This window comes from Anas acuta, chromosome 24, assembly GCF_963932015.1.
Source record: "Anas acuta chromosome 24, bAnaAcu1.1, whole genome shotgun sequence".
NCBI classification, from domain to species: Eukaryota; Metazoa; Chordata; class Aves; order Anseriformes; family Anatidae; genus Anas; species Anas acuta.
Genome location: NC_089002.1, coordinates 1,200,552 through 1,341,808, shown reverse-complemented (window position 1 = coordinate 1,341,808; position 141,257 = coordinate 1,200,552). Strand labels below are relative to the sequence as shown.

Genomic DNA, 141,257 nt, shown 5'->3' with positions numbered 1-141,257 from the left:
AAGGTCCAAATCATTACTGAGTTGTTTAATGGATGCAGAGACCAGTAAGGAGAGAGAAGATAATTTTGACTACAAATGTACAGAGATTTTGGGAGAAATGGAGCATAAGGATGAAAATGCAAGTGCAAAGATGAAGAAACCAAAGGAAATGGGAAGGGGAGACATAGTGCAGAGCTGGTGTCCCTGGGAAGCATGGTAAAAAACTGGGCTTTGCTCCAGATGGGGGAAATCACCCCAGTTTATGAGTTTTGGGGGGTCTACATAGTCTGTAACCTTCAAGTAAGCTGAAAACCATAAAGTCTTTGGGTGATTTCTTACTTCTTGCTCTAAAACCGCCTCTTCCTTTCACATCACATTTCAATGCTGTATTTCCAAACATTAAGCAAAGTCACTCAGTGTCATTTTACAGGTAAGAGAAACTGAAGCCAGAGGACTTGACCTGCCCAAAAAAAACACCCAGCAGGCCAGGAGCAAACACAGCCCAGACCTCGCTCATACTTCAGGTCTGCACCACAGTGAAGCCTGGTTTCATGGACCAGCTGCAAAACTGCACAGCATCAACATCCACACTGCTGTGTACTAAGATCGTTTTTTTTCTACCACTTAGCCAAACAGCAAATACATTTTTTCTGAAATGCAAAAACGCTTTGTGAAGTGTGCGTTCATCCTTTCTGTGCTCCATTACAGCCTTTGGGTGCTCATGAGAGCAAGATCCTGAACAAAGGTGCTGCTACAGGAGCCCTGCTCTCCCCCTGGAACTGAGCCCTCAGTGCTGCTGCAGCTGATCAAACCATGACACAATGCAAAAGGATTTTCCATATCTATCCGCTATGGAAGAAGCAAGCAGAGCAGCTGGTGCTGGTCAGCATCAAAATAAAGCCAAATGCACTCTGCTTCCTTGACAGCCAGAGCAGAGATAGCCAGTGGCTGATGTAGTTGTGTGAGCCGCACATCCGAATCAAGTCTTCCCACACAGTATGTGTAAAGATGCTAAAAATGAAATGCAAAAAATGCAGAAGAGCAACAGACATGACAAAACATAGCTATACTCTGAAAAGCATCTGAATTACAAGTTGCAAGGAAATGAATCAGTACTGAACAAACCCAGCAACACATGCTGCCGTTTGCATCGCTTATCCAGGGGTCTTTCCATTTGCCAGCATGTCTGGGCAAAGATTATTGCTGTTATGAGCAGGTGAAGAGCAGCTATCAGGAAGTATTTTAGCTGCTCCCAACCACAGTGACAAGCTGAATGAGATAGGAGACAGGTTTTAATTTACTGGAGCATGTCCTGCTTCATAAGGAGAAAACTGATGGTGCCCTGCAGGGACGTTCATGCATGAAGGTTTCCCTGTCCTGCTACAGAGCACCCTCAGCACTGAATAGTCAGGCTTTGTGAGTAATAAGACATGGACAGATCCGTGAAGCTTGTGAGGTGCAAAAGCAGTGCCTTGTTCGTGGAGGGAAAAGTAAGCAGGGGGCTCACAGGGGATTTTCTCAGAGCATTTTTGGATGAGTTTTGCCAGCAGCAGGGATAACATGGCTCCATCTGAAAGAGCAGCATGGGACCCCGCACCCACCCTTTTTCCATATGGCGGATGGTTCTCATGAGCAAAAAATATGATTTGCTTTCTCCCAGTGACAAACAGCAGGAGCACAGACAGCAGCCCTGACGCCTTCCAAGCACAGAGCAGCAAACACGCGTCCTGTTAGGTGGGATGAATATCTCATTGACGGAGGCACCATTACTCATTTTCCTGCTCAGGAAGCCAAATGCAGAAGTAAAAGGTCTCGATTGTGTCCAGGGCTTGGTCACAGCAGAATCACGAGTGTACAGTGTAGGAGCTGGCTGCAGTGGGGCTGTTGTTGGAGCTGCTCTGCAGTGCTCTCCCAGGAGCAGATGTGCCCCACACTGTGCAATGGCTCTGTTGTTCATCAGAGCTCCACACCAGTCCTATTTGTGCCCTAAGAAAGCCCTAAATCACCACTCCTACAAAATATTCCAACGCTCCCCTCCCACCCCCTATGAAGGAGCAGTTCCCTGCACCAGGGAACATCCGCACCCAGATGTGCCCATCAGCTGGGTAATGGCTGCGGCCCCAACCGTGTGGTTCTCAAGGCAAATGTCCTATTGCAGACACGCATCACTCCAGACCTCGCCACCCAACGTCTGGTTCCTCATGCTGGTGAGGGCTCAGGCCACCCTGCACCCACGGGGCTGCCAGCCTGCAGCTGTGTCAGTGCAGCCCCTGCTATGCAAACAGCGCTAGGGGTGCTGCTAAGTGCAGCACAGCAACAGCCTGTCCTGAGCACATGCCTCAGCTACATAGCACCACCCAAAGACATGCCCCAGAGAGCCAAGCAACCTGTTCAGGCTATGGGTGTGAACCCACAACAGAGAAGGGTGCAGAACAGTACCAGCTCCATGGCAGTGAAAGAATTTATAGGACATTGCCCTACCCATGGCATCCTATTATGTGCAGAAAAACCCTATTTGCCTGCGCCCACTTGATTGCCTTGGCACAAGGATGCAGGTGTGTACCACAGACTGAACATTCCTTACCAGTACACACAGTGCATGAGATTGAAGGGTAGAATGCTTTGTGGTTAAATCCTATATGCCTGTTTTCACTTCCAGGTTTGCAGCCTGCCCAGAGATCACTTGTTAAAGCATTGAAATAGGGAAGAAGGCAGTGCCTTGCATCAGGCTGGGATGGGAGCCTCCATGCACTCTTACACAGATATGCATATTTTAAAAGCTTGGCAGAAAGAGGGCTCCAAACTACACAATTAAACAGATTTCATGCAGAATGCTATCCACAAGCACAAACTGCCACAAGAGACCTTGCCCTGCTCTGCCAGGAGTGACCCCTTGGCAGCAGATGAGCTCCTGATGATTCCTTTCCTTCTGCTGGGGAAGCTGCTGGTCTGCCCTTCATCTCTGCTAAACAGTCCATAAACTGGTGATGACAAAGAAAAAACAGTTTCTTTTGTCCCTTTTGTCAAGTAATGGAGCAGCAACAATTGCCTGGAAAGAAATCAGGCCCTCCTGGAGCAGAGATATCCCCCAGATCTCCTATGTGTCCACACCTGGGCGGGACAGATCCTGTCTTGTCTCCACTAGTACCTGGAGAGCATCTATTGGGCTGGAGAGCAACAGAACCCTTTTAGAAGAATGTAGGCCTGAAAACACACAAAAAAGGTGTAAATAAGCAGGAGAAAAAAAGTGAGAACACCAAAGCACCAAGCAGAAGGGCCAGGCAAGGGGTTGCTGCATGTTCCCTGTGTTCCCCTGAAACAAAGGCAATGCTGACCCTGTTCCGGGGAGGCATCCAGGACCAAAAAGCATCTGGGGAGGCAGGGACCCTAAAAGTCAGCCAGGAGCCCTGGACAATGACTTTTCTCCACTCAAGGCAGCAAGCTGTGCCATCCAAGCCCTGTGTCTTGCCTTGGGCATGCTCGGTGTCCAGATAAATTAGTTTCTTCGCAGCTTGCAAAGACTGGGGTTTAATGTTGATTCACAGGTAGTGGTTAAAACAGTCCTAAAACTGAAGAGGAGGCACATTGCAAGACAGCACAGGAAGCCCAATAACCAGCTGGCTATGAAGGGAGCAGTCTCGCAGCACTCCTTCCAATTCCTGCCATGACATGCTCAGCAGCCACTTTCAGAGGAGCGTCAGACCATGCAACAGCACAAAGTGTTTCTCTCACCGTACGTTACCCAGCGAGACACTGACAGCACAGAGGGAAGAAGCAGACAGAAATGGGGCAGAGTATAGCAGGGATATCCCTGTTTTTCTGCTTGCTACTACATCTCCAATTTCTGTGTATATCTTAAAGATGGAGCAGCAGTGCTTTGATGTTTTTCAGCAATGCCATTCTGTGCTTTAACAACTACAGTGGATGAAGTGGCTTCCTTACCATCTCCCTGATACTGTATCTCTAACTGACAATACAATCCGTTTTCAGCCATTCTGCCTCCACAAAATAAGGCGGGGATTAGACAGGAAAGCAAACGAACAACCAGCAAAGTTTCTGCTTATTTTAGATTGCATTGAAACTGAAAATTGTATGCTGCCAGTTCCAGGCAAACATGTGGTTTCTGTGCAGCTGCCACAGCGAAAATGCAGAAGCAAAACTCATCGGTGAGCTCTCCCAAGGGGGAGTGCTTCCACTGCTTTTAAACTCAAATCCTCCTTTTAGGAACAGGCATGTGGAAAGGCTTTAATAACAATAAGTGAGAGTTTATAGCAAGAAGCGACATCTCAGCCTGCCAGCAGTCTGGGGAAAAGGTGCTTGGGGGTACTCCAGAAAGCCCCGTGTTCATCAGTGCTCCCTGGGAAGCTGTCAGGATGAAGGATGCCAGGACTGTCACCTCCTGCAATGCTGTGGAGCATCCCCCTAATAAAGATGGTTTGAGCAGATCCTCAGCTAGAGAAAACTACCACAGTTCCAATAAAGCTGTCACATACCATTAGCTAAGAAGCTGCTTTGATGTTTTCCTTGGTTATTAACGTTTTATTAACTGGTGAGGACACTGGGGCTAAGGAAGAGTGTTACATGTATATGTTACAAACTGTCCTGACCCTTTTAACATAAAGTCCCAGCTAAACTCCAATTTTGATGTGGCCAGTCTCTCTCAGAACAAATCCCCCTTTCCGTACCTTAGGAAAGTGCACAATTTGCACAGGTTGGGGTCAAATTGTTCTTTATTGAAGGAGGCATTTCCTGGCATTCCCGTGCACTTCACCACCTGCAAGGAGTCTCTTTGCTCTCATCCCAAAAGCCAGTGAAATTGAGCACAAGCTGGGGACCAGGTGCTTAAAGCCACTCCAGGCCCTATGACCTGCCAGCCCCATAAGCTTGCTTCTACCACAGGGACCAGCCTGAAACACCAAAATTCGGCAAATAACTCCTTTTTATACAGAATTGAAGAAATCCCACTTTACAAACGCAGCACAGCTTTCCTTCAGTGCCTGCCTACCTAGAACTCACTGTGCAGCACTAAAAAGCAAAGTGGAAAGCAAATATAATCAGAGGAGCCATAGGATGGTATTCCATTTACCTGACATGCACAAAAATACATGAAGGCAACGGGGGGAGCTGGAAAACAAAACGAAGGAGTGGAAAACATGAGGTTTGTTCCCAAAAGCAATGTTATCTTACAATGCAAAAAATCTCTACCCCGTGCAAAGCTCACCTGATCCCATCAGATGTCCTTTGGCCCCTGGTGTACACGGAATGATGAAGGAGGCACGCTTTCCCTGGAGGGGTTTAGGTTACTTTTCAATCCTGCTCTTAACAGATCTGCATTTGTCCCCCTTGTTTCCAAAGTCTGCCACACTTTCCCAGCTGAGTTTTCCTGGTGGCTGCTCGGGGCCATTCTTGCCCTTGGAGGATGCTTTGGGGGAGCTTCAGGGTTTCATGTGGCATGGGGCAAGCACGGTTCTTGGTGGTGTAGCGCCACTGCTGCTATGTCCAAGCGGCTGCTCATGTCTGCAGGACGAGGCTTGGCTCCCAGATTTCACTGCCAAGGTGTGAACTCTTCTGGGAGGAAGAGGGGAGTTTTGGGGTGTGCTTATTGCCTACAGGTGGGTGTTTGGTTCATGGGGACACAGTGCAGAAGGGGGTGCAGCGACAGGATGGGGATGCAGGAATGGGTGCCCTGCGAGTTGCAGAGACACAGTGTCCTGCGGAATGGCAGGGCTGGAACCATCTGGAAAGGTTTTTGCAGGAACGACAAGGACCGAGGGGGATGGGAGAAAGGATGCCATGACAACCTTTTGGGGTTTCCCAGGAAACTAGGGTAGCCATGGCAACTGTATCACTCCAGTCCAAATTAGTGACTTCCGTTGGAAGGCGTGTTCACCACTCTAATCTTCTTGCGATAAGCAGCTGTATCTCTCCTAAATGCATTGCAAAAAGGTGGAAATATCCCTTTTTGTCCAGCTTGGTGGGTCTGAGGCTGCATGGCCACAGCAAGGAGCCCATCGCAGAGCTGGCATCTCCTGGTCCTCGCCGGCATCACTCCCTGCATACCATAACCATTCAATTTTGCCTTTTGCCTTCCCCCAGAGCACACAGACCCGCTGTGCGGCCACAGATTTTATGCTGGATGGAATAATGCCATAGTGCTGCAGGGGAAGGGAATTAAGAATAGAAAATTAGTGTTTTGGTTTTTTTGTTTTGTTTTGTCTTTAAGTCAGAACTGATTGCACTTGGTCTCTGACCAGATTAGAATTTCATAAATGATCTAGTGGGAGAGAAAAGGCAATCTGTGATGTGCCCGTAACGGCACACCACATGTTTCAATATTAAGCACCATTTAACAATGTGGTAACAGAGACTCTCTGCAAAATTAAATGGTTTTTTCCTCCCAGCCCCCTTATAGTGTGCTCTGCAACATGTTTTCCTCGTCTCCCCACCCAATCCAGGGCTGCTAATCCAACAAGTGAGCTTATGTGATGGAAGGGAAATCGGCTCCATGCTGCCTGTAGGGAAGGGGGGGGAGAAATCAGGAGCAAAGCAAGATGTCCCCAAAAGCAAGAAAACAAAAGCAGCCCTGCAACACGTTGCAGAACAAACACCTGCTTCAGCGGTGAGAGTGTTTTGTCTTCTTCTTCCACCTCTTTAACTGTTAGCTGTCCTCTTCTCTTCAGAGCAATTTAAATCCCTTTAAGATCTTTAGAAAGGAAAGATCTAAAAAAATAAATGTATAAAAACAAGGGCATACACAGACTGACGATGGTGCATGTTCCACACAACACCAAGTACACAGTCACTTTGCATTTATTATTTTTTACCACATCCTCGGGTTTTGCTGCTGTTTTGTTTTTAAACATCCGTAAAGATCTTTTTGATATTCACACAGTTGGGATTGTTTGTGGTTGTGCAGTTCCCTGTCTTAAAGGCAGCCTGTTTGAATGCACTGTGGTTGATTCCCCCCTCTTCTATCACCATGTACTCGGACTTGCTGAGGGTGGAATTGCTCCGTGCCTTCCTCATCTCCTCGGTAGACGAGAGGTGCTGGCAGCTCCCAACATGCATGTACTGGGCTTGCTCCTCGCCTTCTGTCTCCCGGTGGTAGAAATAGTTGAAATTGGAGACTATCACGGGCACGGGCAGAGCAATGGTTAGCACCCCCGCGATGGCACACAGAGACCCCACAATCTTGCCCCCAATGGTGATGGGGTGCATGTCCCCATAGCCCACTGTGGTCATGGTCACCACCGCCCACCAGAAGGCATCAGGGATGCTACTGAAACCTGAACTGGGGTCATCAGCTTCTGCGAAGTAGACAGCACTGGAGAAGAGGATGACGCCGATGAAGAGGAAGAAAATGAGCAAGCCCAGCTCCCTCATGCTGGCTTTGAGGGTCTGCCCCAGGATCTGCAGCCCCTTGGAGTGTCGGGAGAGCTTGAAGATGCGGAAGACCCTGACCAGACGGATGACTCGGAGGATGGCCAGGGACATGGCTTGCTGGCCATTGCCTTGCCTCTCTGCCAGCTCAGTGCCCAGTGTGATGAAGTAGGGGATAATGGCCACAATGTCAATGATGTTCATGATGTTCTTGGAGAAGGTGGCCTTGCTGGGGCAGGCAAAGAAGCGGACCAGCAGCTCAAAGGAGAACCAGATGATGCACAAAGTCTCCACCACAAAGAAAGGGTCAGTGAAGGATGACACCATGGAAGTGGCCGAGGACGAGGAGTTGGTGAAAACATCAGGTGGGAGAGGGCCACCGCCTGTCCCAAAGGTCCCCCCAGTTCCCTCATAGTCGTGGTCATCCCTGAATTCAGGCAGGGTCTCCAAACAGAAGATGACGATGGAGATAAGGATGACCAGGACAGAGACGATGGCAATGCCTCGGGCTGGCCCAGAGCTCTCGGGATATTCAAAGAGCAGCCACACCTGACGCTGAAACTCCTTGTCTGGGAGTGGCCGCTGCTCCTCCCGAATGAAACCTTCATCCTCCCGGAACTTCTCCATGGCCTCCTCCCCTAGCTGGTAGAAGCGAATCTCCTCAGAGAAGATATCGATGGGGACGTTGACGGGCCGTCGGATGCGCCCACCTGACTGGTAGTAATAGAGGATGGCGTCGAAGCTGGGCCGGTTGCGGTCAAAAAAATACTCGTTGCGGAGGGGGTCGAAGTAGCGCATCCTCTTACGGGGGTCTCCCAGCAGCGTTTCAGGGAACTGCGCCAGTGTCTTGAGCTGGGTCTCGAAGCGCAGCCCGGAGATGTTGATCACCACCCGCTCGCAGCACTCGTGCTCCCCACTGCCCGCGGGGTGCCCGGTGGGGCCGGCGGCCGGAGGCAGAGGGTGGTCGTAGCGGTCCCCCACCAGCAAAGGGTGCGGATGTTGCGGCTCCTCCAGCAGGGGGTCTCCGCCGCCGCCCCCCCCCACCACGGTCATGCTGCCTTCCTCCGCCTCCTCGCCCTCTTCCTCCTCGTGGGGCCGGGGGCCGGCGGGGGGCGGCTGCTCGGTGTAGCCCAGGTTGTGGTGGCTGCTGCTCGGCGGCCGGCCGGCGGAAGAGGCAGCCGGAGAGTGGAGCAAGCTCCGGCGCTCGTCCATAAAGGTATGGGGCGGAAGGGGAAAGGGGGGGGCGGGAGGGAGAGGCGGCGGTCGGAGCCTCTTCTTCCTCCTCCTCCTCCTCCTCCAGGCAGAGGCAGAAGCAGCCGTCCCGCTCCTCCGGCGGCCGCCGCGGCTCTGAGCAGCCGAGGCTGCTCTCAAAAAATCCGCCCCCAGCCCTGGCACCGCCTCGCTCAGCCGCCAGAGCACCCCCCGGCCCTGCCCCGCAGACACCCCCCCGCCTCACTGCCCCCTCGGCCCGGGGAGCCCCTCGGGCACGGCTCGGGCATGGCCTGGAGGGAAGCGGCGCCTTGGCCGGGGGGCGCCGGGGGGCGTCGCGGGGCTGGGAGCGGGCGCGGAGCTGGCGCTGGCTGGAGGCGCATAGGGCAGAGAGCCCGGGGGGGGGGGGGGGGGGGAGGGAAAGGGGGAGTGCGAGTGCGTGTGTGTACGCGTGTGCAGGGGTGTGTGTGTGCAAAAGTACGTGTGCACATGTTTGCCTGTGCGTGTGCATGTATGTGTGTGGGTGTGCTTGCGTGTGTGCATGTTCACATGTTTGTACATGCACGTGTGCATGTGTGCACACAGGTATGTGTACGTGCATGTGTGAGCATGTGTGCACATGCATATGTGTGCATGCCTATCTGCATGCACATACTTGCATGTGTGCATGTGCATCCCCACAACAAAATCAACGGCAAAGTGAAGCTGAGCCACCTCGACAAAGGCAGTTTCACTCTGATCCCCGGTCTGCATTTCAGACTTTCCTGCAAGAGAGCTTAAGGCTTTCATTTTTTTTCTTGCTTCAGCTGATCTCTTTTGCAAATAATTCAGCTTTGGTCAAATGGGATTTTTTTTTTTTAAGAAAGCCCCCTCCACAGATACGTTGTGCTGGCAACTGCAGCATCCCCACGACACATGCACACAGGGACACCCCCGCACAGTCCTTGCACCCTGCTCTTCCACCCTGGTTCCCCATTTTCCCAAGCCCCCTTGGTGGCTCCCTAGAAGTGCTTGCATCCCAGCCACGGGCCAGGTGAGGCTGCAGGAATTCAGGCCATTGCTGTGACTGCGGGCCCGGGGCTGTGCATGAACGGCCACCACACTGCCACTCCCACAGGAGCCCCGCCATGGAGGAGGCAAAAACCCTGCCAGCAGCCCTGCTTCAGCTCCTCACCATGGTTATTTTTAACAAGCACAGCCTCCAGAAGGTAGGGAGAGAAACAGATGAAAAGATCAAACTTATTTATACTTTAAATTAGAAACAAGCTGTACAAAATATACAAACCCATGGGGGAAAACAGCAATAAATATTTCTGTAGGAGCCGAGTCTGTACTACACATGGAAACAGATCTGAGCAAGCCCAGCCTGCCTTCCCCTTTCTGCTGACAGGTCTGAGAGGGGGTTACAAGCCCCCAGGCAGAAGATGTCATGGAGGTACCCCATTGTCAGCCTCAGCGAGGTGTCTGGCCCAAAGGATGCTCCTGGATGTGGTGCGTGGCCAACCACCAACCACCAGCAGTAGCGCTGCCCTGGCGCTACGTTTTTCACGTTGGCAGCGGGGCAGCAGCTCAGCACGGCTGTTGGAAGACAGCCACATGAAGGGACACTCATCTGCAGCCCATGTCACCCTGCCCTGGCCTTGGACACACATTCCTTGTCACCACCTCCTCAGCTTTAAGCCCCTTTTTTTGAGTCCTGTGCTGTTTACTGCTGAGCGTTGCCCAGGACAAGGGAGCGAGGGCAACAGGCTTCTGGCCTTGCTCCCCCACCATTCCTATGGCAATTGACAATGCTAATCAGCAACATGTTTGCAGCAAAGCATCCCTCCCATTCTACACAGCATCACATGGGACAAAGCAGGAAACTGAGCTCCAGGGCATCTTTAACCCCTGAAGTGCCATTACTGTTTAGAGGATCAAAAAAATTCCTGGAAACAACTGTTCCTATCCAAAACCTAGGCACTGCTGTCTGCAGTTTTCATGATTGTGCAACAGCCATCATCTGCTCCCTGCATACATGTGTGTAGCACTCACAGAGTTTTCTGGCTCATCTCTTTGCTAGGATTTCTGCCAATAAATCACTGTCATCTGGTCGAAGACAAACAAACAGGGCTGCTTTATACCATAAACATTTATTGATGACAAAAGGCTTAAGGCAACAAGGCATAACATCTGTAATTGCAACAGTTTACATGGACCTTAGTTGGGGGAAATTCTTTGGAAATCAGTGCCGGCCCTATCAAGAGAGCCATGTACCTTCAGGATGCTGCTGGGAAAAGCCCTTCCCTTAGAACCAGGCAGAGGACTGGTTCCCCCATCAGCTGTAGTGCAGCAGCAGGCATTAATCCCTCAGCTCTGGGAAGCTCTGGTCCAGCATCACCTGGCTCAAAGAGTTTTGGGGGGGGATCTAGCCCAATGGCCCAAAGCACTGTGTGGCCACCTGGCCCTCTTTCTTCCTTGCTGCTTCCACCCAATCCTATAAAATCTAATTAAGCTCTGCCAGGCCAGCAGCTCACTACAGCTAGAGTGACAGCACCTCCAGCCCTGCAGGCATCCCCGCAGGGGGAGAGGAGCGGGGTTGCACACAGGCACATCACCAAGCCCACAGTTGGTCAAGCAGCCCAGATTGTGTCCCAACCACTTGAGCATGGTTGCAGAGGCATGGGGTCAGTTTGGGTCCAGGACAACCAGTGCTGATAAAAGCCTAGGGGAAGGGACATCTCTGCAGTCTCCCTGTTGCTTTCCTGCAAAGTGCAGCATTAAACACTCCTCCAGGCTGTGGCTTTTCTGTTTAATGCAAGATGTCCACATCCTTCCCCTGTGAGATCCTCTCTGCTTTTTCATCCAATTCTTCCGTTGCATCTGGTCTCAACAAATTTAATTTTATTCCTAAGGGCCATTTAGGAGATTCCCCCGTGCAATGATCTACAGGCTGACCTATAACATCAGCTGCAGTTACTACAAAGCAGAAGAGAGAGCATCACTCTTCATCCTGTGGCCTTCTTGGGGTGGATTTCCAAGCAGCGAGGACACAGCTTCACCTTTCCCACTGCCAGACCAACCCAATGGGGATACTCCTTCAGACTCCTCCCTGAGCACAGAAAGCCTCCAGACCCTTCATCCCAACCCCCAGCTGGTCCCAGGCATGGGTTCCCTGCCTTGAAACCTTGCCAAACTCCATCTCAAGGAGCCTTTTGGGCTTGGCCTTGTTCCACCCCACCCCTGCCTTATCCCCCGCTAGCCCCACTCAGCGCTGTGTGTCCTCCAGCCTCAACACCTGTGTATGTTGGAGAGTTCTGCCCTCCCTCATTCTGAATGGGAACCTGCCTCCATTGACAAATCTGGGACAAATTTGCAATTCTTTATTTCTGAGGATCAGAAACCTTTCAGTGCTAACACTGCTACAATAATACCTTAATGCACCATAAATGTATTGTCTCTCTTCCCACAGCAGGGAAAGCACAAAGCTCCAGCTGCTCCACTGGGACAGGATTAACTCACTCACGACAATTCTCATGTTGTTTTGGAAGCATGAGTTCATCTTGACCTACCTCTGCTGCTTGTAGCCATACTCAATCATAATTCTGTGCAAACATTACAGGTGAAGGGGCAACACTGCCAGCTGGGTCACTCATTACCTCCTGGGCAGAGCTGAAACTTTTGCAAATGGGTCTGCAGAGGACCTTCAGCATCAGACAGCTCAGCACCAACTCAACTTCTCAAAATTAACTTGGAGTAACACAGGTTATGTAGCTAAAACAGATGAATGGATGCTATAACCATGCTTTGCTTAGTTTGCTTCAGCCAGGTTTAGTCACTTGCTCTCGATGTAGCCTTCACCTGGTTCTTCCCTGCCAGCTTATCCCTGATTTAATTACAGTTTTTTGCTCTGCAGCTGGGGAGTAAGTCCTACATCGCTACCACTGTCTCCAGAGTGACCAGTCCTGCCATCCCCACCTTTTCTCTCGTTCAGACAGGGAATATCCCTGCAGCCTCAGATGCTCCCATCTCACCTCTGTGCCAGGCAAGATCATGGAGCAGGCCCTTCTGGAAACTCTGCAAAGGTATATGGAAAGCAAGGAGGTGACTGGTGATGGCCAACGTGGCTTCACTAAGGGCAGATCGTGCCTCACATATCTGGTGGCATTCTATGATGGGGTTGTAGCATCGGTGGATAGCAAAACAGCAGCTGACATCACCTACCTGGACTTGTGCAAGGCACTTGACACTGTCCCCCATAGTATCATTGTCTCTAAAGCTGAGAAATACGGATTTGATGGCAGGACCATTCAGTGGGTAAGGAACTGGCTGGGTGGTCGCACTCAAAGAGTTGCAGTCAACAGCTTGATGTCCAGGTGGAGACCAGTGATGAATTGTGTTCCTCAGCAGTCAGTACTGGGACCGGCCCTGTTTGGCATCTTTGTCAGCGACACGGACAGTGGGATTGAGTGCACCCTCGGCAAGTTTGCTGAGGAGACCGAGCTGCATGGTGTGGTCAACACACTGGAGGGAAGGGATGCCATCCAGAGAGACCTGGACAGGACTGAGAGGTGGGCCCGGGAAACCTCATGAGGTTCAACAAGGCCAAGCGCAAGGGCCTGCACCTGGGTCGGGGCAATCCCAAGCACAAATACAGCACAAATACACGAGTAGAAAGAGAACATCCTTGAAGAGAAGGCCCTGGGGGTACTGGTGGATGAAAAACTGAACACGAGCCAGCAATGGGCGCTTGCAGCCCAGAAAGCCAACCGTACCCTGGGCTGCACCAAAAGCAGCATGGCAAGCAGGTGATGGAGGGGATTGTCCTCTCTGCTCTGCTCTCATGAGACCTCACCTGGGGTCCTGCTTTCAGCTTTGGGGCCCCCAGCATAAGAAGGATGTGGACCTGTTAGAACAAGTCCAGAGGAGGGCCACCAAGATGATGAAGGTGCTGGAGCACATCTCCAACAAAGGCTGAGGGCATTTGGGTTGTTCTGCTTGGAGAAGGGAGGCTCTGGGGAGACCTTACAGCAGCCTTCCAGTGCCTACAAGGGGCTTCAAGAAAGCTGGGGAGGGACTCTTTGTCAGGGGGTGTAAGGATAGGACAAGGACTAATGGCTTAAAGCTGAAATAGAGTAGGTTTAGATTGGGTGTAAGGAGGAAATTCTTTACTATGAAGCTGGTGAGGCATTGGAACAGGTTGGCCAGAGAAGCTGTGGATGTCCCATCCCTGGAAATGTTTAAGGCCAGTTTGGATGGGACTTTGAACAGCCTGGTCTGGTGGAAGGTGTCCCTGCACATGGCATGAGGGTTATAACTAGATGATATTTAAGGTCTCTTCCAAACCAAACCATTCTATGATTCTATGACCCATTCAGGAGCGAAGTTCTGTCATCCCAGTGTACACAGAGGTGGGCTCACAGATGTCTGGCTTCCTTCAAATCAGGCATCCTATCCCATCATTTCCTTGTCAAGCCACAAAAGCACCAAATGAGGGTAACACCTCTGGGGTGACAAATTCTGCCCTACTTGCCTCTGCCAGTGCCACCCAGGAGGCAGCAGGAGGCATGGGAAGTGATTCTTGATTTCCCAGAACGAATCTGGTGTTCTAACCATAAAGCATGTGGTACTTGCTCCTGTCCCTGTCTTAGACTCTGGGTGTCAGCCAGTTATGGAGCAAACCCTTGAATCTCTCCATGCCTCAGTTTCTCATCTGTATATTAGGAGAATACTTCTCGCCTCCCACTTACAGTGTATTTAAACCCTGCACCAGAAGTCTTTTGCTGAGCTCATGGTTGGAAAAGGTGAGAAAGATACAGAAACTTAGGATAGGGAGCAAAAATCAATGTTTTCTGAATACTGTGGCTTGCTTAAAAGTCAGCACAGGTGAAGAGCATTCCTGCAAGATCCATACAAACCCCTAACAGGGCATTTAGCACCAAGCACAATGGGTTACAAAAACACGAGGTCCTCTCCTACTGCAGCAATCCAGCTAACAAATGTGGCACATCTTTAGAGAACAATCATTACTATTAGTAAATGGGGGAAGAGAAAATCAAACTGCCATCCCGAAATAATCAAGTATGGACAGGAACTTTTTTTTTTTTGTTGATGGTGCTGTGGATTTAACAGGAGTATTGCATTACTTTGCCATCAAAGAACCAAATTTTGTGGCTAAACAAGATCAGCCAAATTACTCTGCATTGCCTTGTTATTTCATGTGGTGGCTCCATTGGCTTTAATGGAGCTCCTGAGCTAAATCCCATCCAGTGCTTTGGAGACCAAGGAGTTAAAACTCAGGATAGAGTCAGATCTATTTTAATATCCTAAAAATGTGATTACGGGGTGGGATTATGTTGGCCAAACAATGTTAATGCAAATTCCCCTGTAATGAGGATCATGTTCCAGGGCCTTCACAATGACAGCAAAATGATATCATGACTTCTTATGCAGCTCCTGTTGCATGCCATTATTTGGTCATTAAGATATAAGATTACATTGGCAAAGAAATTTAACCACAAATCCATGGAGATTGCATGGCAGTGGTGCTGTGTTTTCATTACGGACTTACAAACATCCACACAGGTGCTGGACGGCTGCATTTTGGCACAGTCAGCAGGATGCAAAGCGGCTGCCCGGGGTCTCTTGCATGATGCAGGGAGAGCATCAGCCCTAAATCAAGCAAGAGCTGGGTGCAGAGATGTGACAGCCCCTGTTTGGGGCAGGAGGAGTCATTGCTTGTGCTTTGCTGAATAATTTATTCCAGGCATGTCACTTCTGCTTGGGTTTGGTGACACTCATCCCATCCAGTGAGCTGGCACAAGGCAGCATTTGCAGACTACTTACACCAAGCAAAGCTGACAGCAGCAAAAACTTTGATATCAGCCCCTCTGACAGCCAAGACCAGCCATCCGTCTCAATGTGGTTGGAGCAGTCTGCCCTAACCCACAGGATTGGTCTCTTTGCAACAATATTTTAAGTGAAATTTTCAGGTGAAATTCAAGACATTCAGGGTATGTTGCTGCCCAACTCGGTTCAGCTGCACAAACAGTTCTGTTCTTAAATAACACCATTTGGTTTGTACAGAAACACTGGAGAATCTACAAGTTGTCGCTATACCACAAAGCATCCTTGTAAAGGCTCAAATGTTTGTTTTTGGAACATGCACCCTTCACCTTTTTCCCACTGGTTTAGTCAGTCATATTCAGAAGAAAAAAAAATGCAACACAGACATTGCCTGATTTTTCCCACTCTGTGTCTGTGGTTGGGATGGGAGCCCACCTTATCCCTCCTGTCCCTGGCACCAGGGACTCCCAGCAATGAGGTCAGTGTGAGCAGAGCAAGGAGACCAGTGGAGGACATGAGCTGTCTCACCAGCACACAGGTCCCCACGATGTCTGCACCACCACCTGGAAAGCAGGCTAGGTCTTTCCAAGTATGTTGTGTCTCTTGGATCTCTTCACCTTTCCCCAGCACTCCTGACTGTGTTGTGACTTTTCATTTGCTAGTTCAGTGAATATTGTGTTGGAGAGAACACAGCCTGGGAACAAATAATGTGGGATGATGCAATAGCATCACAGTGTGTGTGTGGGGGGGGGAGGGGGGGGAGAGGTTGGGATGTGTACAAATTTCCACTAACCAGGTCTTTGATGTCATTGGGGAAGAGCCATAATTTTGCAAATCTTGTGTGAGGAAGGAGCCAGTACAAGGAACTCAACTTCATGCAAGTGTGGTTCTTGGAGAACCAGGCTGGTCCCTCAGGGCATCCCAGTCCCCTATGGCCAGCAGGACTGGGGAGTCCAGATCCAGACCTACTGAGCTCTGGGTCCCAACCACCCCACGTAGCAGTGGCAGCCCAAAAAGCCAGTCCAGAAAGTTCTCTGATTTCCACTAAAATCACACTGAAGATTTTACCAGAGGTAAAATTGCTGGTGGTTACAATGGGGAACACAAAGGGTATGAGAAAACTGAGAGGAGACAGAAAAAACATTTCATAGCACATCCCTTTCCACCTTCTAACAAACACAGCAGCAAACTCACTGGTGAAATTATTCAGAAGCCATCCAACTTCCATTAGAGTTTGATAAAGTCAGAGAAAGAAATGGGACAGCTGCTGCATACCTGTAAACATAGAACAGTGTTAGAGGGATGCTCCAGTGGCTGGATCCCCTGGCGACACGGTCCTCAGGCTTTCAATCTCAAAGGAAACAGCTAAAAAGAAAATTAAAACTTGCACACATCACCAGACAAAATATATTACTGCAGCCCTGGCTTCCTGGTCTAAGCTAATTAGTGTTTGTACAGTGTTTTGAAACCAAAACAAACAAACAAATGCAAACCAACCTTACATTAATCACTAATACTGTCATCATTCACTTTCTAGCTGGCAGCCTAGGGGAAATTCACTTCTGCCTGAAGGCCCTTCTGTCTGCCTCCCACATCTTCACGGTGAATTTAGCCCATGACCACCAGTGCTGGGAATCAGCTCATTATGAAAAGCTCCTCCTCAGCTGTAGTGTGTTGTAAAGCTGGATGTTATTTTCTGCATTTGCAAAGGGCTTGCAAGCACAGAACAGTTTTCAAAACCAGGCAGCAAGTTGTTTTGCATTTAGCTGTAACATCTGGATCCTGGTAAATCTGCAAAGCTGATAGCCAGCACTGTGTTCAGGTAAAGCTGGAGCTGCTTACTGCTTCCCAGCCCTTGGGCAAAGGCTACATTCCCAGCTGTGAAAGCCAAACCAGCAGAAATTCAGACCAGAGGAGATTGTGCAGCATCTTGCCAAATGTGCAGGAGAGCTCAATGACCTGAGCTTGGAAGCTCAGCCCTGCAACTTAATTCTTCACAGGTTTCTGCTTCATAGCTACACCGGTTCTTGCCCAGGATTCCCCTCCTTGCAGAGCTCATTTCTGAGAAACTGACAACTCACTCTGAAATTCCCTCCACACCAAGTGTCATTTGCAATGAGGAAGACACTGAAAGCAGGAGGGTGGCAGACATGTCACTGTGTTGCAGACAAGCAGGCAGACGAGCCCCTTGTTGGGACCCAGGGGTGTGATGCTGGGAGCTGCATAACAGGGTAGCACTGTCCTGCCAGATCACCCATGGGTGCCACAGCGGCTGTGTTGATTTTGTTGGCCAGTGGTCTTTTGGCAAGACACAAGCAGGGCTAGTAAAAATGAAAGAGATCTGCTAGCAAATTAACACAAGATTCTCTCAAATGATTTTTCTTAATTAACCTCCAGAGCAAAAGTAAAAACAACTGCTTATTTCCATTTCTCTAAGCCCAAAATGACAAAGCAACTGACTTGGGATTTTTTTTTGTTTGTTTCTTTTGTGAGGGGTCTTTTTAGAGTTTCACCATTTGATTTCTTTTCTCTGATATATCAGGAAAACCAGGTCCTTTCTCAGCCTGGGGACACCAGCAGGGTTGATCCACTGTCACCTGTGACAGTAACCCCAGCAACAGCTCAGCAGCCAGCAGAGAGGCAGGAGAGGATGCTGACTCACTGCCTGCCTTGCTTTCACAGCTCACCCTTAATAAAAGACATTGCCAGAAGAATCTTGCTATTCCTTCCCTCTCTGTATTCCCCCAGCCCCCTCCCGTTTCCCTTCCCCCCCCCCCAAAAAAAAAAAAAATCTCAATTATAAATGAGCACGTGAAAAAATATCAGGGCACAGCAAGGCAAGTTCAGTTTCACAAATGAACTCATTTCAGTTCAAAAGGCAGTACCCACCATTAATACACTAAAGTCATTAAAAACAGAAATGACTGCCGAGATGGATGGTTTTGCTGCAAGTCTAAATCACTGAATTATTAACAGCCTACATATAGCAAGAAAAGGGGGGAAACTTGAGAAGACCATCTTAAATAACTTCAGAAATGACTGAAAGTGCCTTTTCGCCTTTTCTTTGACCGTATTTCTTTGTCTGCTGCTTGCCTTCTTTTTAATGCAAATCTTGCACTTTTTCTTCTGCTTTGTTCCCCTTCTCTTGCAGAAGCACAGAATGAGAACAAGAACAGCTGAGAGAGGAAGTCTGAGACTTCATCCTTTCTCACAGCTTTTCCTCCTGGTGAAGTAATTTTGGATGGAGAGTAATGGAAGTCTATCAGGAAGGGAGGGGACAGGGAGGGAGCCACAGGTCCCCACTGTGATGCGCTCCTGCTGGTGCCTCCATGGGAATAAAGCTCAGTGACACCCTCTGTAGGGAACACCAAATCTTTGAGATGCTTTTGGAATTGCCAGGATTTATTTCTGCTTTTGTAGGACCCAGTCCATCATGAGGAGCATGTCTAGATGCCACCAACTCACTGTGAAACTGCTGGCAACTTCACAGTGTCTGAGCTGGTTCCCCTCTCACTCTGACCCCAACGCGTACTACCAGCAGCAATGGCAGACTTCACCATTCGTCTGAAGCCTGAATTTCTAGCCCTTGTGCAGAGCAGAGACAGAACAAACCCAGCCCAAGACATTATTATTATCATCCAAAAGCCTCCTGTGGTGCCTGACAATTTTGGGGAGGGGGAAGAGCAGAGGGTGAGCTCTGACTCACAGCTGGGGAATGCATGAGGGTGGCAAAGCCCAGGCCATAGTGGTACGGAGGCTCTGGGGATTTGGTAGAATGCTGAACCCCAGCTCTGCCTCTCCTGTGAGCTCTACCCACACCCTGGGTGGCAGCAAGCTGTGATGCCACAGCCTGTCCCGTCTTCACAGCCACTGCTTTGATGGAACACAATCCTCCTTTCTCCCCAGTTCACTTAGCTGCTGACAACCATAACTTTTAGGGAAACCTCCATAGGAGCCCCTGTGCCCTAAGGCCAGGTTTCTCCAGCATCCACACCAGGGAGCAATGCTGCCGGGAGATCCAGCCACCTCCTCCTGCTTCATGCCTGGGGACAAGGTGACAGCACACATTGCCTACCCCATGCTCTCTGTGGCGGGGTTTCAGCCTGTACTTGTGCATGTCTGTCTGCCCCCTGCTTGACACGGGAGCTTTTAATAGACCCATTATACCAGTGAAGACAGCACAAGGCCTCTTTGCAATGCTGAATTGTAAATGGTTTTTAATGAGGATGATTCATGGCAGCTGCTGGCCCCACTGCCAGCCGTTGTGCTGGTGTCTCATCATGAGGGAGCTCAGGAGGAAAGTTTACGGCTCCTGCAACACCCAGCCTTTTGCAGTGTGATGGAGAGACTGAACAGCATTTCAGTTTGGACCTGAGGCTCATCTGAATCTCCAAAGCAAAGAGATGAAAGGGCTTTTGAGCTCTGAAGTGTGCAGAAACACCCCAAAAGATGATGTGCAAACCCCTCCTTCACCATCTTGCCCAAGAACAGGGAAAAATTCAAAGAGCAGGGATAGGAGGAGCTGCTTGGCCATTTCCAGATGCCTGACCTACAAATGTTTGCCTGTGCTCTGCTTCCAGGGTCAGGGAAGGGCTGAAGGGCTCAACTAAGTGCCCAAATCTGCATCTGGTTTAGTCCATTATTCATTGGTCCACTCAACACAAGACTGGGACTGTTTCCAAATGTGACATACAAAATCTCTGGGAATAAGGAGTAAACCCCATGTCCCTCATGCCTGACTGCCATACTGGCTGCCAGCCATCACCCTACTTCCTTGTTGCCACAGACATTCTGTCATGACTTGGGGAGATGGTGCCTCAGTCTCCCCACCTGTAAAATGGGCTGCAGCTATCGATGGTCCTTTGTGAAGTGCACTGAAACTTAGGGAAGACATGATGCGGGTGGTGGTGCTTGTTATCCACATGTTGTGGTTTAACCCTGGCAGGCAGCTCAGCACCACCCAGCCACACGCTCACTCCCCTCTCAGCAGGATGGGTGAGAATATTGGGAATGTATGAGTGCAAGAGCTCATGGGTTGAGATGCAGATGGTTTACCAGGTAAAACAAAAGTTGTGTGCACAAGCAAAGCAAGAAATTTCACTGCTTCCATTGGCAGGCAGGTAGTCATCCACTTTGGGAATGCAGGGTTCATCTAGCGTGTTTCTGGGGAAAACAAATGTCATCACTCTGAACGTCCCCTGCTTCCTTCTTCTTTACCCTAGCTGCTATTGCTGAGCACAACACTATATGTTCTAGGGTGTTCCTTTGGCCAGTTGGGGGTCACCTGTCCTGGCTGTGTCCCCCCCAGCTCCTTGTGCACCCCCAGCTGGTAGGGCAGCATGAGAGGTAGAAAAGTCCTTGCTTGTATGGCTCTGCAACAATGAAACTGTCAGTGCGGTATCACCACTATTTTCATCAAAAATCCTACACACAGCATCATATGAGCCTCTGTGATGAAAATTAACTCTGTCCCAGCCAAAACTGTGACACTGCACACGTTAATTGCATTTTAGATCCCATTGTGGGTGTGGATGGATTTCAACATTTATTAGAAAATATAAAAGCTTTCTTGCTGGTCAGTCTGAAGGCTTTCAAAACCTCTCTGATGTGCTGTGGATAATAACCCATTTATTTGATTCATTTTCACTTATGCTGTCACTCTTTGAGAGCAGCCACACAGACTTTGTGAATGGATGGGAAAAGCCGGAGCTGTGATCCTGCCGAAAGCTGCTCCAGTTCTCATTAATGCAAATCCACACAGGGCAAACTCCCAGCCCTGCACTCATGTGTGAGGAAGCTGAAAACAGCAATAATAATAATAATAATAATAATAATAATAATAATAATAATGAATAACAGGGTGGATGCTAGAAACTGTGAAGTGCCTCCAACAGATTTTGTGTGCGTGTGCACGAAGGTCCCAAAACACAAGTGACAGCAACAGTTGAGGCTTTTGTCAGAGTGAGAGTGCTAGGAATAATTGAATCACTGCCTTGTTACATACAGACCGATTTAGCCCCTCATTATGCATTTGGCAAGTACTTAGCATAACGAATCAATTTAAAATGGCACATGAGACTAAAGTAATTTATAATAAAACTCCAAATCATGATTTCAAGGCAAGACTAAACCTTCCCAGCTCATGCTGAATGGATGGTGAAGTAGGTTGTGATGAGGGTGGGGAGAGTTTGGCACAAGTCTTGAAGGCTCTGCCACCACCTTCTGTCCTTTGGTCAGACACTTGGTGTCCATTTAGTGTCCTCTGGCTTTGGACCCTTGTACCCCAATTGGATGGGTGATACCTGTGTTTCAGAGAGTATTTTGTGTCTGGCTCCTTTTACAGCTGAGGGAGGCAAGGCTGATCTGTAATCGTTATTGGGTGGCCCTGGCTGTGCACATCTCCTCTCTTGCTATCCAAAAAACAGCCTTAAATCTAACCCAGATTCCTTTCCTGAATTTCCCCCCCATAAATCCCCTTTCTACCATGGCATCTGAGCCTATTGAAGCTCTGCCATCCCTCTCTGTTGAGCAGCAGTACTGCCCTGCCTCCCAAATATTATGCAGTTCAATGGGCTCAAAATGGTGAGATGGGTAAGAGGCATCAGATGTGGGTGAGATGGGAAATCCAAAAGAGTATTGAGATGGAAACAAAGCACATAAACCCATAAAGGCTTTGCCAGCATCTCCATACATGCAGCACACTACAAGAGCTGCAAAGCAAGGTAGAGCCCAGTGCATGCAGTGCTCGACATAGGCTTTACTCATGCAGCGTGGTGGAGGACTGCAACAGCATGCTCATGAAGCAGCTGTCTGCTAGGGCTTTACCTCCCTGCCTTTTAGGAATTATAAAGCCACGATTAAAAAATACTCCCACTCTTTCATATTTAAATAAATATAGATTTTCAGGCTAAGGGAAAAATAATAATAATAATAATAAAAAAAAAAAAAACAGAGACAAGGCTTTGCTCAACTAGATCTGAATAATTCAGGATGACTAATTCAATGTACTGTGGGAAAGTGCCGAAGAGGCACTCTTACCAGGATGCATGCAGACCCTTGCTGATAAAGCCTGCGACATCCACAGGACAGTTCATCAGGGATTTCTGGGACATTGCTGTTTGCAGTTTTCAGCCCGTCTTCCTCCTGAGTCTCCAAACAGGCTGCTTCGCCCTAACACCATGAGTAAAAGATGAGTTCATGGGGAGTTTGCTGGGCTGGGGCCACCTGTTTCCTCTGATTCCTTAGAAGAGGTCCCAAAAACACACAAGAGCCCCATATGTTCTCTGCAGGTTGCAGGCAGAGCTGGGAGGGCTGGAAAATCAAATTTGGCTGAAGCACTTGGTGAAGCACCAGTTCTACAGGGATGCTGCTAGTGAATGACAAGAGAAATTACAAAAGGCAGGTATAATCCTTTTTTTTTAGTGCAAAAAAAATATTAAAAAATAACCTCTGTTATTCCCACTGTTGCAGAAGCTGACACAGTACTACCCATATAGCTATTGAATATGTACAATAGCAGCTCCAGTGCTTTCTTTTTTTTTCTTTTCCTTTTTTTTTTTTTTTGGGGGGGGGGGTGATTCTATCATTATATATGGCTGGGGAACAATTTTAGTTGAAACACATTTCTGGAAGGATTTGTGCAGGAGCAACAGTTCATGGTAACTCAAAGCAGTCAAGAATTGTGCAAAAATATTTATGGAAGATTGTTACATGTTGTAAGAAATCAAGCTGCTATTTTTGCTTTCAGTTTACCTATGAATATATATATATTAAATCAATGCTAAAGTCCTTAGAGGCTTAGGATTTATTCCAGAAAGTGTAGGGATAAAATTACAAAGTTATTTTGTATGGTGTTCAATGTATAACAACAAAATATTCTCTCCTTAGTATTATCTCTACTATGCAATAAGCTATATGGGTCATTTCTTACACAATATTCTCAAACCTCTGCCATGCTATGCTGCTGCTGCATGTTGCAGTTAGAACAGAACAACAAATATTTTAGTGCAGAGCATGAAGTTTTGTTGGGATAGACCCTGTAATCTCCAAAGAGCTGTCCCTGAATTCACAGCAGCTTTACCAAATTTTAGCAAAATTAAGGTCCTTGTTTGCCATTAGGACAGTTGGATCCATAGGGATCTATACATCAAATATCCAAAACCAAGTAAGCATCTCCTTATTCATCCCAAACTATTCCTTTCTTGCTGAAAACTCTCAGGTACCTTTTTTTTTTTTTTTTTTTTTTTTTTTGGCTAAAGGCAACTTTTCCCTCCTTCCTCTGAAATCTGAGACGTTCACTCCAAAAAAATGCATTCATAATAACATTACATAAAATACTTCATGGGAGTCAAAACCAGAAGGAAACATTCTGATTTCATTAAAGTTTGCACACCCTTATAAATTTATGTGAAAAACCACAGTTCACAGGAAATCTCCTCAGAATCTCTAGGAAGACTAGGGAGTTTCTATGGAAAACTGTGAGCTCAGTTATCCAAGTCAGAGAGGGAGGGAGGTGTGTGTGCATGCACACGTTACCCAAGCAAGATTCCCTCCCCAGGTAATTGGGGCAAGAGGAAGCATGCACAGTAATTAATTGCTCTGCTGACAGTTCTTCGTTAGTATTTTGTTGTTTCCTGGGGATCTGCCCTCCCCAGCACTGGGGAGCCCAGGCCCTATGGACATGCACAGCTTATTTCAGGACAATGATGCCAGATGGAGGCCGAGGCTGGGCTCTGAGGATGGGTGCCTCTCCCAAGCGCTGTCACATCCCCTCCTTCCAAGCTGTGCCTATGTAGGATGCGTGGCCTCCAGGGAGGCTCCATTGCTGATGCAGCATTCCTGATGCAGCACAAGGTTTGCAGCGCAACATGTTTATAGGCAGATGGATTATCTGGGCCAAATCCTGCACACGGGGATACCCAACACATCTCTTGCTGACTTCATTAAGCCTCCTGATCTTGCCGAGTGGCACAGGGTCTGTGTCCCCAGCCAGCTGTCCCTGCACATGATCATGGAGCATGGCAAGGGGACAGTGAGGCAGGGGGACACTGCCACACATAGGGGATATCCCTTTCAGCATGACAAAGAGCATGTGCTCCACCAGGCAACCAGGAAAGGCAGGAGGAAAAGGAAGGACTGCAGGAGCACACATCAGCTCCCCATAATATAGGGATTTTGTCTGTTTGTTTGGTTTAGTCAAAGGATGAACTGGTCAAGACAAATTTCAGCTCCTGCATTTACCTTGAATTCTACCCAGAGCCCAAATCTTGAGAGAAGCCAGGTCCTGGCTGCATAAGGTCAGCCTGTAAGTACAGTGATTATAAACTTTACTGAGGAGAATCTACCTTTCCTCCTCCACCACGGCACAGTCGATGTGACCTATCTTGCTGACCTGGTTTCCAGCTGTCCCCCCTCTGGAGCAATGCAGGGAGGTGACACAGTTTGGAGACCCAGCTGTGGCATGCAGTATATGAGCCAGTACCTTGGGCATCCTGCTAAAGTCATACTGAAATCTAGGAGGGGTGAAAATTTCAGCACTCATCACTGCAGTGATCTCTTCTAAAAAGCTGACTTGCTTTAAAGCACCCAAAAAGAGCTTCACACTATCAAAAATTCCTGTTCCTGGTCAACTGTTGCTCAAAAATACCAATAGCTTAAGTCTGGCTATTTTTGGGAAACTTTCCCCAAGCTGCGTCCCCAAAGCACAGAATAAATCCATTCTTATTTGACAAAGAACTTAAGAACATGATCTGGGCTTCCTCACATCTGGTTTGATGTTAGGACAAAACACAGACTTAAAGGGAAGCAGGAAGGCTTCTCCTTGTGTCTCCCTGATAAACACAGAACGAGTTTTTTTGCCCAGTAATTCCCAAATCAAGCCTGATTTTCGGAGAAGAGCATTAAACCTCATCTTAGTGCAAAACTTCCTGTATGTTTTCCATTCCCCCTTTATTACACAGCTGAGCTTATTCAGCTATGTACTGCAGGCACTGCCTTAAGGAGGTCCCTAACAACAGCAGAGGACAGTCCCTGAATTGCAAATTTTAAGACTGCAGCTCAGAATATCATGGAAATGGACCATCATTTTAAAGTAAAAGAGATGAGGAGGAGCCTCTCTCTGTCAAGTGTTTTAGCACTTGAAGCTAACATATAGAGTGTTGGGCACACAGCTTAGCTTTTTTTTTTTTTGAAAAGTGGATTTTGAATGAAAGATGCAATTTTGCTTAGGAAGAAGATTTTATCTCCTCAACCCAGTCATGGCCCTTGGCATTGCCTTGGAGCCAACATGGCCCTCAACCACAGCAGTCTGAGGTCAAGTTTGTTTCTTGTCTGTTTTTTTTAACACCAGCTGAGCCCAGGTGGTGGAAAGGCAGAACTAATGTAGCTGATCTATGCCATTTATTTAATTTCTTTTTGTCTCCTTGTGGGGGTTTTACTCAGGTGGGCAGATGAGTTCCACCACAACAGCTCTCCCCCTCTCCTCAAAGAGGAAGGGCGAGAAAATACAACAAGGAGAACTCGAGGTTTGAGATGAGAAGGTTTAATTAAAGGGAAAGGGAATGGGGAGAAAAAGAAACCACAGAAACAATAAGTCTGCGTGGAAGCACAGAGAGAAGGAAAAAGATTATTCTCTACTTCCCATCAATGAGCGATGTTCGGCCACGTCCTCAGAAGCAGGGCCTCAAAATGCGTAGTGGTTGTTCAGGAGGAACAGCCCCCTCCCCCAGGAGAGCCCCCCTTTTTACTGCTGAGTGTGACATCATGTGTTAGTGAATATCCCTTTGGTTGGGTTAGGTCAGCTGCCCCGGCAACGTCCCCTCCCCATCACTTGCCCACCCCCAGCCTGCTGGCTCATGGGGGCTTGGTAGGAGTCCTAGTGCTGTGCCAGCACTATGCAGCATTAGACACAACACTGGAGTGATATCAGTGCTGTTCCAGCTACGAGTGCAGAGCACAGCACTGTGTGGGCTGCTGCAGGGAAAGGTGCTTCCATCCCAGACAGACCCAACACACTCCTTCACTTTTGTTTGATGCTGGACCTATTGTTCTGAAACATCCCATGAAGACACTGCAAAGCTCCTGTCAGGAAGTGTTCCTGTGCATTTTCAAAGCAGAACAAGCTCAGCAGTGGCTAAATCCTCTCTGGTTCTTGTGTTAATCCCTACTCTCCATTTTCCTTAATAATCTCTGTATTGCTCCATTTATCCTACTCTGCTGACCTCCCATTACACAGGCTCTCCTATACTCCCTGTCTAGGAAAACCAGGGATTAGGTTTGTGAATTTCTGATCCTTGCAGTCAAAGACCAACTGATGTTCTAAAAATCCTGGCTTCACACTCACGATCTCATATGCTCCCTTTTATTTTTCCTTCTTTTCACAGATACCAAGAGTTTGGGGGATGTCCTCGGACACATCCCCACCTGCACCAGGACTCGCTCCCAGCCCTGTCTGCAAGACGGGCACCCAGGGATGGCAATGGGGATAAAGGTGGGACCATCCCCAGGGTGGTCTTCTTATCTGAGATGGACCCAACCACATATGTAGAGAAAATAGGAGGAAAAATGGCTATTTCCAGTAATCACTGCATGGATGGGAAGGTGCACTTTTAGAAGGAAAAAATAGCCAAGCATAATGAGTCCATACAGAAAGCCTTCTGCCCTGGGTTATTAGCTCTGCTGGAATACAAATGCTGCAGGACGCAGCTCTGCTGAGAGTCAGGCAGTCTGTTGCTGGGGGGGGGGGGGGGGGGGGGGCTGTGAAGATACCCAGACACCCAGCTTGGTCTCACAGCTGTGCACTCAGACACCTCCTGGTGCACACACCAGCCCTGTCCCCTTCCCAAGGTGACATGCAGAGCCCATAATGACTCCAGGTTTCTGCTCATGTGCCTGTCTGTGACAAGCATGGAGATGTTTTGCGGAGGGCAGAAAAGATCACTGATTTCACCCAGTCTTCCCCCAGCCATCTCTAGCTCCCAAACAGGCTCTTCTAGAATCATACACATTAAAATCAGATGCAAATCTCCCTACCACAGAAATAACCAACTGATACAAGCTTTTGTTCCTTCCTAGGCACAAATGTAATTTGAGGAATGCTCTTCTCTGTGAGAAATGCCTGTTTAACCTCTGTGCTATCTAGAGGTGGTTGAACGCCACGTGTCCATCTGCAGAAGCTGATAGTGAAACACTCAAGGAAGCAGATATGATCTTTCATTTCTTGTCGGTAACCCCACAGCCAGCCTGCTGCCAGCCTGCTCATTTTCTATTGTGCAAGTTACCAGCTGCATCCTTCCAGGTCCTAACAGACCCCTTTAATATCCATTCAGAGCCTGTCAATTCTACCAACATCATTAATGAGAAGATTTGGGACAAAATGTTTTTTGCACCTTGGTTTTTGTTCATTTTTTTTGAGTCACAGCTGAGAGAAGGCAGCTTGTTTTACACTTTGTAAAGAAAGCTGCTGGAGAATGCTGAGTCTTTGTTCTTCCTGGGATGCTCAGAGAATAGGCTCTTCCAGCATTCAAGTCCTTAGGAGGCCATTCAGACACAAGGCTGTTAGAAAATGGATTACAAAACCCATTCAGCAAGTCAAGATGAAGCAACGCTGGCACTGTTGATAGCCAGCCCCACTGCTCTCCAGCTCCCCAAACCTGAGACACCTAGGCACTGGTTTGGAGAGAAAACCTTTCTGCAATGTTCAGCAACACAGCTGGAGAGCCCCAACATGGAGATCCCAGATCAAACCTTAGGTCTGTTCCCAGCATCTATGATATATCTTTTATTGGGCTTCCTGACTGTGGCAAAGCCTCCACCCAAGCCCATTTATCTCTTTCCAGGTTAACAAACCATCTTGCCAACCCTCTGGCAAGAGATGGATGATGAAGGGCAGCAGACAAGCAAGCCCACTGCCATGTCCTCAGCAGCAAGTCTGTCACTGGGATGAAGACGGAGTATTGAATTACATAAACTGGCTGCAGTGGCTGCCCCAAGCTCCTGCCGAGGACATCCCAAGGAGAGGCTCTCCCTCCTCCCCATGTCTGGCCATGAGACATGCCCATAACTCCTGGAGAGCCTTCCACAGTGCAGCATGCTTGGCAAGCACCGCATCACCAGCAGTACTTAACATTGCACCCATCACCATCACAGTAAGGAGGCATCTCTTTACCTTTCAGCAGTCCTGCATGCAATGGAATGATGTCTTCTCCTGCGGGCTGCTGCTGGTAACCCCCACCACAGTAAGAGTGGAGTGTATCTGTTCTTACTCCATACCTAAAAGTCCTCTACCAGACACTGCTGCCCACTGTGTGAGGTCTTGCCCACGGACCTACTGAAAAACCATTTTCATTAAAAAAAAAGTTACAATTAAAAGTGTTAACCCTATTTAGAGATAGGAAATTGAGGCATAAGGTTTCCTCCATCAGCTTCATCTCAGAAATGAGCAGCAGATCTGACCTCAACATCCCTGCCACTGAACCACAGGCACCTCCCAGCCCAGAGAAGCACACACCTACAGCAGCAGCTGTTGGAGTTGAACAGCAGCTCACTTTGGTTGCCTTTGTCCAAGGATGACTGAATCCTCCCCATTTCCATCACTGGGGCTGCAGCAGGATCTGTTTCCAATCCAAGAGCCTGGCCAGCATCATCTCCCCAGGTGAGATGTGATGGGGGATGTGTGACACACCAGCACACCTCTATTTTAAGGTGCTGCTGTGCGACTGTTAGAGAGGTGTTTTTCTTTTTCCAAACCTTCAGTGCTGTAAACATAGCAGCAGGGAGAAGGTGGAGACAGCTGCCTCATCAGAGCACAGCCAGGTGTTCAGCTGCATCTTTGACTCCTTCTGTCCAAGGGAGAACCATCTTCAACTCCTTCCATCATGGAGACCAGCATCTTCAACCCCTCTTATCCTGAGGATCATCATCTTGAAACCCTTTTTATCCCAGAGACCACCATCTTAAGACCCTTCTATCCTGGGGACCACCAACACAAACCTGCAGGAGCAGATCTCAGTGCCTGGCTCAAAGGTGCCCATGCCTATTCCATCGCCTCTGTTTGTCTTTCTGCCACCCCAACTCACACCCAGCCCAGGGCTGAGCTCACTGTGTCCCACCAGCCCTGCCATGAGAAGGTACATTGTGCTGAGTTCCCTCCTGTCGGGCAGTTATATGTCTGCAAGCATTTGGGAAGGTTATAAATGCAGAAGCAAAAATAGGCAGACAATAACCCCACAGTGCTAGAGCTACAGTACATGTTGTTTCAGAAAACTTAAAAATCCTTCTTCAAAACCATACTGGGACTACAGCCCAGTCATGGTTAAGCTGGCTCCGTTAAATATGGTTGTGTTTATTTTTAATATTAATTCTTCTATTAAACTTGCACTGACTGGTGTTTGGGAAGGCAGGAAAGTAAAAAAGGGAACATTGAGCCTTGGAGACAGGCAGGGAGCTCCACTGTTTTCCTTATCCTGATCAAAATAATCCTAAAAACAAGGAAAAGCTTGTCACCCCAGCATCCCACCCTTTCATTTGCAGTGGGATCCACAAACCCTCTGGCAGATCCAGTACAGCTAAGGAGAAAGCCCTATATTTTGTGTCTGATAATGAAGTAAAAGCACATTTATGGGATTAGCTGAGCTAATCTCTGGTAAATGCAGTTTTATTGAACCATGCTGGGAGTCAGAAAACAATCAACCATTAAAAAAAAAAAAAAAAAAAAAAAATTGGAGGTGCAGGTATTCAGATCCAGACAGGGAGAGGCTGGGAGAACAGGCAATGATAAACACTAAAATCTAGCAATCAACCCAAAGCTGTGCCTGGAGGAGAATTTGTGGTAGATGGACAAAGCTGAGAGAAGGCTTCAGGGTCTCTTAGGCCCTGGTTGTGCATTCAGTGCTCAACTATGTGATTCTCATAGAAAAAGAAAATTGGATCAGAGGGATTCATTTTAGCTTGCACTGGACTTGCAGCCCACTGGAAATACGTTCAGGTGGGCTGCAGGTGCAAACAATGAGATGCTTCCCCAGATCTTCATGGCGTACTTCAGTGGGGACCACCAGCAGTGCTCAGTACCCCTGTGGCAGAACTGCAGCTAGTGAGCAGGAAGGCAGGTACCTGGCCCACAGACCAGGCACCAAGGATGGCCCTGGCTCCCTACAACACCCTGATCTCTGCTGCACCCCAACCTGTGCTCGCCCCTAAGGAAAGCTGCAGCAAGGGATGCTCCTTCCCCTGCAGCAAGGGATGCTCCTTCCCCTGAAGTGAAGCAAGGGTAACACTGTCCAGTGCAACCGTGGCTAGACCATGAATGCAAATCTCCGCTGCAAGCACTGCTGGATGCATTTCAAACCCCAGACAGTGCTTTTGTTTCAAGCCTCCAGGAACCTATTCTCTTGCTTTAACATGACTTGACATGATCTTTCCCAGGTACATTGTCTGTCTGCTCCTCTCTCTTTCTGGTTCCTTGAGCACTGCCAAGCTGTCTGCCTAAATCCTCCGCTGCAGCAGGGGCTGGCCCAGCTGTTTGGAGAGGGCAGCGATGTACAGGGGCACATGGGGGCTATAGGAAGAAGACCTATGAGATGATGCTTTCTTCGCTTTGATTGCAAGTAGTGGGTCAGACCGTGCTCCTATCCTTCCCTTGTGTGTTTACACAGCACCTTGCAGAGGGATGCCGTGATTCACAGCTAGCTCCCCCCAAAATCTGGTCCCTACTTCAATGCAAAATAGAGTGATGAACAGCTGGATGAGATCCTACAATACTCTGATTTTGGCAAAGGGCTGCAGCATGCATGGTGCAGGGCTGCACTGAACAATTCAAAGTGCATGGAGAGCTTGAGACAGATGTTGAAGCCAAATGCCTCTCCCGGTTCCCAGCTCCCATGCCCTTTGCCATGTCCCCTCTCAGCAGCAACAGCCCAGCAAGCCCAGGCTCAGTGTGCCAGATGGAGGGCCTCCAGGCAAGCAAGATGTAATGCACTAAGCAATCCCGCAGAAATCCCAGGCCCAGATCCTCCATCTGCTCTCGTAGCCCCCCAGCGCCTGTGGCCAGCCTCCATGGGGTTTCCTGCATGCTCGGAATCCCAGCATGACACCAATACTCCAGGTGGCAAGGGTAAATAGGGCTTAGGTGGGGAAATACAGCTGTTCCCAGCCAGTGCCAAGGCCATAACACAGGGCAAGGCTGCTCTCCCCTGGCAGTGGCTGTGTGTCGGCTGGGACACAGGTGACACAGCTGGATAGGGATGTCATAGCACCATGCTCTACATGTCACAGCACCATGCAAGCTACAGACCCCAAGCCACACCTGCATGAGATGCCACTGAAGCCTGCACATTCATGCTCCATGTATACGTTTTCTAGTCCACTGCAGCAGGGCAGAGAAATCCCAGGCAAGCCAGGTCTGGCATCCTTCCAGCTCGCTAGGAGCCATCACGGAGGGAGGGCAATGGAGTTGTTGTGGATGCAGAGTGTGGCAGGATCCTTGATGCAAGCCCCAGTATGCTATCTTTAGAAGGAACACATGCTATGCTCAATTTCTTCTGCTCTATTTCCTCTGTGAAACCCTTCCCCGTGCACGCTCACAGGGATGCAGACAGAGGAGGGGGCTCTCTGTGTCCCACAGCCAGTGCTAACAAAAACAGTCAATGACCACCAAGCAGGCTGATGTATGAGCTACGATACCACAATGCATCTACTCCCACTGAGGACTTCCTCATTGCTGTATACAAGCCATGGGGACACACCACTCTGTTGGGGCATGGAGCAGAGCCACCCTCTGCACAGCTACTCTGTGGCCAGCAGCAGGTTGGTGTAAACTCCGGTGCAAAGATTACATAGGATCCATCCCCAAACTCATATCCAGCATACGGACACATCTATAGTCCAGGAGCTGGTGGCTTCCATCCCTATATACACTCACAGATGTCAACCTTTTAGTAACAACCATACAAGCATGCTCTATGGAAGTCTATAGTGCCAGTAGGTCTTTGAATGCAAGAACCATCCAGGAAATCACATCATCTCATTTGCCTGGGTGTCATTACATAGGGTAAGCTTCTCCATCCTTGGAAGAGATGGATTTCAATGCCCTTGGCTGGGGAAAAGTCCTGGAGTCCTACCATAGGGTTTTCACTGCCAGACTGCTATAAATGGGACCAAAGTGTATTGCCTGTCTTGCAGGCTCTGCCAGAAAACTGCTGATGGTTTCTGTGGGATATGAGTGTGATCTCAGCCTTCCAGCTCACGGTCTTCCTGAGATTTAGTCATACAGTGACGCAGTTTGCAAACCCCAAAGAGGTCAATGCACTGGAGAAGCTCTAAGCTCAGAACAGCTTCTCCACATTCCCTGGATTTTAGAGAACACCAGGCTTTATGGAAATCTGCCTCCAAAACCAACGTCAGGAGTAAATGGCAAGTATTTTCACGACTCAGAAGGGGGTCAGAAGGAAATTAAACCCAAGTGTGAACACAAAGGAATGAAGAGACACACAGACCATCCCTACACACTCCCACCTCTTAAAGTGTTCTCAGTCTGCCCTCACCTTTGGGGGTTATGACCCAGCCAAACCATGTGAAGTAGAAAGAAGATGTTTGGAAAGGAGCTGAAGGCTGTTCTTCTGTGGTGGCAAACGCCATCAGAGGTGCCAATGGCCAAAGCAGGGCTCTGCCGGCCTGGTGCAGGTTGCACATGGCCACCCACTGGCCATAGACCCCAAACAAGACCATTTTCTCTATTGGGGAAAATAAATAAATAAATAAACTAAATAGAGAAACTGCTCATTTATTGCCTTCGGTGAATTTAAAGCAGGATCAATACCACACTAGTGCATGATTTATTAGGGGGTGACAAGGCTCTGACCCATCCTAACCTTGCTTGTTGTGTGTGACAGTGACCCAAAGCAAGCATGCAGCCCCATGTTGTCTGGTGAGAGTTCTGGCAACTTCTGATCTGTTGCATCGGCAGAGGGACGTGATCACAGGAGCTCTAAGCAGAGTTTAAATTCCTCTTTTGCAAGATGTTGCTTGCTGCAAGGTGTCAGCTCCTGTTTATTTGCAGAGGTTAAGAGAGGGGGAAAGTGGGAATCCTGCAAAGGGATCCAAACTGCCCCAGATCTGGGGAGGGAGAAGAATACATCCTCGGCCCTGGCAAAGGGGAAGTTTGCCTCCTGTCCTCCCTGAAGCATATAGAAGGAGTGCAAATGGCTCAGCAGTTTGTATTACAGCATCCAGAGCAGAAGTCTGACAGACGCTGTATTTCACTGACCCCAGGAGGGATGGGGAAGAACACAAGGCACCTTGCAGATATTTATTCCTCCTTTTTAAGAGGAACAGGAACAAAAAAGCCCCTGCAGTCTTCTACAGAAAGCTGCACAGCAGACCCGCCAGCCAGGCAAGCAATTAACACATTGTCAAGGAAGCAGGAGAACAGCCCTAATGACAGCCTCTAGTTTCTTCCTTTTTGTTTTGGAGCCAAAGGGAAACGGAAGAAGAAGATGCTCACCCTGTAGGCCACGGGTCCAACTTGAGGTGGTGGCATTAACACAAAGCAGCCTGGTGTGCCCCAAATCCCAAGCAGAAATGGTGCAGGTGTCTGTGGCCAGGCAGTCAGAACCACTGTGACAAGTCTCCTCTGCCCCTGCTAGGGCCAGGACATTAGAAAGGCCACTTCGTTATTCCAAGATGTACTGCTATGCCTCCAGCCAACTGGGGCTGCCCTGACTTTTCTTGCAGCTTCCTCCACAAGCTCCAGAAGCACTGCCAGAACTCCAAAGGGATAAAAGAAAAGTCTGGAGGTAAGAGGAGAGGAGTCATTTCTCTAGGCTTTTCTGCTGAAAGTGTCTGAGGGAATTCTGGTTTCAGATCTCCTCCAGTACCAAGGAGGCAGCCAGCAGACCTGTTCTGGGGGACACAAAATGACAGCTGAAACTTCTTGCAGAAAGCCACCTGGACCCACTCTGTTACTGGCTTTAATGTCAAGATCCTGCTCCATCTGCTGTACAGGCTGTGAACAGGATTTCAAACTTGTAATAACTGACTGAGTCCCAAACAGGATTGCAATTAAAGTTTACAATTTATTAAACGAATAGAGGCAAGCAAACAGCGCTGGGTGCGCTGGGACTCTCCGCTCCACTAAGACACACACAAGTTACATCAGGCGGCTGTTTTTTATGCTCCTAGGCTAATACATCTTCATCACCACTTTTGGAAAAGGCAGGGTTATTATAATTAGTTTCCCAGGACCCGAACCATCCCACGGATGCATGCGTATCAGTCTCTGGTGGTCCCTCTGGGGGTGCTTGTACTGAAGGCTCCTAGTCTTCCTCCCAGGCTTTGTCCTTTGGTCATTCTTCAGCTTCCCCCCTCTCCTTATTTAGTAGTCTCTGGGCCGGATGTCAGAAAGTTGTGTATTGTGTAATAGTCAGCAGTTATCTCAAAAAACTCCCCCCTATTCTCTTATCTCCCAGACCCAAGTCTATCAACCAAGTCTATTGTGTCTATCAACACAAACTGCTAGACCATTCTTTTGCAAGATACAAGAACTATATATGCTAACCACTGTTTCTCTTGGACTTGTGGTTATACAAGGGTATGTAAGACAGAAGGTCACATTTCATCATGAGGCCCTAGCATTGTTCCATATTGACATGAATCAGATGAACGTATTTCACAAAACTCATTTTCCATCTCTACAGTGGTAAAGAAAGTCGGACAGCCTCACGGGGCATGAGCAGTGTTTGCAGACAGTGCAGCTGCTCCTTGGGAGCAGGATGGGCAGTGCTCACTCCAGGATACTCTGATCCTTTGTGCACCTGCAATAAAAACCAGAAGAATGATGGAGCCACAGAGGAAAATGTTAAACTCCTGAGAGAGGGAAGATCACAACCCAGGTCTGGGTTTTGGGATGACACAGCAATACCTGTGGCTCCTTCTGCCCAGGAATGCTCTTGAACATGGCTGAAATGAGGAGAAATTGAACTGGGGGAAGGGGGCTGTTTCATTAAACATTCATACAAAAAAAAGCACTACTCTCCTTAATAAATTACAGAAGTGTATTCCTCCTCAATTAATATGCATCGCTACTTACTTCTCTAAGGAAACCAAGCTCTATCCCAGGGACTGAACATTAATGCTTTCTGTCAGCAACCCATAGCAGCACTTTGAGATTATTTTTCAGTCTTTTTTTCCACTTCTCCTCACAAGGTGGTAGTTCTTAGCTTGCATTTTTTCTGAACAGCACAAGCTAAAGACTCATAGGTACAATATTTAAGAAAGAGCATCGTGCTAGGAATACAGAAGCGATTTTGCTGCACCAGGTAGTGCTACCCATCCCCGGTGGGATGGTTTTTGTTTTCAGAAAAGCCCAGCACGCTGCTGCCTGCAGCAGCTCTGTGCCCTGACACACATTTGGCAGCTCCGTCTCTCACCTCCCCAGATGCTGTATGGCACTGCCCAACTTCAGTCACTGCTGTTCACAGCTTATGCTAATGGGGCAGGCCGTGAACGTAAGCAGGGGGTGCAGACACACGAGCACTCGGCCGGCTCTGCTGTGCGGACAGCCCCCCTCAGGCAGCCAGCGCGGGATCTCGGGATCTCCTTCCACAGCACCCGTACGGCGCAGAGTCTTCATGCCCCGGGAATCAGAGCCGCTTCACATTCATTGATTTCTCATTAAGCTGGGCTTTCGCGTGCGCCATTGCTCCTGTACATATTTTACATATTTTATCCTTTTTTTTTTTTTTTTTTTTATAAATTTGTTATCTATTTAATGCCCCCCCTCCATAAACCTGCGACCATAGAGACGCGGTCCTCCCGGCTTCCTAGAGCGGCCCCCCCCCAGCGGTCCTCCAGCATCCCAGCGCCCCTTGCGCGCGCTCCCGCCCGCCCTCAGCGGCTTCCGGCGGTGGCGGTGGAGCGGGTGCGGCGAGGCGGCGGCAGCCATGGGGTACCGCGGGCAGGGCCAGAAGGTGCAGAAGGTGATGGTGCAGCCCATCGTATCCTTCCTGCGGCTGGGGGGTGGCGGGGAGGTGGGTGGGGGCGGCTCGGACCTCAGGGGGCTCGGATCTGGGGCCCTGGGGGCTCGGCCCGGGCCTTGAGGCCTTGTCCCGGGGCCCTGAGGCCTCGTTGTGGGGTTTGGGGCCTTGTCCCGAGCCCGGAACTGTCGTCCCCGTGCTGAGCCCTTAACGCAGCGCCCCAGAACGTCATCTTCCGCTACCTGCAGAACGTGAGTACCGCGGGGAGGGGGCGGGGATGGGGATTTGGGGGGTGTGGGGGGAGTGGGGAGGGTCTGGGGATTCCCCTCGGTGAGTTCGGCTCCTGGCCGTGTCCCGGGACGGGTTTGTGGGGGATGGAGAGCTGTGCGGCATGCTGGTGGGCACGAGGAGCCCGGCGTTTCCCCCTCGTGTAGCCGGGCGTGCAGGGGTGTTCCCTTGTGACTGGAAACGTGTTCTTCACCAAACGTGTAGCATTCACCCGATGGTATAACGCTAAAACGTCGGATTGCTCATTGAAACTGCCCCTGAGAGTTGCTCCTTGGAGCGTTTGGGAGCTGTCGTGGCTGTGGCTAGCAGGTATTTCTGAACACATGAGAGAACAAAACTGCTCAGTGTTTGTGGCCCGACTTACTCTCCTCCTTTGTTCTGCAGATGTCGAGGATCCAGGTGTGGCTCTATGAGCAGGTGAACATGCGGATAGAAGGCTGCATCATCGTGAGTATCCACACGTTACATCTTTCGTTTTCCCTCATTCACAATCCTGTTTTTTGGTCAAGAAAAGTTATCACAAGGAAAAAAAGAATTGTACTTCTCTAATAAGTAGTCTTCGTTGTCCGGCCAGGATCGGTAAAAATCCCTGCTCGCCGGTAACTAGAGTCACTCACAGACCAGCGGGGAGCGGGGGAAAGGCCTCCTGCCTGGTCGGGGTGCCCTGAGGGGAGGGGAAGGGGGGGGGTGCAGGCCGCAGGGCCTGGAGGCAGGGCTGGGGGCTGGGGTGTTCCCCCCCCCTCTCCCCCCGTATCAGCCCCTTCTGGGCCCTGTGAGGCAGGAGCTGCTGCCCGGGGTTAGGACCAAGGTCCCCTGTCAGGCCCGGGGCCGCCCTTCCCCTCGCCCTGCCCTTCCCTCCCGCTTCTGAGCCCTTCCTCAGGCCTTGCTGGGCCCTCTGTCCGGCTGTCTGTCCATCCATCCAGCCCTCTGGCCATCTGTCCCACCACCCTGCTCTCTCCCTAAGGAAGCAAAGAGTCCCCGGGCTGCCTTCATGGGGAGGGGGGAGTGGGGAGGTTCTGCTGAGAAAAAAATGAAAGATTTCCCCCTTAACAGGCGCCTTGCGAGTTATTTCGAGTTCCAACCTTCTGCCTTCCTTCTGTAGCAGTGCCTCTAAGGGGGGCGCTGTAACGCAGCCCTCATCTGGCGCATTGCTCCTCCGTTCCCCCAAGGAACTGCCTTCAGGATCTGACTAACTCTGGATGCACCCGGTTGTCGCCTTAATTTCTCCTTTAGCTTGCTGAAAAGAACCCTGTTGGGTGACCTTTTGCATTTCTCGCTTAAAATTTGGATCGAGGAGGTCTGTGTTTCCTTACGCTGATGTCCACGCTGAAGGGGCAGAAGGGTTCCGTGCTGTTGCTTGGGTCAGCCTTGTTGCCAGGTTGGGAATGTTTAGCCTACCGGTGCTTCGGTGCTGTTGGGCTGCACTCAGAGTGTGAGCTCTGGGCGTTATTTCTCAACTACTGCGTTATTGGAGCGTACGGAGCCGAGATATTCTGCGGATAGGTGATTTAAGCCACGTCAGAACCACCGCTGTGGCGTGTGCCAGCGTCGGACGCCCGTTCGACTGATCGGGCGGAGCAGGTGAATTGAATTTGGTGCTGGGTGGCGAGGTGGTGTTGGGGGAAGAGCTAGGCTAAGGAGAGCTTCCTCTTGCTCTGCCCCTTCCCATCTCAAACGGCCGCTTCCTGGGGAGATGGGTTCGTTGGGAGGCTAACTACAACGTTACAGTGAGGATGTCCCGTAGGTATTTGCTGCCAGGCCGCAGCGTTGATTTCAGAAATTGTATTTAAAAAAGGAAAAAGAAAGGAAATCCGTATTCTTTAACATACTCTCTTGTCTCGGAGAGTAGATGTAGGAGCTTCAGCAGTGCCCTTCCTCCCGAAAGGATTCCCAGTGTCTGCTCAGACACTGAGGAGGAAAATAGAGGAGAGCCACCCGATATAAATAAAGGCAAGAAGGGGTTATGGATTAAGGGAAAACCACTACTTCAAAAATTGGTGCTCTCTACAAACCGGTTAAGGGTTTGGGACCTGCAGGTGCTGCCTCCACCTGTGTGCGTTGCAGTCGTGCCTGTTGCCACTGAGCAAAACGGGGAGAGCTGCTTTGTCGAACGCGGCGTGTTAAAGCACGTGCCACTGCCTGGAAGAAAAGCACGGACTTCCCTCGTGTGGGACTTCTTCCCTAGCCATCTGTGGTTTACCTGATGGTTTCCCATAAGCTGTGAATGTTTAAAAGAAAAAAACCAACAAAACCCAACCCCAACGTTGAGAGTGGTGAGGCAGATCCTCACCTGGGGCCTCAGAATCAGCGGTGACATCACCATGCGAAGCATTGTGTGCGCTTCGGGTCGGGGCTGCTGCGAGCCTCGCAGCGGGGAGGGAGAGCGGATGCGGGGTGCCTCTGTGTCAGCCCTCTGCCCTGGTGGCTTCGTGAGCACTGAGAGTTTGACTCCTGTGTTCCCAGCTTTCGCTTCCGCACCTGCGGTGTGGCAGAGCCAGCGAGCTGCTTCCTCAGCTGGAGGAGGAAGAGGAGTGACCTCAACGTTGCCGAGGTAAAGCACAATTGTTGAAAAGATTTGGCAAAGATGTGGGTTGTAGCAGCGCGGCTGCTGCAGCTGCAGCAGATCCTGGAGCATTGGAGAAGACAGAGAGGGGTTTCTTCGTGAAAAGAATGCTGTTAAAAGTGTTTTCATGCCAGAAATGAGGATAAACGCCTCTGTTGTTTGACATCCTCTATTGACCTGGCACATTGGCATTACAGCGTACCTGGCACGCTGTTTGTATTAAAAAAAACAGGTATTTTAGTCAGGGCAGGCCAGAAACCTGCCTTGGCACTTCCACATGGCAGCAATGCTTACAGACCCTGCATCCTGGCTGCCAGGCCAGGATCTAAATCCGATGGTGCTGTTGGTAAACTGAAGCTCAGGAAGCGCTTCTGGGTTTTTCGGTACTTCCATGTGAATTTTGACCCTGTGAAGATGGTGTCTTAAGCTATTTTCGGAACAACAAATAGGTTGAAAAGCAGTTTCAGTTTAACATCTGCATGCTTGGGTGTTATTAACAGAGCTTTGTATACTGAGCTGGTGCTTGGTAGGAGAAAAAACATAAACCTTACCTGGGAAACTTGGACCCCCTCAGCTACATGCTGCTAGGAGGAAACTCAGATGTAAGAACACACTTAAATAACACATCAGCAGAGCTGTTGTGCTCCTGACCACCAAAGGCACCTTTTTCCAACACCGTCGTACTGGAAGTTGATGCAGCTGGTTCCATCCGTAACGTGGGACTGTAGAGTGCTGTAACAGAAATATTTTTTCACAGCTTTGGAGAAAGTGAAGCAGAGAAAACCACACATAACCACTGATAGCTGGACCCCAAACTGCCACAGACTGACAGTGATGCCCACTGGATATCTCCTGCTGCCTTCTGACTGCTCCAGCAGAAGTCCCGTTTGAATTAGCCAGCAGGTCCCTCTGAGTGGCTTTGCTAAAACTCCCGCCGTAGGAAGTATCCTACGGGAGCCAAGTTGCTAAACTGATGTGTGGGTTTCCCTTAACCCCCTCAGCCCTGACTTTCCAGCTCCTGACGACACTGCCAACGTGTGCAGTGTCACCGTGTGCCAACTAGGTGCCAGCTGCCATGGTTTGTATATTGTAAAAGTAGTGATTTGGGACTCGTGAGCACTGAGAACAGGTTAGCAATTGCTTCAGAGCTTTACTTGTGTCGCTCTGGGGCAGGGAGATGGGTGAAACATCTTAGGCTTGAAAGTGATTCCCTGCAGAGTGACGTGCTCAGATCTGCACAACAGATCTGTCGTTCTGGTCACCTTATTAGATCCCTGCTTGAGAGGGTGCTTGCAAGAATCGATTCCTCTTCACCTTGATGTGTCAAGCTAAAGAGAAATCCGTGCCGAAGCACTGTCTGATCAGACGAGTGCCTCGGTTCAGGATTGTTCTTTGACAGCTGCAGAAACACCAGGACAGTCGGCGCCTTCAGGAACAGATTAATTTGATCTTGAGGCTGTCATAAAACAGGTCCCTGAAGTTTGAAGACTCTTCCAATAGTTTGGGCCAGCAAGGAGCAGCTGTAGCTGGCGGCTGCGGTAACTCGGGGCTCAGAGTCTCAGAGAGCGTGGTGAAAGGTGACCCCCAGCTGGCTGCTGGAGGAAGCTGAGGCAGCGTTCAGCTCTAACCTTTGCCTTCTTGGCTGGCATCTTTGCACTCCTGCTGTCAGTGGGTATTGAGTGTCCTTCCCCCCAGCCTCAGAACGTGCCCGCAGATGTAGGCAGCGTTTAGCAGCTAGAATTCACTCCAATATAAAGAGTACAAATCATGCGTTTTCTGCTTTTGCTTTGGAACTCTTAGCTTGAGGTTTTCCTGCAGGCCATGAGGTTTCTTGCAGCAGCAGGGATGAGTTCTGTTAGCAAGAGGCTGTTCTGTGCTTCGACTGTGGGAAGATGAATGGTTCCCTGTGCACCGTTAAATAGAACTTGACACCTAGCACACCGCACTTGCAGCCTGTGGGGTGCTTTAACAAGCAGGTAAATCAGCAGAGGCTGTTTTGCAGCCGGGGTGATGCTGGCTGATTAAAAAGCAGGGGCAGAACAAGGAGTTTCTGGTGTTTGTTCTTGCTTGTCATCCGACTCTCCACTTCCACTGTTCTTTAAAAAAACAAAAACAAACAAAAAAAACAAGGGGTAAGCATCTTGAATATCTTTACTATAAATGGAAGGCACAAAACAAGCCAGCAACAGAGACTGTCCAAGAGAAATACTTGGTGCTTTATAAACAAACAAGGAAGTACCCGTAGGTAGGTGTGATAATCCTCCTCTAATGCGTTTTTGGAGTGCAAAAATAGATTTGTTCCTTTCTTGCTCTTCTCTCCAGGACAAAGGCAGAATAGCCAACTGCAAAGTTAGAGCAGGGAGGTCCGTTTGTTCCATACTGAGAAAGACAAGCCTGTAAAACAAACTAGACAGATTTTCTTTGTGTTATTTATCTTCCTTCAGCAAAGGCAAAGCTTATGACACCTGTTGGTGTGTATTTCCAGGATTTGGGAAAAAGGCTTTGCTCTCTTCGAGAGACTGATAACTTGATTTGATCAACTGAAGAAAGCTGCAAAACTGTTTGTTCCTCATTATTTTTCGCTTGTTACTTTCTTTAGGGTTACTTTTAAAAAGAAGATTTCACTGATCACAAGCCAGTAGAAGACTTTCAGCCCAAGCAAGGGTGAAGACAGCTCTCTCCAAGAGCAGAGGAAGTCCCTGTGGAGAGAAGCCGAGCTTGTTAGCAGAACTCGTCGGCATGTCTAAACAAGGAGACGATTGCTACTTCTATTTCTATTCTACCTGTACCAAGGTATGGCTGGCTTTCCTTTGCTTTGCTTTGTTTCCCCATTTTTTTCAGGAAGGAGTAGATTAGGAGGAGGAAGCACACTGGTCTGTGGTTAACTTGAGAACCAGATAGATTCTGAATTCAGTTGTAGCAACATTAGGCAGCAGCATGGCCATTTTTGAGGCTGTACTCTCTTTTCCTTGTTGGTTTCCTTTTGGTTCCAGGGAGACAAATGTGCCTACCGCCACTGCGAAGCTGCTCTGGGCAATGAGACGGTCTGCAAGCTGTGGCAGGAGGGTCGTTGTTTCAGGAATGTCTGCCGATTCAGACACATGGAAATTGACGTGAGTGCCTAACGATGTGTTCTCAAAAGAAATCAACAAAAGCCTTTTTCAGTGCCCTAGGTGTACTGATGGTGCTTTTGCAGGATAGATTCGTTTGCTTCCAAATCATACTGGTTTCTCTTACCAAGAGAGGGGGTGGGAGGAAGCAGAGGGAACTAAAATCAATGCCTTAGGTATGTCTTAGCAAGATATATCTATTTTTTGATTATTAGATGCTGACAGTTTTCTCAACAGATGCAGAATAGCTGTTAAATAGACTGCTAAAACCTGCTGGAGCAGGGGGGTTATAAACAGGCTGTTTATTACTCCCCCTCATGGGAGCAGGCTTGATAAGGAACTATTGGGTCTCTTCTGAGCCACAGTCCTTCAGCTAACGCTGTTCTAGCTGCCTGGGGTAGGAAGTGGGGAAAGTTAAAGGTGCAGAAGAACTAAGTCTCCAAGAAGGAGTTCTAGACAGGGTTAACCTAGGCAATTTCGGATGTTCTTTTTCCCTCTGAATAATCCTAGTATAATCCTAGGTGTATTAGTTTAACCCACCCTCAACTGATGTCTGCGAATGCCTGTCTTCTCAAACTGAATGATGACAAATCTAAATGTGCATAGTGGTTGCAGCTTATGCAAACTTTGTGAATATGCCCAGAAATACTCCACTTAACTGAGAACCTGACCTTTGGAATGATGTTTCAGCACTGTGTTGTGACAGCTGTCATGATCTGGAGCTGTGCATCTCTTTGCAAGCCTCAGGTGCATGTTATCACGAGCTTTTCTTTCTTTCTGTCTTCAGAAAAAGCGCAGTGAGATTCCTTGCTACTGGGAGAACCAGCCGGGAGGCTGTCAGAAAGCCAACTGTGCTTTTCATCATGCAAAGGGACGTTACATCGATGGACAATTCTTACCACCAAGCAAGAGTGAGTTTAGGTCCTTTTTCTTTAAGCGCTGAAGACTTAATTTTGAGTATTACTTAGTGGGTGCCAATCCTGTAGGGGGCATCAGGTAACTGTTCATTTGTGAGTGCAGGAAAAGGTCTGCAGTCATAGGTGGTCACTTAAACCGAGTGTACTGCTGGTGTTTGTTTTCTGCTTTCGTGCTCGGCTTCTCTTTGCTTTGTGTGATGTTTGCCTTGCAGTTTGCTTCCTGTTGTTTCATCTTTTGCTGGGTGGTAGGGAGATGTGTTGTTGCTCGAAGGGAAGTCATTGTTCCCGGTGTAAACAGTGATGGGATGGGCAAAAGGAGATGCTGAATTCGTTGTCTGTGCGGGTTATCTGCCTTTCCTACCATCTCTTTGCATTGTGGTCAAAGTTTTAAACTGCCATATTACCGATGATCCTCCTCTTCCTCTAGCTACACTGCCAAGTCCGCCTGAGTCCGCGGACGATGAGTTGAAAGTGGCTCAGATGTCACTGCAGCAAAAGAAACTTTCTGTCCAGTCAAATCCCTCTCCACAGCTAAGGGGGTGATGAAAGTGGAAAACTCTGAAAATGTCCCAAGCCCTACACACCCTCCAGTTGTAATCAATGCTGCAGATGATGATGAAGATGATGATGGTGAGCATGTGTTGGTTCTTGGAAGGAATTTGTGCTGTAAATGATTGTGTTAAATCTTTGGTTCTTGAAGGAATCTGTGCTGTACATGAATGTAGAAATCACAGATGACCCGAGGTCTGACTAGCGATAGGGCAGGCAGTCTGGCCAGGTCACTGGTGGCTTTGTCTGGCAGTCAGTGGACAGAACCTGAAACGTTGGAGGAAAGCTTAGAACCACTCCTGCTTTAGCTGGTCTGTTGTGTAAAGTTCTATGTGAAACTAGGAAGGAAATTTCTTATTCCTGTCTGAAGAGCAACGTGTTGTGTAGTAGTTAAAGCTGCAGAGAGAATCTAGAGTCCTAGATGTTTTGTCCTAGTGTATTCTACTTCGGAGTTCAATAGGGGGGTAACTGAAAAACAGAAGAGTAACGAGAAGAAAGAGCTGTAGAAGACAGTGCTATATAAGAAGCAATTTCTGAAGCATTAAAGAGGCTGACAGTGGCAGGTGTGGACACAGTATGACAGGAGTTTGTGTATAAATTGTTTAGAGCTGTGCAAATGCCTTTTAAAGGGAAAAAAGCATGGAAGTACTTTTACTCGTAGACATTCACCTTAGAAAGGACTATTTCTCAGCATTTGTACCTAATAATATTCTGCTTGCTTGTGCAGCTTTGTTCTGCACAAAGTATAGCTGTCAAGCAGACTCAGATTCACGCTCTACTATCTCAGCTGGAATTTGGAGGAAGCACTGAGACTCGTAATATTTTTTTTCTATGTTAATTATAGTTAAAATATGAGTTTATGTGGTTTAGCTGTCAAAACAGTGTCTGACTGGGTTTTTTGGGACATGGGCTAACAGGATAATATTTCTGTTGGCTACTGGTTTCTGTGAAATAGAAAAAAAATTCCCTTTTGTTTTAGGGGAGGAACCTGTGGTTCGACTAGATCTTGCTGATAGACAAGGAAAACGGAAAGCCTCCGCAGGTAAGAACTTTTTATGAGCTTTTATGTAGGTGCTGCCTTCTATATATGACTGCATTAAAGAGTATTTTTGAGGTATGAAAGGAAAATACATTGCAGTGGAGATCTGTGTTGACTGCAGAAATGGCAAAAAAAAAAAAAAAAAAAAAATCATTTAGCAGCTGAAAGGCAATTCTATGAAAATATGCTTGAAAAATAGAAGCTTATTGTTGACTGTTCTCAAACCTTCCTGCAAAGAAAAGTTCTTACAATATTCCTTGTTTTCTCTGAAGATGATGTAAGCACCGTTCCAGTGAAGCGCAGCCTTGCTGAAAGGCTGGGGAAGAAGGTAGAGGCTCCGGGAAATGCTGACAAAGCCCCCAAGAGAGATCCAGGTACTAAACGGGCATCTGGATTGGATTCCTGGGTTTTGTATTTAGTCTTTCTGTTTGTCCTTTTCCAGTGATGTTTCTTTTTGCATGTTGGCTGAGGTCGTAATCACTGGGATTCAAAGTTCCCTTTCCTGTCTTGTTTTGAACTGTGAACCTGAAGTTGACATTATGCAGCCTCCCTAATTCGTTCTGTTTCTGTTTTGCAGTTCAAGTTGCCAAGTCTCTGAAGGACAGGCTGGGATTACCTCCTAAACAGACCAGCACTGAGAGAGGTAACAGCTAGATATTAAATATGCTTTCTCCTCCTTCCTTTCCATGAACTTGGACTGCTTTCATCCATCCCTAAAAACTAATGTAAACGAAAACAAAGAACTGATGCCTCTTGCTTGAGTGCTGAAGCTCTTCTGACAGCCACTATCAGAAATCTGGCTCTAGGTGTGTGTTTCTTTTCTACTTGTGCCTTGTCAAGGTTTTTAGCTGCTTCTGTGAACTGTTACGTACCATTAGAATAGAACCACTGCCAGGAGCAGGAATTTGAAATGCAGTCTGAAAAAGTACTAAAGTAAAGCAGCATTTCTGTGTAGCAGTTCTCTCTGGGTAGGGCTGGTCTTCAAAATACAAGTGGCTCAGAGGAGGAGGAGAATGTTGTTCTGAGGATATTGTTCTAAGATGCATTATTGGGAACACTCCAGATTAGTTTTCCTTAGTGCTCTGACAAATTTTGGAGACTTAAAATATTGCTGGACTCTCTTTAAATGTTGGTGCTTCTCCTCATTTCTTGATGATGACAGGGAAGGCTGCTAAGCCGATGGGAGAGATCCGTGTGAAAACACTGGAGGAAATCCGTCGTGAGAAAGCTCTTCGGGGACGCGAAACTCAAGCCAAAGGTGAGGCTGAAGGGCATGGTAAAACTGAAGATTCCAGCGCAGGGGCAAGACCTGCTCGTGCAGGTCGCATCAAAACTTTCCCTGAAGCCTTGTCTGAAAAAAAGAATAATCGCTTGGTAGAAGAGAAGAAAAAAGCAGGAGAATCCCCTAGCAAGAGCAAAATTCAGGGTGAGTCCAAGAAGCAGCTCGCTCTGTCCGGGCGAATGGATTGCACATTGTAGCCTTTCTCTCTCTCTCTCATGGGACACAAGGATGCACAAATGCACAAAGGAAACAAGTACCCAGCTTTCTTTATTTCTGCCGTTGACAAAACTTTTTTTTGTCTTTTTTTAAAGCACCTGAAAAAGAAGAAAAGAAGGCAGTGAAATTGAACCGGCCTTTTCCTACCCTTTCCTCTGTAGCTGATGTACAGGTGAGTCCTCTGTGAAGACACACATCCATTCGTACAATTTCTGATAATTCTGCCAAGTTTGGTTACTCACCGTGTGCCACCCTCTTGAGTGTGTTCTTACCCTTCAGCACCTGGTAGGAGCTGCAGAGCAGTCTAAATCCTATCGCCAGCAGCATTTCCAGACAACTCTGTAATCCTCAAACTTGGAGTCAGTCTGTTTATACCACAGCAACAAAGAAACCCTGTTAGCACCAGCTGAAATCTACACAGTTAACGTGGAGGGAATTCTTTTTGTTCTTACTGACTTGAGCTGTCAGACGTGAAGGATTTAATACAGAAGGCCAGAGTTCTGTGTTGAAGGAAATCAATCTGTCAGTGGATACTGTATAGGGGAACTTGTATGACTTTCCGCTGCTTAAAAAGAATGTGATAAATAGATGTACAGCAGAACACCCTAGCTGTTTAAAGAAGCTTGCCATAGTGGATATTGCAGATATGCGAGATTGTGTCCATAGTAAAGCATGGCTCTTGTTACATGCAGAATTTTATGGAAAAAAAAAACAAAAAACAAAAAAAAAAAAAAACAAAAACAACAACAGTAACCTGAAGGATATTAATATGCTGTTCCACATCAAGACCATTTTGGAGGGATTGCTGATCAGATTTTCTTAACGAAATCTCCACGCATGGATTTTTTTTTTTTTTTTATCCTATTCATGCACTACTTTTCTTTCCTTCTAGCCCACTCAGCAGAGTGGAACTCGTAAATGTCCAGAGAAGAGCTTTGAAGAGAGCCGGTGGGAGAAGTGGCAACAGCGAGAACAACAAGAGAAGCTTCGGAAGGAGGAAGCTGCTGTCAAATCTACTGCTGGCTTCTTTAATACTGAACCAGCAGGGAAAGTGGCAGCTCAATTTCAGGGCCAGGAAGCTAAAAGTAAGTGTTGAAGGTTAAGAGTTCCTTAGGTTGTCTTCTGAAATACAGACAGAAGATGACGATTCTCATGCTGTAACTCTGGCTGGGTGCATTTTGCCACGCAATGCTACGAAGCGAAGTGTGTACTTTCTTTTTCTTAGTTTGTTTCTTTTCCTGCCAGCCAGATGTTAGGTAAGGAACGGGAGACTAGAAAATGACACTACAAATTTGGACGTTGTAGAACAACTTAACTGTGGGACATCACTGCAAGGGAGAGGAAGCTGGTACAACAGTTGCATACACTCTTGTCCTACTCTAACTGCTGCTTTTTCCTTTCCTAGAGGGAGCAGGACTTTAACTATAAAAGCTGTCTAGATTTGTGAACCTAGCTGGCACTTAGGATTGCTATGTGTCTGAGGTTTCCCGTGTCCTGGATTATTATTTACTGTAGCTATTGGGTTTCTTTGTTCCTTTGTATGGATTGTTGGTAGACAGAGTTTACTATGTGGAAAACATTCCTGAGAATCCAGGCAATGGCGGTGTAATTCTGCTGGCCAAACGCATTTAACTGTGTAGAAGGACTGTGGAAATGATGAAGAGAACCTGGATTTTTCCTGAGGCGGAGCAAGACTGTATCAGTTCTCTCTTCCTTTTACTCTAGCCAACTTGATGACATCTGCGAAGCCTTCGGGTGGGAAAGTCACTTTCCCCAAGAAGAAGGCACTGAAACGTAAGGCACCTGGGAGTTATCCCTCTGCCGTAGCAGCTGTGGAACTACGGACTGCCTTTGCTGCTGACATGATGGGACCTCCAGCCAAAAAAGCAGCCATGGTAAGGCCAGGGGCTAATGCAGAGATGGATCCCTTGTTAAATTTCTACCCTCCTCTAGGAGAAAAGGTGGAAAACTCAAACGTTCTGCAGGCCTTCTGTTTCCTTTTAAATCCGGGAGCTGTCTCCAGGATGCTTGTAGAACCCTTCTGTATTTAGGAGATGAATGGCACTCTTTAACCGGTACTCTGATGCTGTGATTTCTCTGGTGTGGGGGATTTTGTCCATTCATGCCATGTTCTTAAAAGACACAAGAGCATGAGTAACGTCCAGGTGAATGTGAACTTTCTTCAGGAGCACCTTGGTTTTGTATTTTGGCCACGGCTCCGCAATGCCAGAGGAGAAGCAGTGTGGAGGAAAAAGCTATTAAGGAATCTTTTACCCATGTGTCATAAATACTGTTTTGCTGCTTTCTAGGGTGTTTCAGACGTGCCGGAGCACATCCCAGCCATCAGACTTGAAGAAAATCCCCCAAACAGGTGACAACCCTAACTTGTTCTTTTTCTTAATCAGTGTATATCCCCAGGGAAACGTATGTTCTGTCACATGTGGGAAAAAATGAGGGTTCTGAGATAATTAAAGCCAAAATCCATCAAAGGAATAAGTCACCTGAAACCACTTTCTAGCAGGAAATCTAGCAGGATTGCTTAATTAGGCTTTCTTTAAATGCTGCAAGTCAGCACAGCTTTCCAGTGACTTCTTGGGTTGTCTGAATACCTGAACGAGGAGGAGGTGAAGTTCTACTTCCTCGTGAGGTGATAGATGAGGAGTAGTGTCCTCTGCCTTTTGGTCCTCAAGAATGCCACCTCAACTCCAGGTGCCCTGGCTTCACGGATAAAGCCCCAGACTGAAAAATGTAGCTGGTAACACATCGGGCTCTAAATGTAGCCCTGGGTGGATTGATAACAATCCCTGTGTAAGATTGAAGCGTAGGAGGGCTTGCCTACAGTTTTAAGAGGCGGTTTGCAGAAAAGGGATTTCCCGTTAAGAAATGGCATATCCTGATTGTTCTTTCTTGCTCTCCCAAGACCTGAAGTGCGTCTTGGAAGCCCGGCAAGATTTGAGGAGCAGATGGAGATCAATCTCGAGACCTCGACCTCAGCTTCTTCCCAGCTAGAAGAGGCACGCACACGCCAGCTGAGTTCCACAGAGAACGCGCCCTTATCTGCGGATGAAGATTTTGAGAAGCTAATTTGGGAAATCTCAGGAGGCAGACGGGAAGCCGAAATTGACTTAGACCCAGGGAAGGACGAGGATGACCTCCTCCTTGAACTCTCCGAGATGATTGACAGTTGAACCGCGTAGTCCTATGGTATATTTAAAAAAAAAAAAAAATTAAAACTGTTCTTCTTGTTGGTGTACTGGGTCTGGCTGGAATGTTAACTTTCCCGGCAGCAGCCCATCCACTGCCGTACTCTGTACTTGTAGCTGGAACAACAGATTTATCACAGCAGTGTTGTGTCTATTGCTGAGCTGCGGTGGCACAGTATTGGGCCTTTCTCTCACCCTCCTAGGGGATGGGCAAAAAGTGTGGAGAGAAGCATCACTAGGGCAGCTGACCTAAACCAATCAAAGGGATATTCGATACCAAGTGATGTCACACTCAGCAATAAAAGGTGGAAACAGGAAGAAGAGGGGAGGGGTGGGCTCTCGTTGAGAAGATGTCAGTCCTCCTCTTGAACACCGTCTGCGTGCGTTGAGGCCTTGCTTCAAGGACGTGGTCAATCAGCGCTCATTTTTGGGATTTAGAGAGTAATTTCTTTCCTCTGCACTTCCATATAGCCTTCATTTATTTTGTTTATTTGTTTTCCTCCCTTCTTTTTATTTTCCCTTTTCCCCTCCCTTTTCCCCTTTCCCTTTTTATTTCCCCTTAGTTAAATTGTTTAGTTCATGGTAGTCTTTATTTAATTATTATAATTATTTCCCTTTAATTAAATTAGTCTTATCTCAACCCGTGAGTTGTTCTTTGCTTTACTTCTCCCCCTCCTCATCTAAAGGAGGGGGAGTGAGAGAGCGGTTGTGGGGTTTAGTTGCCCAGCATGGTAAAACCACCACAGTTGGATACCCGTTCCACAGGGAACGCGCCCTTATCTGCGGATGAAGATTTTGAGAAGCTACTTTGGGAAATCTCAGGAGGCAGACTGGAAGCCGAAATCGACTTAGACCCAGGGAAGGACGACGATGACCTCCTCCTTGAACTCTCCGAGATGATTGACAGTTGAACCGCGTAGTCCTATGGTATATTTAAAAAAAATAAAAATTAAAACTGTTCTTCTTGTTGGATACCCCGAGATGATCCTTTTTCTAACTGAGGCTTTGCAATGAGACTTAAAGCACAGTCCGAAGTGGTAGAAATTGGCAGGATCTGCTCTCAGTTGTCCTAAATTTCCCTGCTGGTCAGAGTTAAGGTCTTGTGCATCCGTTCTGTAACTATAGGTGGCTACCTTCGATATCGAGAGGACAAAGCACTTCTTTTGGCACAGAAAGATCTCCATTGGCACGCCACGGTGGCTGCAAATCGATCTTCTGATGGAGCGATGCTCTGAAGGCTTAAAGGTAAAGCTTCTTCCTTCCTCCCCCCTTGGCACAACTCGATGTTGGGCACATTGTGAAGCTTCGGTGTTCTGATTTCTCGGACAGTTGATACCCAAATCCTGGAGTTACTATGTCGACTCTTGACTTTTACTGGTGTATGCCATTGTTTTGACTGTACCCGTGTGTCGTGGTTCCGCTCGAGTGGGCAGCCAAGCTCCACCACAGCCGCTCTCTCACTCCCCCTCCTCAAAGAGGAATGGGGAGAAAATATGTGAAAAGGGCTCAGGGATTGAGATAAGGATGAGAAAATCCCGCAATAATTAGTGTAACGGGCAAACCAGACTCAGCATAAGAAGACAGATAGTAAGATTTATTGCTCATTACTAACAAGCTAGAGAAGTGAGAAACAAAGGAAAGAAACCAAAAGCACCTCCCCCCCATCCACCCTCTTCCACCTCCTCCCCCCGAGCGGCGCAGGGGAATGGGGGTTATGGTCAGTCTACAGCACTTCTTCTCTGCCGCTCCTTCTCGGTCACTCTCGTCCCCTCTGCTGTGGGGTCCCACCCACGGGATGCAGTCCTTCCTGAACTGATCCGGCGTGGGCTTCCCACAGGCAGCAGCTCTTCCAGAACTGCTCCAGATATGGGTCCGTACCACGGGGTCCATCCCTCAGGAGAAAACTGCTCCAACCTGGCTCCCCCACGGGCAGCAGCTCCTGCCAGGTCACCTGCTCCTGCGTGGGCTCCTCTCCACGGGCTACAGGTCCGGCCCAGAATCTGCTCCGGCAGGGGTCTTCCACAGGCGGCAGCCTCCGTCGGTGCAGGGCCACCTGCTCCACCGTGGTCTCCTCCACGGGCTGCAGCGTGGAACCCTGCTCCACCGTGGTACTCCATGGGCTGCAGGGGGACATCCTGCTTCACCATGGTCCTCACCACAGGCCGCAGGGGACTTCTGCTCCGGCGCCTGGAGCACCTCTCCCCCTCCTTCTACACTGACCTTGGCACCTACAAGGCTGTTTCTCACTCCCTTGACTCTCCCAGCTGCTGTGTGACGCAGCGTTTTTTTCCCTGACTTAAATATGCTCTCACAGAGGCACAAAACAACATCGCTTATTGGCTCAGATCTGGAAAACAACGGGGCCCTTCCCAAACATGGGGCAGCTTCTAGATCTTTCTCACAGAAACCACCCCTATGGCCCCCTGCTACCAGAACCTTGCCACGTAAACCCACTACACTATGTCAGATGATGAAGCTGTAGGGGTGGGAGGGAGCAGAATCGTTATTCCAGTGTGTTGTGGAGCAAACTTGCTGCCAGGAGTGGGGGTGGGGGTCAGCCACCCAGCCTTACTTTCAGTTATCAGGGATGATCAACTGGTGAAAAGCAGCAGCTCTGCCATGCGGCTCCGCTACCCCCACTCCCTTCTCTTGTGCTGTACCAAAGTTCCCCCAGGCTTTGGTTGGTGCTTTTTGTTGGTGTGAGGAATCCGGGGCGAGCAGTCGGGACTCTGCCGCAGTCACGGGGTCGATGAAGGGTTGTTTAAGTGCCTCTTGGTTTTAAAAGTTGCTCCCCTGAGCTGCTGGCTCTGCTGCCTGCTACAGCAAATGTTCGGGTGCCATCAGCATCGCGCTTGGGCGTGGGCACTGACCCTGCGGAGGACAGAGCTGAGATTCGGGTGTATTGTGTACCCTGCCACCAGCCATCGATTTTTATTTCTTTTTTCCCCTAGCAGATCAATTTTGAATTATTTTCCGAACTTTTTGCGGCACGGTAGGCTCTTCCCGCTATGATTTGTGAAGCTGTGGGGGCCCTCAGGCATTTGCTGCTGGCAGAGGAAAAGCGCTTGTTGAATTTGTTGTAAATACTTAATGTTGGGACAAAACCACGCGTCTCTGTGTTGAGGGATGGGGATCAAGAAGCAACCCCACTGCTATGCCAGAGTCCCTATAGGCAGTGTGGGTTTTCTCTCTATGCAAGCCTCATTATTCAGAGGCAGAGTATGGCTTCGTCCATTCAAGGTCCAGAATCAGTTGTCAAATGCTAGGCAAAGCCAGTGGCTCCTGGGCTATGGGACAAACTAACCCTAGAGCAAAACTCCTCCTTGTCCTCTTACCTGGGGCCCTTTCTGCGATGCCTTTAGGGTGAGTCAAGGCTATGATCTCCACCTTCTGGGGATGGTGTTTGAGCTATGTCCTACCTCAGTGCTGAGACTCTTTTGCCTCTGTAGAGGCCCTTTGCCATGACACGAGTGACGATGAGAACTAAAATCAACTAGCCTCTGAAACGTTCTTGTTCCCAAGCACAGTTTTTTCACTGGCTTGCTTTAACTCCTAGTTTTTGGCCGAGAAGCTGTTGTTTCTCTGTGCCTTTAATAAGAGGCTTTCTCTGGAGCCAAGTCAGGATGGCAAGATTGAGCTGGGCAAGGCTATCGAGGAGGAAATTCAATCTTCCCAGCTGGGTGTCTGACCCTTGGAGCCCGGGCCAACTGATCTGAAGCGGCTGTAAAAGCTTTATTTCGCAGCATCGCTGTCTTCCCTGCTCGCATTCTAGGCACGGTGTTTCTGCTGACAGCATCTTCCACCTCCTCAGCAGAAGCTGCTTCTTTCTTTAAACGTAGAACAGGCTGGACGCAAAGAAAGAAACTGTTAGCGGTGCTTTTAGCTATTTAAATGGGGAGAAAACCAGCCAATGTTTATTTCTTTGTCCAGGGCGGACACGAATGCTTGCGTGACGTGGGCTCCTCTCCCACGTCCTTAATTGCCAAGCCGGTAGCGGCTCTGGTGACGTGTCCCGTGGGTGTCTGTGCAGTGACGGGGCTGCCTCACCCCTGTGTACCCCAGGACAGACATTTGGGGGGCTCTTTGCTGCTACCACAGGGCGCAACCTGCGGGTCCTGGGGCAGGCAGGATGAGTGCTGCTGGGCCCGGAGGGTAGGCCTGGCCTGAGAGGAGACAGTAAAGGAGGCAGGTTTGGGGCTTAAAGCAGGCTTGTCCTGCCCCAGCCTTCTCCGGAACCTGTGTGCCTGGCTCTGGAAAGCCGTGACAAGACATAAAATGACTCGCAGCTTGCCAAGAGAGCTGCGGTGCTGGAGGAATGGCCGCCTCAAGGGGCTGAGGCCAGGCACCATCACGGGCAGGACTCGAGAGACGAGGCACGATCTTGGCACAGACACAGAAGGGAAGGGGAAGCACTGCTCTGCTGGCCCTGAGCGGTGCAGCCCCAGGAGAAAAAAAAATCTGTCTTTCCTTCCGCTGATGTCCACGCTGAAGGGGCAGAAGGGTTCCGTGCTGTTGCTTGGGTCAGCCTTGTTGCCAGGTTGGGAATGTTTAGCCTACCGGTGCTTCGGTGCTGTTGGGCTGCACTCAGAGTGTGAGCTCTGGGCGTTATTTCTCAACTACTGCGTTATTGGAGCGTACGGAGCCGAGATATTCTGCGGATAGGTGATTTAAGCCACGTCAGAACCACCGCTGTGGCGTGTGCCAGCGTCGGACGCCCGTTCGACTGATCGGGCGGAGCAGGTGAATTGAATTTGGTGCTGGGTGGCGAGGTGGTGTTGGGAGAAGAGCTAGGCTAAGGAGAGCTTCCTCTTGCTCTGCCCCTTCCCATCTCAAACGGCCGCTTCCTGGGGAGATGGGTTCGTTGGGAGGCTAACTACAACGTTACAGTGAGGATGAGGAATCCTCTTTAGTCCCGTAGGTATTTGCTGCCAGGCCGCAGCGTTGATTTCAGAAATTGTATTTAAAAAAGGAAAAAGAAAGGAAATCCGTATTCTTTAACATACTCTCTTGTCTCGGAGAGTAGATGTAGGAGCTTCAGCAGTGCCCTTCCTCCCGAAAGGATTCCCAGTGTCTGCTCAGACACTGAGGAGGAAAATAGAGGAGAGCCACCCGATATAAATAAAGGCAAGAAGGGGTTATGGATTAAGGGAAAACCACTACTTCAAAAATTGGTGCTCTCTACAAACCGGTTAAGGGTTTGGGACCTGCAGGTGCTGCCTCCACCTGTGTGCGTTGCAGTCGTGCCTGTTGCCACTGAGCAAAACGGGGAGAGCTGCTTTGTCGAACGCGGCGTGTTAAAGCACGTGCCACTGCCTGGAAGAAAAGCACGGACTTCCCTCGTGTGGGACTTCTTCCCTAGCCATCTGTGGTTTACCTGATGGTTTCCCATAAGCTGTGAATGTTTAAAAGAAAAAAACCAACAAAACCCAACCCCAACGTTGAGAGTGGTGAGGCAGATCCTCACCTGGGGCCTCAGAATCAGCGGTGACATCACCATGCGAAGCATTGTGTGCGCTTCGGGTCGGGGCTGCTGCGAGCCTCGCAGCGGGGAGGGAGAGCGGATGCGGGGTGCCTCTGTGTCAGCCCTCTGCCCTGGTGGCTTCGTGAGCACTGAGAGTTTGACTCCTGTGTTCCCAGCTTTCGCTTCCGCACCTGCGGTGTGGCAGAGCCAGCGAGCTGCTTCCTCAGCTGGAGGAGGAAGAGGAGTGACCTCAACGTTGCCGAGGTAAAGCACAATTCTTGAAAAGATTTGGCAAAGATGTGGGTTGTAGCAGCGCGGCTGCTGCAGCTGCAGCAGATCCTGGAGCATTGGAGAAGACAGAGAGGGGTTTCTTCGTGAAAAGAATGCTGTTAAAAGTGTTTTCATGCCAGAAATGAGGATAAACGCCTCTGTTGTTTGACATCCTCTATTGACCTGGCACATTGGCATTACAGCGTACCTGGCACGCTGTTTGTATTAAAAAAAACCAGGTATTTTAGTCAGGGCAGGCCAGAAACCTGCCTTGGCACTTCCACATGGCAGCAATGCTTACAGACCCTGCATCCTGGCTGCCAGGCCAGGATCTAAATCCGATGGTGCTGTTGGTAAACTGAAGCTCAGGAAGCGCTTCTGGGTTTTTCGGTACTTCCATGTGAATTTTGACCCTGTGAAGATGGTGTCTTAAGCTATTTTCGGAACAACAAATAGGTTGAAAAGCAGTTTCAGTTTAACATCTGCATGCTTGGGTGTTATTAACAGAGCTTTGTATACTGAGCTGGTGCTTGGTAGGAGAAAAAACATAAACCTTACCTGGGAAACTTGGACCCCCTCAGCTACATGCTGCTAGGAGGAAACTCAGATGTAAGAACACACTTAAATAACACATCAGCAGAGCCGTTGTGCTCCTGACCACCAAAGGCACCTTTTTCCAACACCGTCGTACTGGAAGTTGATGCAGCCGGTTCCATCCGTAACGTGGGACTGTAGAGTGCTGTAACAGAAATATTTTTTCACAGCTGTGGAGAAAGTGAAGCAGAGAAAACCACACATAACCACTGATAGCTGGACCCCAAACTGCCACAGACTGACAGTGATGCCCACTGGATATCTCCTGCTGCCTTCTGACTGCTCCAGCAGAAGTCCCGTTTGAATTAGCCAGCAGGTCCCTCTGAGTGGCTTTGCTAAAACTCCCGCCGTAGGAAGTATCCTACGGGAGCCAAGTTGCTAAACTGATGTGTGGGTTTCCCTTAACCCCCTCACCCCTGACTTTCCAGCTCCTGACGACACTGCCAACGTGTGCAGTGTCACCGTGTGCCAACTAGGTGCCAGCTGCCATGGTTTGTATATTGTAAAAGTAGTGATTTGGGACTCGTGAGCACTGAGAACAGGTTAGCAATTGCTTCAGAGCTTTACTTGTGTCGCTCTGGGGCAGGGAGATGGGTGAAACATCTTAGGCTTGAAAGTGATTCCCTGCAGAGTGACGTGCTCAGATCTGCACAACAGATCTGTCGTTCTGGTCACCTTATTAGATCCCTGCTTGAGAGGGTGCTTGCAAGAATCGATTCCTCTTCACCTTGATGTGTCAAGCTAAAGAGAAATCCGTGCCGAAGCACTGTCTGATCAGACGAGTGCCTCGGTTCAGGATTGTTCTTTGACAGCTGCAGAAACACCAGGACAGTCGGCGCCTTCAGGAACAGATTAATTTGATCTTGAGGCTGTCATAAAACAGGTCCCTGAAGTTTGAAGACTCTTCCAATAGTTTGGGCCAGCAAGGAGCAGCTGTAGCTGGCGGCTGCGGTAACTCGGGGCTCAGAGTCTCAGAGAGCGTGGTGAAAGGTGACCCCCAGCTGGCTGCTGGAGGAAGCTGAGGCAGCGTTCAGCTCTAACCTTTGCCTTCTTGGCTGGCATCTTTGCACTCCTGCTGTCAGTGGGTGTTGAGTGTCCTTCCCCCCAGCCTCAGAACGTGCCCGCAGATGTAGGCAGCGTTTAGCAGCTAGAATTCACTCCAATATAAAGAGTACAAATCATGCGTTTTCTGCTTTTGCTTTGGAACTCTTAGCTTGAGGTTTTCCTGCAGGCCATGAGGTTTCTTGCAGCAGCAGGGATGAGTTCTGTTAGCAAGAGGCTGTTCTGTGCTTCGACTGTGGGAAGATGAATGGTTCCCTGTGCACCGTTAAATAGAACTTGACACCTAGCACACCGCACTTGCAGCCTGTGGGGTGCTTTAACAAGCAGGTAAATCAGCAGAGGCTGTTTTGCAGCCGGGGTGATGCTGGCTGATTAAAAAGCAGGGGCAGAACAAGGAGTTTCTGGTGTTTGTTCTTGCTTGTCATCCGACTCTCCACTTCCACTGTTCTTTAAAAAAACAAAAACAAACAAAAAAAACAAGGGGTAAGCATCTTGAATATCTTTACTATAAATGGAAGGCACAAAACAAGCCAGCAACAGAGACTGTCCAAGAGAAATACTTGGTGCTTTATAAACAAACAAGGAAGTACCCGTAGGTAGGTGTGATAATCCTCCTCTAATGCGTTTTTGGAGTGCAAAAATAGATTTGTTCCTTTCTTGCTCTTCTCTCCAGGACAAAGGCAGAATAGCCAACTGCAAAGTTAGAGCAGGGAGGTCCGTTTGTTCCATACTGAGAAAGACAAGCCTGTAAAACAAACTAGACAGATTTTCTTTGTGTTATTTATCTTCCTTCAGCAAAGGCAAAGCTTATGACACCTGTTGGTGTGTATTTCCAGGATTTGGGAAAAAGGCTTTGCTCTCTTCGAGAGACTGATAACTTGATTTGATCAACTGAAGAAAGCTGCAAAACTGTTTGTTCCTCATTATTTTTCGCTTGTTACTTTCTTTAGGGTTACTTTTAAAAAGAAGATTTCACTGATCACAAGCCAGTAGAAGACTTTCAGCCCAAGCAAGGGTGAAGACAGCTCTCTCCAAGAGCAGAGGAAGTCCCTGTGGAGAGAAGCCGAGCTTGTTAGCAGAACTCGTCGGCATGTCTAAACAAGGAGACGATTGCTACTTCTATTTCTATTCTACCTGTACCAAGGTATGGCTGGCTTTCCTTTGCTTTGCTTTGTTTCCCCATTTTTTTCAGGAAGGAGTAGATTAGGAGGAGGAAGCACACTGGTCTGTGGTTAACTTGAGAACCAGATAGATTCTGAATTCAGTTGTAGCAACATTAGGCAGCAGCATGGCCATTTTTGAGGCTGTACTCTCTTTTCCTTGTTGGTTTCCTTTTGGTTCCAGGGAGACAAATGTGCCTACCGCCACTGCGAAGCTGCTCTGGGCAATGAGACGGTCTGCAAGCTGTGGCAGGAGGGTCGTTGTTTCAGGAATGTCTGCCGATTCAGACACATGGAAATTGACGTGAGTGCCTAACGATGTGTTCTCAAAAGAAATCAACAAAAGCCTTTTTCAGTGCCCTAGGTGTACTGATGGTGCTTTTGCAGGATAGATTCGTTTGCTTCCAAATCATACTGGTTTCTCTTACCAAGAGAGGGGGTGGGAGGAAGCAGAGGGAAATAAAATCAATGCCTTAGGTATGTCTTAGCAAGATATATCTATTTTTTGATTATTAGATGCTGACAGTTTTCTCAACAGATGCAGAATAGCTGTTAAATAGACTGCTAAAACCTGCTGGAGCAGGGGGGTTATAAACAGGCTGTTTATTACTCCCCCTCATGGGAGCAGGCTTGATAAGGAACTATTGGGTCTCTTCTGAGCCACAGTCCTTCAGCTAACGCTGTTCTAGCTGCCTGGGGTAGGAAGTGGGGAAAGTTAAAGGTGCAGAAGAACTAAGTCTCCAAGAAGTAGTTCTAGACAGGGTTAACCTAGGCAATTTCGGATGTTCTTTTTCCCTCTGAATAATCCTAGTATAATCCTAGGTGTATTAGTTTAACCCACCCTCAACTGATGTCTGCGAGTGCCTGTCTTCTCAAACTGAATGATGACAAATCTAAATGTGCATAGTGGTTGCAGCTTATGCAAACTTTGTGAATATGCCCAGAAATACTCCACTTAACTGAGAACCTGACCTTTGGAATGATGTTTCAGCACTGTGTTGTGACAGCTGTCATGATCTGGAGCTGTGCATCTCTTTGCAAGCCTCAGGTGCATGTTATCACGAGCTTTTCTTTCTTTCTGTCTTCAGAAAAAGCGCAGTGAGATTCCCTGCTACTGGGAGAACCAGCCGGGAGGCTGTCAGAAAGCCAACTGTGCTTTTCATCATGCAAAGGGACGTTACATCGATGGACAATTCTTACCACCAAGCAAGAGTGAGTTTAGGTCCTTCTTCTTTAAGCGCTGAAGACTTAATTTTGAGTATTACTTCGTGGGTGCCAATCCTGTAGGGGGCATCAGGTAACTGTTCATTTGTGAGTGCAGGAAAAGGTCTGCAGTCATAGGTGGTCAGTTAAACCGAGTGTACTGCTGGTGTTTGTTTTCTGCTTTCGTGCTCGGCTTCTCTTTGCTTTGTGTGATGTTTGCCTTGCAGTTTGCTTCCTGTTGTTTCATCTTTTGCTGGGTGGTAGGGAGATGTGTTGTTGCTCGAAGGGAAGTCATTGTTCCCGGTGTAAACAGTGATGGGATGGGCAAAAGGAGATGCTGAATTCGTTGTCTGTGCGGGTTATCTGCCTTTCCTACCATCTCTTTGCATTGTGGTCAAAGTTTTAAACTGCCATATTACCGATGATCCTCCTCTTCCTCTAGCTACACTGCCAAGTCCGCCTGAGTCCGCGGACGATGAGTTGAAAGTGGCTCAGATGTCACTGCAGCAAAAGAAACTTTCTGTCCAGTCAAATCCCTCTCCACAGCTAAGGGGGTGATGAAAGTGGAAAACTCTGAAAATGTCCCAAGCCCTACACACCCTCCAGTTGTAATCAATGCTGCAGATGATGATGAAGATGATGATGGTGAGCATGTGTTGGTTCTTGGAAGGAATTTCTGCTGTAAATGATTGTGTTAAATCTTTGGTTCTTGAAGGAATCTGTGCTGTACATGAATGTAGAAATCACAGATGACCCGAGGTCTGACTAGCGATAGGGCAGGCAGTCTGGCCAGGTCACTGGTGGCTTTGTCTGGCAGTCAGTGGACAGAACCTGAAACGTTGGAGGAAAGCTTAGAACCACTCCTGCTTTAGCTGGTCTGTTGTGTAAAGTTCTATGTGAAACTAGGAAGGAAATTTCTTATTCCTGTCTGAAGAGCAATGTGTTGTGTAGTAGTTAAAGCTGCAGAGAGAATCTAGAGTCCTAGATGTTTTGTCCTAGTGTATTCTACTTCGGAGTTCAATAGGGGGGTAACTGAAAAACAGAAGAGTAACGAGAAGAAAGAGCTGTAGAAGACAGTGCTATATAAGAAGCAATTTCTGAAGCATTAAAGAGGCTGACAGTGGCAGGTGTGGACACAGTATGACAGGAGTTTGTGTATAAATTGTTTAGAGCTGTGCAAATGCCTTTTAAAGGGAAAAAAGCGTGGAAGTACTTTTACTCGTAGACATTCACCTTAGAAAGGACTATTTCTCAGCATTTGTACCTAATAATATTCTGCTTGCTTATGCAGCTTTGTTCTGCACAAAGTATAGCTGTCAAGCAGACTCAGATTCACGCTCTACTATCTCAGCTGGAATTTGGAGGAAGCACTGAGACTCGTAATATTTTTTTTCTATGTTAATTATAGTTAAAATATGAGTTTATGTGGTTTAGCTGTCAAAACAGTGTCTGACTGGGTTTTTTGGACATGGGCTAACAGGATAATATTTCTGTTGGCTACTGGTTTCTGTGAAATAGAAAAAAAATTCCCTTTTGTTTTAGGGGAGGAACCTGTGGTTCGACTAGATCTTGCTGATAGACAAGGAAAACGGAAAGCCTCCGCAGGTAAGAACTTTTTATGAGCTTTTATGTAGGTGCTGCCTTCTATATATGACTGCATTAAAGAGTATTTTTGAGGTATGAAAGGAAAATACATTGCAGTGGAGATCTGTGTTGACTGCAGAAATGGCAAAAAAAAAAAAAAAAAAAATCATTTAGCAGCTGAAAGGCAATTCTATGAAAATATGCTTGAAAAATAGAAGCTTATTGTTGACTGTTCTCAAACCTTCCTGCAAAGAAAAGTTCTTACAATATTCCTTGTTTTCTCTGAAGATGATGTAAGCACCGTTCCAGTGAAGCGCAGCCTTGCTGAAAGGCTGGGGAAGAAGGTAGAGGCTCCGGGAAATGCTGACAAAGCCCCCAAGAGAGATCCAGGTACTAAACGGGCATCTGGATTGGATTCCTGGGTTTTGTATTTAGTCTTTCTGTTTGTCCTTTTCCAGTGATGTTTCTTTTTGCATGTTGGCTGAGGTCGTAATCACTGGGATTCAAAGTTCCCTTTCCTGTCTTGTTTTGAACTGTGAACCTGAAGTTGACATTATGCAGCCTCCCTAATTCGTTCTGTTTCTGTTTTGCAGTTCAAGTTGCCAAGTCTCTGAAGGACAGGCTGGGATTACCTCCTAAACAGACCAGCACTGAGAGAGGTAACAGCTAGATATTAAATATGCTTTCTCCTCCTTCCTTTCCATGAACTTGGACTGCTTTCATCCATCCCTAAAAACTAATGTAAACGAAAACAAAGAACTGATGCCTCTTGCTTGAGTGCTGAAGCTCTTCTGACAGCCACTATCAGAAATCTGGCTCTAGGTGTGTGTTTCTTTTCTACTTGTGCCTTGTCAAGGTTTTTAGCTGCTTCTGTGAACCGTTACGTACCATTAGAATAGAACCACTGCCAGGAGCAGGAATTTGAAATGCAGTCTGAAAAAGTACTAAAGTAAAGCAGCATTTCTGTGTAGCAGTTCTCTCTGGGTAGGGCTGGTCTTCAAAATACAAGTGGCTCAGAGGAGGAGGAGAATGTTGTTCTGAGGATATTGTTCTAAGATGCATTATTGGGAACACTCCAGATTAGTTTTCCTTAGTGCTCTGACAAATTTTGGAGACTTAAAATATTGCTGGACTCTCTTTAAATGTTGGTGCTTCTCCTCATTTCTTGATGATAACAGGGAAGGCTGCTAAGCCAATGGGAGAGATCCGTGTGAAAACACTGGAGGAAATCCGTCGTGAGAAAGCTCTTCGGAGAGGCGAAACTCAAGCCAAAGGCGAGGCTGAAGGGCATGGTAAAACTGAAGATTCCAGCGCAGGGGCAAGACCTGCTCGTGCAGGTCGCATCAAAACTTTCCCTGAAGCCTTGTCTGAAAAAAAGAATAATCGCTTGGTAGAAGAGAAGAAAAAAGCAGGAGAATCCCCTAGCAAGAGCAAAATTCAGGGTGAGTCCAAGAAGCAGCTCGCTCTGTCCGGGCGAATGGATTGCACATTGTAGCCTTTCTCTCTCTCTCTCATGGGACACAAGGATGCACAAATGCACAAAGGAAACAAGTACCCAGCTTTCTTTATTTCTGCCGTTGACAAAACTTTTTTTTGTCTTTTTTTAAAGCACCTGAAAAAGAAGAAAAGAAGGCAGTGAAATTGAACCGGCCTTTTCCTACCCTTTCCTCTGTAGCTGATGTACAGGTGAGTCCTCTGTGAAGACACACATCCATTCGTACAATTTCTGATAATTCTGCCAAGTTTGGTTACTCACCGTGTGCCACCCTCTTGAGTGTGTTCTTACCCTTCAGCACCTGGTAGGAGCTGCAGTGCAGTCTAAATCCTATCGCCAGCAGCATTTCCAGACAACTCTATAATCCTCAAACTTGGAATCAGTCTGTTTATACCACAGCAACAAAGAAACCCTGTTAGCACCAGCTGAAATCTACACGGTTAACATGGAGGGAATTCTTTTTGTTCTTACTGACTTGAGCTGTCAGACGTGAAGGATTTAATACGGAAGGCCAGAGTTCTGTGTTGAAGGAAATCAATCTGTCAGTGGATACTGTATAGGGGAACTTGTATGACTTTCTGCTGCTTAAAAAGAATGTGATAAATAGATGTACAGCAGAACACCCTAGCTGTTTAAAGAAGCTTGCCACAGTGGATATTGCAGATACGCGAGACTGTGTCCATAGTAAAGCATGGCTCTTGTTACATGCAGAATTTTATGGAAAAAAAAAACAAAAACAACAACAGTAACCTGAAGGATATTAATATGCTGTTCCACATCAAGACCATTTTGGAGGGATTGCTGATCAGATTTTCTTAACGAAATCTCCACGCATGGATTTTTTTTTTTTTTTTGTCCTATTCATGCACTACTTTTCTTTCCTTCTAGCCCACTCAGCAGAGTGGAACTCGTAAATGTCCAGAGAAGAGCTTTGAAGAGAGCCGGTGGGAGAAGTGGCAACAGCGAGAACAACAAGAGAAGCTTCGGAAGGAGGAAGCTGCTGTCAAATCTACTGCTGGCTTCTTTAATACTGAACCAGCAGGGAAAGTGGCAGCTCAATTTCAGGGCCAGGAAGCTAAAAGTAAGTGTTGAAGGTTAAGAGTTCCTTAGGTTGTCTTCTGAAATACAGACAGAAGATGACGATTCTCATGCTGTAACTCTGGCTGGGTGCATTTTGCCACGCAATGCTACGAAGCGAAGTGTGTACTTTCTTTTTCTTAGTTTGTTTCTTTTCCTGCCAGCCAGATGTTAGGTAAGGAACGGGAGACTAGAAAATGACACTACAAATTTGGACGTTGTAGAACAACTTAACTGTGGGACATCACTGCAAGGGAGAGGAAGCTGGTACAACAGTTGCATACACTCTTGTCCTACTCTAACTGCTGCTTTTTCCTTTCCTAGAGGGAGCAGGACTTTAACTATAAAAGCTGTCTAGATTTGTGAACCTAGCTGGCACTTAGGATTGCTATGTGTCTGAGGTTTCCCGTGTCCTGGATTATTATTTACTGTAGCTATTGGGTTTCTTTGTTCCTTTGTATGGATTGTTGGTAGACAGAGTTTACTATGTGGAAAACATTCCTGAGAATCCAGGCAATGGCGGTGTAATTCTGCTGGCCAAACGCATTTAACTGTGTAGAAGGACTGTGGAAATGATGAAGAGAACCTGGATTTTTCCTGAGGCGGAGCAAGACTGTATCAGTTCTCTCTTCCTTTTACTCTAGCCAACTTGATGACATCTGCGAAGCCTTCGGGTGGGAAAGTCACTTTCCCCAAGAAGAAGGCACTGAAACGTAAGGCACCTGGGAGTTATCCCTCTGCCGTAGCAGCTGTGGAACTACGGACTGCCTTTGCTGCTGACATGATGGGACCTCCAGCCAAAAAAGCAGCCATGGTAAGGCCAGGGGCTAATGCAGAGATGGATCCCTTGTTAAATTTCTACCCTCCTCTAGGAGAAAAGGTGGAAAACTCAAACGTTCTGCAGGCCTTCTGTTTCCTTTTAAATCCGGGAGCTGTCTCCAGGATGCTTGTAGAACCCTTCTGTATTTAGGAGATGAATGGCACTCTTTAACCGGTACTCTGATGCTGTGATTTCTCTGGTGTGGGGGATTTTGTCCATTCATGCCATGTTCTTAAAAGACACAAGAGCATGAGTAACGTCCAGGTGAATGTGAACTTTCTTCAGGAGCACCTTGGTTTTGTATTTTGGCCACGGCTCCGCAATGCCAGAGGAGAAGCAGTGTGGAGGAAAAAGCTATTAAGGAATCTTTTACCCATGTGTCATAAATACTGTTTTGCTGCTTTCTAGGGTGTTTCAGACGTGCCGGAGCACATCCCAGCCATCAGACTTGAAGAAAATCCCCCAAACAGGTGACAACCCTAACTTGTTCTTTTTCTTAATCAGTGTATATCCCCAGGGAAACGTACGTTCTGTCACATGTGGGAAAAAATGAGGGTTCTGAGATAATTAAAGCCAAAATCCATCAAAGGAATAAGTCACCTGAAACCACTTTCTAGCAGGAAATCTAGCAGGATTGCTTAATTAGGCTTTCTTTAAATGCTGCAAGTCAGCACAGCTTTCCAGTGACTTCTTGGGTTGTCTGAATACCTGAACGAGGAGGAGGTGAAGTTCTACTTCCTCGTGAGGTGATAGATGAGGAGTAGTGTCCTCTGCCTTTTGGTCCTCAAGAATGCCACCTCAACTCCAGGTGCCCTGGCTTCACGGATAAAGCCCCAGACTGAAAAATGTAGCTGGTAACACATCGGGCTCTAAATGTAGCCCTGGGTGGATTGATAACAATCCCTGTGTAAGATTGAAGCGTAGGAGGGCTTGCCTACAGTTTTAAGAGGCGGTTTGCAGAAAAGGGATTTCCCGTTAAGAAATGGCATATCCTGATTGTTCTTTCTTGCTCTCCCAAGACCTGAAGTGCGTCTTGGAAGCCCGGCAAGATTTGAGGAGCAGATGGAGATCAATCTCGAGACCTCGACCTCAGCTTCTTCCCAGCTAGAAGAGGCACGCACACGCCAGCTGAGTTCCACAGGGAACGCGCCCTTATCTGCGGATGAAGATTTTGAGAAGCTACTTTGGGAAATCTCAGGAGGCAGACGGGAAGCCGAAATCGACTTAGACCCAGGGAAGGACGACGATGACCTCCTCCTTGAACTCTCCGAGATGATTGACAGTTGAACCGCGTAGTCCTATGGTATATTTAAAAAAAAATAAAAATTAAAACTGTTCTTCTTGTTGGATACCCCGAGATGATCCTTTTTCTAACTGAGGCTTTGCAATGAGACTTAAAGCACAGTCCGAAGTGGTAGAAATTGGCAGGATCTGCACTCAGTTGTCCTAAATTTCCCTGCTGGTCAGAGTTAAGGTCTTGTGCGTCTGTTCTGTAACTATAGGTGGCTACCTTCGATATCGAGAGGACAAAGCACTTCTTTTGGCACAGAAAGATCTCCATTGGCACGCCACGGTGGCTGCAAATCGATCTTCTGATGGAGCGATGCTCTGAAGGCTTAAAGGTAAAGCTTCTTCCTTCCTCCCCCCTTGGCACAACTCGATGTTGGGCACATTGTGAAGCTTCGGTGTTCTGATTTCTCGGACAGTTGATACCCAAATCCTGGAGTTACTATGTCGACTCTTGACTTTTACTTGTGTATGCCATTGTTTTGACTGTACCCGTGTCAGATGATGAAGCTGTAGGGGTGGGAGGGAGCAGAATCGTTATTCCAGTGTGTTGTGGAGCAAACTTGCTGCCAGGAGTGGGGGTGGGGGTCAGCCACCCAGCCTTACTTTCAGTTATCAGGGATGATCAACTGGTGAAAAGCAGCAGCTCTGCCATGCGGCTCCGCTACCCCCACTCCCTTCTGTTGTGCTGTACCAAAGTTCCCCCAGGCTTTGGTTGGTGCTTTTTGTTGGTGTGAGGAATCCGGGGCGAGCAGTCGGGACTCTGCCGCAGTCACGGGGTCGATGAAGGGTTGTTTAAGTGCCTCTTGGTTTTAAAAGTTGCTCCCCTGAGCTGCTGGCTCTGCTGCCTGCTACAGCAAATGTTCGGGTGCCATCAGCATCGCGCTTGGGCGTGGGCACTGACCCTGCGGAGGACAGAGCTGAGATTCGGGTGTATTGTGTACCCTGCCACCAGCCATCGATTTTTATTTCTTTTTTTCCCCTAGCAGATCAATTTTGAATTATTTTCCGAACTTTTTGCGGCACGGTAGGCTCTTCCCGCTATGATTTGTGAAGCTGTGGGGGCCCTCAGGCATTTGCTGCTGGCAGAGGAAAAGCGCTTGTTGAATTTGTTGTAAATACTTAATGTTGGGACAAAACCACGCATCTGTGTGTGTGTGTGTGTGTGTGTGTTTGTGCTGTGACGCCCCGGCCCCACCAGGGAAAACCTCCACCAATGAAACTGCTGCTGGAGCTCACGCAGGCCTTCATCGTGCCGAAGGACTTCACGGGGACTTCTGCCGGCTCCGGGAGAAAAACCAAAAATCAGGACAAGGAGAGCTCAGAGGCTGTGCCCACCTGCCCTCGCTTTCCCTTCACCCCAAGCCCTGTTCTACCATGATTCAAAGATCAAAGCCGAAATTCCTTGAAGTGGTATATTCTTTATTGCAGCGCTTTATTAATAGCTTTTATTAATAGCTTTATTAATAGCTTTTATTGCAGCTATTTCAGTGTCCGGAGGCATCCAAGTTTCGAGTTCCCTTGCTAATTGGTTTCCAAAAATAGTGGGGCTATTCTCGAATCCTTGAGGTAGTACTGTCCACGTCAGCTGCGTCTTTCTGCCTGAATCGGGATTTTCCCATTCAAAGGCAAATAGGTTTTGGCTTTCTGTGGCTAAGGCTAGGCAGAAGAAGGCGTCTTTTAAATCCAGTACGGTACACCAGACTTGACTATTCTTTAATTTAGTCAGCAAAGTATAAGGGTTTGCCACTACTGGATGTATATCCTCGGTGATTTTATTTATGGCCCTCAAATCCTGAACTAACCTATAGCTTTTTCATCTGCCTTTTTAATTGGCAATATGGGTGTATTGTATTCCGATTCGCATTCAATCAATAATCCATACTGTAAAAATTTATCAATTATCTCTTTAATTCCTTTCCTATCTTCTATCCTCAAAGGATATTACTTAACCTTAATGGGTTTCTCTCCTGGCTTTAATTTAATAATTATTAAGGTCACATTTTTAGCTCTTCCAGGGACTTCGGTAGCCCAAGCTCCTGGACATACTTGATCTGTGATCTCTAAAGGTATTTCACTTTTAGGGTCAGTTTGTATTAGTGCCAAGCTTAACACGTTTATTAGTTGTTCTTCTCCTATTCTTAATTCCATTTTCCCTTTTTCAAAGACAATTTCTGCTCCTAATTGCTCTAATAAATCTCTACCTAAGAGTGCCCATGGGGAGTTAGTTAGGCATATATAAAAATCTGTGTATGCCCCATTGTTTCCCTAACTTGTACTTCAAAGGTTCACAAAAATAAGCCTTTTCAGTTACACCTTTTACCCTAACATAATCATTCTGTAAAGGCATTAATGCTTGATTTAGAACTGAATACGTTGCCCCATATCAATAAGAAATTTCACTTCCATTCCTCCCCTAGCTTCATTATAACCAGTGGAGGATCCGCTAGGATAGCTTCCCCAGGTCCCCGTTATTCCTGTTGAAATCAGGGACCAATGATTACCCTAGAAAAAGGCTAGTCAATTTGTCCTCCGAAGCCAGGTCCAAACCGTTTTGTTTTATTTATTTATTTATTTTCATTACATTTCAGAGCTGGTCCAAAAATTCCATAGGGGTTTCGTTTAGACCTTGTTGGAAGCATATTCTCAATTAAGCTTCGGTGTTCTGCTGCCTGCTACAGCAAATGTTCGGGTGCCATCAGCATCGCGCTTGGGCGTGGGCACTGACCCTGCGGAGGACAGAGCTGAGATTCGGGTGTATTGTGTACCCTGCCACCAGCCATCGATTTTTATTTCTTTTTTCCCCTAGCAGATCAATTTTGAATTATTTTCCGAACTTTTTGAGGCATGGTAGGCTCTTCCCGCTATGATTTGTGAAGCTGTGGGGGCCCTCAGGCATTTGCTGCTGGCAGAGGAAAAGCGCTTGTTGAATTTGTTGTAAATACTTAATGTTGGGACAAAACCACGCGTCTCTGTGTTGAGGGATGGGGATCAAGAAGCAACCCCACTGCTATGCCAGAGTCCCTATAGGCAGTGTGGGTTTTCTCTCTATGCAAGCCTACATTATTCAGAGGCAGAGTATGGCTTCGTCCATTCAAGGTCCAGAATCAGTTGTCAAATGCTAGGCAAAGCCAGTGGCTCCTGGGCTATGGGACAAACTAACCCTAGAGCAAAACTCCTCCTTGTCCTCTTACCTGGGGCCCTTTCTGCGATGCCTTTAGGGTGAGTCAAGGCTATGATCTCCACCTTCTGGGGATGGTGTTTGAGCTATGTCCTACCTCAGTGCTGAGACTCTTTTGCCTCTGTAGAGGCCCTTTGCCATGACACGAGTGACGATGAGAACTAAAATCAACTAGCCTCTGAAACGTTCTTGTTCCCAAGCACAGTTTTTTCACTGGCTTGCTTTAACTCCTAGTTTTTGGCCGAGAAGCTGTTGTTTCTCTGTGCCTTTAATAAGAGGCTTTCTCTGGAGCCAAGTCAGGATGGCAAGATTGAGCTGGGCAAGGCTATCGAGGAGGAAATTCAATCTTCCCAGCTGGGTGTCTGACCCTTGGAGCCCGGGCCAACTGATCTGAAGCGGCTGTAAAAGCTTTATTTCGCAGCATCGCTGTCTTCCCTGCTCGCATTCTAGGCACGGTGTTTCTGCTGACAGCATCTTCCACCTCCTCAGCAGAAGCTGCTTCTTTCTTTAAACGTAGAACAGGCTGGACGCAAAGAAAGAAACTGTTAGCGGTGCTTTTAGCTATTTAAATGGGGAGAAAACCAGCCAATGTTTATTTCTTTGTCCAGGGCGGACACGAATGCTTGCGTGACGTGGGCTCCTCTCCCACGTCCTTAATTGCCAAGCCGGTAGCGGCTCTGGTGACGTGTCCCGTGGGTGTCTGTGCAGTGACGGGGCTGCCTCACCCCTGTGTACCCCAGGACAGACATTTGGGGGGCTCTTTGCTGCTACCACAGGGCGCAACCTGCGGGTCCTGGGGCAGGCAGGATGAGTGCTGCTGGGCCCGGAGGGTAGGCCTGGCCTGAGAGGAGACAGTAAAGGAGGCAGGTTTGGGGCTTAAAGCAGGCTTGTCCTGCCCCAGCCTTCTCCGGAACCTGTGTGCCTGGCTCTGGAAAGCCGGGACAAGACATAAAATGACTCGCAGCTTGCCAAGAGAGCTGCGGTGCTGGAGGAATGGCCGCCTCAAGGGGCTGAGGCCAGGCACCATCACGGGCAGGACTCGAGAGACGAGGCACGATCTTGGCACAGACACAGAAGGGAAGGGGAAGCACTGCTCTGCTGGCCCTGAGCGGTGCAGCCCCAGGAGAAAAAAAAAATCTGTCTTTCCTTCCGCTGATGTCCACGCTGAAGGGGCAGAAGGGTTCCGTGCTGTTGCTTGGGTCAGCCTTGTTGCCAGGTTGGGAATGTTTAGCCTACCGGTGCTTCGGTGCTGTTGGGCTGCACTCAGAGTGTGAGCTCTGGGCGTTATTTCTCAACTACTGCGTTATTGGAGCGTACGGAGCCGAGATATTCTGCGGATAGGTGATTTAAGCCACGTCAGAACCACCGCTGTGGCGTGTGCCAGCATCGGACGCCCGTTCGACTGATCGGGCGGAGCAGGTGAATTGAATTTGGTGCTGGGTGGCGAGGTGGTGTTGGGAGAAGAGCTAGGCTAAGGAGAGCTTCCTCTTGCTCTGCCCCTTCCCATCTCAAACGGCCGCTTCCTGGGGAGATGGGTTCGTTGGGAGGCTAACTACAACGTTACAGTGAGGATGAGGAATCCTCTTTAGTCCCGTAGGTATTTGCTGCCAGGCCGCAGCGTTGATTTCAGAAATTGTATTTAAAAAAGGAAAAAGAAAGGAAATCCGTATTCTTTAACATACTCTCTTGTCTCGGAGAGTAGATGTAGGAGCTTCAGCAGTGCCCTTCCTCCCGAAAGGATTCCCAGTGTCTGCTCAGACACTGAGGAGGAAAATAGAGGAGAGCCACCCGATATAAATAAAGGCAAGAAGGGGTTATGGATTAAGGGAAAACCACTACTTCAAAAATTGGTGCTCTCTACAAACCGGTTAAGGGTTTGGGACCTGCAGGTGCTGCCTCCACCTGTGTGCGTTGCAGTCGTGCCTGTTGCCACTGAGCAAAACGGGGAGAGCTGCTTTGTCGAACGCGGCGTGTTAAAGCACGTGCCACTGCCTGGAAGAAAAGCACGGACTTCCCTCGTGTGGGACTTCTTCCCTAGCCATCTGTGGTTTACCTGATGGTTTCCCATAAGCTGTGAATGTTTAAAAGAAAAAAACCAACAAAACCCAACCCCAACGTTGAGAGTGGTGAGGCAGATCCTCACCTGGGGCCTCAGAATCAGCGGTGACATCACCATGCGAAGCATTGTGTGCGCTTCGGGTCGGGGCTGCTGCGAGCCTCGCAGCGGGGAGGGAGAGCGGATGCGGGGTGCCTCTGTGTCAGCCCTCTGCCCTGGTGGCTTCGTGAGCACTGAGAGTTTGACTCCTGTGTTCCCAGCTTTCGCTTCCGCACCTGCGGTGTGGCAGAGCCAGCGAGCTGCTTCCTCAGCTGGAGGAGGAAGAGGAGTGACCTCAACGTTGCCGAGGTAAAGCACAATTCTTGAAAAGATTTGGCAAAGATGTGGGTTGTAGCAGCGCGGCTGCTGCAGCTGTAGCAGATCCTGGAGCATTGGAGAAGACAGAGAGGGGTTTCTTCGTGAAAAGAATGCTGTTAAAAGTGTTTTCATGCCAGAAATGAGGATAAACGCCTCTGTTGTTTGACATCCTCTATTGACCTGGCACATTGGCATTACAGCGTACCTGGCACGCTGTTTGTATTAAAAAAACAGGTATTTTAGTCAGGGCAGGCCAGAAACCTGCCTTGGCACTTCCACATGGCAGCAATGCTTACAGACCCTGCATCCTGGCTGCCAGGCCAGGATCTAAATCCGATGGTGCTGTTGGTAAACTGAAGCTCAGGAAGCGCTTCTGGGTTTTTCTGTACTTCCATGTGAATTTTGACCCTGTGAAGATGGTGTCTTAAGCTATTTTCGGAACAACAAATAGGTTGAAAAGCAGTTTCAGTTTAACATCTGCATGCTTGGGTGTTATTAACAGAGCTTTGTATACTGAGCTGGTGCTTGGTAGGAGAAAAAACATAAACCTTACCTGGGAAACTTGGACCCCCTCAGCTACATGCTGCTAGGAGGAAACTCAGATGTAAGAACACACTTAAATAACACATCAGCAGAGCTGTTGTGCTCCTGACCACCAAAGGCACCTTTTTCCAACACCGTCGTACTGGAAGTTGATGCAGCCGGTTCCATCCGTAACGTGGGACTGTAGAGTGCTGTAACAGAAATATTTTTTCACAGCTTTGGAGAAAGTGAAGCAGAGAAAACCACACATAACCACTGATAGCTGGACCCCAAACTGCCACAGACTGACAGTGATGCCCACTGGATATCTCCTGAGACCCTGCTGCCTTCTGACTGCTCCAGCAGAAGTCCCGTTTTAATTAGCCAGCAGGTCCCTCTGAGTGGCTTTGCTAAAACTCCCGCCGTAGGAAGTATCCTACGGGAGCCAAGTTGCTAAACTGATGTGTGGGTTTCCCTTAACCCCCTCACCCCTGACTTTCCAGCTCCTGACGACACTGCCAACGTGTGCAGTGTCACCGTGTGCCAACTAGGTGCCAGCTGCCATGGTTTGTATATTGTAAAAGTAGTGATTTGGGACTCGTGAGCACTGAGAACAGGTTAGCAATTGCTTCAGAGCTTTACTTGTGTCGCTCTGGGGCAGGGAGATGGGTGAAACATCTTAGGCTTGAAAGTGATTCCCTGCAGAGTGACGTGCTCAGATCTGCACAACAGATCTGTCGTTCTGGTCACCTTATTAGATCCCTGCTTGAGAGGGTGCTTGCAAGAATCGATTCCTCTTCACCTTGATGTGTCAAGCTAAAGACAAATCTGTGCCGAAGCACTGTCTGATCAGACGAGTGGCTCGGTTCAGGATTGTTCTTTGACAGCTGCAGAAACACCAGGACAGTCGGCGCCTTCAGGAACAGATTAATTTGATCTTGAGGCTGTCATAAAACAGGTCCCTGAAGTTTGAAGACTCTTCCAATAGTTTGGGCCAGCAAGGAGCAGCTGTAGCTGGCGGCTGCGGTAACTCGGGGCTCAGAGTCTCAGAGAGCGTGGTGAAAGGTGACCCCCAGCTGGCTGCTGGAGGAAGCTGAGGCAGCGTTCAGCTCTAACCTTTGCCTTCTTGGCTGGCATCTTTGCACTCCTGCTGTCAGTGGGTGTTGAGTGTCCTTCCCCCCAGCCTCAGCACGTGCCCTCAGATGTAGGCAGCGTTTAGCAGCTAGAATTCACTCCAATATAAAGAGTACAAATCATGCGTTTTCTGCTTTTGCTTTGGAACTCTTAGCTTGAGGTTTTCCTGCAGGCCATGAGGTTTCTTGCAGCAGCAGGGATGAGTTCTGTTAGCAAGAGGCTGTTCTGTGCTTCGACTGTGGGAAGATGAATGGTTCCCTGTGCACCGTTAAATAGAACTTGACACCTAGCACACCGCACTTGCAGCCTGTGGGGTGCTTTAACAAGCAGGTAAATCAGCAGAGGCTGTTTTGCAGCCGGGGTGATGCTGGCTGATTAAAAAGCAGGGGCAGAACAAGGAGTTTCTGGTGTTTGTTCTTGCTTGTCATCCGACTCTCCACTTCCACTGTTCTTTAAAAAAACAAAAACAAAAACAAACAAAAAAAAAAACAAGGGGTAAGCATCTTGAATATCTTTACTAGAAATGGAAGGCACAAAACAAGCCAGCAACAGAGACTGTCCAAGAGAAATACTTGGTGCTTTATAAACAAACAAGGAAGTACCCTTAGGTAGGTGTGATAATCCTCCTCTAATGCGTTTTTGGAGTGCAAAAATAGATTTGTCCCTTTCTTGCTCTTCTCTCCAGGACAAAGGCAGAATAGCCAACTGCAAAGTTAGAGCAGGGAGGTCCGTTTGTTCCATACTGAGAAAGACAAGCCTGTAAAACAAACTAGACAGATTTTCTTTGTGTTATTTATCTTCCTTCAGCAAAGGCAAAGCTTATGACACCTGTTGGTGTGTATTTCCAGGATTTGGGAAAAAGGCTTTGCTCTCTTCGAGAGACTGATAACTTGATTTGATCAACTGAAGAAAGCTGGAAAACTGTTTGTTCCTCATTATTTTTCGCTTGTTACTTTCTTTAGGGTTACTTTTAAAAAGCAGATTTCACTGATCACAAGCCAGTAGAAGACTTTCAGCCCAAGCAAGGGTGAAGACAGCTCTCTCCAAGAGCAGAGGAAGTCCCTGTGGAGAGAAGCCGAGCTTGTTAGCAGAACTCGTCGGCATGTCTAAACAAGGAGACGATTGCTACTTCTATTTCTATTCTACCTGTACCAAGGTATGGCTGGCTTTCCTTTGCTTTGCTTTGTTTCCCCATTTTTTTCAGGAAGGAGTAGATTAGGAGGAGGAAGCACACTGGTCTGTGGTTAACTTGAGAACCAGATAGATTCTGAATTCAGTTGTAGCAACATTAGGCAGCAGCATGGCCATTTTTGAGGCTGTACTCTCTTTTCCTTGTTGGTTTCCTTTTGGTTCCAGGGAGACAAATGTGCCTACCGCCACTGCGAAGCTGCTCTGGGCAATGAGACGGTCTGCAAGCTGTGGCAGGAGGGTCGTTGTTTCAGGAATGTCTGCCGATTCAGACACATGGAAATTGACGTGAGTGCCTAACGATGTGTTCTCAAAAGAAATCAACAAAAGCCTTTTTCAGTGCCCTAGGTGTACTGATGGTGCTTTTGCAGGATAGATTCGTTTGCTTCCAAATCATACTGGTTTCTCTTACCAAGAGAGGGGGTGGGAGGAAGCAGAGGGAAATAAAATCAATGCCTTAGGTATGTCTTAGCAAGATATATATGTGTTTTGATTATTAGATGCTGACAGTTTTCTCAACAGATGCAGAATAGCTGTTAAATAGACTGCTAAAACCTGCTGGAGCAGGGGGGTAATAAACAGGCTGTTCTATCCTCATGGGAGCAGGCTTGATAAGGAACTATTGGGTCTCTTCTGAGCCACAGTCCTTCAGCTAACGCTGTTCTAGCTGCCTGGGGTAGGAAGTGGGGAAAGTTAAAGGTGCAGAAGAACTAAGTCTCCAAGAAGTAGTTCTAGACAGGGTTAACCTAGGCAATTTCGGATGTTCTTTTTCCCTCTGAATAATCCTAGTATAATCCTAGGTGTATTAGTTTAACCCACCCTCAACTGATGTCTGCGAGTGCCTGTCTTCTCAAACTGAATGATGACAAATCTAAATGTGCATAGTGGTTGCAGCTTATGCAAACTTTGTGAATATGCCCAGAAATACTCCACTTAACTGAGAACCTGACCTTTGGAATGATGTTTCAGCACTGTGTTGTGACAGCTGTCATGATCTGGAGCTGCGCATCTCTTTGCAAGCCTCAGGTGCATGTTATCACGAGCTTTTCTTTCTTTCTGTCTTCAGAAAAAGCGCAGTGAGATTCCTTGCTACTGGGAGAACCAGCCGGGAGGCTGTCAGAAAGCCAACTGTGCTTTTCATCATGCAAAGGGACGTTACATCGATGGACAATTCTTACCACCAAGCAAGAGTGAGTTTAGGTCCTTTTTCTTTAAGCGCTGAAGACTTAATGTTGAGTATTACTTCGTGGGTGCCAATCCTGTAGGGGGCATCAGGTAACTGTTCATTTGTGAGTGCAGGAAAAGGTCTGCAGTCATAGGTGGTCAGTTAAACCGAGTGTACTGCTGGTGTTTGTTTTCTGCTTTCGTGCTCGGCTTCTCTTTGCTTTGTGTGATGTTTGCCTTGCAGTTTGCTTCCTGTTGTTTCATCTTTTGCTGGGTGGTAGGGAGATGTGTTGTTGTTCGAAGGGAAGTCATTGTTCCCGGTGTAAACAGTGATGGGATGGGCAAAAGGAGATGCTGAATTCGTTGTCTGTGCGGGTTATCTGCCTTTCCTACCATCTCTTTGCATTGTGGTCAAAGTTTTAAACTGCCATATTACCGATGATCCTCCTCTTCCTCTAGCTACACTGCCAAGTCCGCCTGAGTCCGCGGACGATGAGTTGAAAGTGGCTCAGATGTCACTGCAGCAAAAGAAACTTTCTGTCCAGTCAAATCCCTCTCCACAGCTAAGGGGGTGATGAAAGTGGAAAACTCTGAAAATGTCCCAAGCCCTACACACCCTCCAGTTGTAATCAATGCTGCAGATGATGATGAAGATGATGATGGTGAGCATGTGTTGGTTCTTGGAAGGAATTTGTGCTGTAAATGATTGTGTTAAATCTTTGGTTCTTGAAGGAATCTGTGCTGTACATGAATGTAGAAATCACAGATGACCCGAGGTCTGACTAGCGATAGGGCAGGCAGTCTGGCCAGGTCACTGGTGGCTTTGTCTGGCAGTCAGTGGACAGAACCTGAAACGTTGGAGGAAAGCTTAGAACCACTCCTGCTTTAGCTGGTCTGTTGTGTAAAGTTCTGTGTGAAACTAGGAAGGAAATTTCTTATTCCTGTCTGAAGAGCAACGTGTTGTGTAGTAGTTAAAGCTGCAGAGAGAATCTAGAGTCCTAGATGTTTTGTCCTAGTGTATTCTACTTCGGAGTTCAATAGGGGGGTAACTGAAAAACAGAAGAGTAACGAGAAGAAAGAGCTGTAGAAGACAGTGCTATATAAGAAGCAATTTCTGAAGCATTAAAGAGGCTGACAGTGGCAGGTGTGGACACAGTATGACAGGAGTTTGTGTATAAATTGTTTAGAGCTGTGCAAATGCCTTTTAAAGGGAAAAAAGCGTGGAAGTACTTTTACTCGTAGACATTCACCTTAGAAAGGACTATTTCTCAGCATTTGTACCTAATAATATTCTGCTTGCTTATGCAGCTTTGTTCTGCACAAAGTATAGCTGTCAAGCAGACTCAGATTCACGCTCTACTATCTCAGCTGGAATTTGGAGGAAGCACTGAGACTCGTAATATTTTTTTTCTATGTTAATTATAGTTAAAATATGAGTTTATGTGGTTTAGCTGTCAAAACAGTGTCTGACTGGGTTTTTTGGACATGGGCTAACAGGATAATATTTCTGTTGGCTACTGGTTTCTGTGAAATAGAAAAAAAAATCCCTTTTGTTTTAGGGGAGGAACCTGTGGTTCGACTAGATCTTGCTGATAGACAAGGAAAACGGAAAGCCTCCGCAGGTAAGAACTTTTTATGAGCTTTTACGTAGGTGCTGCCTTCTATACATGACTGCATTAAAGAGTATTTTTGAGGTATGAAAGGAAAATACATTGCAGTGGAGATCTGTGTTGACTGCAGAAATGGCAAAAAAAAATAAAAAAAATCATTTAGCAGCTGAAAGGCAATTCTATGAAAATATGCTTGAAAAATAGAAGCTTATTGTTGGCTGTTCTCAAACCTTCCTGCAAAGAAAAGTTCTTACAATATTCCTTGTTTTCTCTGAAGATGATGTAAGCACCGTTCCAGTGAAGCGCAGCCTTGCTGAAAGGCTGGGGAAGAAGGTAGAGGCTCCGGGAAATGCTGACAAAGCCCCCAAGAGAGATCCAGGTACTAAACGGGCATCTGGATTGGATTCCTGGGTTTTGTATTTAGTCTTTCTGTTTGTCCTTTTCCAGTGATGTTTCTTTTTGCATGTTGGCTGAGGTCGTAATCACTGGGATTCAAAGTTCCCTTTCCTGTCTTGTTTTGAACTGTGAACCTGAAGTTGACATTATGCAGCCTCCCTAATTCGTTCTGTTTCTGTTTTGCAGTTCAAGTTGCCAAGTCTCTGAAGGACAGGCTGGGATTACCTCCTAAACAGACCAGCACTGAGAGAGGTAACAGCTAGATATTAAATATGCTTTCTCCTCCTTCCTTTCCATGAACTTGGACTGCTTTCATCCATCCCTAAAAACTAATGTAAACGAAAACAAAGAACTGATGCCTCTTGCTTGAGTGTTGAAGCTCTTCTGACAGCCACTATCAGAAATCTGGCTCTAGGTGTGTGTTTCTTTTCTACTTGTGCCTTGTCAAGGTTTTTAGCTGCTTCTGTGAACCGTTACGTACCATTAGAATAGAACCACTGCCAGGAGCAGGAATTTGAAATGCAGTCTGAAAAAGTACTAAAGTAAAGCAGCATTTCTGTGTAGCAGTTCTCTCTGGGTAGGGCTGGTCTTCAAAATACAAGTGGCTCAGAGGAGGAGGAGAATGTTGTTCTAAGGATATTGTTCTAAGATGCATTATTGGGAACACTCCAGATTAGTTTTCCTTAGTGCTCTGACAAATTTTGGAGACTTAAAATATTGCTGGACTCTCTTTAAATGTTGGTGCTTCTCATTTCTTGATGATGACAGGGAAGGCTGCTAAGCCGATGGGAGAGATCCGTGTGAAAACACTGGAGGAAATCCGTCGTGAGAAAGCTCTTCGGGGACGCGAAACTCAAGCCAAAGGCGAGGCTGAAGGGCATGGTAAAACTGAAGATTCCAGCGCAGGGGCAAGACCTGCTCGTGCAGGTCGCATCAAAACTTTCCCTGAAGCCTTGTCTGAAAAAAAGAATAATCGCTTGGTAGAAGAGAAGAAAAAAGCAGGAGAATCCCCTAGCAAGAGCAAAATTCAGGGTGAGTCCAAGAAGCAGCTCGCTCTGTCCGGGCGAATGGATTGCACATTGTAGCCTTTCTCTCTCTCTCTCATGGGACACGAGGATGCACAAATGCACAAAGGAAACAAGTACCCAGCTTTCTTTATTTCTGCCGTTGACAAAACTTTTTTTTGTCTTATTTTAAAGCACCTGAAAAAGAAGAAAAGAAGGCAGTGAAATTGAACCGGCCTTTTCCTACCCTTTCCTCTGTAGCTGATGTACAGGTGAGTCCTCTGTGAAGACACACATCCATTCGTACAATTTCTGATAATTCTGCCAAGTTTGGTTACTCACCGTGTGCCACCCTCTTGAGTGTGTTCTTACCCTTCAGCACCTGGTAGGAGCTGCAGTGCAGTCTAAATCCTATCGCCAGCAGCATTTCCAGACAACTCTGTAATCCTCAAACTTGGAATCAGTCTGTTTATACCACAGCAACAAAGAAACCCTGTTAGCACCAGCTGAAATCTACACGGTTAACGTGGAGGGAATTCTTTTTGTTCTTACTGACTTGAGCTGTCAGACGTGAAGGATTTAATACGGAAGGCCAGAGTTCTGTGTTGAAGGAAATCAATCTGTCAGGGGATACTGTATAGGGGAACTTGTATGACTTTCTGCTGCTTAAAAAGAATGTGATAAATAGATGTACAGCAGAACACCCTAGCTGTCTAAAGAAGCTTGCCACAGTGGATATTGCAGATATGCGAGACTGTGTCCATAGTAAAGCATGGCTCTTGTTACATGCAGAATTTTATGGAAAAAAAAAAAAAAAAAAACAACAACAGTAACCTGAAGGATATTAATATGCTGTTCCACATCAAGACCATTTTGGAGGGATTGCTGATCAGATTTTCTTAACGAAATCTCCACGCATGGATTTTTTTTTTTTTTTTGTCCTATTCATGCACTACTTTTCTTTCCTTCTAGCCCACTCAGCAGAGTGGAACTCGTAAATGTCCAGAGAAGAGCTTTGAAGAGAGCCGGTGGGAGAAGTGGCAACAGCGAGAACAACAAGAGAAGCTTCGGAAGGAGGAAGCTGCTGTCAAATCTACTGCTGGCTTCTTTAATACTGAACCAGCAGGGAAAGTGGCAGCTCAATTTCAGGGCCAGGAAGCTAAAAGTAAGTGTTGAAGGTTAAGAGTTCCTTAGGTTGTCTTCTGAAATACAGACAGAAGATGACGATTCTCATGCTGTAACTCTGGCTGGGTGCATTTTGCCACGCAATGCTACGAAGCGAAGTGTGTACTTTCTTTTTCTTAGTTTGTTTCTTTTCCTGCCAGCCAGATGTTAGGTAAGGAACGGGAGACTAGAAAATGACACTACAAATTTGGACGTTGTAGAACAACTTAACTGTGGGACATCACTGCAAGGGAGAGGAAGCTGGTACAACAGTTGCATACACTCTTGTCCTACTCTAACTGCTGCTTTTTCCTTTCCTAGAGGGAGCAGGACTTTAACTATAAAAGCTGTCTAGATTTGTGAACCTAGCTGGCACTTAGGATTGCTATGTGTCTGAGGTTTGCCTTGTCCTGGATTATTATTTACTGTAGCTATTGGGTTTCTTTGTTCCTTTGTATGGATTGTTGGTAGACAGAGTTTACTATGTGGAAAACATTCCTGAGAATCCAGGCAATGGCAGTGTAATTCTGCTGGCCAAATGCATTTAACTGTGTAGAAGGACTGTGGAAATGATGAAGAGAACCTGGATTTTTCCTGAGGCGGAGCAAGACTGTATCAGTTCTCTCTTCCTTTTACTCTAGCCAACTTGATGACATCTGCGAAGCCTTCGGGTGGGAAAGTCACTTTCCCCAAGAAGAAGGCACTGAAACGTAAGGCACCTGGGAGTTATCCCTCTGCCGTAGCAGCTGTGGAACTACGGACTGCCTTTGCTGCTGACATGATGGGACCTCCAGCCAAAAAAGCAGCCATGGTAAGGCCAGGGGCTAATGCAGAGATGGATCCCTTGTTAAATTTCTACCCTCCTCTAGGAGAAAAGGTGGAAAACTCAAACGTTCTGCAGGCCTTCTGTTTCCTTTTAAATCCGGGAGCTGTCTCCAGGATGCTTGTAGAACCCTTCTGTATTTAGGAGATGAATGGCACTCTTTAACCGGTACTCTGATGCTGTGATTTCTCTGGTGTGGGGGATTTTGTCCATTCATGCCATGTTCTTAAAAGACACAAGAGCATGAGTAACGTCCAGGTGAATGTGAACTTTCTTCAGGAGCACCTTGGTTTTGTATTTTGGCCACGGCTCCGCAATGCCAGAGGAGAAGCAGTGTGGAGGAAAAAGCTATTAAGGAATCTTTTACCCATGTGTCATAAATACTGTTTTGCTGCTTTCTAGGGTGTTTCAGACGTGCCGGAGCACATCCCAGCCATCAGACTTGAAGAAAATCCCCCAAACAGGTGACAACCCCAACTTGTTCTTTTTCTTGATCAGTGTATATCCCCAGGGAAACGTACGTTCTGTCACATGTGGGAAAAAATGAGGGTTCTGAGATAATTAAAGCCAAAATCCATCAAAGGAATAAGTCACCTGAAACCGCTTTCTAGCAGGAAATCTAGCAGGATTGCTTAATTAGGCTTTCTTTAAATGCTGCAAGTCAGCACAGCTTTCCAGTGACTTCTTGGGTTGTCTGAATACCTGAACGAGGAGGAGGTGAAGTTCTACTTCCTCGTGAGGTGATAGATGAGGAGTAGTGTCCTCTGCCTTTTGGTCCTCAAGAATGCCACCTCAACTCCAGGTGCCCTGGCTTCACGGATAAAGCCCCAGACTGAAAAATGTAGCTGGTAACACATCGGGCTCTAAATGTAGCCCTGGGTGGATTGATAACAATCCCTGTGTAAGACTGAAGCGTAGGAGGGCTTGTCTACAGTTTTAAGAGCCGGTTTGCAGAAAAGGGATTTCCCGTTAAGAAATGGCATATCCTGATTGTTCTTTCTTGCTCTCCCAAGACCTGAAGTGCGTCTTGGAAGCCCGGCAAGATTTGAGGAGCAGATGGAGATCGATCTCGAGACCTCGACCTCAGCTTCTTCCCAGCTAGAAGAGGCACGCACATGCCAGCTGAGTTCCACAGGGAACGCGCCCTTATCTGCGGATGAAGATTTTGAGAAGCTACTTTGGGAAATCTCAGGAGGCAGACTGGAAGCCGAAATCGACTTAGACCCAGGGAAGGACGAGGATGACCTCCTCCTTGAACTCTCCGAGATGATTGACAGTTGAACCGTGTAGTCCTATGGTATATTTAAAAAAAAAAAAAAAAATTAAAACTGTTCTTCTTGTTGGTGTACTGGGTCTGGCTGGAATGTTAACTTTCCCGGCAGCAGCCCATACACTGCCGTACTCTGTACTTGTAGCTGGAACAACAGATTTATCACAGCAGTGTTGTGTCTATTGCTGAGCTGCGGTGGCACAGTATTGGGCCTTTCTCTCACCCTCCTAGGGGATGGGCAAAAAGTGTGGAGAGAAACATCACTAGGGCAGCTGACCTAAACCAATCAAAGGGATATTCGATACCAAGTGATGTCACACTCAGCAATAAAAGGTGGAAACAGGAAGAAGAGGGGAGGGGTGGGCTCTCGTTGAGAAGACGTCGGTCCTCCTCTTGAACACCGTCTGCGTGCGTTGAGGCCTTGCTTCAAGGACGTGGTCAATCAGCGCTCATTTTTGGGATGTAGAGAGTAATTTCTTTCCTCTGCACTTCCATATAGCCTTCATTTATTTTGTTTGTTTGTTTTCCTCCCTTCTTTTTATTTTCCCTTTTCCCCTCCCTTTTCCCCTTTCCCTTTTTATTTCCCCTTAGTTAAATTGTTTAGTTCATGGTAGTCTTTATTTAATTATTATAATTATTTCCCTTTAATTAAATTAGTCTTATCTCAACCCGTGAGTTGTTCTTTGCTTTACTTCTCCCCCTCCTCATCTAAAGGAGGGGGAGTGAGAGAGCGGTTGTGGGGTTTAGTTGCCCAGCATGGTAAAACCACCACAGTTGGATACCCGTTCCACGGGGAACGCGCCCTTATCTGCGGATGAAGATTTTGAGAAGCTACTTTGGGAAATCTCAGGAGGCAGACTGGAAGCCGAAATCGACTTAGACCCAGGGAAGGACGAGGATGACCTCCTCCTTGAACTCTCCGAGATGATTGACAGTTGAACCGCGTAGTCCTATGGTATATTTAAAAAAAAAATAAAAATTAAAACTGTTCTTCTTGTTGGATACCCCGAGGTGATCCTTTTTCTAACTGAGGCTTTGCAATGAGACTTAAAGCACAGTCCGAAGTGGTAGAAATTGGCAGGATCTGCTCTCAGTTGTCCTAAATTTCCCTGCTGGTCAGAGTTAAGGTCTTGTGCATCCGTTCTGTAACTATAGGTGACTACCTTCGATATCGAGAGGACAAAGCACTTCTTTTGGCACAGAAAGATCTCCATTGGCACGCCACGGTGGCTGCAAATCGATCTTCTGATGGAGCGATGCTCTGAAGGCTTAAAGGTCAAGCTTCTTCCTTCCTCCCCCCTTGGCACAACTCGATGTTGGGCACATTGTGAAGCTTCGGTGTTCTGATTTCTCAGACAGTTGATACCCAAATCCTGGAGTTACTATGTCGACTCTTGACTTTTACTCGTGTATGCCATTGTTTTGACTGTACCCGTGTCAGATGATGAAGCTGTAGGGGTGGGAGGGAGCAGAATCGTTATTCCAGTGTGTTGTGGACCAAACTTGCTGCCAGGAGTGGGGGTGGGGGTCATCCACCCAGCCTTACTTTCAGTTATCAGGGATGATCAACTGGTGAAAAGCAGCAGCTCTGCCATGCGGCTCCGCTACCCCCACTCCCTTCTGTTGTGCTGTACCAAAGTTCCCCCAGGCTTTGGTTGGTGCTTTTTGTTGGTGTGAGGAATCCGGGGCGAGCAGTCAGGACTCTGCCGCAGTCACGGGGTCGATGAAGGGTTGTTTAAGTGCCTCTTGGTTTTAAAAGTTGCTCCCCTGAGCTGCTGGCTCTGCTGCCTGCTACAGCAAATGTTCGGGTGCCATCAGCATCGCGCTTGGGCGTGGGCACTGACCCTGCGGAGGACAGAGCTGAGATTCGGGTGTATTGTGTACCCTGCCACCAGCCATCGATTTTTATTTCTTTTTTTCCCCTAGCAGATCAATTTTGAATTATTTTCCGAACTTTTTGCGGCACGGTAGGCTCTTCCCGCTATGATTTGTGAAGCTGTGGGGGCCCTCAGGCATTTGCTGCTGGCAGAGGAAAAGCGCTTGTTGAATTTGTTGTAAATACTTAATGTTGGGACAAAACCATGCGTCTCTGTGTGTGTGTGTGTGTGTGTGCTGTGATGCCCCAGCCCCACCAGGGAAACCCTCCACCAATGAAACTGCTGCTGGAGCTCACGCAGGCCTTCATCGTGCCGAAGGACTTCGCGGGGACTTCTGCCGGCTCCGGGAGAAAAACCAAAAATCAGGACAAGGAGAGCTCAGAGGCTGCGCCCACCTGCCCTCGCTTTCCCTTCACCCCAAGCCCTGTTCTACCATGATTCAAAGATCAAAGCCGAAATTCCTTGAAGTGGTATATTCTTTATTGCAGCGCTGGATGCACAGGGGATCTCTCCACCTATTGTGCATACCCAAAGCGGAAAGCAGTCTTGAATTTCTACAATCAATCTCTCAATATTCTACAAGCGCCTATACATATTCATTACCTATCCCCGCCTCCCCTCGCTTCTCATGCTAATTAGCCTTTTGGCACCTTTTGCCTGCGTAGAGCCTCCCAAGAATTGTGGGCAGGGGTCTTTGGGACGTGGGCAGGGGTCTTTGGGACGTGGGCAGGGGTCTTTGGGAGGAAGACCCCGAGTCTTCCTCACAGTGTACTTTTCACCTTTGGTCAGGAATCTGCTGAGCTGGCATGTTTCTTAATTGCAAGCGCTGGTTGTTGCTAATTCTTCCAGTTGTTGTATCTTTATAATGAATTCCAATGTCCAGTTTTGAGATTTATAGTCCTTCCATTTGTTTCTCTGTCCGTCTGCCGCTTCCTTATCATGAGTTCCAGTGTCTTGTTTCGAGATATACGGTCCTTGTCTGGGGATTGTCCTTGCCTCCCCAATGCCTCCTTAATCAATCCCCCCTTTTCTTTTCCCATGCAAATTCTTTTGCATCAGATGCTTCTATTATTTGCAGTAACACAACAAAGCAGGCATCTAAACAACATGCACACAAATATTCCTAACACTACTACTGCGATTAGAGCAATGAAAACTTGTTTCAACCATTAGAAATTGGGCAACCAGGAGGTTAACTTATTCCATATTTCACTAAAACTAAACTAAATATGAAAGATCATCTTTACTGCTCTCATGTAGGATCCTTGTCTGCTTCCATATTTCTTCCAGGTCGGTAGAGATCCTTCCACTCTGATCTACATACATACAACAACTTGTGTTTATTACTGTACAGACTCCCCCTTGAGTGGCCAATAACAAGTCTAGGGCCATCCGATTTTGTAATACTACCTGTGATAAACTAGATCTCTCTTCTTGTTGAGCCTTTATAGCATCCGGAATTTTGTTTTCTAACTTCTCTATAATTGCAGAAATATTAACTATTGCCTTTTCCAATTCACTCACTCCTAACCATGGGATAAACCATCGAACAAAACTATGAAAAGCGGTGTGTCTCTCTATCAATGGATTGTTAATTTTTTGTCTCATTCTCCGGATATGATTTCTCAAGTAACCTCGAGGCACTACATCATGTACTGTCATATTGGGGACTACTGCTCCAAGAGTGCAAGTCCCCTTCCAGTTCTCGGGCAAGACCTTACGGGCTGTATCATTGCATAGCCAATACCACCCTTTTCCTTCTGGAACTGGCCAGCTGGCTGAATTTGCCCAACTGCTAGTTGTACTAATATCAATTGTTTGATTACAAGATGTCTGATTTCCCACATAAGTAGTACCCGTATTTATACAATCCTGTTTTCCCATACCCTTAGGCGGGTTACGCCTTTGTACACATACAGAGTAAGATTCCAATGGCACGAAGCTACTAACTTCTAGTTCCAAAACTTCTTCATATTTTTGCCCCCAAGATGTGTTTTCCCACAAATCAGTCCAAGATAAGTTTGCAGGCAAGGGAATGCCGATTAACGATACACCCTTATTCCCATGCTGTGGCAGATGGGTGCATACCCAACAGTTCGTCTTATTAATTACTTGAGAAATTGTTTGTATCAGGGACAGGTGTAAGTTCTCATTCCAAACTGCCCACCCCGAATCTGAGAACCACACCCTTGCAATCATTAGGATCTGGAAATCCATCATTTTCTTGGTCCAATTGGCGTGGTGGTCCATATCTCGCCAGGGCCTTCTTCACCCTTGAATTGTGGATCCAAGCTGCTTGCTCCTTAATCTTAATGGTGGTGTGTGTTGTCAGTAATACCTGGTATGGTCCCGTCCACTTTCCTTCCATTTTTCCTCTAGGGGTTGTCCTGAAAAAGTCTTTATATATATATACATATATAATCCCCGAGCTTAAAAGGGTGGATTGGTTGATCCAACCGTCTAGCCCAGGTCCTGAGAACAAATTTATGTACTTTATTTAATTATTTCTGAAGTTCAGTTATATATGCATATAAATATTCTCATCCTAATTGCGTTCGGTCCTCTCCACTAAATAGAAATGGATATGGCCTTCCATATAAGATTTCAAAGGGACTCAAATTCCCTTTTATTCTAGGTTTAACTCAAATTCTAAGTTATGCTAAAGTAAGGGATTGAGGTCATGACAAATTAGATTCTTGTCCGATTTTAGCTATTTTTTGTTTAAATAAATGTTTCATTTTTTCTACCTGTCCACTTGCCTGTGGTCTGTAAGGAGTATGCAGTTGCCAATCTATCTTTAGAATCTTACTTACCTGTTGTACCACTTGCGCACAAAAATGTGAAACTATCAGAAGACATTGCTACTAGAATCCCAAAGCATGGTATTATTTCATTTAACAAGACTTTAACCACTTCTCTTGCTTTGTTTGTTCGACAGGGAAAGGCTTCAGGCCTTTCTGAAAATGTGTCAGTCAGAACCAGTAAATAACGATACCCCCCTTTTCTAGGGAGTTCTGAAAAATCAATTTGCCACTGTTGCCATGAATAATTTCCTTTACCGATTATTCCAAATTTTATTCTCTTCTTGGTATTGGGGTTATTGTGTAAGCAAATGCTACATTGTTGAGTTACTTGTTTTATCGTATCATCCCGCTAATGTCTGACTCAGGCTCTTATGCAGTGTGCCAGCTCCCCAATGTGTTTTATTGTGTTCTGTAAGAACTATGGGCCATGCCAAATTAGAGGGTATTATTATGCGGTTATCTTTTAAATATACTCATCCATCTGGTTTCATTTTACCTTTCAATTAATTACTTTCAATTAATTACCTTCAATTAATTTTAAGTCTTCTTTTGTATAGTTTGGATATAGTTTGGATTTTACTGTCTGGTATCAAAGACAATGCCTTCACCTCAGTTATTTCAGCTGCCCGCTTAGCCTCTGCCAATCGATTTCCAATTTCAAAATCAGTATTCCCCTTCTGGTGTCCCTGACAATGCATGATAGCTACCTTTTCTGGTTGTTCTACAGCCTCTAACAACTTTAAAATTTCTTCAGCATACGTTATGTGTTATCACTGAGCGGTCAGCAATCCATGTTCTTTCCAAATTGCTCCATGAGCATGTATCATGCCGAATGTATATTTAGACTCTGTCCAAGTATTTATTTTCCTTCCTGCTGCTAGTTCCAGTGCTCACGTAAGAGCAATTATCTCTGCTTTCTGGGTGGATGTCCCAGGGGGTAATGGTTTGGACTCGATTACCTGTTGAGTGGTTGTAATGGCGTACCCTGCCTTACATTGTCCTTGTTTCACAAAGCTGCTTCCATCAGTATACCAAGATTCGTCAGCATCTTCTAAAGATTCTTCCTTAAAATCGGGTTGATTAGAATACACAGTCTCCATTGTTTCTATACAATCATGGGTTATGGGTTCATCCAGAGTTCTACTAAGGAAAGAAGCTGGATTTACGATGTTAGTGACCACAGTTTCCACATCATCTTGTTCTACTAATATTGCTTGATATTTTAAATTCATCAATTCTTGTTTAAGTTGTTTAAAGACTTTTTGTGCTTCTCCAGTCCAGACTAACTTTGACTGGTTAATCTTTATCAAATCACATAGAGGCTTTACCAATAGTCCATAATTATAAATCCAAAGGCGACACCAACCTGTCATTCCTAAAAAGGTTTGTAGCTCCTTTACCGTTTGAGGTTCTGAAGTCCGGCAAATGACTTCCTTATGCTCAGTTCCTAGTTGTTTGAAATTTCAAATCCCAGATTGTCCTGGTTTCAGTTAGAACAGAATTAATTTTCTTCCTAGTAGCTGGTGGAATGCTGTGTTTTGGCTTAGGATGAGAAGAGTGCTGATAACACCCCAATGCTTTAATTGTTGCAGAGCAGTGCTTATACTAAGCCAAGGACATCTCAGCCTTTTGCTCTGTCCTGCCAACGGGCAGGCTGGGGGTGCAGGAAGAGCTGGGAGGGGACAGACCCAGGACAGGTGACCCAAACTAGCCAAAGGGGTATTCCATACCATCTGACGTCATGCTAAACAATATATAGGGGTGGCTAGCCGGGGGGAGGGGGCCGGACTGCTCGGGTTAGGCTGGGCATCGGTCAGCGGGTGGTGAGCAATTGCATTGTGCATTACTTGTTTGTACATACTATTATTACTTTCATATTATCACTATTGTATCATTATTATTATTATTGTTATTATTATTTTTGTTATTATTATTTTCCCTGTCTTATTAAACTGTCTTTATCTCAACTCACGGGCTTCACTTTCCATTTCTCTCCCCCGTCCCAGAGAGGGAGGGGGGAGGGTGAGCGAACGGCTGTGTGGTGTTTAGCTGCCGGCCGGGTTAAACCACGACACAGATAGGTCACACTTTGTTGAGCCAGCTGGACTTTCTGTCAAGAGACTTGATATCCATTTAAACCCAGAAAATTAAGAAGACTTATAGTCCATTGAATGCAACTCCCTTTAGTCTCGGTAGCTATTAAGAGATCATCTACATATTGTAACAAAGCACCTTCAGTGTCTGGAGGCATCCAAGTTTCGAGTTCCCTTGCTAATTGGTTTCCAAAAATAGTGGGGCTATTCTCGAATCCTTGAGGTAGTACTGTCCATGTCAGCTGCGTCTTTCTGCCCGAATCGGGATTTTCCCATTCAAAGGCAAATAGGTTTTGGCTTTCTGTGGCTAAGGCTAGGCAGAAGAAGGCATCTTTTAAATCCAGTACGGTACACCAGACTTGACTATTCTTTAATTTAGTCAGCAAAGTATAAGGGTTTGCCACTACTGGATGTATATCCTCGGTGATTTTATTTATGGCCCTCAAATCCTGAACTAACCTATAGCTTTTTCATCTGCCTTTTTAATTGGCAATATGGGTGTATTGTATTCTGATTCGCATTCAATCAATAATCCATACTGTAAAAATTTATCAATTATCTCTTTAATTCCTTTCCTATCTTCTATCCTCAAAGGATATTACTTAACCTTAATGGGTTTCTCTCCTGGCTTTAATTTAATAATTATTAAGGTCACATTTTTAGCTCTTCCAGGGACTTCGGTAGCCCAAGCTCCTGGACATACTTGATCTGTGATCTCTAAAGGTATTTCACTTTTAGGGTCAGTTTGTATTAGTGCCAAGCTTAACACGTTTATTAGTTGTTCTTCTCCTATTCTTAATTCCATTTTCCCTTTTTCAAAGACAATTTCTGCTCCTAATTGCTCTAATAAATCTCTACCTAAGAGTGCCCATGGGGAGTTAGTTAGGCATATATAAAAATCTGTGTATGCCCCATTGTTTCCCTAACTTGTACTTCAAAGGCTCACAAAAATAAGCCTTTTCAGTTACACCTTTTACCCTAACATAATCATTCTGTAAAGGCATTAATGCTTGATTTAGAACTGAATACGTTGCCCCATATCAATAAGAAATTTCACTTCCATTCCTCCCCTAGCTTCATTATAACCAGTGGAGGATCCGCTAGGATAGCTTCCCCAGGTCCCCGTTATTCCTGTTGAAATCAGGGACCAATGATTACCCTAGAAAAAGGCTAGTCAATTTGTCCTCCGAAGCCAGGTCCAAACCGTTTTGTTTTATTTATTTATTTATTTTCATTACATTTCAGAGCTGGTCCAAAAATTCCATAGGGGTTTCGTTTAGACCTTGTTGGAAGCATATTCTCAATTCCCAATTCATCCAGATTTTAGTATTTACTTAGCCGTTCATAATTTTCGGGATGATTAGGGTCTCAGTGGGGTCGGTCAGGGGAATGCAATTGTCCACAGTTCCCTGAGCGGTCCCATCGGTAATCTGAGCTCGCACATGAACTCAGGTTGTTTTAAGAGTTAACTGCTTTTCTGTTTCCATAACAACTCTCTCTCGGACCCATCGTGATCCCTTTGCCCCAAAGGGCTAACACCCATGATTTTAAGACCTCTGCCTAGAGCAGAGGCAGAACTATTAACATTCCTACATCCTCTTTCCCTGCTCATTCAACTTCAAACACCTTTAACACTTTCAACAACCCTTTTAACACTTCCTTTATCTTTCTCCAGCCTGTGCTTCTCTAATGCCAACATCAAAGGCTCAGTCAGGGGCCAACTTAATTCCGTACCTTTTCCCACCAAGATGCTGAAACAACATCAGCATACAACATTTCATCCTGTTCTCCTTCTCAAAACCAACATTAACTGTAGCAAAACATTAGAGTTTAAAGTTCCACTTAGGGGCCACTTTTCTCCACATTCCAGCTTATAAAGCGGCCACCATTGATTACAATATTTTATCAATGTTTTCCTGTTCACACTTCCACCGGCAGATCCTCCAATATCCTTCCAGTGACTCAAAACACATCCTAACGCACTTTTCTTTAAAATTTCACTGCTTGTTTGCCCCCCCATTTTCCAGTTCACACTTTCAGAATACACGTATCACTTACAAAAATGTGGGCACGCAGGTATCTTTCAAGAGCGATGTCACGAAACTATTACTATTACCAGGAATATTGCCAAAATCACAATAACAATAATCAGAGTCAAATTCCACATGCAATAAGTCAGAAAACTGAAATATGTAACACCGTAATGATATCTTTCTTATAACAACGCCACGAACCTACTATTATCACCAAGAATATAGCCAAAATCACAGTAACAATAACCAGAGTTAAATACCACACTCCATGAGTCAGAAAACCGAAATAGGCAACACAATTCCAGATGGACCTTAAAGCGAGCTCCTTCCTTAAGGTCCCCAAACATATACTTATGGTGCTAACCACAAAGTATATACCAAACACTGCCTCGCAGAAGATCACCTGCTGACTTACAGACAGTTCCAGACGACCGGTCTACCAGAAAACCAAACCAGAATAAAGAATATACTCACTCACAATGATGGGGTCCTTGTCTGCCTCCGCAGTGATCCGGTGAGTCGAGGAGTCCCTCCGGGAAATCCCGGGGGTACCCGAGGGAGTCCTGTCCCCAGCGGGTCCTGCGGTCCGGCAGAGAGGTCGTCCCATCTGGGGTGCCAGATTGATTCAAGGATCGAAGCCGAAATTCCTTGAAGTGGTATATTCTTTATTGCAGCGCTGGATGCACGGGGGATCTCTCCACCTATCGTGCATACCCAAAGCGGAAAGCAGTCTTGAATTTCTACAATCAAGCTCTCAATATTCTACAAGCGCCTATACATATTCATTACCTATCCCCGCCTCCCCTCGCTTCTCATGCTAATTTGCCTTTTGGCACCTTGCGCCTGCGTAGAGCCTCCCAAGAATTGTGGGCAGGGGGCTTTGGGACGTGGGCAGGGGGCTTTGGGAGGAAGACCCCGAGCCTTCCTCACAGTGTACTTTTCACCTTTGGTCAGGAATCTGCTGAGCTGGCATGTTTCTTAATTGCAAGCGCTGGTTGTTGCTAATTCTTCCAGTTGTTGTATCTTTATAATGAATTCCAATGTCCAGTTTTGAGATTTATAGTCCTTCCATTTGTTTCTCTGTCCGTCTGCCGCTTCCTTATCATGAGTTCCAGTGTCTTGTTTCGAGATATACGGTCCTTGTCTGGGGATTGTCCTTGCCTCCCCAATGCCTCCCCAATGCCTCCTTAATCAAAAAACCAAAATCAGGAGGAGGAGAGCTCAGAGACTGCGCCCAGCTGCCCTCGCTTTCCCTTCACCCCAAGCCCTGTTCTACCATCAGCCTTCGCCTCTTCTGCCTGCGGTGCTGGGCTTTCGCGTGCGCCATTGCTCCTGTACATAATTTACATATTTTATCCTTTTTTTTATATATTTGTTATCTATTTAATGCCCCCCCTCCAATAAACCTGCGACCATAGAGACGCGGCCCCCCCCAGCGGTCCTCCAGCATCCCAGCGCCCCTTGCGCGCGCTCCCGCCCGCCCTCAGCGGCTTCCGGCGGTGGCGGCCATGGGGTACCGCGGGCAGGGCCAGAAGGTGCAGAAGGTGCGGAAGGTGATGGTGCAGCCCATCGTATCCTTGCTGCGGCTGGGGGGTGGCGGGGAGGTGGGTGGGGGGCGGCTCGGACCTCAGGGGGCTCGGATCTGGGGCCCTGGGGGCTCGGCCCGGGCCTTGAGGCCTTGTCCCGGGGCCCTGAGGCCTCGTTGTGGGGTTTGGGGCCTTGTCCCGAGCCCGGAACTGTCGTCCCCGTGCTGAGCCCTTAACGCAGCGCCCCAGAACCTCATCTTCCGCTACCTGCAGAACGTGAGTACCGCGGGGAGGGGGCGGGGATGGGGATTTGGGGGGTGTGGGGGGAGTGGGGAGGGTCTGGGGATTCCCCTCGGTGAGTTCGGCTCCTGGCCGTGTCCCGGGACGGGTTTGTGGGGGATGGAGAGCTGTGCGGCATGCTGGTGGGCACGAGGAGCCCGGCGTTTCCCCCTCGTGTAGCCGGGCGTGCAGGGGTGTTCCCTTGTGACTGGAAACGTGTTCTTCACCAAACGTGTAGCATTCACCCGATGGTATAACGCTAAAACGTCGGATTGCTCATTGAAACTGCCCCTGAGAGTTGCTCCTTGGAGCGTTTGGGAGCTGTCGTGGCTGTGGCTAGCAGGTATTTCTGAACACATGAGAGAACAAAACTGCTCAGTGTTTGTGGCCCGACTTACTCTCCTCCTTTGTTCTGCAGATGTCGAGGATCCAGGTGTGGCTCTATGAGCAGGTGAACATGCGGATAGAAGGCTGCATCATCGTGAGTATCCACACGTCCCCACGTTACATCTTTCGTTTTCCCTCATTCACAATCCTGTTTTTTGGTCAAGAAAAGTTATCACAAGGAAAAAAAAGAATTGTACTTCTCTAATAAGTAGTCTTCGTTGTCCGGCCAGGATCGGTAAAAATCCCTGCTCGCCGGTAACTAGAGCCCTTCATAGAGCAGCGGGGGGCGGGGGAAAGGCCTCCTGCCCGGCCCGGCTCCCCTCCGCTGCCCTGAGGGGGAGCAGGCCTCGTGTCCGGGCCCTGCGGGTCGGGTCAGGGTGCCCTGAAGGGAGGGGAAGGGGGGGGGTGCAGGCCGCAGGGCCTGGAGGCAGGGCTGGGGGCTGGGGTGTTCCCTCCCCCCGTATCAGCCCCTTCTGGGCCCTGTGAGGCAGGAGCTGCTGCCCGGGGTTAGGCCCAAGGTCCCCTGTCAGGCCCGGGGCCGCCCTTCCCCTCGCCCTGCCCTTCCCTCCCGCTCCTGAGCCCTTCCTCAGGCCTTGCTGGGCCGTCCATCCGGCTGTCTGTCCATCCATCCAGCCCTCTGGCCATCTGTCCCACCACCCTGCCCTCTCCCTAAGGAAGCAAAGAGTCCCCGGGCTGCCTTCATGGGGAGGGGGGAGTGGGGAGGTTCTGCTGAGAAAAAAATGAAAGATTTCCCCCTTAACGGGCGCCTTGCGAGTTATTTTGAGTTCCAACCTTCTGCCTTCCTTCTGTAGCAGTGCCTCTAAGGGGGGCGCTGTAACGCAGCCCTCATCTGGCGCATTGCTCCTCCGTTCCCCCAAGGAACTGCCTTCAGGATCTGACTAACTCTGGATGCACCCGGTTGTCGCCTTAATTTCTCCTTTAGCTTGCTGAAAAGAACCCTGTTGGGTGACCTTTTGCGTTTCTCGCTTAAAATTTGGATCAAGGAGGTCTGTGTTTCCTTACGCTGATGTCCACGCTGAAGGGGCAGAAGGGTTCCGTGCTGTTGCTTGGGTCAGCCTTGTTGCCAGGTTGGGAATGTTTAGCCTACCGGTGCTTCGGTGCTGTTGGGCTGCACTCAGAGTGTGAGCTCTGGGCGTTATTTCTCAACTACTGCGTTATTGGAGCGTACGGACCCAAGATATTCTGCGGATAGGTGATTTAAGCCACGTCAGAACCACCGCTGTGGCGTGTGCCAGCGTCGGACGCCCGTTCGACTGATCGGGCGGAGCAGGTGAATTGAATTTGGTGCTGGGTGGCGAGGTGGTGTTGGGAGAAGAGCTAGGCTAAGGAGAGCTTCCTCTTGCTCTGCCCCTTCCCATCTCAAACGGCCGCTTCCTGGGGAGATGGGTTCGTTGGGAGGCTAACTACAACGTTACAGTGAGGATGAGGAATCCTTTTTAGTCCCGTAGGTATTTGCTGCCAGGCCGCAGCGTTGATTTCAGAAATTGTATTTAAAAAAGGAAAAAGAAAGGAAATCCGTATTCTTTAACATACTCTCTTGTCTCGGAGAGTAGATGTAGGAGCTTCAGCAGTGCCCTTCCTCCCGAAAGGATTCCCAGTGTCTGCTCAGACACTGAGGAGGAAAATAGAGGAGAGCCACCCGATATAAATAAAGGCAAGAAGGGGTTATGGATTAAGGGAAAACCACTACTTCAAAAATTGGTGCTCTCTACAAACCGGTTAAGGGTTTGGGACCTGCAGGTGCTGCCTCCACCTGTGTGCGTTGCAGTCGTGCCTGTTGCCACTGAGCAAAACGGGGAGAGCTGCTTTGTCGAACGCGGCGTGTTAAAGCACGTGCCACTGCCTGGAAGAAAAGCACGGACTTCCCTCGTGTGGGACTTCTTCCCTAGCCATCTGTGGTTTACCTGATGGTTTCCCATAAGCTGTGAATGTTTAAAAGAAAAAAACCAACAAAACCCAACACCAACGTTGAGAGTGGTGAGGCAGATCCTCACCTGGGGCCTCAGAATCAGCGGTGACATCACCATGCGAAGCATTGTGTGCGCTTCGGGTCGGGGCTGCTGCGAGCCTCGCAGCGGGGAGGGAGAGCGGATGCGGGGTGCCTCTGTGTCAGCCCTCTGCCCTGGTGGCTTCGTGAGCACTGAGAGTTTGACTCCTGTGTTCCCAGCTTTCGCTTGCGCACCTGCGGTGTGGCAGAGCCAGCGAGCTGCTTCCTCAGCTGGAGGAGGAAGAGGAGTGACCTCAACATTGCCGAGGTAAAGCACAATTCTTGAAAAGATTTGGCAAAGATGTGGGTTGTAGCAGCGCGGCTGCTGCAGCTGCAGCAGATCCTGGAGCATTGGAGAAGACAGAGAGGGGTTTCTTCGTGAAAAGAATGCTGTTAAAAGTGTTTTCATGCCAGAAATGAGGATAAACGCCTCTGTTGTTTGACATCCTCTATTGACCTGGCACATTGGCATTACAGCGTACCTGGCACGCTGTTTGTATTAAAAAAACAGGTATTTTAGTCAGGGCAGGCCAGAAACCTGCCTTGGCACTTCCACATGGCAGCAATGCTTACAGACCCTGCATCCTGGCTGCCAGGCCAGGATCTAAATCCGATGGTGCTGTTGGTAAACTGAAGCTCAGGAAGCGCTTCTGGGTTTTTCTGTACTTCCATGTGAATTTTGACCCTGTGAAGATGGTGTCTTAAGCTATTTTCGGAACAACAAATAGGTTGAAAAGCAGTTTCAGTTTAACATCTGCATGCTTGGGTGTTATTAACAGAGCTTTGTATACTGAGCTGGTGCTTGGTAGGAGAAAAAACATAAACCTTACCTGGGAAACTTGGACCCCCTCAGCTACATGCTGCTAGGAGGAAACTCAGATGTAAGAACACACTTAAATAACACATCAGCAGAGCTGTTGTGCTCCTGACCACCAAAGGCACCTTTTTCCAACACCGTCGTACTGGAAGTTGATGCAGCCGGTTCCATCCGTAACGTGGGACTGTAGAGTGCTGTAACAGAAATATTTTTTCACAGCTTTGGAGAAAGTGAAGCAGAGAAAACCACACATAACCACTGATAGCTGGACCCCAAACTGCCACAGACTGACAGTGATGCCCACTGGATATCTCCTGAGACCCTGCTGCCTTCTGACTGCTCCAGCAGAAGTCCCGTTTTAATTAGCCAGCAGGTCCCTCTGAGTGGCTTTGCTAAAACTCCCGCCGTAGGAAGTATCCTACGGGAGCCAAGTTGCTAAACTGATGTGTGGGTTTCCCTTAACCCCCTCAGCCCTGACTTTCCAGCTCCTGACGACACTGCCAACGTGTGCAGTGTCACCGTGTGCCAACTAGGTGCCAGCTGCCATGGTTTGTATATTGTAAAAGTAGTGATTTGGGACTCGTGAGCACTGAGAACAGGTTAGCAATTGCTTCAGAGCTTTACTTGTGTCGCTCTGGGGCAGGGAGATGGGTGAAACATCTTAGGCTTGAAAGTGATTCCCTGCAGAGTGACGTGCTCAGATCTGCACAACAGATCTGTCGTTCTGGTCACCTTATTAGATCCCTGCTTGAGAGGGTGCTTGCAAGAATCGATTCCTCTTCACCTTGATGTGTCAAGCTAAAGAGAAATCCGTGCCGAAGCACTGTCTGATCAGACGAGTGGCTCGGTTCAGGATTGTTCTTTGACAGCTGCAGAAACATAAAACAGGTCCCTGAAGTTTGAAGACTCTTCCAATAGTTTGGGCCAGCAAGGAGCAGCTGTAGCTGGCGGCTGCGGTAACTCGGGGCTCAGAGTCTCCCAGAGCGTGGTGAAAGGTGACCCCCAGCTGGCTGCTGGAGGAAGCTGAGGCAGCGTTCAGCTCTAACCTTTGCCTTCTTGGCTGGCATCTTTGCACTCCTGCTGTCAGTGGGTGTTGAGTGTCCTTCCCCCCAGCCACAGAACGTGCCCTCAGATGTAGGCAGCGTTTAGCAGCTAGAATTCCCTCCAATATAAAGAGTACAAATCATGCGTTTTCTGCTTTTGCTTTGGAACTCTTAGCTTGAGGTTTTCCTGCAGGCCATGAGGTTTCTTGCAGCAGCAGGGATGAGTTCTGTTAGCAAGAGGCTGTTCTGTGCTTCGACTGTGGGAAGATGAATGGTTCCCTGTGCACCGTTAAATAGAACTTGACACCTAGCACACCGCACTTGCAGCCTGTGGGGTGCTTTAACAAGCAGGTAAATCAGCAGAGGCTGTTTTGCAGCCGGGGTGATGCTGGCTGATTAAAAAGCAGGGGCAGAACAAGGAGTTTCTGGTGTTTGTTCTTGCTTGTCATCCGACTCTCCACTTCCACTGTTCTTTAAAAAAACAAAAACAAAAACAAACAAAAAAAAAAACAAGGGGTAAGCATCTTGAATATCTTTACTAGAAATGGAAGGCACAAAACAAGCCAGCAACAGAGACTGTCCAAGAGAAATACTTGGTGCTTTATAAACAAACAAGGAAGTACCCTTAGGTAGGTGTGATAATCCTCCTCTAATGCGTTTTTGGAGTGCAAAAATAGATTTGTCCCTTTCTTGCTCTTCTCTCCAGGACAAAGGCAGAATAGCCAACTGCAAAGTTAGAGCAGGGAGGTCCGTTTGTTCCATACTGAGAAAGACAAGCCTGTAAAACAAACTAGACAGATTTTCTTTGTGTTATTTATCTTCCTTCAGCAAAGGCAAAGCTTATGACACCTGTTGGTGTGTATTTCCAGGATTTGGGAAAAAGGCTTTGCTCTCTTCGAGAGACTGATAACTTGATTTGATCAACTGAAGAAAGCTGGAAAACTGTTTGTTCCTCATTATTTTTCGCTTGTTACTTTCTTTAGGGTTACTTTTAAAAAGCAGATTTCACTGATCACAAGCCAGTAGAAGACTTTCAGCCCAAGCAAGGGTGAAGACAGCTCTCTCCAAGAGCAGAGGAAGTCCCTGTGGAGAGAAGCCGAGCTTGTTAGCAGAACTCGTCGGCATGTCTAAACAAGGAGACGATTGCTACTTCTATTTCTATTCTACCTGTACCAAGGTATGGCTGGCTTTCCTTTGCTTTGCTTTGTTTCCCCAGTTTTTTCAGGAAGGAGTAGATTAGGAGGAGGAAGCACACTGGTCTGTGGTTAACTTGAGAACCAGATAGATTCTGAATTCAGTTGTAGCAACATTAGGCAGCAGCATGGCCATTTTTGAGGCTGTACTCTCTTTTCCTTGTTGGTTTCCTTTTGGTTCCAGGGAGACAAATGTGCCTACCGCCACTGCGAAGCTGCTCTGGGCAATGAGACGGTCTGCAAGCTGTGGCAGGAGGGTCGTTGTTTCAGGAATGTCTGCCGATTCAGACACATGGAAATTGACGTGAGTGCCTAACGATGTGTTCTCAAAAGAAATCAACAAAAGCCTTTTTCAGTGCCCTAGGTGTACTGATGGTGCTTTTGCAGGATAGATTCGTTTGCTTCCAAATCATACTGGTTTCTCTTACCAAGAGAGGGGGTGGGAGGAAGCAGAGGGAAATAAAATCAATGCCTTAGGTATGTCTTAGCAAGATATATATGTGTTTTGATTATTAGATGCTGACAGTTTTCTCAACAGATGCAGAATAGCTGTTAAATAGACTGCTAAAACCTGCTGGAGCAGGGGGGTAATAAACAGGCTGTTCTATCCTCATGGGAGCAGGCTTGATAAGGAACTATTGGGTCTCTTCTGAGCCACAGTCCTTCAGCTAACGCTGTTCTAGCTGCCTGGGGTAGGAAGTGGGGAAAGTTAAAGGTGCAGAAGAACTAAGTCTCCAAGAAGTAGTTCTAGACAGGGTTAACCTAGGCAATTTCGGATGTTCTTTTTCCCCCTGAATAATCCTAGTATAATCCTAGGTGTATTAGTTTAACCCACCCTCAACTGATGTCTGCGAGTGCCTGTCTTCTCAAACTGAATGATGACAAATCTAAATGTGCATAGTGGTTGCAGCTTATGCAAACTTTGTGAATATGCCCAGAAATACTACACTTAACTGAGAAACTGACCTTTGGAATGATGTTTCAGCACTGTGTTGTGACAGCTGTCATGATCTGGAGCTGCGCATCTCTTTGCAAGCCTCAGGTGCATGTTATCACGAGCTTTTCTTTCTTTCTGTCTTCAGAAAAAGCGCAGTGAGATTCCCTGCTACTGGGAGAACCAGCCGGGAGGCTGTCAGAAAGCCAACTGTGCTTTTCATCATGCAAAGGGACGTTACATCGATGGACAATTCTTACCACCAAGCAAGAGTGAGTTTAGGTCCTTCTTCTTTAAGCGCTGAAGACTTAATTTTGAGTATTACTTCGTGGGTGCCAATCCTGTAGGGGGCATCAGGTAACTGTTCATTTGTGAGTGCAGGAAAAGGTCTGCAGTCATAGGTGGTCACTTAAACCGAGTGTACTGCTGGTGTTTGTTTTCTGCTTTCGTGCTCGGCTTCTCTTTGCTTTGTGTGATGTTTGCCTTGCAGTTTGCTTCCTGTTGTTTCATCTTTTGCTGGGTGGTAGGGAGATGTGTTGTTGTTCCCGGTGTAAACAGTGATGGGATGGGCAAAAGGAGATGCTGAATTCGTTGTCTGTGCGGGTTATCTGCCTTTCCTACCATCTCTTTGCATTGTGGTCAAAGTTTTAAACTGCCATATTACCGATGATCCTCCTCTTCCTCTAGCTACACTGCCAAGTCCGCCTGAGTCCGCGGACGATGAGTTGAAAGTGGCTCAGATGTCACTGCAGCAAAAGAAACTTTCTGTCCAGTCAAATCCCTCTCCACAGCTAAGGGGGTGATGAAAGTGGAAAACTCTGAAAATGTCCCAAGCCCTACACACCCTCCAGTTGTAATCAATGCTGCAGATGATGATGAAGATGATGATGGTGAGCATGTGTTGGTTCTTGGAAGGAATTTCTGCTGTAAATGATTGTGTTAAATCTTTGGTTCTTGAAGGAATCTGTGCTGTACATGAATGTAGAAATCACAGATGACCCGAGGTCTGACTAGCGATAGGGCAGGCAGTCTGGCCAGGTCACTGGTGGCTTTGTCTGGCAGTCAGTGGACAGAACCTGAAACGTTGGAGGAAAGCTTAGAACCACTCCTGCTTTAGCTGGTCTGTTGTGTAAAGTTCTATGTGAAACTAGGAAGGAAATTTCTTATTCCTGTCTGAAGAGCAATGTGTTGTGTAGTAGTTAAAGCTGCAGAGAGAATCTAGAGTCCTAGATGTTTTGTCCTAGTGTATTCTACTTCGGAGTTCAATAGGGGGGTAACTGAAAAACAGAAGAGTAACGAGAAGAAAGAGCTGTAGAAGACAGTGCTATATAAGAAGCAATTTCTGAAGCATTAAAGAGGCTGACAGTGGCAGGTGTGGACACAGTATGACAGGAGTTTGTGTATAAATTGTTTAGAGCTGTGCAAATGCCTTTTAAAGGGAAAAAAGCGTGGAAGTACTTTTACTCGTAGACATTCACCTTAGAAAGGACTATTTCTCAGCATTTGTACCTAATAATATTCTGCTTGCTTATGCAGCTTTGTTCTGCACAAAGTATAGCTGTCAAGCAGACTCAGATTCACGCTCTACTATCTCAGCTGGAATTTGGAGGAAGCACTGAGACTCGTAATATTTTTTTTCTATGTTAATTATAGTTAAAATATGAGTTTATGTGGTTTAGCTGTCAAAACAGTGTCTGACTGGGTTTTTTGGGACATGGGCTAACAGGATAATATTTCTGTTGGCTACTGGTTTCTGTGAAATAGAAAAAAAAATCCCTTTTGTTTTAGGGGAGGAACCTGTGGTTCGACTAGATCTTGCTGATAGACAAGGAAAACGGAAAGCCTCCGCAGGTAAGAACTTTTTATGAGCTTTTACGTAGGTGCTGCCTTCTATATATGACTGCAGTAAAGAGTATTTTTGAGGTATGAAAGGAAAATACATTGCAGTGGAGATCTGTGTTGACTGCAGAAATGGCAAAAAAAAAAATAAAAAAAATCATTTAGCAGCTGAAAGGCAATTCTATGAAAATATGCTTGAAAAATAGAAGCTTATTGTTGACTGTTCTCAAACCTTCCTGCAAAGAAAAGTTCTTACAATATTCCTTGTTTTCTCTGAAGATGATGTAAGCACCGTTCCAGTGAAGCGCAGCCTTGCTGAAAGGCTGGGGAAGAAGGTAGAGGCTCCGGGAAATGCTGACAAAGCCCCCAAGAGAGATCCAGGTACTAAACGGGCATCTGGATTGGATTCCTGGGTTTTGTATTTAGTCTTTCTGTTTGTCCTTTTCCAGTGATGTTTCTTTTTGCATGTTGGCTGAGGTCGTAATCACTGGGATTCAAAGTTCCCTTTCCTGTCTTGTTTTGAACTGTGAACCTGAAGTTGACATTATGCAGCCTCCCTAATTCGTTCTGTTTCTGTTTTGCAGTTCAAGTTGCCAAGTCTCTGAAGGACAGGCTGGGATTACCTCCTAAACAGACCAGCACTGAGAGAGGTAACAGCTAGATATTAAATATGCTTTCTCCTCCTTCCTTTCCATGAACTTGGACTGCTTTCATCCATCCCTAAAAACTAATGTAAACGAAAACAAAGAACTGATGCCTCTTGCTTGAGTGCTGAAGCTCTTCTGACAGCCACTATCAGAAATCTGGCTCTAGGTGTGTGTTTCTTTTCTACTTGTGCCTTGTCAAGGTTTTTAGCTGCTTCTGTGAACCGTTACGTACCATTAGAATAGAACCACTGCCAGGAACAGGAATTTGAAATGCAGTCTGAAAAAGTACTAAAGTAAAGCAGCATTTCTGTGTAGCAGTTCTCTCTGGGTAGGGCTGGTCTTCAAAATACAAGTGGCTCAGAGGAGGAGGAGAATGTTGTTCTAAGGATATTGTTCTAAGATGCATTATTGGGAACACTCCAGATTAGTTTTCCTTAGTGCTCTGACAAATTTTGGAGACTTAAAATATTGCTGGACTCTTTTTAAATGTTGGTGCTTCTCCTCATTTCTTGATGATGACAGGGAAGGCTGCTAAGCCGATGGGAGAGATCCGTGTGAAAACACTGGAGGAAATCCGTCGTGAGAAAGCTCTTCGGAGACGCGAAACTCAAGCCAAAGGCGAGGCTGAAGGGCATGGTAAAACTGAAGATTCCAGCGCAGGGGCAAGACCTGCTCGTGCAGGTCGCATCAAAACTTTCCCTGAAGCCTTGTCTGAAAAAAAGAATAACCGCTTGGTAGAAGAGAAGAAAAAAGCAGGAGAATCCCCTAGCAAGAGCAAAATTCAGGGTGAGTCCAAGAAGCAGCTCGCTCTGTCCGGGCGAATGGATTGCACATTGTAGCCTTTCTCTCTCTCATGGGACACGAGGATGCACAAATGCACAAAGGAAACAAGTACCCAGCTTTCTTTATTTCTGCCGTTGACAAAACTTTTTTTTGTCTTTTTTTAAAGCACTTGAAAAAGAAGAAAAGAAGGCAGTGAAATTGAACCGGCCTTTTCCTACCCTTTCCTCTGTAGCTGATGTACAGGTGAGTCCTCTGTGAAGACACACATCCATTCGTACAATTTCTGATAATTCTGCCAAGTTTGGTTACTCACCGTGTGCCACCCTCTTGAGTGTGTTCTTACCCTTCAGCACCTGGTAGGAGCTGCAGAGCAGTCTAAATCCTATCGCCAGCAGCATTTCCAGACAACTCTGTAATCCCCAAACTTGGAATCAGTCTGTTTATACCACAGCAACAAAGAAACCCTGTTAGCACCAGCTGAAATCTACACGGTTAACGTGGAGGGAATTCTTTTTGTTCTTACTGACTTGAGCTGTCAGACGTGAAGGATTTAATACGGAAGGCCAGAGTTCTGTGTTGAAGGAAATCAATCTGTCAGTGGATACTGTATAGGGGAACTTGTATGACTTTCTGCTGCTTAAAAAGAATGTGATAAATAGATGTACAGCAGAACACCCTAGCTGTCTAAAGAAGCTTGCCATAGTGGATATTGCAGATATGCGAGACTGTGTCCATAGTAAAGCATGGCTCTTGTTACATGCAGAATTTTATGGAAAAAAAAACAAAACCAAAAACAACAACAGTAACCTGAAGGATATTAATATGCTGTTCCACATCAAGACCATTTTGGAGGGATTGCTGATGAGATTTTCTTAACGAAATCTCCACGCACGGATTTTTTTTTTTTTTTGTCCTATTCATGCACTACTTTTCTTTCCTTCTAGCCCACTCAGCAGAGTGGAACTCGTAAATGTCCAGAGAAGAGCTTTGAAGAGAGCCGGTGGGAGAAGTGGCAACAGCGAGAACAACAAGAGAAGCTTCGGAAGGAGGAAGCTGCTGTCAAATCTACTGCTGGCTTCTTTAATACTGAACCAGCAGGGAAAGTGGCAGCTCAATTTCAGGGCCAGGAAGCTAAAAGTAAGTGTTGAAGGTTAAGAGTTCCTTAGGTTGTCTTCTGAAATACAGACAGAAGATGACGATTCTCATGCTGTAACTCTGGCTGGGTGCATTTTGCCACGCAGTGCTACGAAGCGAAGTGTGTACTTTCTTTTTCTTAGTTTGTTTCTTTTCCTGCCAGCCAGATGTTAGGTAAGGAACGGGAGACTAGAAAATGACACTACAAATTTGGACGTTGTAGAACAACTTAACTGTGGGACATCACTGCAAGGGAGAGGAAGCTGGTACAACAGTTGCATACACTCTTGTCCTACTCTAACTGCTGCTTTTTCCTTTCCTAGAGGGAGCAGGACTTTAACTATAAAAGCTGTCTAGATTTGTGAACCCAGCTTGCACTTAGGATTGCTATGTGTCTGAGGTTTCCCTTGTCCTGGATTATTATTTACTGTAGCTATTGGGTTTCTTTGTTCCTTTGTATGGATTGTTGGTAGACAGAGTTTACTATGTGGAAAACATTCCTGAGAATCCAGGCAATGGCGGTGTAATTCTGCTGGCCAAATGCATTTAACTGTGTAGAAGGACTGTGGAAATGATGAAGAGAACCTGGATTTTTCCTGAGGCGGAGCAAGACTGTATCAGTTCTCTCTTCCTTTTACTCTAGCCAACTTGATGACATCTGCGAAGCCTTCGGGTGGGAAAGTCACTTTCCCCAAGAAGAAGGCACTGAAACGTAAGGCACCTGGGAGTTATCCCTCTGCCGTAGCAGCTGTGGAACTACGGACTGCCTTTGCTGCTGACATGATGGGACCTCCAGCCAAAAAAGCAGCCATGGTAAGGCCAGGGGCTAATGCAGAGATGGATCCCTTGTTAAATTTCTACCCTCCTCTAGGAGAAAAGGTGGAAAACTCAAACGTTCTGCAGGCCTTCTGTTTCCTTTTAAATCCGGGAGCTGTCTCCAGGATGCTTGTAGAACCCTTCTGTATTTAGGAGATGAATGGCACTCTTTAACCGGTACTCTGGTGCTGTGATTTCTCTGGTGTGGGGGATTTTGTCCATTCATGCCATGTTCTTAAAAGACACAAGAGCATGAGTAACGTCCAGGTGAATGTGAACTTTCTTCAGGAGCACCTTGGTTTTGTATTTTGGCCACGGCTCCGCAATGCCAGAGGAGAAGCAGTGTGGAGGAAAAAGCTATTAAGGAATCTTTTACCCATGTGTCATAAATACTGTTTTGCTGCTTTCTAGGGTGTTTCAGACGTGCCGGAGCACATCCCAGCCATCAGACTTGAAGAAAATCCCCCAAACAGGTGACAACCCCAACTTGTTCTTTTTCTTGATCAGTGTATATCCCCAGGGAAACGTACGTTCTGTCACATGTGGGAAAAAATGAGGGTTCTGAGATAATTAAAGCCAAAATCCATCAAAGGAATAAGTCACCTGAAACCACTTTCTAGCAGGAAATCTAGCAGGATTGCTTAATTAGGCTTTCTTTAAATGCTGCAAGTCAGCACAGCTTTCCAGTGACTTCTTGGGTTGTCTGAATACCTGAACGAGGAGGAGGTGAAGTTCCTCTTCCTCGTGAGGTGATAGATGAGGAGTAGTGTCCTCTGCCTTTTGGTCCTCAAGAATGCCACCTCAACTCCAGGTGGCCTGGCTTCACGGATAAACCCCCAGACTGAAAAATGTAGCTGGTAACACATCGGGCTCTAAATGTTGTAGCCCTGGGTGGATTGATAACAATCCCTGTGTAAGATTGAAGCGTAGGAGGGCTTGCCTACAGTTTTAAGAGGCGGTTTGCAGAAAAGGGATTTCCCGTTAAGAAATGGCATATCCTGATTGTTCTTTCTTGCTCTCTCAAGACCTGAAGTGCGTCTTGGAAGCCCGGCAAGATTTGAGGAGCAGATGGAGATCAATCTCGAGACCTCGACCTCAGCTTCTTCCCAGCTAGAAGAGGCACGCACACGCCAGCTGAGTTCCACGGGGAATGCGCCCTTATCTGCAGATGAAGATTTTTTTTTTGATTTTTTTCTTTTTATTTTCCCTTTTCCCCTCCCTTTTCCCCTTTCCCTTTTTATTTCCCCTTAGTTAAATTGTTTAGTTCATGGTAGTCTTTATTTAATTATTATTATTATTTCCCTTTAATTAATTTATCCTTATCTCAACCCCTGAGTTGTTCTTTGCTTTACTTCTCCCCCTCCTCATCTAAAGGAGGGGGAGTGAGGGAGCGGTTGTGGGGTTTAGCTGCCCAGCATGGTAAAACCACCACAGTTGGATACCCGTTCCACAGGGAACGCGCCCTTATCTGCGGATGAAGATTTTGAGAAGCTACTTTGGGAAATCTCAGGTGGCAGACTGGAAGCCGAATCGACTTAGACCCAGGGAAGGACGACGATGACCTCCTCCTTGAACTCTGAGATGATTGACAGTTGAACCGCGTAGTCCTATGGTATATTTAAAAAAAAAATAAAAATTAAAACTGTTCTTCTTGTTGGATACCCCGAGGTGATCCTTTTTCTAACTGAGGCTTTGCAATGAGACTTAAAGCACAGTCCGAAGTGGTAGAAATTGGCAGGGTCTGCTCTCAGTTGTCCTAAATTTCCCTGCTGGTCAGAGTTAAGGTCTTGTGCATCCGTTCTGTAACTATAGGTGGCTACCTTCGATATCGAGAGGACAAAGCACTTCTTTTGGCACAGAAAGATCTCCATTGGCACGCCACGGTGGCTGCAAATCGATCTTCTGATGGAGCGATGCTCTGAAGGCTTAAAGGTCAAGCTTCTTCCTTCCTCCCCCCTTGGCACAACTCGATGTTGGGCACATTGTGAAGCTTCGGTGTTCTGATTTCTCAGACAGTTGATACCCAAATCCTGGAGTTACTATGTCAACTCTTGACTTTTACTTGTGTGAGGAATGTGTTAACAATTCGTGTCCATAAAGAACAATTCTGTTTGAATCCTGTCTGCCTCTGGGTCCTGCACTGGCAATTTAATTCTTGAACCACAGATGCAGTGTGTCCCAGTCTCCCCCTCATTCTAGTCAATTTATCAAGGCTTCAGAAAAGACTCCTTAAATTTATGAACCCGTTTGCTTTTGTTATTCCGGACTTCTATTTCTAACAGTTACAGCCTTTTTTCCTGTCTTCTTCGAGATTAACTTAACACTGCTATAGATGTGTCTGTGAATGGCTGGGGAAGAATGTTTTAATTACTCGTGAAGCGTCAAATAAGAAAGCTGTTTGTGTTTGATGTCTGGGAGTTTCAGAACAACTGATAACAACTAGTGACTGTTATGGGATACTATGAGGATCCTTGGTATCTGGCCAGGGGGGCCAAGAGATTAAGAGGAAGAAAAAAGAAGCTGAAGGACGGTTGGGAGACAAGACCTGCAGAGAGTGTACAGAGAGTGTTCCATAAACTTGGAATAGTGCCAAGTGAGTACAAAGGGTGAGAGGAAGACTACGAGCCTTCAGCATGCAAGACCCCTAGAGACCCCCAGAGGAGACTGAGGCGCATGCTTCAGTAGGAGGAACTGGACCCCAGAAGCTAATTATAATAATCTTTTTTTTTTTTAGAAGTAGTAATGAATATGTATTAGTTTAGGTGCATAAAAATCAGCTGCTTGATGTAACTGGTGTGCGTCCTGGTGGAGCGGAGACTCCCGGTGCACCCAGCGCTGTTTGCTTACCTCTATTCCTTTATATTCTTTTAATAAATCCTATTTTTTTATTTAATCCTAATTTGAATCCTGAGCCATTTATAACACTTGTGTATGCCATTGTTTTGACTGTACCCGTGTCAGATGATGAAGCTGTAGGGGTGGGAGGGAGCAGAATCGTTATTCCAGTGTGTTGTGGAGCAAACTTGCTGCCAGGAGTGGGGGTGGGGGTCAGCCACCCAGCCTTACTTTCAGTTATCAGGGATGATCAACTGGTGAAAAGCAGCAGCTCTGCCATGCGGCTCCGCTACCCCCACTCCCTTCTCTTGTGCTGTACCAAAGTTCCCCCAGGCTTTGGTTGGTGCTTTTTGTTGGTGTGAGGAATCCGGGGCGAGCAGTCGGGACTCTGCCGCAGTCACGGGGTCGATGAAGGGTTGTTTAAGTGCCTCTTGGTTTTAAAAGTTGCTCCCCTGAGCTGCTGGCTCTGCTGCCTGCTACAGCAAATGTTCGGGTGCCATCAGCATCGCGCTTGGGCGTGGGCACTGACCCTGCGGAGGACAGAGCTGAGATTCGGGTGTATTGTGTACCCTGCCACCAGCCATCGATTTTTATTTCTTTTTTTCCCCTAGCAGATCAATTTTGAATTATTTTCCGAACTTTTTGCGGCACGGTAGGCTCTTCCCGCTATGATTTGTGAAGCTGTGGGGGCCCTCAGGCATTTGCTGCTGGCAGAGGAAAAGCGCTTGTTGAATTTGTTGTAAATACTTAATGTTGGGACAAAACCACGCGTCTCTGTGTTGAGGGATGGGGATCAAGAAGCAACCCCACTGCTATGCCAGAGTCCCTATAGGCAGTGTGGGTTTTCTCTCTATGCAAGCCTCATTATTCAGAGGCAGAGTATGGCTTCGTCCATTCAAGGTCCAGAATCAGTTGTCAAATGCTAGGCAAAGCCAGTGGCTCCTGGGCTATGTGACAAACTAACCCTAGAGCAAAACTCCTCCTTGTCCTCTTACCTGGGGCCCTTTCTGCGATGCCTTTAGGGTGAGTCAAGGCTATGATCTCCACCTTCTGGGGATGGTGTTTGAGCTATGTCCTACCTCAGTGCTGAGACTCTTTTGCCTCTGTAGAGGCCCTTTGCCATGACACGAGTGACGATGAGAACTAAAATCAACTAGCCTCTGAAACGTTCTTGTTCCCAAGCACAGTTTTTTCACTGGCTTGCTTTAACTCCTAGTTTTTGGCCGAGAAGCTGTTGTTTCTCTGTGCCTTTAATAAGAGGCTTTCTCTGGAGCCAAGTCAGGATGGCAAGATTGAGCTGGGCAAGGCTATCGAGGAGGAAATTCAATCTTCCCAGCTGGGTGTCTGACCCTTGGAGCCCGGGCCAACTGATCTGAAGCGGCTGTAAAAGCTTTATTTCGCAGCATCGCTGTCTTCCCTGCTTGCATTCTAGGCACGGTGTTTCTGCTGACAGCATCTTCCACCTCCTCAGCAGAAGCTGCTTCTTTCTTTAAACGTAGTACAGGCTGGACGCAAAGAAAGAAACTGTTAGCGGTGCTTTTAGCTATTTAAATGGGGAGAAAACCAGCCAATGTTTATTTCTTTGTCCAGGGCGGACACGAATGCTTGCGTGACGTGGGCTCCTCTCCCACGTCCTTAATTGCCAAGCCAGTAGCGGCTCTGGTGACGTGTCCCGTGGGTGTCTGTGCAGTGACGGGGCTGCCTCACCCCTGTGTACCCCAGGACAGACATTTGGGGGGCTCTTTGCTGCTACCACAGGGCGCAACCTGCGGGTCCTGGGGCAGGCAGGATGAGCGCTGCTGGGCCCGGAGGGTAGGCCTGGCCTGAGAGGAGACAGTAAAGGAGGCAGGTTTGGGGCTTAAAGCAGGCTTGTCCTGCCCCAGCCTTCTCCGGAACCTGTGTGCCTGGCTCTGGAAAGCCGTGACAAGACATAAAATGACTCGCAGCTTGCCAAGAGAGCTGCGGTGCTGGAGGAATGGCCGCCTCAAGGGGCTGAGGCCAGGCACCATCACGGGCAGGACTCGAGAGACGAGGCACGATCTTGGCACAGACACAGAAGGGAAGGGGAAGCACTGCTCTGCTGGCCCTGAGCGGTGCAGCCCCAGGAGAAAAAAAAAATCTGTGTTTCCTTAGGCTGATGTCCACGATGCCTCGTTGTGGGGTTTGGGGCCTTGTCCCGAGCCCGGAACTGTCGTCCCCGTGCTGAGCCCTTAACGCAGCGCCCCAGAACCTCATCTTCCGCTACCTGCAGAACGTGAGTACCGCGGGGAGGGGGCGGGGATGGGGATTTGGGGGGTGTGGGGGGAGTGGGGAGGGTCTGGGGATTCCCCTCGGTGAGTTCGGCTCCTGGCCGTGTCCCGGGACGGGTTTGTGGGGGATGGAGAGCTGTGCGGCATGCTGGTGGGCACGAGGAGCCCGGCGTTTCCCCCTCGTGTAGCCGGGCGTGCAGGGGTGTTCCCTTGTGACTGGAAACGTGTTCTTCACCAAACGTGTAGCATTCACCCGATGGTATAACGCTAAAACGTCGGATTGCTCATTGAAACTGCCCCTGAGAGTTGCTCCTTGGAGCGTTTGGGAGCTGTCGTGGCTGTGGCTAGCAGGTATTTCTGAACACATGAGAGAACAAAACTGCTCAGTGTTTGTGGCCCGACTTACTCTCCTCCTTTGTTCTGCAGATGTCGAGGATCCAGGTGTGGCTCTATGAGCAGGTGAACATGCGGATAGAAGGCTGCATCATCGTGAGTATCCACACGTCCCCACGTTACATCTTTCGTTTTCCCTCATTCACAATCCTGTTTTTTGGTCAAGAAAAGTTATCACAAGGAAAAAAAAGAATTGTACTTCTCTAATAAGTAGTCTTCGTTGTCCGGCCAGGATCGGTAAAAATCCCTGCTCGCCGGTAACTAGAGCCCTTCATAGAGCAGCGGGGGGCGGGGGAAAGGCCTCCTGCCCGGCCCGGCTCCCCTCCGCTGCCCTGAGGGGGAGCAGGCCTCGTGTCCGGGCCCTGCGGGTCGGGTCAGGGTGCCCTGAAGGGAGGGGAAGGGGGGGGGTGCAGGCCGCAGGGCCTGGAGGCAGGGCTGGGGGCTGGGGTGTTCCCTCCCCCCGTATCAGCCCCTTCTGGGCCCTGTGAGGCAGGAGCTGCTGCCCGGGGTTAGGCCCAAGGTCCCCTGTCAGGCCCGGGGCCGCCCTTCCCCTCGCCCTGCCCTTCCCTCCCACTCCTGAGCCCTTCCTCAGGCCTTGCTGGGCCGTCCATCCGGCTGTCTGTCCATCCATCCAGCCCTCTGGCCATCTGTCCCACCACCCTGCCCTCTCCCTAAGGAAGCAAAGAGTCCCCGGGCTGCCTTCATGGGGAGGGGGGAGTGGGGAGGTTCTGCTGAGAAAAAAATGAAAGATTTCCCCCTTAACGGGCGCCTTGCGAGTTATTTTGAGTTCCAACCTTCTGCCTTCCTTCTGTAGCAGTGCCTCTAAGGGGGGCGCTGTAACGCAGCCCTCATCTGGCGCATTGCTCCTCCGTTCCCCCAAGGAACTGCCTTCAGGATCTGACTAACTCTGGATGCACCCGGTTGTCGCCTTAATTTCTCCTTTAGCTTGCTGAAAAGAACCCTGTTGGGTGACCTTTTGCGTTTCTCGCTTAAAATTTGGATCAAGGAGGTCTGTGTTTCCTTACGCTGATGTCCACGCTGAAGGGGCAGAAGGGTTCCGTGCTGTTGCTTGGGTCAGCCTTGTTGCCAGGTTGGGAATGTTTAGCCTACCGGTGCTTCGGTGCTGTTGGGCTGCACTCAGAGTGTGAGCTCTGGGCGTTATTTCTCAACTACTGCGTTATTGGAGCGTACGGAGCCGAGATATTCTGCGGATAGGTGATTTAAGCCACGTCAGAACCACCGCTGTGGCGTGTGCCAGCGTCGGACACCCGTTCGACTGATCGGGCGGAGCAGGTGAATTGAATTTGGTGCTGGGTGGCGAGGTGGTGTTGGGGGAAGAGCTAGGCTAAGGAGAGCTTCCTCTTGCTCTGCCCCTTCCCATCTCAAACGGCCGCTTCCTGGGGAGATGGGTTCGTTGGGAGGCTAACTACAACGTTACAGTGAGGATGAGGAATCCTCTTTAGTCCCGTAGGTATTTGCTGCCAGGCCGCAGCGTTGATTTCAGAAATTGTATTTAAAAAAGGAAAAAGAAAGGAAATCCGTATTCTTTAACATACTCTCTTGTCTCGGAGAGTAGATGTAGGAGCTTCAGCAGTGCCCTTCCTCCCGAAAGGATTCCCAGTGTCTGCTCAGACACTGAGGAGGAAAATAGAGGAGAGCCACCCGATATAAATAAAGGCAAGAAGGGGTTATGGATTAAGGGAAAACCACTACTTCAAAAATTGGTGCTCTCTACAAACCGGTTAAGGGTTTGGGACCTGCAGGTGCTGCCTCCACCTGTGTGCGTTGCAGTCGTGCCTGTTGCCACTGAGCAAAACGGGGAGAGCTGCTTTGTCGAACGCGGCGTGTTAAAGCACGTGCCACTGCCTGGAAGAAAAGCACGGACTTCCCTCGTGTGGGACTTCTTCCCTAGCCATCTGTGGTTTACCTGATGGTTTCCCATAAGCTGTGAATGTTTAAAAGAAAAAAACCAACAAAACCCAACACCAACGTTGAGAGTGGTGAGGCAGATCCTCACCTGGGGCCTCAGAATCAGCGGTGACATCACCATGCGAAGCATTGTGTGCGCTTCGGGTCGGGGCTGCTGCGAGCCTCGCAGCGGGGAGGGAGAGCGGATGCGGGGTGCCTCTGTGTCAGCCCTCTGCCCTGGTGGCTTCGTGAGCACTGAGAGTTTGACTCCTGTGTTCCCAGCTTTCGCTTCCGCACCTGCGGTGTGGCAGAGCCAGCGAGCTGCTTCCTCAGCTGGAGGAGGAAGAGGAGTGACCTCAACATTGCCGAGGTAAAGCACAATTCTTGAAAAGATTTGGCAAAGATGTGGGTTGTAGCAGCGCGGCTGCTGCAGCTGCAGCAGATCCTGGAGCATTGGAGAAGACAGAGAGGGGTTTCTTCGTGAAAAGAATGCTGTTAAAAGTGTTTTCATGCCAGAAATGAGGATAAACGCCTCTGTTGTTTGACATCCTCTATTGACCTGGCACATTGGCATTACAGCGTACCTGGCACGCTGTTTGTATTAAAAAAACAGGTCTTTTAGTCAGGGCAGGCCAGAAACCTGCCTTGGCACTTCCACATGGCAGCAATGCTTACAGACCCTGCATCCTGGCTGCCAGGCCAGGATCTAAATCCGATGGTGCTGTTGGTAAACTGAAGCTCAGGAAGCGCTTCTGGGTTTTTCTGTACTTCCATGTGAATTTTGACCCTGTGAAGATGGTGTCTTAAGCTATTTTCGGAACAACAAATAGGTTGAAAAGCAGTTTCAGTTTAACATCTGCATGCTTGGGTGTTATTAACAGAGCTTTGTATACTGAGCTGGTGCTTGGTAGGAGAAAAAACATAAACCTTACCTGGGAAACTTGGACCCCCTCAGCTACATGCTGCTAGGAGGAAACTCAGATGTAAGAACACACTTAAATAACACATCAGCAGAGCTGTTGTGCTCCTGACCACCAAAGGCACCTTTTTCCAACACCGTCGTACTGGAAGTTGATGCAGCCGGTTCCATCCGTAACGTGGGACTGTAGAGTGCTGTAACAGAAATATTTTTTCACAGCTTTGGAGAAAGTGAAGCAGAGAAAACCACACATAACCACTGATAGCTGGACCCCAAACTGCCACAGACTGACAGTGATGCCCACTGGATATCTCCTGCTGCCTTCTGACTGCTCCAGCAGAAGTCCCGTTTTAATTAGCCAGCAGGTCCCTCTGAGTGGCTTTGCTAAAACTCCCGCCGTAGGAAGTATCCTACGGGAGCCAAGTTGCTAAACTGATGTGTGGGTTTCCCTTAACCCCCTCACCCCTGACTTTCCAGCTCCTGACGACACTGCCAACGTGTGCAGTGTCACCGTGTGCCAACTAGGTGCCAGCTGCCATGGTTTGTATATTGTAAAAGTAGTGATTTGGGACTCGTGAGCACTGAGAACAGGTTAGCAATTGCTTCAGAGCTTTACTTGTGTCGCTCTGGGGCAGGGAGATGGGTGAAACATCTTAGGCTTGAAAGTGATTCCCTGCAGAGTGACGTGCTCAGATCCGCACAACAGATCTGTCGTTCTGGTCACCTTATTAGATCCCTGCTTGAGAGGGTGCTTGCAAGAATCGATTCCTCTTCACCTTGATGTGTCAAGCTAAAGAGAAATCCGTGCCGAAGCACTGTCTGATCAGACGAGTGGCTCGGTTCAGGATTGTTCTTTGACAGCTGCAGAAACATAAAACAGGTCCCTGAAGTTTGAAGACTCTTCCAATAGTTTGGGCCAGCAAGGAGCAGCTGTAGCTGGCGGCTGCGGTAACTCGGGGCTCAGAGTCTCAGAGAGCGTGGTGAAAGGTGACCCCCAGCTGGCTGCTGGAGGAAGCTGAGGCAGCGTTCAGCTCTAACCTTTGCCTTCTTGGCTGGCATCTTTGCACTCCTGCTGTCAGTGGGTGTTGAGTGTCCTTCCCCCCAGCCTCAGAACGTGCCCTCAGATGCAGGCAGCGTTTAGCAGCTAGAATTCCCTCCAATATAAAGAGTACAAATCATGCGTTTTCTGCTTTTGCTTTGGAACTCTTAGCTTGAGGTTTTCCTGCAGGCCATGAGGTTTCTTGCAGCAGCAGGGATGAGTTCTGTTAGCAAGAGGCTGTTCTGTGCTTCGACTGTGGGAAGATGAATGGTTCCCTGTGCACCGTTAAATAGAACTTGACACCTAGCACACCGCACTTGCAGCCTGTGGGGTGCTTTAACAAGCAGGTAAATCAGCAGAGGCTGTTTTGCAGCCGGGGTGATGCTGGCTGATTAAAAAGCAGGGGCAGAACAAGGAGTTTCTGGTGTTTGTTCTTGCTTGTCATCCGACTCTCCACTTCCACTGTTCTTTAAAAAAACAAAAACAAAAACAAACAAAAAAAAAAACAAGGGGTAAGCATCTTGAATATCTTTACTAGAAATGGAAGGCACAAAACAAGCCAGCAACAGAGACTGTCCAAGAGAAATACTTGGTGCTTTATAAACAAACAAGGAAGTACCCTTAGGTAGGTGTGATAATCCTCCTCTAATGCGTTTTTGGAGTGCAAAAATAGATTTGTCCCTTTCTTGCTCTTCTCTCCAGGACAAAGGCAGAATAGCCAACTGCAAAGTTAGAGCAGGGAGGTCCGTTTGTTCCATACTGAGAAAGACAAGCCTGTAAAACAAACTAGACAGATTTTCTTTGTGTTATTTATCTTCCTTCAGCAAAGGCAAAGCTTATGACACCTGTTGGTGTGTATTTCCAGGATTTGGGAAAAAGGCTTTGCTCTCTTCGAGAGACTGATAACTTGATTTGATCAACTGAAGAAAGCTGGAAAACTGTTTGTTCCTCATTATTTTTCGCTTGTTACTTTCTTTAGGGTTACTTTTAAAAAGCAGATTTCACTGATCACAAGCCAGTAGAAGACTTTCAGCCCAAGCAAGGGTGAAGACAGCTCTCTCCAAGAGCAGAGGAAGTCCCTGTGGAGAGAAGCCGAGCTTGTTAGCAGAACTCGTCGGCATGTCTAAACAAGGAGACGATTGCTACTTCTATTTCTATTCTACCTGTACCAAGGTATGGCTGGCTTTCCTTTGCTTTGCTTTGTTTCCCCATTGTTTTCAGGAAGGAGTAGATTAGGAGGAGGAAGCACACTGGTCTGTGGTTAACTTGAGAACCAGATAGATTCTGAATTCAGTTGTAGCAACATTAGGCAGCAGCATGGCCATTTTTGAGGCTGTACTCTTTTCCTTGTTGGTTTCCTTTTGGTTCCAGGGAGACAAATGTGCCTACCGCCACTGCGAAGCTGCTCTGGGCAATGAGACGGTCTGCAAGCTGTGGCAGGAGGGTCGTTGTTTCAGGAATGTCTGCCGATTCAGACACATGGAAATTGACGTGAGTGCCTAACCATGTGTTCTCAAAAGAAATCAACAAAAGCCTTTTTCAGTGCCCTAGGTGTACTGATGGTGCTTTTGCAGGATAGATTCGTTTGCTTCCAAATCATACTGGTTTCTCTTACCAAGAGAGGGGGTGGGAGGAAGCAGAGGGAAATAAAATCAATGCCTTAGGTATGTCTTAGCAAGATATATATGTGTTTTGATTATTAGATGCTGACAGTTTTCTCAACAGATGCAGAATAGCTGTTAAATAGACTGCTAAAACCTGCTGGAGCAGGGGGGTAATAAACAGGCTGTTCTATCCTCATGGGAGCAGGCTTGATAAGGAACTATTGGGTCTCTTCTGAGCCACAGTCCTTCAGCTAACGCTGTTCTAGCTGCCTGGGGTAGGAAGTGGGGAAAGTTAAAGGTGCAGAAGAACTAAGTCTCCAAGAAGTAGTTCTAGACAGGGTTAACCTAGGCAATTTCGGATGTTCTTTTTCCCCCTGAATAATCCTAGTATAATCCTAGGTGTATTAGTTTAACCCACCCTCAACTGATGTCTGCGAGTGCCTGTCTTCTCAAACTGAATGATGACAAATCTAAATGTGCATAGTGGTTGCAGCTTATGCAAACTTTGTGAATATGCCCAGAAATACTACACTTAACTGAGAACCTGACCTTTGGAATGATGTTTCAGCACTGTGTTGTGACAGCTGTCATGATCTGGAGCTGCGCATCTCTTTGCAAGCCTCAGGTGCATGTTATCACGAGCTTTTCTTTCTTTCTGTCTTCAGAAAAAGCGCAGTGAGATTCCTTGATACTGGGAGAACCAGCCGGGAGGCTGTCAGAAAGCCAACTGTGCTTTTCATCATGCAAAGGGACGTTACATCGATGGACAATTCTTCCCACCAAGCAAGAGTGAGTTTAGGTCCTTTTTCTTTAAGCACTGAAGACTTAATGTTGAGTATTACTTAGTGGGTGCCAATCCTGTAGGGGGCATCAGGTAACTGTTCATTTGTGAGTGCGGGAAAAGGTCTGCAGTCATAGGTGGTCAGTTAAACCGAGTGTACTGCTGGTGTTTGTTTTCTGCTTTCGTGCTCGGCTTCTCTTTGCTTTGTGTGATGTTTGCCTTGCAGTTTGCTTCCTGTTGTTTCATCTTTTGCTGGGTGGTAGGGAGATGTGTTGTTGTTCGAAGGGAAGTCATTGTTCCCGGTGTAAACAGTGATGGGATGGGCAAAAGGAGATGCTGAATTCGTTGTCTGTGCGGGTTATCTGCCTTTCCTACCATCTCTTTGCATTGTGGTCAAAGTTTTAAACTGCCATATTACCGATGATCCTCCTCTTCCTCTAGCTACACTGCCAAGTCCGCCTGAGTCCGCGGACGATGAGTTGAAAGTGGCTCAGATGTCACTGCAGCAAAAGAAACTTTCTGTCCAGTCAAACCCCTCTCCACAGCTAAGGGGGTGATGAAAGTGGAAAACTCTGAAAATGTCCCAAGCCCTACACACCCTCCAGTTGTAATCAATGCTGCAGATGATGATGAAGATGATGATGGTGAGCATGTGTTGGTTCTTGGAAGGAATTTCTGCTGTAAATGATTGTGTTAAATCTTTGGTTCTTGAAGGAATCTGTGCTGTACATGAATGTAGAAATCACAGATGACGCGAGGTCTGACTAGCGATAGGGCAGGCTGTCTGGCCAGGTCACTGGTGGCTTTGTCTGGCAGTCAGTGGACAGAACCTGAAACGTTGGAGGAAAGCTTAGAACCACTCCTGCTTTAGCTGGTCTGTTGTGTAAAGTTCTATGTGAAACTAGGAAGGAAATTTCTTATTCCTGTCTGAAGAGCAATGTGTTGTGTAGTAGTTAAAGCTGCAGAGAGAATCTAGAGTCCTAGATGTTTTGTCCTAGTGTATTCTACTTCGGAGTTCAATAGGGGGGTAACTGAAAAACAGAAGAGTAACGAGAAGAAAGAGCTGTAGAAGACAGTGCTATATAAGAAGCAATTTCTGAAGCATTAAAGAGGCTGACAGTGGCAGGTGTGGACACAGTATGACAGGAGTTTGTGTATAAATTGTTTAGAGCTGTGCAAATGCCTTTTAAAGGGAAAAAAGCGTGGAAGTACTTTTACTCGTAGACATTCACCTTAGAAAGGACTATTTCTCAGCATTTGTACCTAATAATATTCTGCTTGCTTATGCAGCTTTGTTCTGCACAACGTATAGCTGTCAAGCAGACTCAGATTCACGCTCTACTATCTCAGCTGGAATTTGGAGGAAGCACTGAGACTCGTAATATTTTTTTTCTATGTTAATTATAGTTAAAATATGAGTTTATGTGGTTTAGCTGTCAAAACAGTGTCTGACTGGGTTTTTTGGGACATGGGCTAACAGGATAATATTTCTGTTGGCTACTGGTTTCTGTGAAATAGAAAAAAAAATCCCTTTTGTTTTAGGGGAGGAACCTGTGGTTCGACTAGATCTTGCTGATAGACAAGGAAAACGGAAAGCCTCCGCAGGTAAGAACTTTTTATGAGCTTTTACGTAGGTGCTGCCTTCTATATATGACTGCAGTAAAGAGTATTTTTGAGGTATGAAAGGAAAATACATTGCAGTGGAGATCTGTGTTGACTGCAGAAATGGCAAAAAAAAAAATAAAAAAAATCATTTAGCAGCTGAAAGGCAATTCTATGAAAATATGCTTGAAAAATAGAAGCTTATTGTTGACTGTTCTCAAACCTTCCTGCAAAGAAAAGTTCTTACAATATTCCTTGTTTTCTCTGAAGATGATGTAAGCACCGTTCCAGTGAAGCGCAGCCTTGCTGAAAGGCTGGGGAAGAAGGTAGAGGCTCCGGGAAATGCTGACAAAGCAGCCAAGAGAGATCCAGGTACTAAACGGGCATCTGGATTGGATTCCTGGGTTTTGTATTTAGTCTTTCTGTTTGTCCTTTTCCAGTGATGTTTCTTTTTGCATGTTGGCTGAGGTCGTAATCACTGGGATTCAAAGTTCCCTTTCCTGTCTTGTTTTGAACTGTGAACCTGAAGTTGACATTATGCAGCCTCCCTAATTCGTTCTGTTTCTGTTTTGCAGTTCAAGTTGCCAAGTCTCTGAAGGACAGGCTGGGATTACCTCCTAAACAGACCAGCACTGAGAGAGGTAACAGCTAGATATTAAATATGCTTTCTCCTCCTTCCTTTCCATGAACTTGGACTGCTTTCATCCATCCCTAAAAACTAATGTAAACGAAAACAAAGAACTGATGCCTCTTGCTTGAGTGCTGAAGCTCTTCTGACAGCCACTATCAGAAATCTGGCTCTAGGTGTGTGTTTCTTTTCTACTTGTGCCTTGTCAAGGTTTTTAGCTGCTTCTGTGAACCGTTACGTACCATTAGAATAGAACCACTGCCAGGAGCAGGAATTTGAAATGCAGTCTGAAAAAGTACTAAAGTAAAGCAGCATTTCTGTGTAGCAGTTCTCTCTGGGTAGGGCTGGTCTTCAAAATACAAGTGGCTCAGAGGAGGAGGAGAATGTTGTTCTAAGGATATTGTTCTAAGATGCATTATTGGGAACACTCCAGATTAGTTTTCCTTAGTGCTCTGACAAATTTTGGAGACTTAAAATATTGCTGGACTCTCTTTAAATGTTGGTGCTTCTCCTCATTTCTTGATGATGACAGGGAAGGCTGCTAAGCCGATGGGAGAGATCCGTGTGAAAACACTGGAGGAAATCCGTCGTGAGAAAGCTCTTCGGAGACGCGAAACTCAAGCCAAAGGCGAGGCTGAAGGGCATGGTAAAACTGAAGATTCCAGCGCAGGGGCAAGACCTGCTCGTGCAGGTCGCATCAAAACTTTCCCTGAAGCCTTGTCTGAAAAAAAGAATAACCGCTTGGTAGAAGAGAAGAAAAAAGCAGGAGAATCCCCTAGCAAGAGCAAAATTCAGGGTGAGTCCAAGAAGCAGCTCGCTCTGTCCGGGCGAATGGATTGCACATTGTAGCCTTTCTCTCTCTCATGGGACACGAGGATGCACAAATGCACAAAGGAAACAAGTACCCAGCTTTCTTTATTTCTGCCGTTGACAAAACTTTTTTTTGTCTTTTTTTAAAGCACTTGAAAAAGAAGAAAAGAAGGCAGTGAAATTGAACCGGCCTTTTCCTACCCTTTCCTCTGTAGCTGATGTACAGGTGAGTCCTCTGTGAAGACACACATCCATTCGTACAATTTCTGATAATTCTGCCAAGTTTGGTTACTCACCGTGTGCCACCCTCTTGAGTGTGTTCTTACCCTTCAGCACCTGGTAGGAGCTGCAGAGCAGTCTAAATCCTATCGCCAGCAGCATTTCCAGACAACTCTGTAATCCCCAAACTTGGAATCAGTCTGTTTATACCACAGCAACAAAGAAACCCTGTTAGCACCAGCTGAAATCTACACGGTTAACGTGGAGGGAATTCTTTTTGTTCTTACTGACTTGAGCTGTCAGACGTGAAGGATTTAATACGGAAGGCCAGAGTTCTGTGTTGAAGGAAATCAATCTGTCAGTGGATACTGTATAGGGGAACTTGTATGACTTTCTGCTGCTTAAAAAGAATGTGATAAATAGATGTACAGCAGAACACCCTAGCTGTCTAAAGAAGCTTGCCATAGTGGATATTGCAGATATGCGAGACTGTGTCCATAGTAAAGCATGGCTCTTGTTACATGCAGAATTTTATGGAAAAAAAAACAAAACCAAAAACAACAACAGTAACCTGAAGGATATTAATATGCTGTTCCACATCAAGACCATTTTGGAGGGATTGCTGATCAGATTTTCTTAACGAAATCTCCACGCACGGATTTTTTTTTTTTTTTTGTCCTATTCATGCACTACTTTTCTTTCCTTCTAGCCCACTCAGCAGAGTGGAACTCGTAAATGTCCAGAGAAGAGCTTTGAAGAGAGCCGGTGGGAGAAGTGGCAACAGCGAGAACAACAAGAGAAGCTTCGGAAGGAGGAAGCTGCTGTCAAATCTACTGCTGGCTTCTTTAATACTGAACCAGCAGGGAAAGTGGCAGCTCAATTTCAGGGCCAGGAAGCTAAAAGTAAGTGTTGAAGGTTAAGAGTTCCTTAGGTTGTCTTCTGAAATACAGACAGAAGATGACGATTCTCATGCTGTAACTCTGGCTGGGTGCATTTTGCCACGCAGTGCTACGAAGCGAAGTGTGTACTTTCTTTTTCTTAGTTTGTTTCTTTTCCTGACAGCCAGATGTTAGGTAAGGAACGGGAGACTAGAAAATGACACTACAAATTTGGACGTTGTAGAACAACTTAACAACATCACTGCAAGGGAGAGGAAGCTGGTACAACAGTTGCATACACTCTTGTCCTACTCTAACTGCTGCTTTTTCCTTTCCTAGAGGGAGCAGGACTTTAACTATAAAAGCTGTCTAGATTTGTGAACCTAGCTGGCACTTAGGATTGCTATGTGTCTGCGGTTTGCCTTGTCCTGGATTATTATTTACTGTAGCTATTGGGTTTCTTTGTTCCTTTGTATGGATTGTTGGTAGACAGAGTTTACTATGTGGAAAACATTCCTGAGAATCCAGGCAATGGCGGTGTAATTCTGCTGGCCAAATGCATTTAACTGTGTAGAAGGACTGTGGAAATGATGAAGAGAACCTGGATTTTTCCTGAGGCGGAGCAAGACTGTATCAGTTCTCTCTTCCTTTTACTCTAGCCAACTTGATGACATCTGCGAAGCCTTCGGGTGGGAAAGTCACTTTCCCCAAGAAGAAGGCACTGAAACGTAAGGCACCTGGGAGTTATCCCTCTGCCGTAGCAGCTGTGGAACTACGGACTGCCTTTGCTGCTGACATGATGGGACCTCCAGCCAAAAAAGCAGCCATGGTAAGGCCAGGGGCTAATGCAGAGATGGATCCCTTGTTAAATTTCTACCCTCCTCTAGGAGAAAAGGTGGAAAACTCAAACGTTCTGCAGGCCTTCTGTTTCCTTTTAAATCCGGGAGCTGTCTCCAGGATGCTTGTAGAACCCTTCTGTATTTAGGAGATGAATGGCACTCTTTAACCGGTACTCTGGTGCTGTGATTTCTCTGGTGTGGGGGATTTTGTCCATTCATGCCATGTTCTTAAAAGACACAAGAGCATGAGTAACGTCCAGGTGAATGTGAACTTTCTTCAGGAGCACCTTGGTTTTGTATTTTGGCCACGGCTCCGCAATGCCAGAGGAGAAGCAGTGTGGAGGAAAAAGCTATTAAGGAATCTTTTACCCATGTGTCATAAATACTGTTTTGCTGCTTTCTAGGGTGTTTCAGACGTGCCGGAGCACATCCCAGCCATCAGACTTGAAGAAAATCCCCCAAACAGGTGACAACCCCAACTTGTTCTTTTTCTTGATCAGTGTATATCCCCAGGGAAACGTACGTTCTGTCACATGTGGGAAAAAATGAGGGTTCTGAGATAATTAAAGCCAAAATCCATCAAAGGAATAAGTCACCTGAAACCACTTTCTAGCAGGAAATCTAGCAGGATTGCTTAATTAGGCTTTCTTTAAATGCTGCAAGTCAGCACAGCTTTCCAGTGACTTCTTGGGTTGTCTGAATACCTGAACGAGGAGGAGGTGAAGTTCCTCTTCCTCGTGAGGTGATAGATGAGGAGTAGTGTCCTCTGCCTTTTGGTCCTCAAGAATGCCACCTCAACTCCAGGTGGCCTGGCTTCACGGATAAACCCCCAGACTGAAAAATGTAGCTGGTAACACATCGGGCTCTAAATGTTGTAGCCCTGGGTGGATTGATAACAATCCCTGTGTAAGATTGAAGCGTAGGAGGGCTTGCCTACAGTTTTAAGAGCCGGTTTGCAGAAAAGGGATTTCCCGTTAAGAAATGGCATATCCTGATTGTTCTTTCTTGCTCTCTCAAGACCTGAAGTGCGTCTTGGAAGCCCGGCAAGATTTGAGGAGCAGATGGAGATCGATCTCGAGACCTCGACCTCAGCTTCTTCCCAGCTAGAAGAGGCACGCACACGCCAGCTGAGTTCCACGGGGAATGCGCCCTTATCTGCAGATGAAGATTTTTTTTTTGATTTTTTTTTTTGATTTTTTTCTTTTTATTTTCCCTTTTCCCCTCCCTTTTCCCCTTTCCCTTTTTATTTCCCCTTAGTTAAATTGTTTAGTTCATGGTAGTCTTTATTTAATTATTATTATTATTTCCCTTTAATTAATTTATCCTTATCTCAACCCTTGAGTTGTTCTTTGCTTTACTTCTCCCCCTCCTCATCTAAAGGAGGGGGAGTGAGGGAGCGGTTGTGGGGTTTAGCTGCCCAGCATGGTAAAACCACCACAGTTGGATACCCGTTCCACAGGGAACGCGCCCTTATCTGCGGATGAAGATTTTGAGAAGCTACTTTGGGAAATCTCAGGTGGCAGACTGGAAGCCGAATCGACTTAGACCCAGGGAAGGACGAGGATGACCTCCTCCTTGAACTCTGAGATGATTGACAGTTGAACCGCGTAGTCCTATGGTATATTTAAAAAAAAAATAAAAATTAAAACTGTTCTTCTTGTTGGATACCCCGAGGTGATCCTTTTTCTAACTGAGGCTTTGCAATGAGACTTAAAGCACAGTCCGAAGTGGTAGAAATTGGCAGGATCTGCTCTCAGTTGTCCTAAATTTCCCTGCTGGTCAGAGTTAAGGTCTTGTGCATCCGTTCTGTAACTATAGGTGGCTACCTTCGATATCGAGAGGACAAAGCACTTCTTTTGGCACAGAAAGATCTCCATTGGCACGCCACGGTGGCTGCAAATCGATCTTCTGATGGAGCGATGCTCTGAAGGCTTAAAGGTCAAGCTTCTTCCTTCCTCCCCCCTTGGCACAACTCGATGTTGGGCACATTGTGAAGCTTCGGTGTTCTGATTTCTCAGACAGTTGATACCCAAATCCTGGAGTTACTATGTCAACTCTTGACTTTTACTTGTGTGAGGAATGTGTTAACAATTCGTGTCCATAAAGAACAATTCTGTTTGAATCCTGTCTGCCTCTGGGTCCTGCACTGGCAATTTAATTCTTGAACCACAGATGCAGTGTGTCCCAGTCTCCCCCTCATTCTAGTCAATTTATCAAGGCTTCAGAAAATACTCCTTAAATTTATGAACCCGTTTGCTTTTGTTATTCCGGACTTCTATTTCTAACAGTTACAGCCTTTTTTCCTGTCTTCTTCGAGATTAACTTAACACTGCTATAGATGTGTCTGTGAATGGCTGGGGAAGAATGTTTTAATTACTCGTGAAGCGTCAAATAAGAAAGCTGTTTGTGTTTGATGTCTGGGAGTTTCAGAACAACTGATAACAACTAGTGACTGTTATGGGATACTATGAGGATCCTTGGTATCTGGCCAGGGGGGCCAAGAGATTAAGAGGAAGAAAAAAGAAGCTGAAGGACGGTTGGGAGACAAGACCTGCAGAGAGTGTACAGAGAGTGTTCCATAAACTTGGAATAGTGCCAAGTGAGTACAAAGGGTGAGAGGAAGACTACGAGCCTTCAGCATGCAAGACCCCTAGAGACCCCCAGAGGAGACTGAGGCGCATGCTTCAGTAGGAGGAACTGGACCCCAGAAGCTAATTATAATAATCTTTTTTTTTTTTTAGAAGTAGTAATGAATATGTATTAGTTTAGGTGCATAAAAATCAGCTGCTTGATGTAACTGGTGTGCGTCCTGGTGGAGCGGAGACTCCCGGTGCACCCAGCGCTGTTTGCTTACCTCTATTCCTTTATATTCTTTTAATAAATCCTATTTTTTTATTTAATCCTAATTTGAATCCTGAGCCATTTATAACACTTGTGTATGCCATTGTTTTGACTGTACCCGTGTCAGATGATGAAGCTGTAGGGGTGGGAGGGAGCAGAATCGTTATTCCAGTGTGTTGTGGACCAAACTTGCTGCCAGGAGTGGGGGTGGGGGTCAGCCACCCAGCCTTACTTTCAGTTATCAGGGATGATCAACTGGTGAAAAGCAGCAGCTCTGCCATGCGGCTCCGCTACCCCCACTCCCTTCTCTTGTGCTGTACCAAAGTTCCCCCAGGCTTTGGTTGGTGCTTTTTGTTGGTGTGAGGAATCCGGGGCGAGCAGTCGGGACTCTGCCGCAGTCACGGGGTCGATGAAGGGTTGTTTAAGTGCCTCTTGGTTTTAAAAGTTGCTCCCCTGAGCTGCTGGCTCTGCTGCCTGCTACAGCAAATGTTCGGGTGCCATCAGCATCGCGCTTGGGCGTGGGCACTGACCCTGCGGAGGACAGAGCTGAGATTCGGGTGTATTGTGTACCCTGCCACCAGCCATCGATTTGTATTTCTTTTTTTCCCCTAGCAGATCAATTTTGAATTATTTTCCGAACTTTTTGCGGCACGGTAGGCTCTTCCCGCTATGATTTGTGAAGCTGTGGGGGCCCTCAGGCATTTGCTGCTGGCAGAGGAAAAGCGCTTGTTGAATTTGTTGTAAATACTTAATGTTGGGACAAAACCACGCGTCTCTGTGTTGAGGGATGGGGATCAAGAAGCAACCCCACTGCTATGCCAGAGTCCCTATAGGCAGTGTGGGTTTTCTCTCTATGCAAGCCTCATTATTCAGAGGCAGAGTATGGCTTCGTCCATTCAAGGTCCAGAATCAGTTGTCAAATGCTAGGCAAAGCCAGTGGCTCCTGGGCTATGTGACAAACTAACCCTAGAGCAAAACTCCTCCTTGTCCTCTTACCTGGGGCCCTTTCTGCGATGCCTTTAGGGTGAGTCAAGGCTATGATCTCCACCTTCTGGGGATGGTGTTTGAGCTATGTCCTACCTCAGTGCTGAGACTCTTTTGCCTCTGTAGAGGCCCTTTGCCATGACACGAGTGACGATGAGAACTAAAATCAACTAGCCTCTGAAACGTTCTTGTTCCCAAGCACAGTTTTTTCACTGGCTTGCTTTAGCTCCTAGCTTTTGGCCGAGAAGCTGTTGTTTCTCTGTGCCTTTAATAAGAGGCTTTCTCTGGAGCCAAGTCAGGATGGCAAGATTGAGCTGGGCAAGGCTATCGAGGAGGAAATTCAATCTTCCCAGCTGGGTGTCTGACCCTTGGAGCCCGGGCCAACTGATCTGAAGCGGCTGTAAAAGCTTTATTTCGCAGCATCGCTGTCTTCCCTGCTTGCATTCTAGGCACGGTGTTTCTGCTGACAGCATCTTCCACCTCCTCAGCAGAAGCTGCTTCTTTCTTTAAATGTAGTACAGGCTGGACGCAAAGAAAGAAACTGTTAGCGGTGCTTTTAGCTATTTAAATGGGGAGAAAACCAGCCAATGTTTATTTCTTTGTCCAGGGCGGACACGAATGCTTGCGTGACGTGGGCTCCTCTCCCACGTCCTTAATTGCCAAGCCAGTAGCGGCTCTGGTGACGTGTCCCGTGGGTGTCTGTGCAGTGACGGGGCTGCCTCACCCCTGTGTACCCCAGGACAGACATTTGGGGGGCTCTTTGCTGCTACCACAGGGCGCAACCTGCGGGTCCTGGGGCAGGCAGGATGAGTGCTGCTGGGCCCGGAGGGTAGGCCTGGCCTGAGAGGAGACAGTAAAGGAGGCAGGTTTGGGGCTTAAAGCAGGCTTGTCCTGCCCCAGCCTTCTCCGGAACCTGTGTGCCTGGCTCTGGAAAGCCGTGACAAGACATAAAATGACTCGCAGCTTGCCAAGAGAGCTGCGGTGCTGGAGGAATGGCCGCCTCAAGGGGCTGAGGCCAGGCACCATCACGGGCAGGACTCGAGAGACGAGGCACGATCTTGGCACAGACACAGAAGGGAAGGGGAAGCACTGCTCTGCTGGCCCTGAGCGGTGCAGCCCCAGGAGAAAAAAAAAATCTGTGTTTCCTTAGGCTGATGTCCACGATGCCTCGTTGTGGGGTTTGGGGCCTTGTCCCGAGCCCGGAACTGTCGTCCCCGTGCTGAGCCCTTAACGCAGCGCCCCAGAACCTCATCTTCCGCTACCTGCAGAACGTGAGTACCGCGGGGAGGGGGCGGGGATGGGGATTTGGGGGGTGTGGGGGGAGTGGGGAGGGTCTGGGGATTCCCCTCGGTGAGTTCGGCTCCTGGCCGTGTCCCGGGACGGGTTTGTGGGGGATGGAGAGCTGTGCGGCATGCTGGTGGGCACGAGGAGCCCGGCGTTTCCCCCTCGTGTAGCTGGGCGTGCAGGGGTGTTCCCTTGTGACTGGAAACGTGTTCTTCACCAAACGTGTAGTATTCACCCGATGGTATAACGCTAAAACGTCGGATTGCTCATTGAAACTGCCCCTGAGAGTTGCTCCTTGGAGCGTTTGGGAGCTGTCGTGGCTGTGGCTAGCAGGTATTTCTGAACACATGAGAGAACAAAACTGCTCAGTGTTTGTGGCCCGACTTACTCTCCTCCTTTGTTCTGCAGATGTCGAGGATCCAGGTGTGGCTCTATGAGCAGGTGAACATGCGGATAGAAGGCTGCATCATCGTGAGTATCCACACGTCCCCACGTTACATCTTTCGTTTTCCCTCATTCACAATCCTGTTTTTTGGTCAAGAAAAGTTATCACAAGGAAAAAAAAGAATTGTACTTCTCTAATAAGTAGTCTTCGTTGTCCGGCCAGGATCGGTAAAAATCCCTGCTCGCCGGTAACTAGAGCCCTTCATAGAGCAGCGGGGGGCGGGGGAAAGGCCTCCTGCCCGGCCCGGCTCCCCTCCGCTGCCCTGAGGGGGAGCAGGCCTCGTGTCCGGGCCCTGCGGGTCGGGTCAGGGTGCCCTGAAGGGAGGGGAAGGGGGGGGGTGCAGGCCGCAGGGCCTGGAGGCAGGGCTGGGGGCTGGGGTGTTCCCTCCCCCCGTATCAGCCCCTTCTGGGCCCTGTGAGGCAGGAGCTGCTGCCCGGGGTTAGGCCCAAGGTCCCCTGTCAGGCCCAGGGCCGCCCTTCCCCTCGCCCTGCCCTTCCCTCCCGCTCCTGAGCCCTTCCTCAGGCCTTGCTGGGCCGTCCATCCGGCTGTCTGTCCATCTATCCAGCCCTCTGGCCATCTGTCCCACCACCCTGCCCTCTCCCTAAGGAAGCAAAGAGTCCCCGGGCTGCCTTCATGGGGAGGGGGGAGTGGGGAGGTTCTGCTGAGAAAAAAATGAAAGATTTCCCCCTTAACGGGCGCCTTGCGAGTTATTTTGAGTTCCAACCTTCTGCCTTCCTTCTGTAGCAGTGCCTCTAAGGGGGGCGCTGTAACGCAGCCCTCATCTGGCGCATTGCTCCTCCGTTCCCCCAAGGAACTGCCTTCAGGATCTGACTAACTCTGGATGCACCCGGTTGTCGCCTTAATTTCTCCTTTAGCTTGCTGAAAAGAACCCTGTTGGGTGACCTTTTGCGTTTCTCGCTTAAAATTTGGATCAAGGAGGTCTGTGTTTCCTTACGCTGATGTCCACGCTGAAGGGGCAGAAGGGTTCCGTGCTGTTGCTTGGGTCAGCCTTGTTGCCAGGTTGGGAATGTTTAGCCTACCGGTGCTTCGGTGCTGTTGGGCTGCACTCAGAGTGTGAGCTCTGGGCGTTATTTCTCAACTACTGCGTTATTGGAGCGTACGGACCCAAGATATTCTGCGGATAGGTGATTTAAGCCACGTCAGAACCACCGCTGTGGCGTGTGCCAGCGTCGGACGCCCGTTCGACTGATCGGGCGGAGCAGGTGAATTGAATTTGGTGCTGGGTGGCGAGGTGGTGTTGGGGGAAGAGCTAGGCTAAGGAGAGCTTCCTCTTGCTCTGCCCCTTCCCATCTCAAACGGCCGCTTCCTGGGGAGATGGGTTCGTTGGGAGGCTAACTACAACGTTACAGTGAGGATGAGGAATCCTCTTTAGTCCCGTAGGTATTTGCTGCCAGGCCGCAGCGTTGATTTCAGAAATTGTATTTAAAAAAGGAAAAAGAAAGGAAATCCGTATTCTTTAACATACTCTCTTGTCTCGGAGAGTAGATGTAGGAGCTTCAGCAGTGCCCTTCCTCCCGAAAGGATTCCCAGTGTCTGCTCAGACACTGAGGAGGAAAATAGAGGAGAGCCACCCGATATAAATAAAGGCAAGAAGGGGTTATGGATTAAGGGAAAACCACTACTTCAAAAATTGGTGCTCTCTACAAACCGGTTAAGGGTTTGGGACCTGCAGGTGCTGCCTCCACCTGTGTGCGTTGCAGTCGTGCCTGTTGCCACTGAGCAAAACGGGGAGAGCTGCTTTGTCGAACGCGGCGTGTTAAAGCACGTGCCACTGCCTGGAAGAAAAGCACGGACTTCCCTCGTGTGGGACTTCTTCCCTAGCCATCTGTGGTTTACCTGATGGTTTCCCATAAGCTGTGAATGTTTAAAAGAAAAAAACCAACAAAACCCAACACCAACGTTGAGAGTGGTGAGGCAGATCCTCACCTGGGGCCTCAGAATCAGCGGTGACATCACCATGCGAAGCATTGTGTGCGCTTCGGGTCGGGGCTGCTGCGAGCCTCGCAGCGGGGAGGGAGAGCGGATGCGGGGTGCCTCTGTGTCAGCCCGCTGCCCTGGTGGCTTCGTGAGCACTGAGAGTTTGACTCCTGTGTTCCCAGCTTTCGCTTGCGCACCTGCGGTGTGGCAGAGCCAGCGAGCTGCTTCCTCAGCTGGAGGAGGAAGAGGAGTGACCTCAACGTTGCCGAGGTAAAGCACAATTCTTGAAAAGATTTGGCAAAGATGTGGGTTGTAGCAGCGCGGCTGCTGCAGCTGCAGCAGATCCTGGAGCATTGGAGAAGACAGAGAGGGGTTTCTTCGTGAAAAGAATGCTGTTAAAAGTGTTTTCATGCCAGAAATGAGGATAAACGCCTCTGTTGTTTGACATCCTCTATTGACCTGGCACATTGGCATTACAGCGTACCTGGCACGCTGTTTGTATTAAAAAAACAGGTCTTTTAGTCAGGGCAGGCCAGAAACCTGCCTTGGCACTTCCACATGGCAGCAATGCTTACAGACCCTGCATCCTGGCTGCCAGGCCAGGATCTAAATCCGATGGTGCTGTTGGTAAACTGAAGCTCAGGAAGCGCTTCTGGGTTTTTCGGTACTTCCATGTGAATTTTTACCCTGTGAAGATGGTGTCTTAAGCTATTTTTGGAACAACAAATAGGTTGAAAAGCAGTTTCAGTTTAACATCTGCATGCTTGGGTGTTATTAACAGAGCTTTGTATACTGAGCTGGTGCTTGGTAGGAGAAAAAACATAAACCTTACCTGGGAAACTTGGACCCCCTCAGCTACATGCTGCTAGGAGGAAACTCAGATGTAAGAACACACTTAAATAACACATCAGCAGAGCTGTTGTGCTCCTGACCACCAAAGGCACCTTTTTCCAACACCGTCGTACTGGAAGTTGATGCAGCCGGTTCCATCCGTAACGTGGGACTGTAGAGTGCTGTAACAGAAATATTTTTTCACAGCTTTGGAGAAAGTGAAGCAGAGAAAACCACACATAACCACTGATAGCTGGACCCCAAACTGCCACAGACTGACAGTGATGCCCACTGGATATCTCCTGCTGCCTTCTGACTGCTCCAGCAGAAGTCCCGTTTTAATTAGCCAGCAGGTCCCTCTGAGTGGCTTTGCTAAAACTCCCGCCGTAGGAAGTATCCTACGGGAGCCAAGTTGCTAAACTGATGTGTGGGTTTCCCTTAACCCCCTCAGCCCTGACTTTCCAGCTCCTGACGACACTGCCAACGTGTGCAGTGTCACCGTGTGCCAACTAGGTGCCAGCTGCCATGGTTTGTATATTGTAAAAGTAGTGATTTGGGACTCGTGAGCACTGAGAACAGGTTAGCAATTGCTTCAGAGCTTTACTTGTGTCGCTCTGGGGCAGGGAGATGGGTGAAACATCTTAGGCTTGAAAGTGATTCCCTGCAGAGTGACGTGCTCAGATCTGCACAACAGATCTGTCGTTCTGGTCACCTTATTAGATCCCTGCTTGAGAGGGTGCTTGCAAGAATCGATTCCTCTTCACCTTGATGTGTCAAGCTAAAGAGAAATCCGTGCCGAAGCACTGTCTGATCAGACGAGTGCCTCGGTTCAGGATTGTTCTTTGACAGCTGCAGAAACACCAGGACAGTCGGCGCCTTCAGGAACAGATTAATTTGATCTTGAGGCTGTCATAAAACAGGTCCCTGAAGTTTGAAGACTCTTCCAATAGTTTGGGCCAGCAAGGAGCAGCTGTAGCTGGCGGCTGCGGTAACTCGGGGCTCAGAGTCTCCCAGAGCGTGGTGAAAGGTGACCCCCAGCTGGCTGCTGGAGGAAGCTGAGGCAGCGTTCAGCTCTAACCTTTGCCTTCTTGGCTGGCATCTTTGCACTCCTGCTGTCAGTGGGTGTTGAGTGTCCTTCCCCCCAGCCTCAGAACGTGCCCTCAGATGCAGGCAGCGTTTAGCAGCTAGAATTCACTCCAATATAAAGAGTACAAATCATGCGTTTTCTGCTTTTGCTTTGGAACTCTTAGCTTGAGGTTTTCCTGCAGGCCATGAGGTTTCTTGCAGCAGCAGGGATGAGTTCTGTTAGCAAGAGGCTGTTCTGTGCTTCGACTGTGGGAAGATGAATGGTTCCCTGTGCACCGTTAAATAGAACTTGACACCTAGCACACCGCACTTGCAGCCTGTGGGGTGCTTTAACAAGCAGGTAAATCAGCAGAGGCTGTTTTGCAGCCGGGGTGATGCTGGCTGATTAAAAAGCAGGGGCAGAACAAGGAGTTTCTGGTGTTTGTTCTTGCTTGTCATCCGACTCTCCACTTCCACTGTTCTTTAAAAAAACAAAAACAAAAACAAACAAAAAAAAAAACAAGGGGTAAGCATCTTGAATATCTTTACTAGAAATGGAAGGCACAAAACAAGCCAGCAACAGAGACTGTCCAAGAGAAATACTTGGTGCTTTATAAACAAACAAGGAAGTACCCTTAGGTAGGTGTGATAATCCTCCTCTAATGCGTTTTTGGAGTGCAAAAATAGATTTGTCCCTTTCTTGCTCTTCTCTCCAGGACAAAGGCAGAATAGCCAACTGCAAAGTTAGAGCAGGGAGGTCCGTTTGTTCCATACTGAGAAAGACAAGCCTGTAAAACAAACTAGACAGATTTTCTTTGTGTTATTTATCTTCCTTCAGCAAAGGCAAAGCTTATGACACCTGTTGGTGTGTATTTCCAGGATTTGGGAAAAAGGCTTTGCTCTCTTCGAGAGACTGATAACTTGATTCGATCAACTGAAGAAAGCTGGAAAACTGTTTGTTCCTCATTATTTTTCGCTTGTTACTTTCTTTAGGGTTACTTTTAAAAAGCAGATTTCACTGATCACAAGCCAGTAGAAGACTTTCAGCCCAAGCAAGGGTGAAGACAGCTCTCTCCAAGAGCAGAGGAAGTCCCTGTGGAGAGAAGCCGAGCTTGTTAGCAGAACTCGTCGGCATGTCTAAACAAGGAGACGATTGCTACTTCTATTTCTATTCTACCTGTACCAAGGTATGGCTGGCTTTCCTTTGCTTTGCTTTGTTTCCCCAGTTTTTTCAGGAAGGAGTAGATTAGGAGGAGGAAGCACACTGGTCTGTGGTTAACTTGAGAACCAGATAGATTCTGAATTCAGTTGTAGCAACATTAGGCAGCAGCATGGCCATTTTTGAGGCTGTACTCTTTTCCTTGTTGGTTTCCTTTTGGTTCCAGGGAGACAAATGTGCCTACCGCCACTGCGAAGCTGCTCTGGGCAATGAGACGGTCTGCAAGCTGTGGCAGGAGGGTCGTTGTTTCAGGAATGTCTGCCGATTCAGACACATGGAAATTGACGTGAGTGCCTAACGATGTGTTCTCAAAAGAAATCAACAAAAGCCTTTTTCAGTGCCCTAGGTGTACTGATGGTGCTTTTGCAGGATAGATTCGTTTGCTTCCAAATCATACTGGTTTCTCTTACCAAGAGAGGGGGTGGGAGGAAGCAGAGGGAAATAAAATCAATGCCTTAGGTATGTCTTAGCAAGATATATCTATTTTTTGATTATTAGATGCTGACAGTTTTCTCAACAGATGCAGAATAGCTGTTAAATAGACTGCTAAAACCTGCTGGAGCAGGGGGGTAATAAACAGGCTGTTCTATCCTCATGGGAGCAGGCTTGATAAGGAACTATTGGGTCTCTTCTGAGCCACAGTCCTTCAGCTAACGCTGTTCTAGCTGCCTGGGGTAGGAAGTGGGGAAAGTTAAAGGTGCAGAAGAACTAAGTCTCCAAGAAGTAGTTCTAGACAGGGTTAACCTAGGCAATTTCGGATGTTCTTTTTCCCTCTGAATAATCCTAGTATAATCCTAGGTGTATTAGTTTAACCCACCCTCAACTGATGTCTGCGAGTGCCTGTCTTCTCAAACTGAATGATGACAAATCTAAATGTGCATAGTGGTTGCAGCTTATGCAAACTTTGTGAATATGCCCAGAAATACTCCACTTAACTGAGAACCTGACCTTTGGAATGATGTTTCAGCACTGTGTTGTGACAGCTGTCATGATCTGGAGCTGCGCATCTCTTTGCAAGCCTCAGGTGCATGTTATCACGAGCTTTTCTTTCTTTCTGTCTTCAGAAAAAGCGCAGTGAGATTCCTTGCTACTGGGAGAACCAGCCGGGAGGCTGTCAGAAAGCCAACTGTGCTTTTCATCATGCAAAGGGACGTTACATCGATGGACAATTCTTACCACCAAGCAAGAGTGAGTTTAGGTCCTTTTTCTTTAAGCGCTGAAGACTTAATGTTGAGTATTACTTCGTGGGTGCCAATCCTGTAGGGGGCATCAGGTAACTGTTCATTTGTGAGTGCAGGAAAAGGTCTGCAGTCATAGGTGGTCAGTTAAACCGAGTGTACTGCTGGTGTTTGTTTTCTGCTTTCGTGCTCGGCTTCTCTTTGCTTTGTGTGATGTTTGCCTTGCAGTTTGCTTCCTGTTGTTTCATCTTTTGCTGGGTGGTAGGGAGACGTGTTGTTGTTCGAAGGGAAGTCATTGTTCCCGGTGTAAACAGTGATGGGATGGGCAAAAGGAGATGCTGAATTCGTTGTCTGTGCGGGTTATCTGCCTTTCCTACCATCTCTTTGCATTGTGGTCAAAGTTTTAAACTGCCATATTACCGATGATCCTCCTCTTCCTCTAGCTACACTGCCAAGTCCGCCTGAGTCCGCGGACGATGAGTTGAAAGTGGCTCAGATGTCACTGCAGCAAAAGAAACTTTCTGTCCAGTCAAATCCCTCTCCACAGCTAAGGGGGTGATGAAAGTGGAAAACTCTGAAAATGTCCCAAGCCCTACACACCCTCCAGTTGTAATCAATGCTGCAGATGATGATGAAGATGATGATGGTGAGCATGTGTTGGTTCTTGGAAGGAATTTCTGCTGTAAATGATTGTGTTAAATCTTTGGTTCTTGAAGGAATCTGTGCTGTACATGAATGTAGAAATCACAGATGACCCGAGGTCTGACTAGCGATAGGGCAGGCAGTCTGGCCAGGTCACTGGTGGCTTTGTCTGGCAGTCAGTGGACAGAACCTGAAACGTTGGAGGAAAGCTTAGAACCACTCCTGCTTTAGCTGGTCTGTTGTGTAAAGTTCTATGTGAAACTAGGAAGGAAATTTCTTATTCCTGTCTGAAGAGCAACGTGTTGTGTAGTAGTTAAAGCTGCAGAGAGAATCTAGAGTCCTAGATGTTTTGTCCTAGTGTATTCTACTTCGGAGTTCAATAGGGGGGTAACTGAAAAACAGAAGAGTAACGAGAAGAAAGAGCTGTAGAAGACAGTGCTATATAAGAAGCAATTTCTGAAGCATTAAAGAGGCTGACAGTGGCAGGTGTGGACACAGTATGACAGGAGTTTGTGTATAAATTGTTTAGAGCTGTGCAAATGCCTTTTAAAGGGAAAAAAGCGTGGAAGTACTTTTACTCGTAGACATTCACCTTAGAAAGGACTATTTCTCAGCATTTGTACCTAATAATATTCTGCTTGCTTATGCAGCTTTGTTCTGCACAAAGTATAGCTGTCAAGCAGACTCAGATTCACGCTCTACTATCTCAGCTGGAATTTGGAGGAAGCACTGAGACTCTTAATATTTTTTTTCTATGTTAATTATAGTTAAAATATGAGTTTATGTGGTTTAGCTGTCAAAACAGTGTCTGACTGGGTTTTTTGGACATGGGCTAACAGGATAATATTTCTGTTGGCTACTGGTTTCTGTGAAATAGAAAAAAAATTCCCTTCTGTTTTAGGGGAGGAACCTGTGGTTCGACTAGATCTTGCTGATAGACAAGGAAAACGGAAAGCCTCCGCAGGTAAGAACTTTTTATGAGCTTTTACGTAGGTGCTGCCTTCTATATATGACTGCAGTAAAGAGTATTTTTGAGGTATGAAAGGAAAATACATTGCAGTGGAGATCTGTGTTGACTGCAGAAATGGCAAAAAAAAATAAAAAAAATCATTTAGCAGCTGAAAGGCAATTCTATGAAAATATGCTTGAAAAATAGAAGCTTATTGTTGACTGTTCTCAAACCTTCCTGCAAAGAAAAGTTCTTACAATATTCCTTGTTTTCTCTGAAGATGATGTAAGCACCGTTCCAGTGAAGCGCAGCCTTGCTGAAAGGCTGGGGAAGAAGGTAGAGGCTCCGGGAAATGCTGACAAAGCCCCCAAGAGAGATCCAGGTACTAAACGGGCATCTGGATTGGATTCCTGGGTTTTGTATTTAGTCTTTCTGTTTGTCCTTTTCCAGTGATGTTTCTTTTTGCATGTTGGCTGAGGTCGTAATCACTGGGATTCAAAGTTCCCTTTCCTGTCTTGTTTTGAACTGTGAACCTGAAGTTGACATTATGCAGCCTCCCTAATTCGTTCTGTTTCTGTTTTGCAGTTCAAGTTGCCAAGTCTCTGAAGGACAGGCTGGGATTACCTCCTAAACAGACCAGCACTGAGAGAGGTAACAGCTAGATATTAAATATGCTTTCTCCTCCTTCCTTTCCATGAACTTGGACTGCTTTCATCCATCCCTAAAAACTAATGTAAACGAAAACAAAGAACTGATGCCTCTTGCTTGAGTGCTGAAGCTCTTCTGACAGCCACTATCAGAAATCTGGCTCTAGGTGTGTGTTTCTTTTCTACTTGTGCCTTGTCAAGGTTTTTAGCTGCTTCTGTGAACCGTTACGTACCCTTAGAATAGAACCACTGCCAGGAGCAGGAATTTGAAATGCAGTCTGAAAAAGTACTAAAGTAAAGCAGCATTTCTGTGTAGCAGTTCTCTCTGGGTAGGGCTGGTCTTCAAAATACAAGTGGCTCAGAGGAGGAGGAGAATGTTGTTCTGAGGATATTGTTCTAAGATGCATTATTGGGAACACTCCAGATTAGTTTTCCTTAGCGCTCTGACAAATTTTGGAGACTTAAAATATTGCTGGACTCTCTTTAAATGTTGGTGCTTCTCCTCATTTCTTGATGATGACAGGGAAGGCTGCTAAGCCGATGGGAGAGATCCGTGTGAAAACACTGGAGGAAATCCGTCGTGAGAAAGCTCTTCGGGGACGCGAAACTCAAGCCAAAGGCGAGGCTGAAGGGCATGGTAAAACTGAAGATTCCAGCGCAGGGGCAAGACCTGCTCGTGCAGGTCGCATCAAAACTTTCCCTGAAGCCTTGTCTGAAAAAAAGAATAATCGCTTGGTAGAAGAGAAGAAAAAAGCAGGAGAATCCCCTAGCAAGAGCAAAATTCAGGGTGAGTCCAAGAAGCAGCTCGCTCTGTCCGGGCGAATGGATTGCACATTGTAGCCTTTCTCTCTCTCTCTCATGGGACACGAGGATGCACAAATGCACAAAGGAAACAAGTACCCAGCTTTCTTTATTTCTGCCGTTGACAAAACTTTTTTTTGTCTTTTTTTAAAGCACCTGAAAAAGAAGAAAAGAAGGCAGTGAAATTGAACCGGCCTTTTCCTACCCTTTCCTCTGTAGCTGATGTACAGGTGAGTCCTCTGTGAAGACACACATCCATTCGTACAATTTCTGATAATTCTGCCAAGTTTGGTTACTCACCGTGTGCCACCCTCTTGAGTGTGTTCTTACCCTTCAGCACCTGGTAGGAGCTGCAGAGCAGTCTAAATCCTATCGCCAGCAGCATTTCCAGACAACTCTGCAATCCTCAAACTTGGAATCAGTCTCTTTATACCACAGCAACAAAGAAACCCTGTTAGCACCAGCTGAAATCTACACGGTTAACGTGGAGGGAATTCTTTTTGTTCTTACTGACTTGAGCTGTCAGACGTGAAGGATTTAATACGGAAGGCCAGAGTTCTGTGTTGAAGGAAATCAATCTGTCAGTGGATACTGTATAGGGGAACTTGTATGACTTTCTGCTGCTTAAAAAGAATGTGATAAATAGATGTACAGCAGAACACCCTAGCTGTCTAAAGAAGCTTGCCACAGTGGATATTGCAGATATGCGAGACTGTGTCCATAGTAAAGCATGGCTCTTGTTACATGCAGAATTTTATGGAAAAAAAAAAAAAAAAAAAAACAACAACAGTAACCTGAAGGATATTAATATGCTGTTCCACATCAAGACCATTTTGGAGGGATTGCTGATCAGATTTTCTTAACGAAATCTCCACGCACGGATTTTTTTTTTTTTTTTTGTCCTATTCATGCACTACTTTTCTTTCCTTCTAGCCCACTCAGCAGAGTGGAACTCGTAAATGTCCAGAGAAGAGCTTTGAAGAGAGCCGGTGGGAGAAGTGGCAACAGCGAGAACAACAAGAGAAGCTTCGGAAGGAGGAAGCTGCTGTCAAATCTACTGCTGGCTTCTTTAATACTGAACCAGCAGGGAAAGTGGCAGCTCAATTTCAGGGCCAGGAAGCTAAAAGTAAGTGTTGAAGGTTAAGAGTTCCTTAGGTTGTCTTCTGAAATACAGACAGAACATGACGATTCTCATGCTGTAACTCTGGCTGGGTGCATTTTGCCACGCAATGCTACGAAGCGAAGTGTGTACTTTCTTTTTCTTAGTTTGTTTCTTTTCCTGACAGCCAGATGTTAGGTAAGGAACGGGAGACTAGAAAATGACACTCCAAATTTGGACGTTGTAGAACAACTTAACTGTGGGACATCACTGCAAGGGAGAGGAAGCTGGTACAACAGTTGCATACACTCTTGTCCTACTCTAACTGCTGCTTTTTCCTTTCCTAGAGGGAGCAGGACTTTAACTATAAAAGCTGTCTAGATTTGTGAACCCAGCTGACACTTAGGATTGCTATGTGTCTGCGGTTTGCCTTGTCCTGGATTATTATTTACTGTAGCTATTGGGTTTCTTTGTTCCTTTGTATGGATTGTTGGTAGACAGAGTTTACTATGTGGAAAACATTCCTGAGAATCCAGGCAATGGCAGTGTAATTCTGCTGGCCAAATGCATTTAACTGTGTAGAAGGACTGTGGAAATGATGAAGAGAACCTGGATTTTTCCTGAGGCGGAGCAAGACTGTATCAGTTCTCTCTTCCTTTTACTCTAGCCAACTTGATGACATCTGCGAAGCCTTCGGGTGGGAAAGTCACTTTCCCCAAGAAGAAGGCACTGAAACGTAAGGCACCTGGGAGTTATCCCTCTGCCGTAGCAGCTGTGGAACTACGGACTGCCTTTGCTGCTGACATGATGGGACCTCCAGCCAAAAAAGCAGCCATGGTAAGGCCAGGGGCTAATGCAGAGATGGATCCCTTGTTAAATTTCTACCCTCCTCTAGGAGAAAAGGTGGAAAACTCAAACGTTCTGCAGGCCTTCTGTTTCCTTTTAAATCCGGGAGCTGTCTCCAGGATGCTTGTAGAACCCTTCTGTATTTAGGAGATGAATGGCACTCTTTAACCGGTACTCTGGTGCTGTGATTTCTCTGGTGTGGGGGATTTTGTCCATTCATGCCATGTTCTTAAAAGACACAAGAGCATGAGTAACGTCCAGGTGAATGTGAACTTTCTTCAGGAGCACCTTGGTTTTGTATTTTGGCCACGGCTCCGCAATGCCAGAGGAGAAGCAGTGTGGAGGAAAAAGCTATTAAGGAATCTTTTACCCATGTGTCATAAATACTGTTTTGCTGCTTTCTAGGGTGTTTCAGACGTGCCGGAGCACATCCCAGCCATCAGACTTGAAGAAAATCCCCCAAACAGGTGACAACCCCAACTTGTTCTTTTTCTTGATCAGTGTATATCCCCAGGGAAACGTATGTTCTGTCACATGTGGGAAAAAATGAGGGTTCTGAGATAATTAAAGCCAAAATCCATCAAAGGAATAAGTCACCTGAAACCACTTTCTAGCAGGAAATCTAGCAGGATTGCTTAATTAGGCTTTCTTTAAATGCTGCAAGTCAGCACAGCTTTCCAGTGACTTCTTGGGTTGTCTGAATACCTGAACGAGGAGGAGGTGAAGTTCCTCTTCCTCGTGAGGTGATAGATGAGGAGTAGTGTCCTCTGCCTTTTGGTCCTCAAGAATGCCACCTCAACTCCAGGTGCCCTGGCTTCACGGATAAAGCCCCAGACTGAAAAATGTAGCTGGTAACACATCGGGCTCTAAATGTAGCCCTGGGTGGATTGATAACAATCCCTGTGTAAGATTGAAGCGTAGGAGGGCTTGCCTACAGTTTTAAGAGGCGGTTTGCAGAAAAGGGATTTCCCGTTAAGAAATGGCATATCCTGATTGTTCTTTCTTGCTCTCCCAAGACCTGAAATGCGTCTTGGAAGCCCGGCAAGATTTGAGGAGCAGATGGAGATCGATCTCGAGACCTCGACCTCAGCTTCTTCCCAGCTAGAAGAGGCACGCACACGCCGGCTGAGTTCCACGGGGAATGCGCCCTTATCTGCGGATGAAGATTTTGAGAAGCTACTTTGGGAAATCTCAGGAGGCAGACTGGAAGCCGAAATCGACTTAGACCCAGGGAAGGACGACGATGACCTCCTCCTTGAACTCTCCGAGATGATTGACAGTTGAACCGTGTAGTCCTATGGTATATTTAAAAAAAAAAAAAAAAAATTAAAACTGTTCTTCTTGTTGGTGTACTGGGTCTGGCTGGAATGTTAACTTTCCCGGCAGCAGCCCATACACTGCCGTACTCTGTACTTGTAGCTGGAACAACAGATTTATCACAGCAGTGTTGTGTCTATTGCTGAGCTGCGGTGGCACAGTATTGGGCCTTTCTCTCACCCTCCTAGGGGATGGGCAAAAAGTGTGGAGAGAAACATCACTAGGGCAGCTGACCTAAACCAATCAAAGGGATATTCGATACCAAGTGATGTCACACTCAGCAATAAAAGGTGGAAACAGGAAGAAGAGGGGAGGGGTGGGCTCTCGTTGAGAAGACGTCGGTCCTCCTCTTGAACACCGTCTGCGTGCGTTGAGGCCTTGCTTCAAGGACGTGGTCAATCAGCGCTCATTTTTGGGATGTAGAGAGTAATTTCTTTCCTCTGCACTTCCATATAGCCTTCATTTATTTTGTTTGTTTGTTTTCCTCCCTTCTTTTTATTTTCCCTTTTCCCCTCCCTTTTCCCCTTTCCCTTTTTATTTCCCCTTAGTTAAATTGTTTAGTTCATGGTAGTCTTTATTTAATTATTATAATTATTTCCCTTTAATTAAATTAGTCTTATCTCAACCCGTGAGTTGTTCTTTGCTTTACTTCTCCCCCTCCTCATCTAAAGGAGGGGGAGTGAGAGAGCGGTTGTGGGGTTTAGTTGCCCAGCATGGTAAAACCACCACAGTTGGATACCCGTTCCACAGGGAACGCGCCCTTATCTGCGGATGAAGATTTTGAGAAGCTACTTTGGGAAATCTCAGGAGGCAGACTGGAAGCCGAAATCGACTTAGACCCAGGGAAGGACGAGGATGACCTCCTCCTTGAACTCTCCAAGATGATTGACAGTTGAACCGCGTAGTCCTATGGTATATTTAAAAAAAAAATAAAAATTAAAACTGTTCTTCTTGCTGGATACCCCGAGGTGATCCTTTTTCTAACTGAGGCTTTGCAATGAGACTTAAAGCACAGTCCGAAGTGGTAGAAATTGGCAGGATCTGCACTCAGTTGTCCTAAATTTCCCTGCTGGTCAGAGTTAAGGTCTTGTGCATCCGTTCTGTAACTATAGGTGGCAACCTTCGATATCGAGAGGACAAAGCACTTCTTTTGGCACAGAAAGATCTCCATTGGCACGCCACGGTGGCTGCAAATCGATCTTCTGATGGAGCGATGCTCTGAAGGCTTAAAGGTAAAGCTTCTTCCTTCCTCCCCCCTTGGCACAACTCGATGTTGGGCACATTGTGAAGCTTCGGTGTTCTGATTTCTCAGACAGTTGATACCCAAATCCTGGAGTTACTATGTCGACTCTTGACTTTTACTTGTGTATGCCATTGTTTTGACTGTACCCGTGTCAGATGATGAAGCTGTAGGGGTGGGAGGGAGCAGAATTGTTATTCCAGTGTGTTGTGGACCAAACTTGCTGCCAGGAGTGGGGGTGGGGGTCAGCCACCCAGACTTACTTTCAGTTATCAGGGATGATCAACTGGTGAAAAGCAGCAGCTCTGCCATGCGGCTCCGCTACCCCCACTCCCTTCTGTTGTGCTGTACCAAAGTTCCCCCAGGCTTTGGTTGGTGCTTTTTGTTGGTGTGAGGAATCCGGGGCGAGCAGTCGGGACTCTGCCGCAGTCACGGGGTCGATGAAGGGTTGTTTAAGTGCCTCTTGGTTTTAAAAGTTGCTCCCCTGAGCTGCTGGCTCTGCTGCCTGCTACAGCAAATGTTCGGGTGCCATCAGCATCGCGCTTGGGCGTGGGCACTGACCCTGCGGAGGACAGAGCTGAGATTGGGTTGTATTGTGTACCCTGCCACCAGCCATCGATTTTTTTACCCCTAGCAGATCAATTTTGAATTATTTTCCGAACTTTTTGCGGCACAGTAGGCTCTTCCCGCTATGATTTGTGAAGCTGTGGGGGCCCTCAGGCATTTGCTGCTGGCAGAGGAAAAGCGCTTGTTGAATTTGTTGTAAATACTTAATGTTGGGACAAAACCACGCGTCTCTGTGTTGAGGGATGGGGATCAAGAAGCAACCCCACTGCTATGCCAGAGTCCCTATAGGCAGTGTGGGTTTTCTCTCTATGCAAGCCTCATTATTCAGAGGCAGAGTATGGCTTCGTCCATTCAAGGTCCAGAATCAGTTGTCAAATGCTAGGCAAAGCCAGTGGCTCCTGGGTTATGTGACAAACTAACCCTAGAGCAAAACTCCTCCTTGTCCTCTTACCTGGGGCCCTTTCTGCGATGCCTTTAGGGTGAGTCAAGGCTATGATCTCCACCTTCTGGGGATGGTGTTTGAGCTATGTCCTACCTCAGTGCTGAGACTCTTTTGCCTCTGTAGAGGCCCTTTGCCATGACACGAGTGACGATGAGAACTAAAATCAACTAGCCTCTGAAACGTTCTTGTTCCCAAGCACAGTTTTTTCACTGGCTTGCTTTAACTCCTAGTTTTTGGCCGAGAAGCTGTTGTTTCTCTGTGCCTTTAATAAGAGGCTTTCTCTGGAGCCAAGTCAGGATGGCAAGATTGAGCTGGGCAAGGCTATCGAGGAGGAAATTCAATCTTCCCAGCTGGGTGTCTGACCCTTGGAGCCCGGGCCAACTGATCTGAAGCGGCTGTAAAAGCTTTATTTCGCAGCATCGCTGTCTTCCCTGCTTGCATTCTAGGCACGGTGTTTCTGCTGACAGCATCTTCCACCTCCTCAGCAGAAGCTGCTTCTTTCTTTAAACGTAGTACAGGCTGGACGCAAAGAAAGAAACTGTTAGCGGTGCTTTTAGCTATTTAAATGGGGAGAAAACCAGCCAATGTTTATTTCTT

At 47.4% G+C, this 141,257-nt stretch overlaps 2 protein-coding genes, 2 long non-coding RNA genes and 7 pseudogenes across 4 annotated transcripts in view; 8 read left to right on the top strand and 3 right to left on the bottom strand.

Moving 5' to 3' along the window:
* LOC137844000 (uncharacterized) overlaps positions 1–2,046 on the top strand; it is a 3,906-nt gene extending 1,860 nt beyond the window's left edge. Inside the window, exon 2 of the long non-coding RNA XR_011089767.1 lies at positions 410–2,046. This is a non-coding gene — a long non-coding RNA (uncharacterized lncRNA). The remainder of the gene's footprint in view (positions 1–409) is intronic.
* The window catches only part of LOC137843999 (potassium voltage-gated channel subfamily A member 3-like), a 17,792-nt gene extending 8,830 nt beyond the window's left edge, over positions 1–8,962 (bottom strand). The window contains exon 1 of the mRNA XM_068659867.1: positions 5,201–8,962. Within this exon, the coding sequence (XP_068515968.1) occupies positions 6,835–8,571 (1,737 nt within the window). The 5' untranslated portion in view covers positions 8,572–8,962 and the 3' untranslated portion in view covers positions 5,201–6,834. The remainder of the gene's footprint in view (positions 1–5,200) is intronic.
* A 27,313-nt stretch (positions 8,963–36,275) lies between these two features.
* Positions 36,276–58,377, top strand: LOC137843947 (zinc finger CCCH domain-containing protein 11A-like; annotated as a pseudogene).
* On the top strand, positions 57,926–61,896 carry LOC137843949 (zinc finger CCCH domain-containing protein 11A-like; annotated as a pseudogene).
* A 143-nt stretch (positions 61,897–62,039) lies between these two features.
* LOC137843948 (zinc finger CCCH domain-containing protein 11A-like) lies at positions 62,040–66,118 on the top strand. Its single transcript, XM_068659772.1, has 6 exons — positions 62,040–62,302; positions 62,470–62,546; positions 63,244–63,436; positions 64,077–64,246; positions 64,661–64,722; positions 65,272–66,118. The coding sequence occupies exons 1-6, from the start codon at positions 62,056–62,058 to the stop codon at positions 65,537–65,539; spliced, it is 1,017 nt and encodes a 338-aa protein (XP_068515873.1). The 5' UTR covers positions 62,040–62,055; the 3' UTR covers positions 65,540–66,118.
* Positions 66,119–73,282: 7,164 nt separating this feature from the next.
* Positions 73,283–82,410, top strand: LOC137843872 (zinc finger CCCH domain-containing protein 11A-like; annotated as a pseudogene).
* Positions 82,411–83,310: 900 nt separating this feature from the next.
* Positions 83,311–86,579, bottom strand: LOC137843884 (uncharacterized). Its single transcript, XR_011089737.1, has 2 exons — positions 85,766–86,579; positions 83,311–83,800 (listed from the first exon to the last, which is right to left on the bottom strand). It is a non-coding gene; the product is annotated as an uncharacterized lncRNA (long non-coding RNA).
* LOC137843880 (syncytin-2-like) lies at positions 83,807–85,550 on the bottom strand (annotated as a pseudogene).
* A 5,222-nt stretch (positions 86,580–91,801) lies between the features above and the next one.
* On the top strand, positions 91,802–104,949 carry LOC137843874 (zinc finger CCCH domain-containing protein 11A-like; annotated as a pseudogene).
* A 3,656-nt stretch (positions 104,950–108,605) lies between these two features.
* On the top strand, positions 108,606–121,659 carry LOC137843875 (zinc finger CCCH domain-containing protein 11A-like; annotated as a pseudogene).
* Positions 121,660–125,316: 3,657 nt separating this feature from the next.
* Positions 125,317–140,840, top strand: LOC137843873 (zinc finger CCCH domain-containing protein 11A-like; annotated as a pseudogene).
* Positions 140,841–141,257: the final 417 nt, after the last annotated feature.

Excerpts from the sequence above, each read along its gene's own strand:
- LOC137843948 (XM_068659772.1), top strand. The coding sequence starts at position 62,056 with ATGGGAGAGATCCGTGTGAAAACACTGGAGGAAATCCGTCGTGAGAAA. Across the intron at positions 62,303-62,469 it reads TAGCAAGAGCAAAATTCAGG|CACCTGAAAAAGAAGAAAAG; the intron begins GTGAGTCCAAGA and ends CTTTTTTTAAAG. Across the intron at positions 63,437-64,076 it reads TCAGGGCCAGGAAGCTAAAA|CCAACTTGATGACATCTGCG; the intron begins GTAAGTGTTGAA and ends CTTTTACTCTAG.